Source organism: Spermophilus citellus (genome assembly GCF_964194105.1).
Source record: "Spermophilus citellus genome assembly, chromosome: 16".
Classification (NCBI taxonomy): Eukaryota; Metazoa; Chordata; class Mammalia; order Rodentia; family Sciuridae; genus Spermophilus; species Spermophilus citellus.
In genome coordinates this window covers 81,446,348-81,588,447 of record NC_138196.1, presented here as the reverse complement: position 1 = coordinate 81,588,447, position 142,100 = coordinate 81,446,348, and the positions used below count along the sequence as shown (strand labels likewise).

At 51.7% G+C, this 142,100-nt stretch overlaps 3 protein-coding genes across 3 annotated transcripts; 2 read left to right on the top strand and 1 right to left on the bottom strand.

Moving 5' to 3' along the window:
* Positions 1-30,103: 30,103 nt before the first annotated feature.
* On the bottom strand, positions 30,104-82,480 carry BLK (BLK proto-oncogene, Src family tyrosine kinase). The gene is made up of 13 exons (XM_081269090.1): positions 82,350-82,480; positions 46,100-46,205; positions 44,208-44,259; positions 42,502-42,595; positions 41,946-42,044; positions 40,385-40,488; positions 37,462-37,608; positions 37,068-37,220; positions 36,085-36,264; positions 35,187-35,263; positions 32,734-32,884; positions 31,307-31,438; positions 30,104-30,619 (listed from the first exon to the last, which is right to left on the bottom strand). Exons 2-13 carry the CDS (start codon positions 46,202-46,204, stop codon positions 30,414-30,416), a joined length of 1,500 nt encoding a protein of 499 aa, XP_081125216.1. The 5' UTR covers position 46,205; positions 82,350-82,480; the 3' UTR covers positions 30,104-30,413.
* Positions 82,481-91,544: 9,064 nt separating this feature from the next.
* Positions 91,545-92,954, top strand: LOC308635150 (cofilin-2-like). Its single transcript, XM_081269424.1, has one exon. The coding sequence runs from the start codon at positions 91,595-91,597 to the stop codon at positions 92,093-92,095; it is 501 nt and encodes a 166-aa protein (XP_081125550.1). The 5' UTR covers positions 91,545-91,594; the 3' UTR covers positions 92,096-92,954.
* Positions 92,955-109,645: 16,691 nt separating this feature from the next.
* On the top strand, positions 109,646-141,095 carry FAM167A (family with sequence similarity 167 member A). The gene is made up of 4 exons (XM_081269291.1): positions 109,646-109,905; positions 115,657-115,757; positions 126,607-127,374; positions 139,051-141,095. Exons 3-4 carry the CDS (start codon positions 127,003-127,005, stop codon positions 139,312-139,314), a joined length of 636 nt encoding a protein of 211 aa, XP_081125417.1. The 5' UTR covers positions 109,646-109,905; positions 115,657-115,757; positions 126,607-127,002; the 3' UTR covers positions 139,315-141,095.
* The last annotated feature ends 1,005 nt before the right edge of the window (positions 141,096-142,100 follow it).

Sequence of the window (142,100 nt, the reverse complement as noted above, 5' to 3'; positions counted from 1 at the left end):
GGCTGTGACTCCGATTATAGCTGCAAAGCTGCTAGAGGTTTTTTTTTTTTCCTTTTTGGTCAAAGAGCATCATGCTTCGTTTATTGTTTCACCATTCCCTCTGACATGTACGTGTGCTTCCTAGGCTGCTGCTGGGACCCAGAGAAGAGCAAAGTAAGACCTCGGCCCTTGAAGAGTGGTCACTCTCACAAGACGAAAGAACCTAATGCATGGTAGGAGTGCTCGGTGCAAGGAGAGGGGCAGGTGTGATTATCACCCAGAACTTATAGCAGGAGAGACTGAAGCTTAGAGAAGTTAAGCCTTGTCACTCAGTGAGGACTACACTTGTCCCCAGATGTCGTCTCTCCTTGTCTTCCCCTCTGCTCCAGCCCTGTGGTCTCAGGAGCCTCTTGGTTGAGACAGTGAGCTGGTAAACATCTTTGGCTCAAGATACTTAGTTGCATCTTGGGTCTTATTCTTCCTCCTCTGTAAATGGGGGTGATAACTTACCTCCTAGGTTTGTTGTGGGTTTTATTTTATTTTGGAGGGCACTAGGCACTGAACCCAGGGACACTTTACCCCTGAGTTACGTCTCTAGCCCCACCCCTTTTGATATAGGATCTTGTTAGGTTCTGAGACTGGCCTCTAACTTTTGATCCTCCTGCCTCAGCCTCCTGAGTGGTTGGGATTACAGGTGTGTGGCACCATGCTTAGATAGTTGTGGATTTTAAGGGCACAATGAGCTCAGACAGTGATGGTACAGAATACCCCCTGGATGTGATTGTTTTTGTAATTACTGTTCCACTACCAGAAGTTATCCCAAGAGGGGATCTTCAGGGGGGTGGCTGAGGAGCTGGTTTTGTGTGACTCTTCTCTGCCCACCCCTGACCCTGAGGCAGGGGTCTGACCAGATGCACAGCCCAGGTTTGCCTCTCCATTTCCCTCTCTGGCTCAGGAGAGTCTCCCCAGCGCTCCAACAGCCTGCCAATTTCAGTCATCTGGCCCTGAAGGAACCTGAGTCCCTTTGCTGGTGATCACCTAGCTTCATTTTTCTTTTAGTTAAAACTGCCAGAATGTCGATGTTGAATTAGGGATGGAGTTGAAGACCTTTCCAACAAGTGGACTTGTCACCCATAAAAGCCAAATCCTTGGGCTGGGGAGGAGCTCAGTGGTAGAGCCCTTGCCTAGTTGGTATGTGTGGGGCTTCCTGAGGCCGGGGACTGGCCAAAGTGCCCAACGGAGGTGGAGACACGTTGGTGAGGCTGTGGCGAAATCCTGGACACAGAAGGCTCGCGTGTGAGGCTCGTGGCTGGTGCCATCTCCAGGCGTGCAGTCCAGTGCAGCACCCCCTCCCCCACCCCCGTGGCTGTCAGCAAGCTCCTATCCACCCGCAGGACCTTCTCACTGTCCCAGACTGATGCTGTCCCCACTCGGCACCAGCTCCCCACCCGTCCCCTGCCCCTGGCAACCCATCCTACCCTCCTACTCTCTGGATCGGCCACTCTAGGTACTTCGTGAAGTCACTCAGCGTTTGTCCTTGGTGACGGGCTTATTTCAGTTAGCTTGATGTCTCCAGGGTTCATCCACAGTTTGTCAGCGTTTCCTTTCTCTTTCTGGGTACAGGACATTTATCCCTTCGTTCACCCATGGACACTGGTGGCTCCCACCCCTCGGCTGTTGTGGCCAGGCTGCTCTGAACTTGGGGTACAGCCCTCTGTCTATCAGAGGCCCGACTTCCGGTTCTCCTGTGTGTAACCATGTACTCCCCACGTGTGTGCTTCCGTGTCCAGGATTTCGCCACAGCCTCTCCAACGTGTCTCCACCTCCGTTGGGCACATTGGCCAGTCCCTGGCCTCAGGAAGCCCCACACATACCAACTAGGCCAGGGCTCTACCACTGAGCTCCTCCCCAGCCCAACGCTTTTGTGGGTGACAAGTCCACTTGTTGGAAAGTCCTTTCCATCCCTGGTTCATACACACGGCACCTCCAGTGGCTGGCCCTGGAATCGCCCTCTTCTCTGGGAGCCCCTTCGGCCGCACCCTGGAGCGGACACTGCTTACATGGTCCCTCTTCATGCCTGTTGGCCCCCGATCCACCCTGCAGGACGCTGGCCACGGGTACTGGCAAATCCATGCTGCTATCCCCAGATGTCCCCTGCCCTCGGGAGGGCACAGATGCCAACAGACCCTCTCCTTTCTCAGGGAGGGTGAGTTATAGGAGGGAGACTCGGGCTCCCCGAGGAGCTAAATCATCCCTTGACTTGGACAAGAGCCCTTTGCCCCACGGGGGAGATGGCTCATCCCGCACACCCGGGACCAGGCTCTGTGTCAGGGAGAGCGCGGCTCCCATTCTCCCAGCTCAGAGACTCGTAAATCATCCTTATTAGCAGCTCAGCTCTTGAAGCAGACACGGAACAGCTGCCGGCACTGGTCTCCAGAGTGCTTCTGGGGAGCGGGGAGGGGGAGCCTCAGGGGCCCTCATGCCCAGATGCCAGGGCTCTGCTTGGACTTCCCTTGGGGACAGCCCGCCTGCCCACCTGCTGGTTCATGTGAGACAGAAGGACTGCAGTTCCTGGGTCCCTAGGAACTGACCCATGGAAATGGAGCAAGGGGCCCTGGAGTGTGGGTTGTGGCAAGGGCTCTGCTTGTGGAGGCCACCTTCCCACTGGACTAGCGTTGACCACAGCCCTGCCCCATACTTCTTGGAGAAATATTGTTGCCAACCTCTGCCCTGAAGTGATGTGGCTCTGGCTCTGTCCCCCACTTTCTTCATCTGTAAAATAAAAGTCTTGTCTGGAGAGCCCCAAGGCTCCTCCCAGCTCCTCGAAGCCTGGTGCTGAACGTCAAGAGCTGCCTGTGGATTGGCTCTGTCGAGTTCCAGCCAGCGCTGGGTGCCTCTGGCCATTCTAACTGGAGCAGTGGGGACCATTGCTGACCACACTGGCATTTCTGTAAACAGCTGAGACAACGCTGGATTCACCCACAGCCAGTTTCAGAGATCAACCGCGTATGTTTTATGGTAGAGGCACAAATTCATGGACGCCTAAGAGCTTTTCTCTGACACCGTGAGGATAGGTTGTGTCTGTTTAGTGTCTAGGTGAGAGAATTCCCGACAAGAGATGGAGCTCAGTGTCGTGGAGACTGCGGCAGGGAGATTGAAAACAGGGCTGCTCCCAGGACCCCATACACATGAGTGGGTGGCTCAGCTGAGGTGCGATGGATAAAAATTTAGGCTCCCCAGATTGTAGTCCTCACCATGGCTGAGAATGACCTCACCACAACTTCTGGTCGGCTGGTCTCCAGACAGGGGCTTAAGAGGTTGAAATAGCACAAATCCAGCCACTTGGCCAGTGAGGTCTGCCAGGGCTGGAATGAGAACCAATGGAGGAAGCCTGGACCAGGAACCAGAATGCCCGAGTGCTCACTCCAGGGCTACTAAGCAGCTGGGTGACCTGGCTAACGAGGACAGGACTACACGTACATTACATTGTCCTGTCTCCAGCCAGCTCACCACGGGGAGGGAGCGCAGAGGAGGCGCACACTCCCGCTCCACAGCTCCTGAGATGTCGGAGCTGGGACTCCGCAGACAGAAGGCCTTCACCTTTGACCTTGCACTTCCAGAACTGGGAGCCAAAGCATACCTCTTTTCCTTACAGACTCGCCCAGTTTGTGGTATTTGTTTGTTGGCAGCTGAAAACGGACTAATAGAGAACCTGAATCTATAATCGAATGGTGACATAAACCACATAATAGCCACCAATATCCTCACGTTGGAAACCCTATGTAAAAGTAAATACTCTGTTTCCAAATGCAGCACATGCACTTCTCACTACCCTGAAAGTCCTCTCAGGACATGCCGAGCTAATGGCATTGGTCCGCCGCCCCCCCACCGCCCCCCCCACACCACTGGGGAAGGGTTAGGGACTGGACAGAGGTCAAGGGGAATTTTTCTTTATCTGTTATTTGAAATTTTTTACAATGACATGAAACATTATTTTTTATTTAAGTGGAAAAAAGTGAGAAGAAGCAGAGTCAGCTGAGAGAGTGACATTGTTATGACTGTGCTTGCACCTGAGCTGGGAGGGGGGGAGGGGGGGATGGACTTGTCCTTGGATGTTCTGGTTCACCAAGCTGCTTCCTCTTCTTTGGCTCCACCTCATTCTGAGAAAACCTGCAGATGGACAGAGTCCTAGAACCCAGTGTTCCAAACAGCAAGTGCCCTGGCGAGCTCGGCGAGAAGACTCTGTCCCTTTGTGTGGACTCTTGCAGGCCCGTGGAGCAAATCCCTTCACAGCCCAGAGGTAGGGCCCGCAGTGACCCACCCTGTTTATGAGGAACAGTCCCCACCCACCCCTCCTTCCCCCCTGTGGCCACCCAGGGAGGCTCAGAGGGAAGCATGGATCCCACTGTGCGGGGTGTGGGCTCTGGACGTGGATCCCGCAGCCCGCAGCCACAGAAGTCCTTGGGTAGGACTAAAGCCAGACTGCCCTGTTCCCGCCCTTCCCCTGGGATCCTTGGGGACAACTGCTTCAAGAGATGGGCTGGGAGGGGCTGGGGATGTGGCTCAAGCGGTAGCGCGCTCGCCTGGCATGCGTGCAGCCTGGGTTCGATCCTCAGCACCACATACAAACAAAGATGTTGTGTCCTCCGAAAACTAAAAAGTAAAAAAGAAGCTCCTGGGTCCTAGGACCAGTGTGACCACTTAAGAGCTGGGAGAGCTGGAGTGAGTTGTTTAAAAAAAAAAGAGAGAGATGGGCTGGGAAGGCCCACATGCACAGGGACCCTGGGACCAGAGAAGGACAACCAGGAAGGACCCAGGCCATCACATGTGGGGGAATTCAAAAGTTCCCTTCTAAAGTTCTCACCATCATAAACGTGGGTAAAATATATATGCATATCCGCCATGCATACCTGCAAGGTGATCATCACAGGCCCTTCACCTCCTTCAGCGGTCACAGACCTCATGGGCAAACTAAGGAGCCAAATAAGACAATGCTGAGACACACCTGCCTTTTTCTCAATCATCCAGATCTTTCCTTACTCCCTATTTCTACACAGAAACACATTTCTTAGTAGAGGCTGTATCCTAGAATAAAAAACCCAGACCAGGTCGGTCACATCAGGAGGAGGCTGAGAAGACAGGGCTACTAAATGCAATATAGGATCCTGGGAGAGAAAAAGGCCACTAAGTAAAATCCAAGGAAGTCTAACTAAGACTTAGTGAAAGCTCACGTGTCGCTGATGTTACTAGTGTCAGGTGAACTAGTTGTGACGAAGGTAACATGCTGATGGAAGATGTCAACGCGGGGGGGGGGGAGGGGGGGGAACTGGGCAGGCACTATACTACTGTACTATCTCTGTGTCTTTCCAGCAAATTTAAGTCTATTCTAAAATATTTTTAAAAACCAGGATTGGCTGATACAAATGGTGCCTCTGTCAATTGAGGGTTTCAGGTGCTAGAAGAATGAGGTAAGTGAAAAATATAGAGGTTGGTTTGAAGTAGCCTCTGTGAGTGCTTTGCAATAAACGTTCCTCTTTCTCCACTGTCTCAGTCATTACTTCAACTGCATGAGATATTATTATGGTAGTGCCCACTTATCCAAGAGGGGTGCATTCCAAGACCCCTACTGAATACCTGGTCAATCTGGTAACCAAGATGGCTGCTAAGTGACTAAGGGGCAGGTAGCATATACAGGGTGGCTATGCTGGACAAAGGGATGATTCATATCCTGCCTAGGATGGAATAGAACTGTGAGAGATTTTATCATACTACTCACAATGAGGAGCAATTTAAAACATATGAATTGTTTATTTCTATAAATTTTCATTTATTATTTTTCTGACCGTGGTTGAATATAGATAGTTGGAATCATGGAAAGAAAAAAATCAAGCAAGAGGAAACTACTGTATCCTCATTTTATAGATAAGGGAAGTCAACTTACAAAGTGTTGTGGTTGGACTATGTCCCCTCCAAGATTCATGATGAAACTCAATCCCCACCATGGTGGCATGAAGAGGTGGGGCCATTAGGAGATTAGGCCAGGATGACTCTGTCCTCATCAATGATTCAGTACCTTTAAAAAGGCTGGAGGAGACTAGAACAGACCCTCAGATCCTTCCACCTTCCGGGGTGTGAGGACACAGCAATGGGGCAATCCTGGAGTAGAGAGCAGACCCTGCCAGACAGCGATGCTGGCTCCTCCACCTTGGACTCCCAGTCTCCAAGGCCATGACAACTAAGTGTGCATTGTTTATAAATGACCCAAAATGTGGCACTCTGACACAGCAGCACCAGCAGACCGAGACTTGAGTCAAGTTGCCGCCTCTCCTCGCTCCACGTCTCTGCACCCATCATTCCCTGTGCACAGAGCTCACTCCTGTTTCTTCTCTGCCAGGCAAATTGTCCAGATGTTTCCATCCCTGTAAGATCTGTTGCAATTTCACCTCGTCTGAGATGTCTTCCTTGACATCATCCTTCCTAATTTATTGTCGCAAGCTCTGTACTCCTCTGAGCCCTGTGCAAAGGCACTCTCCAGGCTTTTCTGAGCCTGTCCTGCACCAGGAGCTCGTTGGGGGGATTTGTCTTTGAAGTGGCCCAGTGTGTCTGTCTGTCTAGCCTGGTGCCTGGCACAGTGGCTGGGCAATTGGGGTCTCCTGAGTTGAAGTGAAGTTAGTCTGAAACCTTAGCTTGTTTCAGACTAAACCTGGGGCTGCCATAACAAAGGACTGTAGAGCAGGTGCCTTAAACAAGAGGCCCTTATCCTCTCACAGTTCTGAGCACTAGCAATTCAAGGTCAGGCATCAGCAGGTTGGTTCCTCCCAAGGCCTCCTCCTCCTTCATGCAAATGGCCATCTTCTCCCCCGCCCTCCCTTGGCTTCCCCTTTGTGTGTGTCCTCCCTGATCTCTTCTTATAAAGTCAGTAGGGGGCTGGGGGACACCCTAATGATCTCACTTTACCTGAACTACCCCCTGAAGATCCTCTGTCCAAACACAGTCACACTCTGAGGGTGGGGGATTTGGGGCTCCAGTGTAGGAACTTTGAGGGACTCTTCAGCCCGTAGCAAAGCCCAAGCGCTCATCCAGGTAGCCTTGGGGGTCCACCGCTGAGAAGATGCAGGGAAAATGGGGTCAAAGTCCTCGTCATTTCTAGGTGGGAGTCCCCAGGACACCGCTGGTACCACAGGCAGAGAAGGCGAGAGGGACTTGAGTCTGGGAAACATGTGAAGCTCTGAGATGAAGGAGCTGGAAGAGGCTCACTTTATTTATTACCATTAATAATTGCTTCAACCGAAACAGGGATAGCGAAGCCTCTGCCTGCCTGTTTTCTGGCCTTGACTCCTGACTGTGCTGAGCTCATGGTCTCTGTCTCGGCTCCTATTTCTTGCACACTGTGACTTTCTCCTGGTCCAGCCCACACAGCTCGCCATGTCTTCAAGGCCTCTGGCTGCCGGGCAGGGGAGGCCGTGGGATGGAATTTCAGACTAAACTTGTGCTGGAGAGCTACCTTCTCAAGGGCACAGCGAGGTCTCAGGCAGCAGCTGCGGCGCCCGGGGAGAGCCAGAACCTTCTAGCTGTTGTATATTGAAGGGGCCTGTCCTGAGAAGCAGTCATTCTAGGCAAGGGCCCATGAGACCGGTTTCCAAGGGCCTAACCTCCTGGGACACTTGCAGGACCAGGGGCAGCTGGCAGCGTTGCTGCTTTGGAAATAAGGGTCTGTTTGGTCAGGTGGTGGCTATTTCTCATGCACGTGGTGACACTCTCTACACAGGACTGAACTGGCTACCGCACTGCCTCTCAGACATTGGCCCTCTGACTTGCCTGGTAAAGGGTAGGACATATTCAACTGTTCACCCCACTTTTCCAATAAGGAAACTGAGGCTGAGCAAAGTCAATGGCTTGTCCCCCGTGGCAGTTGGTGGACCAGCCCGTTGGCATCTGATGCTGTGCCCTGTGTCTGCAGGAGCTCAGCCAATCCCCTGGCAATTCTCAGGGGAAGCTGAGGCCCCGAGGGCAAGTGAGGGCCCAAGGTTGCAGCCCAAGGCCAGGTGGGGGCAGGGCGGTCTGGGCACGTTTCCTCCCCACACCTGCAGTGGTGGGTCTGGTACGGGTAGGACAGACTCTGCCCTTAGCCTGCAGGTGCTCCAGCTGCTGGAGGCACATGGTGCTGGCGGGATGGGAGTCCAGCAGGAGAGTGCATTGGCTCAGGAACTCCACCCCCTGTGCCACATCTCCTGGATGAGTCAGGGCTCTGCTGGCAGCAGCATTTGAGCCCCTGACAAGGCAGGGTCTGACTTTCCATCAACACTTCCACCATGACAGTCTGGGAGGAGGTCCAATGTCATGGAAAAGGAGAACAGGGTGGGAGTCAGACAGGTCCAAGTTCAAATCCGATGCTGTGTTGGAAGAGATGCTTGACGGTTGATCTCCTTGAGCCTCAGTTTCTGTACCTGTAAAATAAAAGCAATAATGCCTGCTTCGTGGGACTGCTTTGAGGGGGAGAATTAGACAAGGGGTGGCCCCTGGCCCTGAACCTGATACATAATAGTTGCTAAATAAATGGCAGCAGATACTATTGTGATGAGCATGGCGGGGCTGCGTGCTCAGCTAGGGCAGAGGCTGTGTATCTGAAAAAGCGAGTCGGTGCCTGTGGCCACTTGAGTGCCTGCCCTCCCTCTGACCTGCAGCCAGTGGCTGGGGGAGCCTTGGAGTCCCCAGCTGTGTCCTGGCAAGCCCACTCCCCCTGGGCCTCCCACTCTTGCCTGCAGAGCTGGGCTATGAAGGACACCTTCCCTTATTCAAAAGAGGTCACTGTTTGTGTGCAGAACATGCTTCTTACTTGTACCAGTGACTGTCACACTCGTCCTCAATGTCTCAGGGGCGGTGCAGTGTATGTGCCTGGACAGTCGTATTGAAGGGATTGGGCTGTGCTGTGTTGGGCAGGGGGCCACCACCACTGGGCAGTGATGGGTGTTGAACGTGGAGGGGCAGTGGTGGTCTCTGCAAGCCGACTGTCTAAACGTTGAGCTTCACCTGTGGGGGTCCGCTGCCGTTCCCCTCAATGGCTGAGGCCAGCAGTGGCCAGACTGACTGGTCTCTGTGCTCCTGTTAGCCCATCACTCTGGGACCCCAGACGCCTATCCTGGGCTAACATCATCCAAAGCCCTCCTGTCCAAGAAACAGGCTCCAGCCAGGATGGGAAGAGGGTCAGCCCCCCGGCTCTCCTCACTCCTGTCCCCCCAACGACCCCCGCCAAGAAGCGGGGTGAGGAGTCCATGGTCTTAGACACACAAGTGGCTTCACTTGTTTTTTTTTAAATTTTGTATTCTAATTTGTTATATAATTCAACAGAATGCTCTACAATTCTTATTGCGTATATTGAGCCCAATTTTTCATGTCTCTGCTTGTATACAAAGTCTATTCACTCCAAGTCTGTTTCCTCCAACCTGAGTGTATGCCCCAGAAGAGGGGTGTCCTTCATCCTGCCTACGAAGGCCTTCCCAGGAACCAGCCGTTGCCAGGGGTGCGCCAGACACTCCCTAAATATTGATTAACTTAGTGAAACAGGGTCACAGAGCCAAGACCAGAAGTGTGATGGAGGTACTGGGAGAAAGGTGGAGAAAGTAAAAGCCAAAGAAGTGACAATTGGATGAAGGATGAGTAGGAGTCCACTAGGTAGCAAATGGGGGGGAAAGGGTTTGTTTTGTTTTTCTCCAGTTAGATTCCAGGATGAACTTTTTATTGATGAGATTTGATGCCTTTAAGTTAGTCACCAGGGGATGAAGGTGTGAGCTATAGAGAAATTAGAATAAATTTCTTGAGTTTGCCACACGGGCAAGGGACCCAAGGGCCGTGAACAGCATACCTTGTCTGTGTCTGTTTGGTGCTGTGTTGGGCACTTGGTGTCTAACTTCTACCTCAACCTCCCTGCAGGATGGGCATCTGACCATCTTCCGCTGCTTCCTCAGGGTTGCAGAGGCTGGCTCTGGTGCCAGAGTGTGTGGGGCTAGCCTGGGCTGGCTCTAGGGCTTTCTGCATCCACAGCGCCTGTGGATACAGTTGCCCTAACCTCAGGGTGAATGAATTCAGTGTCCTCAGAGATGGAACTTTGTTAAAGCTCCAAGTCCCAAGGCCAGAACTTAAAATTGAGCCCTAAGACTTTTTACATTAAAAATTTAAAACAGACTTTTGAGCCACCCCATCCTCCCACCGTGCTCCCTTCCAGGGAGTCTCGGGAACACCAGAAGCGCCAAGAGGAGGCTAGAGGTGCTTCATCCAGCACCAGCCTTGGAAGGCCCCGGGCAGAGGGAGCAGAGGGAGGGCGAGGGAGGTGGGGAGCCTGGTTGTTCTAGCCCAAAGCCCAGAGGTCCCCGGTGGGTTCCCTAAGAGGAAGGGTGGGAGGGGAGGGGGCAGAGGAGGAGGGAGATAAGCCAGTGCTCATTTGTCTTTTTAATTGGCTCAAATGCTCAGAGGAGAGCTGTGTGCTATCCCTGCTCTGGGCTGGATCGGGTCCAAGCCCCGGACTGTGGACCTCGCAGTGTGGGCTGCAGAGGGAGGCTGTGGCCGCTGGAGCCTGGAGGGGCCCCCGGGGGGGGGGGGGGGGGGGCGGGTTCAGGGAGATGGTGGGAGGCGGAAGGCGCACGCAGAGGCGGGCTTCCTGCTCCGGCATCCCAGAAATTTAAAACAGTGATTCAGTGATTGAAATAGACAAATTTTAAAGAATCTGTGGCATCCAAAGGATCCTCCTAGTTCATTCCTCTGCCTGAGGATGAGCCTGGCGGGCAGCGAGGCCGAGCGGGCTGTGCGGGGGACACTGTGGGAATGGGAGTGGAGGACCAGGACACTGACCCCTCATGCTCAGTGGATGATGAGCGGTGCCCGCTGCGTTTCCTACCCCCTTGTCTCTGAAGCAGTGTAGGATCAGAGGCCAGGTATGCCCCTTCTGTACTCAGGCAAAGCCACCGCAGCCTCAGAGACTGTGTGATGTGCCTGAGGTCACAATGTTGCAGCTGTGACTCACACTGGTGTCCTAGCTGAAAAAGCCTCCTCTCCACAAAGGAAATGCAGGTGAGGCCCAGGGTGGTGGACCCCGTGATGGCCGTCCGCATGGCTAGGGAAGTCCCCACCACCCAGGGCACCTCTCGGCCTTGGCACCATGAGTTCAGGAAGAGGAGTTCTTTGAATACCACAGGATTGGTCCACTCAGTGGGTCTGGGGCAGGGAGAGGGGTGGCCCAGTCAGTGTTGGGGTCTTCAGAGAGCAAGAAAGTAGGAACAGGGGCTGAGTGGATGTCGTGATAGGCTTTGGTAGGCCACAAGCTGCAGTTAAAACCAAGATCTTCCCTTAGGGAGATTCTACCCCCTCTCTGCCTGAAATACACACCCCCTGCTCAACATCCTCAGGCCCAAAGTGCCCAGTTTAAGTCTCTGATCCCAAAGTGAAGTGAGACACTTGACTTTGCCTCCTTAAACTTCCAGGCCCTGTGAGGAGGGTGCTCAGGCCTCCTCTGAGCGATTTCTCCCTGGCCAGGAGACTAGTGCTGTGGTCCTCTGGTCACCCCCAGAGGGATGGTGAGGTAGGAAGATCCTCCTCCCTTTAGGGTTGTGGGCAGGACTCCTCCCAGGGTCACCTGGAAACAACTCAGTCAGACTGACCGAGTGGACCTCTCCTCCCAGAAGGCAACATCTGCATCAAGTCCAAGTTAGGGACCCTATGGGGTTGGACCTCTTACCAGCAGCTAGGTCCCCAGTCCCTGAGGACTGACTGTCCGTACCCTCCTGGGTGCTCACCTGAGTGGCTCAGGGGCAGAATTGTAAACCGCTTATTCTGGAGAGAGTGTCTAAGGCCCCTGCCCCGTCCGTGGCCTCAGACCCTCTCTATCCACTACCGGACAGCAGTGGGGAAGGGTCCTGGGATGAGGAACCAGCACAGGAAAGGAGCTACCAGCCGCTGGGAGAGTGAGGCACTTTCCAAAAATTTGAAGGGATGCTCTAGATGCTTAGAATATTTTTTGTTTGCTTGTGTTTTTTTTTTTAAATTTCACTGGTGAATTATCATACTACATAATTTTGTTTGCTTTTAAAGATGATTTTAAAAGTCACTTTGGATTTGGACTGTACATCACCACCCTCCTTCCAATGCTGAAGCCGAACGTGCCTGCCTTTCAGGCCATGGGCTGCGCAGGAGCATTGTGGAGACCTTCCAGCAGATGGCAGCAGTGTGTCTTGGGGAAAAGACTTTTGTGGTTCTCCCCCGCGGCGGGGGTGGGGGGGCGTCTTGTCCCCCCCCCCCCATCTTGTAATTGAACAGGCGAGCGCTGTTCCACCCAGTGACAGCCACAGCCCTTTTTATTTTATTTTGGGATGGGATATCACTTGCCCAGGCTGGCCTTGAACATGTGATCTCCTTTTCAGCTTTCCAAGTAGCTGGAATTAAGGGTGTGCACCTTCACGCCTGAAGACACCTCTTTAAATCCACACAAAGGCCCTATATGGGTTCGTGATGGTCTGGGGTAGACTGAGGCGTGTGGCTTAGATATTAGCTAATTTTACTTCACATTTAACAGGTGTGGAGTAGGTTAGCTACTACTGTGCCAAAGATCTGAGGAGGGACGTTATGCTTGTTTTCTATGCCACAGAGGTAAAGAGTAAGGCCAAGGAGCTGAGGCTCAGGGCCTCCAAGTGTCAGAAGAGCTTTACAGCCATCAAAGCATCAAAGAGATATGGTAGTGAGGTGCTCATCGCCAGAATCATTCAAGTGGGGATAGGAGATGATTTCCTAGTGAAATTGTAGAGTGCCCTAAAACATTAGCTGGGGTTGGGTTAAATAGACTTTCAGCATCACTTCCAACCCATAACAGCCCACACGGTTATTTCATGAAGAGGAGAATGCTGAACAGGGTCTTGAGCTCCGGAGGGAAGGACATACCGTGTCATCAACCCGCCTGTCCTGGTGGCCCAGGTCAGTAGGCTCGGTCAACCTAACTGAACAAGTGGGGCCAGGGCATCCATACCAGAGCCCCTCTTGGCCCCTCCCACCACGCTGATGGGCACCCCTTCTCAGCTGCCATCTTGAAACTCTGCACCGTGCGTGTACACTGTATGTGTGCAAAGAACCACGTCAAACACCGGCCCTGGGCCTCACCGACAGAGGCCACAGAGGGAACAGGCCGGGGCCCAGGCGCCCTTTGGCTTTCCTTTCTCCCTGGAGGATGGAGCAGGGCAAGAAAGGCAGGGTCTAGAGAGCTGGCCCTCAAAATCCCCGCCTGGCCCAGCCCCACCTCCAGAAATCCCTGACAGTAACCAAACTCAAGCCCCTAGTCAGTCAGGAAGACCTGGTCCAAAGTCAGCCACCACAGGGAGGTGAGGTGGGGCCAGAGCATCCTCCTCCCCATCCCACAGACGTAAACAACCGCAGGGAAGAATGAAAGGGAGGCCTCGGACATTTCTCCCCCTCAGTATCTTCTTTAGGCAAAGGCACCTCTGTGAAAGACACTTGGGGCGGTTCTGGGCTCTCTGTAATCCCCTCATTATGTATGAGACAAGACCAAAGCCCCTGGGGGTGCGTGCAACAAGTCAGAGCTGGGGCTCTGCATCCTTAATGCTTGGTCCAGCTGGTGGGTCCCAGAGAGCCGTCCTGCCCTACTGAGAGCTGAGAGGACAGACGGGCAGCCGTGTGGCCAGGAAGGAAGCTCCGGCCATGAGGCCACAGGGACAGGAGAGGGGCAGGAGAGGCCGGCCTGGGGAGAATAGAGCCGGGCCCCCAGCCTCCCTTGGCACCCCCCATCTGGGTCTCATGAAGAGAGCGGCGCCAAGCCGTCCCTAAGGCTCTGCTGATGAACGTTCTTCAGTCACTTCGGGGGGGCGAGAAAGCCAGGGACGAAGAATGGGGAACCCCGACAGAAAGGAACCAGCAAGAAGGCAAGAAAAGGAACTCAGGATTGTGACATTCCTTTAAACACCTCGCACTGCAGAGCTCACCCACAAGGCAGCCTGTCCCCTTAGTGGTTGCCTTGTGTGCCCCGATTCTTCACCACAGTGAGGGTGCTCCCCCAAACCCTGAGAAGTCAGGAACAGAGTGTCCCTAGCCTCAGCCACAGGACAGAGGCCACTGTTCATGCCCAGAGGAAAGGATGGCATAAGTGGGCATATGTCTGTGTGTGCGTGCGTGTGCACATTGCGGGGTGAGTCCACCGGGCCACTCCCCCTGCTTCCCAGGCACAGTGGCACAGCCAGCACCTCTCACAGTCGAAGCACTCAGTGCCATCCAGGGAGCTGCACTCAGCCTGCCAGCGACATTCTGCCTTTGTAACTTGTGCGTGTTCTATGCCTCTGGTCTGTCTCCTAGTCAGATCTGGCTTTGCAAGCCACCGGGAAAGGCAGGTGCGGGGAGCTGCTGAGTTGTCAGGGGACCCTTGTACCAGCTGTGAGCTGCTGCTGAGGGACAGAGGCTGCACAGGTGCTGAGAGGGGAACTGTGCTCGGGCTCTCTGCTCCTCTGTTCCCGCGTCCCTTTGTGTCCCAGTGCTGGGTTCGTGGTGGTGTTGCTAGGATGGAAGCTGCACCTGTGAGCCCCTCACCTTCTTCTTCACGGGGAGCAGTGGTGTTGCCCCATACTGTTGGCTCCTATACCGCCATCTAACAGGGTGCACCTGTCTCAGAAGGTGATGGAGCCAGCAGCTCCCACTGTCCTTGTGAACGGCTTCATCTGGAGCTGGGAGCACAGTTCCCTGCAGAAGCAATGTAGTCCCCCCAATTCCCCAGTCCTCATGCCTGTTGCCTAGAAGGTAGGTGTGTGCAGAGTGGTATGTGCTGTTGCAGGGAGGGGCCCTGTCGAGGCTCGGGCCTCTCATCTCAGAGATGTATAAACACGGGACATCCGCAGAGAACCTTGACGAGCCAGGAAGCTCCTTGCCTCCGCTGGGGGCTGCAGGCCTGGCTGGGAAGAGCAGCATCCCAGCCTAGAAGAACCTGCCCCGGACCCAGCCCCCACAGCTTTGCCCCAGGCACCCCGTGCATGTGGAGCATCAAAGGGACCTCCTCTCCCAAAACATGCCCCTCTGGCTTCTCTACCAACTCTTGGCATTCCACCATATTCTCCTTTGGATTCCATGGGACTATTATGAACCTTAGACTCCTCCTCCAGGTGGAAGATACCATTTCTCCTAATTTCTTTTCTATAAAAACTTTTGCCAATATTTATCATTCTGTGGAAATGGAAATTCTTGGATCACATTTAAGAAAATGCTTCCGTATGTTATTCAAATACCCTTGAGTTACCCAAGGATTCATTAGGCAGTTGCTTTTTATTCATTAAGACTGGTTGGATTTTCTGGGCCCTAGGAATTCTGAGATGAATGAGACCCGGTTCTGTCCACCAGAATCTCACAGAGGCAAGGGCAGGCTATGGGCAATGGGTCTAGCTGGGCTCCAGCAGCTGGTGGAGTAGGACTTGCTGTGGGGGAACCTGTAGAGCAGGGCACCTGCCTCCCAGATGCAGTGATCCGGGAGGGTTTCCGCCAGGCACCAGCCTTGAGCTGAGCTTCAAAATCAAGTAGAGGAACCTACCGGCTGTGCCAGGAGAAGGATTCTCTGGGATGAGGGAGAGGCCTGTGCAAGGGCTCGGGAGCATGGGCAAAGTGGGCCAGCAGCAGGAGGGAGGGTTTGCTGTGACTAGAGAAAGGTGTGCACAGAAGGAGTGGTGAGGGAGCTGGAGGGGAAGCTGGGGAAAGACACCGGAACCTGCTGTCTTGAGGAGTGGGACCTCATCGCAAGGACCACGCAGCACCGGGGAGGTCCTCAGTGTGTGACTGTCACTGTCACCCATCATCATCCTGCCAGCACAAGGGGCTTCATTGCAGCCACATGGGCACAGGTCAGGGCCACACCAGCCGCAGTGTGGAGGGGCCTCAGGTAGGACCTAGACTTGGGCAGAGCCTCTGATGGCCTCTACTCTACTCTCTACACCTATGTGAGCAACTTTTTTAGCTTCCACGACTGAGTGAGAACCTGTGGTGTTGGCTTTTCTACCTGGTTTATTTCATTTAACAGAATGTCCTCCAGGGTCCTCCACATGGCAACCAGTGACAGAATTTCAACCTTTCTGTGGCTGAATCATATTCAATTGCATATGGACCACATTTTCTTTATTCATTCACGTGTCAGTGGACCCTCAGTCAATGCCATATCTTGGCTGTTGTGAGTACCATGAATCTAAGTGGACTCTTAAAGACCAAACAAGGTCATCAATCGCCACAGCACTTGGAAGTGTTCAGGAGCCCTGCCCAGATCCCTTCATCTCCTCCTGATTACACCTGTCTTTCCTCAGGACTCAGCATCTGGGTGAGAAAAGTGTTTGCTTTATCCAATTCTTGTTTGGTTCCATTTAAGTCATGAGGTGGCCCTTCCTGGGAACCTTAGCATTTTGGAAGGAACTTTGAAGAAGCAGAACTCACAGGAGGAAAGTGTTGTCTGCTGTGATACCTCTGTACCTAAGCACTGTACTGGGCACTGCAACCCAGTGCACATGGCCCTTCCAGCAAGGTGGGGCAGGGGTATCTTCCACCTGGAGGAGGAGTCTAAGGTTCATAATAGTCCCATGGAATCCAAAGGAGAATATGGTGGAATGCCAAGAGTTGGTAGAGAAGCCAGAGGGGCATGTTTTGGGAGAGGAGGTCCCTTTGATGCCCCACATGCATGGGGTGCCTGGGGCAAAGCTGTGGGGGCTGGGTCCGGGGCAGGTTCTTCTAGGCTGGGATGCTGCTCTTCCCAGCCAGGCCTGCAGCCCCCAGCGGAGGCAAGGAGCTTCCTGGCTCGTCAAGGTTCTCTGCGGATGTCCCGTGTTTATACATCTTCTCTGAGATGAGAGGCCCGAGCCTCGACAGGGCCCCTCCCTGCAGCAGGGAGAGTGGAGATGCCCGACCAGCTGCTGGCCCCAGGCTGACCCCCATGACCCCGGAGTTATCACAGGGAGACAGCCCTGTGGTGGGCCAGGACCACCAACGCTGCAGCAAGGACCTGGCGGGCAGCAGAGCAAAGCAGAGGACGACAGGGAAGGACACCTCAGGCCTTGGGCCGGGGCTGGCCCCTCAGTGGTTACAGAACACAGGCCCAATGCACGAGTGGACAGCAATGGAAACACGCTCATGTGTACCGAGCCCTTTACCCACAGTCCCAGCCTCACGGCAGCCCTGGAGGGAGGCACTGTTATCATCCAGACCGGGCAGCTGACGAAACAGGCACAGCAGGGACGGGTGAGCGGCTGGCCTGAGGTCACTGCCCCTTGGGAAGAAGCAGGTCCTCATCCAGGGCTCTCCCCCAGAGCCCTCCCTGCACTTGGATGCCAGGACACAAGCCCACTCGAGGTCCCGCAGGAGCCACTACGTCTGGGTCTATAACTAGAGGTCCTAGTGTGGGGAGAAGGTGGAGCAGGTAGAGGGCCCTCCTGTCTACCCAGCCCACTCACCAACCCGGCTTCCCCGAGGGAGCGCAGCCATCACATGAGGGCTCATCCAGCCATGGGGAAGCACCACGTCCAAGGCCACTGGTGATCCCCCATCTGGTGGGTGGTGGCTGCTGTCATATCTTTTGAGTGCTAGCAAGGTTGGTCATTAACCTCAGAGGAGAAACCACAGGTTCCTTGTGCTCCAGCCCCCTGCCTCCATCCGTAAGTCTGGCTTTTGAGATGGGACTGTCTGGGACTTTGAAAGAAGGGTCTACAGCAGGTTTCGTGGTCTCCCTCCCCCAGACACTATTGGGTGGGACCAGAGGATCTTGTGATTTCCACTTATTTCTGATGTGCAGACAATGGCAGTTCCACACGGCCCCACCTAAGACCAACCTAACACTCGAGAAGGTCAGGGGGACCCCACAGAATTTGCTGGGAGGCCCGGATTGGAACCCTCAGATCACACCGGCCTGGATTCCTTCCCCACCCTGCTGCCTCTGTTCCCCGGAGCAGTGCTGTGGGAGTAGTTGGGTCCCAGCCTGTGGCACACCTCGCCCACTGTGCAGCAGCAGGAGGGCGCTAGACCAGAGGTCGAAACCAGTGACGGTGGGAAATCAGTTACCCACGCCCCATGCCTCAGGATTTTAGACCACTGATCAAAATGACCTGAGCCAAGTCTCCAGCTCGGCCAGGTTCTCAGTCATTGCCCAGTAGGTCCATGAGCGGTGGGTCAGGATCAGGAAGAGAAGAGCCACGGTAGGTTCAGGAAGGGGCTTCGTGGACATGCACGGCCAGAACTCAGGGGTCACAGAACTTCCTCTCCCAGCCCCACTGCCGAGGACTGACAGGCCCTGCGGTGACTGGCTACACTGTCCACTCTCCATGCATTTGTTTGGCCTGCTCCATCTCGGCAACCAGTCTTCCTGGACATCATTTTGAGCAGAGGCCCCACGAAGGAGCTCAGGCCTGCTGGTGGGGGACTCTGGGCTAGGGAGATCGCTGCCCTAGACTCTAGTTCCTTCCTGCCCCGCCACAGGACGGGCCATAGGGCTGGTGGTCCAGCCAGAGGGAGGCCATGGGAGGTCGGACTGCACAGCCACCAGCCCAGCATGGTACCATGACACATCCACTCCATCCAGGTACCACCCTGGTAGGAATAACTGCCCCCTAATACTACCACCTCTCCATGTCAGCCACTCCTGTGACACACCCATCCTCAGAAACACTGTTAAGGGTTAGCTATTATACGTACCCCAAAAGCTCATGTGGGCGGCAAAACAGGAAGGTTTAGAGGTGAAAGATTAACCTAATCAGTGCATTAGTCCCCTGATAGGGATTAATGGTGGCAACTGTAGGCAGGTAGGGTGTGGTTGGAGGAGGTGGGTCCCTGGGGGTGTGCCTTTGGGGTCTACATTTTTGTCTTTGTTGAGAAGAGCTCTCTCTCTGCTTCCTGGTGCCATGTCCTCACCTGCTCTCCTCTGCCACACACCTTCTCCATGATGTTCTGCCTCGCTTCCCGCCCCGAGGAATCTGGTTGGCTGTCTGAGACCACTGAGACCTCCAAAACCACGAGCCTTCAAATAAACTTTTCCTCCTTTAATTGTTCTTGTGAGGTCTTTTGGTCACAGAGGCAAAAGAGCTGACTAGAACATGCCCACCCTCTGGTGATTCCCTGGACCCCTGGGCTGGGGACCCTCCTCTCTCTGCTGGCCTGGGAAATGATTCAGCAAGATGGAGCAGTCCCAACTGACCTCTAGGAGAACCAAGATGGGGGTGAGGTTTTCCCAAATCACCCCTCTAGGTCTTGATCCCAAGAGTGAGCAGACATTGGACAAGAGCTTTCTAAGAGCCAGGTCCTGCCCTGAGTATTCACAATAACAAAATTGAAATGAAAAACTGAGACACAAAGAATTTACTTAACTTGCCAGAAACCACACAGTTGGACTCCATGGGGAGTGGCGAGGAGCCCTTCGAGCCCTCCAGCTCCAAGGATCTGAGCGTCTGTGTCGAGGTGGGGAAAAGCCTTCTCTCCTCAAAACCAAGAGGAGCTGTGGCTTCATAACCAAGTGGGGTGAAGTTAAATCTCTGAAACCCATGTGGCGTCTCCAAAGACCAGAGGCTACTACTCCCTGGGCTCATCGAGGGTTTACCCAGAATTTTCTAAAGCTCCTCCAAACCCAGGCCAATTCAGACTTCCCTGAGGTGCCTCACAACAGAATCCTCCTCCCTTACCTTCAGGCCAACCCTTCAGAGGGAGTTAGGGAGAGGCTGGGCCTGAAGACTGGACTCGTGTTGCAAAGTTGCAGATTTCTAAAGTCAGGCTGTCCTGTGACTCTGAGGGATATGAAGCAACTAGAGAGCTTCTAAGAGAGTGCTATCAGGGCGAGGTCTTAGAGGAGCAGGGAACTTATGGTGAGCACATTCAGCAGGTTTCTAGAGGTTCTTGCAACCTATTGCAAGTCTCACCCCCCAACATCTCAGGTGAGATATTTCTCTTCTACTATTTAGGAGAATTGTATTTCCTCAAGGAGAGTACCAAAGAAACTTGACCTTGATTTGTCAGAATTGTGGAGTTGGAAAAGATCTAAAAGATCATCTAATCTTTCCTTTCATTTTTACAAATGAGAAAACTAAGGTCTAGAGACTGGCACTCAGATGATTTGATGATGGTGCTGATGATCATGGTGGTGGTGGTGGTAGTGGTGATGGTGACGGTGGTGGTGGTAGTGATGGTGATGATGGTGGTGGTGGTGGTGGTGGTGGTGGTGATGATGGTGGTGATGGTGGTAGTGATGGTGGTGACGATGATGGTGGAGGTGACGATGATGGTGGTGGTGACGATGATGTGGTGATGATGATGGTGGTGATAATGATGGTGGTAGTGGTGGTGGTGGTGGTGACGTTGATGATGATGGTGACATTCTAGGTACTAGATTTACTTGGGTTTGGCATACTTCTGGCATCTGCTTTATTTGCATGGGTACTTTCACTGTACCTCCTTTACAGATGAGAACAGTGAGGTTGGCAAGCAGCCTGGCTGAGTTCAGAGAGTCCTGGATACCACCAGACCCTGCTGGGGCTGATTCCATCAAGTGCTCTCTATCCCTCTGGCTGCCTGGAGAGGCCAGGAGACTCATATTTGCCACCCATGGGCTCCTGTTAATGACATTGTGTGAGTGACTCTGCTTTCTGTGGCTACCCCCAAGAGAGAGGGTCCCTCCCCCACTGCCAAAGGAAAGGAGACTGAATGAGTCAGGCTGGGGCGAGAGACACTGGGAAGACCCAGGACAGCACTGACCAGGACCACGGGGACCCTCTTCTCCCTGGGTGGAAGTCCGTAGAGGTGGGTTTGTGTTTTGTGGTCAGTGTCCTGGGTCCAAACGCTGATGGCCGCGCACTTGCCAGCACCTGACTTGTGCACGGGTTCCTCAGGTGGGAGGAGGGCACCAGCCGCCACCTGCTAGGCCCTGTGAGGGTGCCGCTGCCCAGCACCCTGGCAGTCCACAGCAGGCAGGCCCACACCCAGCGCCATGACTATTCACATAGGAAGCGAGGACGCCCAGGCGCCTGTCCTTGGGACGTCCTGGCTGTGAGGAGCCCTTGGTGGAGGGAGCTGGTCCTGCCCATCAGGACGCGCCTGGGCCGAGGGAGGGGCTTGGCCACCGTTGGCGGGCGCCAGATGCTGGGCTGGTGGCTGCGCGGTCCGACCTCCCATGGCCTCCCCCTGGCTGGACCAGCAGCCCTATGGCCCGTCCTGTGGCGGGGGCAGGAAGGCTGGTGCCGCTGTCTCCCCGCGCGGGCCACGGCTGATAACCCGGGGATCGCGCTCTCCTGCGGAAACGCGGGTAGAGGAGCCCCGGGGCGGGACCCAGCCGCACCCCCACGCGGGGTCACGTCATCCTTCCCTGCCACCAGGCACGACTGCACCGATCCATCCATCACTGCCCGCCGGCCTGGCTTTTTTCTTCCCCCCATGCATTAATGCGGTCTCCTGAAAGACCCAGGCATCGCGGTCAGAGTGACCCCCAGGTCCTCCCTCATCCTGCTCGGCCCTTTAGCCCCCAGCCTCCCGGGAGGTCGCGGGCCTCTCTGTGGTGTGTACCACCGGGTCCCTTTGCTGCGTGTTTACATACAACGTAAATATGTGGGTAACAAGTGTGACAGTGTGTGCAAGCCCCTGCGGGTGATCTCCTGCAACCCTGCCTCCTGGTCTCCGAGGGTCCACAGCCCTCCCTGCTGAAGGGCCTTCCTTTAAGGGCAGACCAGAAGTCGGAAGGCCAACGCAACCAGCTTCCTTCCCAATTTCCTCTCCACCAGTGTGCACTGAGTTTCAGGACAAGAGTATTCAGCATTTAACTTGGGGACGAGGGGATGTTTTCCTGGAGGGGGACTTTCCAGCCCCATCAGTGTACACATGCACCCAGAATTTTGAGAAGCCCTGTGGAAAATGCTTCCCCCAAGGCCCTCATCACATGACCCTCCCTGACCTGTAGGAGAGGATCCCCCCTCCCACATCTTCACAAAAGTCATTGGATGTTGGTCTTGTTGCCATTTGGCAGTCTGGTCAGACCAAAGACAAAAACAAAAACAAAAAGCACTGTTGTGTAATTTGCATTTTTCCTGAGCAGATGCAGCTGAGCACCTTTTGCTGGTTCATTAGCTGTCCTCTCTGAACAGGGCCCTTCTTATCATCCGTCCATTTGTCTCCGGGTGGTTTAGGAACAGGAAGCACTCCTTAAGTTTTCTCTGTAGTAATCCTTTGTTATACAGGCACTGCAAATATTTCCTTCCTGTCTGACACTTACTTCAACTTTGATCGCATGCCTTCGTGAGGGTCCCCTCTGCAGGATTAGCAGCGAGGTGTCCTCTGCTCCAGGATGTTTAATCCCCATTTCTCTCATTTAAATCTGGTAACCCACTAGCAGCCCCCTCTGCTGAAGGCCAGGCCTGCTAGGCACGGCAGGGGTGCTCTCTCCTGACCCATGTGCCCCACCCCCCTCAAGGCCTGTGATCCGGGAGTGCACTGGGCAGGTGAGAAGCAGGCACAGGGGCTGACCACCTTGCAGAAGGCCACGCGCTGAGCAGGACGGGAGCCTGGCTCTGGCCCAGACCTTGAGCACTGAGCTGCTCTTCCTCTCAGTTTCGTGGCTTTTCTTGTGGCTCCAACCACCTCTCTCTGAGTCCTGCCCGAGTGCATGGTTTTGGTTAATGTTACCATCTACAGCATGTGGACAAAGAATAAAACAGTGACTGTTCCATTCATTCGTATATCCCACAAATACCCATGACACCGAGCACTTTCTGTGTTCAAGGCCCTGTGCCAGGAGCTGGAGGTAGGGTGGGGAAAACACTGCCCATCTCATCAGAGGGGCCAACCTGGCCACACCGTTCCTTGATTTGCTTTATGGCCGGCAGGCTCACTCAGTGGATACCCATGGATCTCCTGGCATGCAGGGGCGGTGTGCCTGCGGGGCCATGGGCCCACTGCTCACTGTCAGGGGCTAGCAGTGAGTTAGGTGATGTCGCCAGCCATCACGTGGGAAATTTGGAGGGGTGCACCCGTCACGTGCCCAGGCCTCCCACCCGGCACACACGGCACACCCCACCCCACCCCCGCCTTGGGGACAGGGGCATGTGTTCTATTTTCTCTTTAGAGAAGAGAGGGCAGGTAGCCCAGCCATGTCTGGGCAAGGCCAGGTCCTCATGGATCCTGGGAAAAGGCCGCTCACAGTCCATCGCAATGAGCAGGAAGCTAATTTTAACTGTGAGCAGCAGAGTGACCTTGGTAGCAGGGGAATGCACCAGCAGTGATGCCCCTAGATGGCACCCTGGCCCTCCCTGAGGCGGCAGGTGGAGATTAGGGAGCCCCCACCCCTCCGCCTCCCCTTCCTCCCATGGTGGCGTCAGCCTTCCCTCTCCACCTCATCAGTCCTCAGGAATCTGCCTGCAGACTCCTGGGACTGGCTCCCATCAGCCTCTGTCAGCCTCTGCCCACAGGAGCCTGGTGGCCCAGGGGTGGAAGTGGGGGGATGGGGCAGGGATAGGAGGAGGGAGGGGCCTGGCAGGCCGTGCCCCCAGGTGCCACTCCGGGAAGGTGCTATCTGGCCTGAGACTCAGCTTCCAAGTACATGTGTGGGACAGGAATGTGCATGAGTGACATCCTACTGCGCGCAAAACCCTGCCCGGAGCTTTATGTCCATTATCTCAGCTCCCCCCAGCTTCCCTTTGAGATGGGTGTGCATGGGTCCATTTTAAAGTGTTGAAACCCAGGGGCTGGGGTTGTGGCTCAGTGGAGAGAGCTCACCTAGCATGCTCGAGGCACTGGGTTCCATCCTCAGCACCACAGAAAAACAAAATAATGTGTCCACTAAAGATGCATAAATAAATAAATATTTAAAAAATAATAATAAAAAGTAAAATGTTGAAACCGAGGCTCAGAGAGGTTAAATAATTTGCCAAGGATCCCGCAGACAGTTTGAGGCACAGCCAAGAGGAGGGGCGATCCCTACCAGACCCATCAAAGCCTGTCCGTCTTCCACCATGTGACCTGGAACTGCCAAGGAGGTGAGGCGCCCAGGGTGAGGGCCCGGCCCAGCTCCAGCCCCCCGCTGTCTGTGCACCCTGCTGGCTCAGAGCCTTGCTCTGTCCCTGTCACAGGACACGGGCTGGAGGAGCCATGAGGATGCAAGGGAGGGGCTCGGGCTGACCTGGGCTTGGGTCCCAGTTCTGGGAGCTTGCCGACGACCACAGCCATCTGGGTCTTGGTTTCCACATCTACAAGATGGAACCAGGAACAGAGCCCACTTCTGAGGTCACCGTGCTGGTAAACCCGACCGTGTGTGTGAAGCACAGCTCAGGGACTAAAGTCAGGCGGCCCTGGTAGCTTCCGGATCGTTCTCAGCGCCCTTGCTGGTGAGCCTGGTGGCACCCTTGTTGGCCTGGACAAAGGGCAGATGGGAGGGCCCTTGGGAGGAGGGGCCCTGTCTTACAAGAGCTTATCTCTTTAGGTCAAAGAAGGGCCTGAGAGGTCACAAAATCCCGGTGGTGCCAGCTAGACATTTTTGTACACACCCACGAATTTTAACTCTGCCATTATCTCCCGGACACTCCCTGGGGCTATTTTTGGGCCTTCTGGGATGTCAGGCAGAGTTGTCACTCTATGAATCATTGACAGAGATCCTGAGCTCACCACAGGACCCTGGCCCCCTCACTCTCCAGGGACCACTGTGATGGAATCCAGCGGAGTCCGTTAGGCCTGGTGGCCGTCAGCGCCAGATGTCCCTCTTTCTTGCCCCCCTCCCCGGTGTCCCCAAGCCCTCCTGTCATCCTCTCCAAACGGTTCGCTTAACCTTGCGAATGGACTGCCCCGGCCCGGGGCCGCTCTGCAGGCCTGGTGTTGTGTCCACCCCGCTCCTCAACTTCTCAAAGGCACGTTTGGACCATTTGCTGGGTCCCTCTGATGCGAGGCACAGATCAGAGCCAGGATTTGAGGTCTGGCTCCCCACTTTCCAGGAGTGGGTTGGTGAGCCACAGGCTGAGTCTCCACCTGCTGCTGTCCAGGGTGAAGAGTAGCCCGGATGGCCGCAGGCCTTGGAGGCTGCTCCAGGGCGAGGCTGTGGAAGCCCCCTGTGAGCTGTGCAGTGGCGCCCAGGCGAGCCCCGTTCTCGGGAGAAGGATGCCCTGTGGTGTCCACTCTCCAAGGAGCTGCTCTGGTGCCAGGGAGGGACTGTCCTGTGACCCCACGGGCCGACTGGCAGAGCTCTCAAATACACACACTTGTATTTTTAAAAGTCAAACTACCGCCTGTCCACCAGGAAGCCCAGGGGAGCTGGGAGGCCAGCGAGGCCATCCTTGGCAGCGGCTCCCAGCACCTGGCCCTGGGTCCTTGGGCAGGTCCCTCCTCCAGGCCTCATTCCTGTGAGAAGCACAGACGTCGCAGGGTGACGGGCGCGTTGGACCTGATGCCTGCGTCTCAAAAGCCGTGTAAATGTGGAACTCTGTTTTAATGACTCGTTTAAGTCAATCAAATAAGGGAAGCAGATCAAGAGGAGGGCTGGGCTGAGTTTGACGAGGGGGTGGAAGCCCACCCTCTCCCCTCCGGTCTCCACCGTACTGTGAGCACCCTAATCCTGGAAGCCCACCATCGACTCCCACAGCTCAAAGAACACAGTTCAAACATCTCTACCAGATTATTCCTCCTAAGAATGACCAGGATAGTGAATCCCCACTCTCCAGCTTCCAGCTGTGTGGCCTTGGGCCAGTGACTCACCCTCTCTGTGCTCCAGTTTACTTCTCTGTACAGGGAGGATCAGAAGTCCCACTCCTTAGGGTGTATATGGTGACTGGTTACCAAGGTCCTCTTTGCATGGCATCAAGATTCTACATGTATCAAATGTCAATCTTTTTTTAATTGAGAAGATGTTTTGAGCTCAGGTGGAACAAGCCTGTTGGAGACCCAGGTGTCCCTCTGGCTCCCTGGGCTGCCTTCTGTTGTGTCCCCACAGCCCTGGGCCTGAGGGCCTGGACTGGGCGTGCTTCTTACCTACAGTGCCTGACCCTTGAGAACCTTCTGAGTGGTGGTCCGGCTCCTGGCATGGGACGCAGGCCTACCTGGAAGAGCAGGTGAGCCTCAGCCAAGTTCCACGAGCGTCTGGGGCAGTGCTGGGCAGGTCCACCCCACCGGAAACCGGCCAGACTCCTGCCCAGGTCAGAGCCCAGGTTCTTCCAAAGGGGAGCACGTCTGCCCCACCGGGGCCTGCACCTACTGAGCCCCTCAGCTGGGCCCACGAAGCCCCACCCCAGGGCCCAGAGGTGCCAGCAGAACTGCAGAGGCTCTGGGCGCGGAGAAGCTTGTCAGGAACACACAAGAAACACCCGGAACCCTGGAGTACCTAGGGCGTGTCAAAGAGCACGGGGGTCCTGTGGGTCACGACGGTTCAGTCAACACCGTCCGCCTCTCCCTACAGCAGACCACCAGCCCAGAAGTGACGAGAGTCGTGGGTTGGAGGAGTTGGAAGCCGTGGGCACCGTCGGCGGGAACGCAGAAGCACACGCGTGGAAATCCACACGGAACCGCCATTGGGTCCAGCAGCAGGTGGACAGCAGATGGGGAGAAGCAAGGGTGGCCCACCCTCAGCCCCACAGAGGAATGGGACCTGACCATGTCACCCCCGGAAGAGCCTCAAGGACACCTGCCAGTCACCGCAAGACCCGAGCTGCACGATGCCACCACAGGGTCAGGGACACTGAGACTCTCGGCCACCAAGTAGAACTCACGGTCATGGCCACACCGCGGGGAGGATGAGCTCACTCTAGAGCGGAGCACTTAACACACCCAAGATGGTCAGTTTTACGTCATGTGTATTTTTCTGCATTAAAACAAAACCCAGAAGATGCCACGAGGCCTGGGAAAGCTTGACTCTGGCTTTTAGAATCTAACGGAGTCGGTGGCGGAAACGTCCGTAGCATAGAGGGCAAAAGGCAGTTTTAAATCTGGGTCTTCAGGTGGGGGTCTGCTCCCGGCTGGTCCACGGGTCTCCGGCTTGGCCTTGCCCCTATTGTAGATGGGAGGTTTATTCACACCGAATCTTCTGGTTTCTGACTCTAGTGGATGGGCCACAAGAGACACAATAGCAGGCTAGTGAAGGCAGAAGGTTCCTGTTTGTTAAGGCCTGAGGTGTGTCCCCAACAGCTCATATGTGGACCTCAGCCTGTGGCTGTTCTTTACGGAGATGTAACATAGAATGAAGTCATATGGGTGTCCCTCATCCAATGTGACAGGTGTCCTTGAAAAAGAGATTGGCTTTGGGGGTAGGAAGGACAGTAGAATGAGTGGGACATCATCACCCATGTGCATATATGATTACGCGACTTGTGTACCTCACATCAGGTGCAACCAGAAAAATGAGAAGTCAGACTCCATTTATATATGATGTGTCAAAATGCAGGCCACTGTCACGGGTAGATAATCAGAGCAAGACAGTGGGACACAGACATGCACAGAGGACCGTGTGAGGACGCGGTGAGAAGATGCATCCTCAGGCCCAGGAGAGAGGCTCAAGAGGAACCAGCCGTGCCCACCTTGACCTTGGGCTTCCAGCCCCAGGACGATGCACAATCCAACGCTGGGTAGAAGCCGCCTGCCGGTAATATTTGTTGCATCTACCCGAGCAAATTAATGCTCTACTCCACTTTCAAAGTACTCCTCAGGCCCCAGACTAGCACCAAGGGCTATTCTGTGTGCGGACGAGCCAGGCTCGGAGGAACCAAGGTCACACCGCTCACACTGCTGGCCAGCGCCGGGCCAAGCCAGGTTCTCCACTGGAATCCGAATGCCCTCTTCAAAGTCCTGACTGAGGATGGGGAGGGTGTGCAAGCACCCCACAGACAGAGGATGAAGTACTGAGAGGTCTGCAGAGCGTCAGAGAGGACCTGGCACAGCGGAGGGGCAAAGCCTCACAGGTACTGTTGCCGCCAAACCTCCTGATGAGCCCACCCTCTGGGTGCCGGTGTTGTGCCCATTTCACAGACGAGGGAACTGAGACTCAGAGAGTCAAGTTGAGTTTGAGTCCAGGCCTGTGACCCAGGACCTTGCTGGTTCTCATTTCACCAGGTCTGAATGGCCCGTGCATCCTTTCCTGATGGAGTCTGTCTTTCTGGGGGAGGGGAGGTGGCTTGTGGCTGTAGGGCGCTTTCTCCCAACCATAAATCTGCAGCAGGGAGAACATTAATGCTTTGCCCATTCATACCCTCTTGGCCTCTGCCTCCTGGCCACATCCCCACTCTCTCCCGCTCCACTTTCCCTTCCTCCCCTCCCTTCCATGAGTTTCATCTCCTGGCTGGGAGCTGGAGGGCTCTTTGTCCTGTCTGAACTTATTTATGTGGAACAAAGGCCACCAGGAAACCTGTCCCAGGCCCAGCCGCTGGGGCAGTGCGCCCCCTAGTGGGGAGAACTCTCCCTGGTCCCGCAGGCCAGGGCTCCAGCCTCCCCTTCCCAGGGTTGCCGGGCAGCGGAGTAGAGGAGGGCCCCTGACTTCCTAGCCCTATGGTGCTGATCTCCTGGGCTTCTCAAGCCCCTGCAGATGTCACTGCACACTAGAGCAGCATCAGCTGGGCCTGTGGCTCTAGGACCCCAAGTGACACTACGAGAAGGGGCACTTCCAGACCTCACACAGCCTGGCCCAGCAGTTCTCAGTCCTGGGTGGACATTGGGAATATTTAAAAATGCTGATGCCCCAGCCCACCTGGAACCTGGCACTGGGACTTGTTAATGTGACCCCTGCCACCCTCCCCCCACCTGGACTCCTACATAATTCTCACGTGCAGCAGGGCTGAGAGCCCTGGTCCTCAGCTACTTATGAAGGTGCACTGCTGTAAGCACTGTGCTCCCTACACAGCACCTACCCACTGCAAGCAGCCGTGACAGCCAAAGTCAGGTTCAAATCCCAGGTCCAGCCTGACCAGCTAAGAGAGGAGGCTGGTGGGGAGGGGTCTCTTTCCGTTTCTTCATCTGTGGAAACAGGTGGTCTTAGGAACAAGAGCCACGATGCCCTGACCTCTCTCCCACCCTCAGACTGTGGTGGAAACAAACAGCAAGTTGTATGCAAACCCCAGGACATTGCAGGGGACACTCCAGGGTTCAACATGAGGGCCCCACCACACGGCCACAGTCCTGTAGCCGGAGCTTCTGTCCCTTGGTTTCCTCCTCTGTTCCTGGGGTGCTAAATTCCTAGCTCAGGGGTTCTCTCGGGGTCAGATGTAGGGAAACACAGCGAGCTGGCTGCCAGGCTGGGGAGGGCGGGGATGGACAGGGGAGCCGGGGGATTTTGAGGGAAGTGGAGCTGTCCTGGGAGCACTGTGCATATGTCATGGTACTTATGTCAAAACCCACAGAATGTTCCACACAGAGCGAACCCTGGTGCAAGCTGTGGTCTTTGGTTAGTAATGTGCTAACACTGACTCTTCAATTGCAGCAAATGGACCCACCATTTCAAGATAACGGTAGAAACTGGAGGAGGGGGAGGAGGGCACACGGGGAATGTACACTTGGGGACTATTATTATTATTATTATAAACCTAAACTGTTAAAAAGTTAAGCCTATTATAAGCAGAACAAAAGCAGGACAAGTGGGGCGCCTTCGTGACCAGCAGGACCGCCCACGGGCTTTGGAGTACCACCCAGTGCCCCTTGTGCCTGGGGTTGGAGCCCCAGGAGCAGGTCTCTCACAGTCCCCCAAAACCCTGGTTCCCAGGACTCCAGGACTCAGGCCAAGGATTTGTGGGGTGAGGGCGCCCCCTTCCGGCCTTGAGAGGCAGGGACAGCTGGGTCCCTGGTCGCCCTGGGACTGGGGACTGGATTTCACGGGGAATCGGGGGCTCCCTCAACGTGCACACTAGTACACATCCTGCATGCCACCTACAGATTTGTTAATGCCAGCAACGATACGGAAGATGTCAGACTCTCGTGGCTTTGTGACGGAAGAGTCCCATAGTGCCAGTGCACAGCCAAGGCAGGACTAATGGCTCCCCCTCAGGCATCTGGGAGGAGAGGGCAGGGGGAAGGCCTCGCAGTCAGAGCAGTGGTGGCTTGCTGCTGGCTGACCTCGGGTTATGGCTGGTAGCACTGAGCCTTAGGCGATGACAATCACCTAACAGTGTGTCAGGCACTCTGAACTCTTTACTGGACTTGACCACAAACAAAAATGGTCTACCCCCATTTTACAAACAAGGAATGGGATACACAGAGAGGCTAAGTAACTTGTCCAAGGGCACACAGCTAGTGAAAAGTGGCTTCTATTTGGCTCCAGCTCTAGAGCCCCGACACCAGCCACCTGCCAAGCCACCTCACCTCCTGGTTTCCCCATCTGAGAAATGGAATGCCATCCCCCACTGCCTTAGCGGCTGGTCTGAGCTGGATGGAGAGCTGAGAGTGAATGTCAAGGTCAACCTCAGTCCCTAGGCTTGGCGCAGGGAGTCCCTTGAGGCAGCAGGCGCCTAGGGCTGTAGCTCATACTGGCCCTCGGTGGCCGTGTAGAAGTCCTCAAGCACCGACTGCAGGAACTCAAAGGTGGGCCGCTCCTCGGGCCGACTTCGCCAGCACTCAGCAATGACTTGGCGGTACAGCTCGGGTGGGCACGTGTCCGGCCTTGGCATGCGGTAGCCTCGCTCCAGGCTGCGGATGACCTCGGGATTGCTCATGCCTGCAGGCAGAGGGGACAGAGCATGTCGGGGAGGGTGGTTTCCAGAGGGGGTGGTGTCATCCAGGTGGCCCTGGGGGACACTGGGCCTGGAAGGGGGAGAGCAGCCCCCACAGGCTCACCAGATCAGTCTCCTCCCTGGTTGGTCACCTGGCCACCCAGCTGGTGACCCTTTAAACAGAACTTGGTTTACTTTTTATTATCTGGAGAGCTGGAAAGGAGGCTGTCCATTCTCTCCTGAACTCAGACAATCCGTCTCAGGACGGGACCCTGTCTAGGTCACCTGTCCAGGAAAACTGAACCTCTGCTACTGGTAGAGCTGCTCCCTGCAGCCTGCAGAGCTGCTTAGGCCATTGTGACATGAGCCTGGGGCTCAGGTTCTGCCCGGAGACAGGCTTCAGAGGATGCCCCCAGGCTAAGGCCAAAGAGGGACCACTGTCCTCAGTGGCCGGCAAGCTCCCTGGATGAACTCTGTCTAGACCTGGCTGCCTTGGCTGCTGTTTTTAGGGGCTCGTTTGACCTTTCCTGGGCACAGCCCTGAGGCCCAGAGTGCTACTGAACCAGAGGGAGGCCTGGATCCCAGTCCAGCTAACGGGCGGCCCTCTGACAAGTGGGTGGTGGCCACAGTGCCCAAGGATGGGTTGGCTGCCATGGGCCGTAACTGTGAGAGCTGCAAGAGGCAGCGCCTACCTGGGTATGGCACGCGCCCATAGGTGACGATCTCCATCAGGAGGACCCCGAATGACCACACGTCTGCTTTGATGGTGAACACCCCAAAGTGGATGGCTTCCGGGGCAGTCCACTTGATGGGGAACTTGGCTCCTGGGGGAGAAGCCCAACAGCTCTATGAGGCCAGCCTGGCTGCCCTGCCCACAGCCTCCCCGCCTGTCCCCACAGCTGGGCCTCACGGGGCTTGGCCACCAGACAGTGCAGAGATGCACCCAGGGAGTCAGGAGGACACTGGAGGGTGTGTGCCTGAGAACACACAGGCCCCAAAGGATCCTCACAAGAGGGACTGTTGGTGCTCCGCAGTCTGAAGGGACTCCAGCAGAGGAGACCTTTGTCACCTGGTGGGGCACAGTGGCTGATGTTCTTTACCATCCAGAGACTCAGGAGTCTCTACCAGTCACAGCTCTACCAGCTACACATCTGTCCCCACTGTCCTTAGGGTCTTTAAAAAGAGAGCAGGTGGGCCAGGCATGGTGGCACACACCTGTAATCCCAGTGGCTTGGGAGGCTGAGACAGGAGGATGGAGAGTTCAAAGCCAGCCTCAGTGAGACCGGTCTCTAAAGTAAAATACAAAATAGGGCTGGGGACGTGGCTCAGAGGTCGAGTGCTCCCCCACCCCCCACCCCCCAAAAAAAGAGAGTAGGTGGGCTTCACTGGGCAGCACACATGAATTTCCATCTGGGATGGAAGAGTCCTTTTCTATGTCACATGGCCTTGTAACATAGGCCCAACATTTTAACTTGTCCCAGCCTCAAGTAGTCCTCAAAGTGAAGGCTGCAGTCCTGGGTGGCATTTAGGGCAGACCTCGAGGCTCTCCACTGGGTGCCCGTCCTGTGAGCCAGACTGAAGTCCCCTGAGGACAGACGTGGTCCCCGCACCACATCGCTCCTCCTGTGTCTGTTGATGTTCATACTCAGCTAAAGGTACTCAGATCCTCCCGTGAAGCAGATTTTGAGAGTAAAGCAAGAGTGTTCTGCAGAAACCTAAATGTAGGTCCAAGAATTTGCTGCTCGTGTTTCAGTGTGTTCTGTGAAAGCCCAGCTCCATGGGGTTCACAGGAGCCAAGTAGGAAAAGCATTTGTAACTCAAATTAGTTGGTGAGACACCAGGTAAATCGCCACAGGTTGTGAATCTCCAGGGCCGTGGGAGATGGGCTGCCCAGTCTCTAACCCACCACAGGCCGAGCTCCTCCTCGTGAGAGGTCTGGAGGCACTTCTTTTCTGCCATATGTATTTAGGGGGGAAGGCCAAGTGGTGGGGGCCACAGAGGCCTCCCGGGGTCCCTTTCAGTGAGGCTCTGCAGTGCAGCACCAAGAGAAGCTCAAGAGGGCTTCAGGGAGCTGGGCAGGTGAGGCCCGGCGTCTCCCTGCGGCTGGGGCTCTGCTCACCCTCTTGGACAGTGTATTCACTGTCAATGATCCGGGCCAAGCCGAAGTCTGCGATTTTGCAGCACAAGGTCTCAGACACCAGGATGTTGGCCGCCCTCAGGTCTCGGTGGATGGAATTCATGTGCTCGATGTACGCCATCCCTTCCGCGATCTGAGGAGACAGGCCCCAAGGTGAAGGTCGGCGTGGGGGCCTCTCCTCCCAGCGTCCCACACAGGCCCTGGGAGAGCAAGGTCCTGACCACCCCCTGACTGTGGACCAGCTCATCCTCTGGCAAGGCTGATGGGGCAGAAGGGCACGGTGGGTGCCTTTGATTGCTTTTAAGTGGATGCATGGAGGGCGGCTACCACTGGGAGGGACACGTGTCCTCCTGGGCGGAGAAGAAAGAGGGCTTCCCCTGCTTCCAGCTGACACAGAGGCCCGAGCAGCAGAGGGGCTAGCTGTCTCCTCCTGCCCCCGTCCAAGCAGCTGTCTCCACAGGCCTGCAGGGAGGACGGGCAGGAGGAGGAGAGGGAGGGGCGGAGGGCACAGTTAGAGGGCACCTCTCCTTGACAAGCACTCTGCCTGGAGTCTGGAGCCCGTTCCGCAAGTCTCTAAGCCTCCCTGGGGGCTCCGTCCTGATGGACCACGGAGGGGGTCCCTGATCCAGGAGTTAAGGCCAGCCTTCAATGAAGTAACTCGTGCTAAGGCTCGAACCTGCATGTAGGGATCCGGGTGAACAGAGGCACCAAAGAGGAGCTGGTCTTGGTCCAGATCACAGCACCAGGCCAGGACTACCTGCTGGGCCCCCTCTGTAGCTCTTTTGGCTAAGGCTTATTCACCCCTTGATGGATGAGGAAATTGAGGCCGAGAATAGAGAGCCAGTGGATCTCCCCCAGCACCCAGGAACCCTAACGACATTGACTTGGGTCTTGAGCTGACCGGGATTTTGTAGGGTGGGGAAGAGACCAAAGCCCTCTGGGCAGTGGAGGCAGGTGTGGCAGGTACTAGGCACCAGGAATCATGCCACGAGGCTGCAGGTCAGGGCACGGGGGTCGTAGCTGGAGATTGCATGGGGTGGCCAGCGCTGGCCTTGGAGGAAGTGCCTTGTGTGCTTTGCACCCCACCCCAGAGTAGGGGCGGAGAGCCCCGAGGTCCCTGCTTGCGTGTGTGTGTGTGTGTGTGTGTATGCATGTGGCATGCGATTGCATGCAGGGCGAGGCGCAGTGTGACCCCAATGTGGTCTAGAAGCTGTCTTCTGGGAGGTCCTGATTTCCTGGTTTCTTAATCCCACATCTTGGCCCTGAGCTCAGCTGGCTTCTCTTGACCTTTCCCCATGTGACCCAAGGTTTCCTGAGGGGTTATGAAGGGGACTGGAAAAGACGGGGGGCAGGGGTGGGAGAAGAGAAGGAAGGAAGCTAGAGGATGGGCTTATCCCATAACCATCTCACCAGTTGCTCAAACTCGTCTCTTGCCTCATGGAAAAAAGGCACAATGACCTCAGTTCCTGCATTGATACTAGTTAAAGATAACGAGGAACAGGGTGGGAGGGGGTGCTGGTGTGAAGCGTGGGTGAGGAGGGCCCCCTCTGTAGCTGTGTGTGTGTGCGCACGCACACATGTGCACACTCACATTTTAGAGGCTAACCACAGACCACACCTTCTTGCAGAGAGTTCTAGTTCTAATAGACACACACACACAGGACCACCAGATGTGTCTTCCTGCTAGATAGAACCCCCAGCTACAGTCTCCAGGGGAGGGAATCTCTCCCCTCCTCATTCATTGCCCCCTACAGAATCTGGGAAGTTCCTCATGTGAGCCCCAAGGGTACCAAGGACAAGTCCAGGGCAGCTGGAAAGATTCCTCGATGGTGGACGTTCTCTAGGGCTCAGAGAAGTAATGTCCCTAGGGCTCCTGTGTGTCCCACAGCTGCCCATCAGTCTGGGTGGATCCTGGGGCTGCACCAGGACTTAGGGTCTTGGTGGAGGATGGGTGTTCTCAGAGTTACGCCTTGCTGAAGGCACTGGTGGCACCATGTGAGAAGGACAACAGACCACACCTCTCACTGCCAAATGGAACCCTTGCCCATACTCTGGGTTTCCCACGACATCCGTCTGCCCTCCCTCCATTCCCAACGGAGCAGCCTCACCCCATCATGGCTGCCCAGGGTGGGGACTGCATTTCCCAGGCTTGCTTGCTGCCAGGTGTGGCACTAAGACTCAGTGGGACAAGATGGTAGAGCCATGAGTCACCATCTTGGACAGTAAGATGACATGCTAAGGTTCCTGATGGGGCGGAGCCTCCAACCTGCCTACGGCTGGACGTTCCACATTCATGTCATTGTTACTTTCTGTCTTTCACAGTCCAGCTGAAACCTACCCAGTGCCACCTCTCACCAGTGGATTCACTTAAGCCTCAGGGCTCGGAGAAGGACGCACTTCCCCCAGGTACCCTCTGCATGGGGTAGTTCACCAACCTGGGCTGACATGTCGATCAGTCGTGGGAGGGACAACCTGCTGCCTTCATCTGACTTTAAGAAGTCCAGTAGGCATCCTGAGAGAGAGAGAGAGAGAGGGCTCAACTGCACTTGTGCATGGTGACCTGAGTGGGCTGGGGGCAGGAAGCGGGCACTGTCCTCAGATCTCTGGATGCACCGGGAGCTCTGCCTGCAGCTGTTGCTGCCTTAGGCTCACCACCCTGGGGTAGCGCCCAACCACCCAGAGTGAACACACAGCAGGTTCAGGGACCTGCCTGAGGTCTCAGGGCCAGAGGGGTGGGGACTGGAACCTGAGCTCTGGCTCTGGGATTAGTGGCCTTTCCTGACATGACAGGACATTCCTGCACACCTGCCTTGCCCCATCATCCTCAGTGGCAGGGAAACTGTCCCTGAGCTCCAAGCATCAGCAAGAAGACACTGGCATGGAGAGAGTGGTTCCCAGACTGTTGTCCCATGAGACACCCTGTGGACCTCAGAGGCTGCCCAGCCTCACCCCTCTGGTCACCATGCTATGAAATGTTCATATACTTGTAAAAGGTCCCATGATAGGAAGGGGCAGTAGAACTATCTCTGGATGCCCAGCCAATGGATCTTTCCCCTTTTCAAGGTTCTTTCCCTCCCAGCGGGTATCAAAGTGCACTGGGTGCAGAAGATGCACTCTGGGAGCACTGGCCGCAGGGCTCCTGAGCCGAGGAGGCAGCTCTGCAGAGACCAACCAGCCCTCCTGCTTCCCGGCCTCCTCCCCTCCTGCCCCCCTGCACCAGCAACGTCTGGTGCAGATCCTGTGGCTATCCCCTGGCCTGGCAAACCCACTGCAGGGATCCACCGAGACTTCCCGCCCTCTAAGCCTGGTCCTCTGCAGGGGCTGGGGCACCACCTCTGGCCATGTACTCGGTGACGATGAAGATGGGCTCCTTGGTGACCACGGCATACAGACGGACCAGCCTCTCATGCTGCAGGGCTTTCATCAGGTTGGCCTCAGCCAGGAAGGCTTCCGGAGACATGGCTCCCTCCTTCAAGGTCTTGATGGCCACCTTCAAGTTGTTTTTGTAATAACCTGACCGGGAAGAGGGGTGGGGAGTAAAGGAGCCATTCAGAGGCTCAGAGAACATCTGTCACAACTGACACGAGATTCCAGGTGCCAGACCCTTCTATGGGGACCTGAGGCCAGAGATGGAATGTGTGTCCCCCAGGGTGATGGATGGGTGTTCAGACTTGGTGAGGATGTGACCATCTCCCGTGGCCACATGGGAGCCTCAGGCAATGGAGACATTTAGGGGGGAGGCATCATACTGAGTAACAGACAATGACAGGCCTGTCCTTCCCAGGGAAGCTGCAGCTCGCGCCAGGCCTGGGCAGAAGGCTCCAGGAGCATCAGGGTCTGAGCCTGACCTGGGGCCTCAGAGCAGGCAGACAGTAAACAGCCTTCTGTGTTCCAACAGCGCTGTGGTGAGCAGGAGCCGCCTGCGGCTGGAGGACACTGGGAGCTGGAGTTGAGTGACTTGGCCCAAGTCAACACTGGCAGGTGGTGGCCTTGGTCTGCAACCGGGCTCTGGAGTTCCCAGTTAGTGGCCCACTCTGTCTAGCAGACAGCTTCTGTCTGTGAGCTGAGGCCAGGAGAGTCAGCAAGCCAGCAGAGCGCACAGGGTCCGTGGCAAAGCCAGCCGGGGCTGAGAAGGGCTGGGAGAGTGGGTTCTGTCCTCTCCATCACCACTGAGTGCCCCTTGCATTCCGGGCCTGGCCTCTGCCTCTCCTCACAAGGCCTCCTGGGGCAGGAGCTCTGCGTACACTGGGCCCTTGGCCTTCAGGGGCAACTTGCCCGTTTCAGGATGCAGGGCGGGGAGGGGTGCCACAACTCACCCATCCACACTTCACCAAACTGCCCAGACCCGAGTTTCCGGACCAGCTTGAGGGACTGCCGGGGGATTTCCCATTCGTCCTGGACCCAGGGGTTCTGCGATGCCCGGCTCACACAGGGCAGGGTCAGCCTCTGGCATAAGCCATCCCCTTTCTCTGTATCAGGGAAGAAAGAAAAGTGAGCTAGAGGCCAGACTCCACGCGGACGCCAATCATCCTCCGCGGTGTGCACTAGGCACTGGCTTTGAATTACCCTGTGGAGAGGGGCCAGCTCCTCAGGTCTGGCTTTGGGTCACCCTCCAACTCCCCAAGGCAATTCACACAATTTGGGATCCTGTAATAGCCATCCCAGAGCTCCTCTGGCACAAGCCCCCGCCCCTCCAAGACACCCCCTTACTAGAATAGTGCTGCACCAGGGCCTGGAGGGAGGGGAAGGTGATCCTGGGGGAGATGTAGTAGCCCCCTTCATCCAGAGAGCGGATCTTATAGTGCTTGACCATCTCCCCCTGGGTGGTGGCATCCTTCACAGACAGGGAAAAGGCACCTGGAGGCCAACAGACACAAAGGAGGAACAAGGCACAGAGTCAAAAAGTCGGGACCCAGATGGGGCTTGGTGTCTCTGTTCTGAAGGACAGGTCCTCAGATTCTGGCTTCATTTCCACTGGTTACCTTCATCCCAATTTGCCCCTCTGAGCCCCCCTGTTGGCTCCATCTGATCCCCTTGACCTTCCCCAAAGCCCCAAACTCAATCAGAGAATCACGAGCTTGGGGCAGGTAGGACAGTCTCTCAGCAATCATGCAAGTCCCCTACTTGAGCACCTGGTCCCTCAGCTACTCTTTGCCATGGAATGTTGAGACATGTTGGGGTCCTTGGCTACAAAGGCTGACAACTCCCCCAGGAAGAGGTGCATCCACCTTAGGCACCAGGCCCATGGGAGGAGCCCAGAGCCGTGCCCAGGGGCCTGCTCCTTCAGCTTGGCAGACACACTCCTGTGGATTTTGTACCTGTAGACGAGTAGTAGCACATGCCAAGGGCTAAGAACAACTGGGGAAGTAAGAACTTTCAGCTGAAGAACTTCTGTCCATGAACTTGGTGTTGCTATAAAATGCCTCTGGCCAGCTCTCTGGGTACCATGGACACTCCCTCCCTGTCCAACTCTGATTTGAGCAGGAGGTCCCTCCCTGGGCAGGCTTCCCTGGCCCCACCTCCCCGGACTCGCCTCACCAGGAGCAGTACCACCCCTCTCCACCAGAGGTCAGAGATGTCAAATAACAGTTCCATTGTCCCAGAGAAGAACTATCTTACACCTCTTTCTCCATGGTCCTGTGTCTTTGGGCCCCTTCTTCTCAGGTCAGAACCACCATCCCGCCCCCCTCCCATCTTCCTTGACCGATTCACCTCTCTCACCATCTACTTATGAAAGGACTAGAGAGGCTGTGCACAGACCAGTGCACCGGGAAGTTGCCACTGCCCCCACACCCACTGCAGCCGCAGGATGGAAGCGACAAGGTACCCTTGCCCACCCGACCCCAGCTTGGTACCCCTGTGTCCTAGTCTGTAAGGACCTTGGCTCTAGCGCGTTCACAGATCCCTGGACCTCGCAGTGAGGACAAGAGCTTTCCTTCCCCTTTCTCCCACAGAGGCCTCTCAGTAAGCAGGGGGCCCTACTCTCCTGCACTGTGGGGGTCTTCTCCAAGTCCTCTCTGTGACGTCTCAGGACAAGTGGGTGCTCTTCGTAAAGAGGACTTCCAGCTCCGACCAGCGTCAGGCTTACAGAACTAGGACTCTTGGCTCTGGGGTGTTTGGGCTGCCCTGGGCACAGAGGGATGGCTCTCACAGATTCAGATTTCTTACCACGGAAGGTGCCCCTGCCTTTGGACTGGGAAACGAGGCTGTCGTCACAAAGACACCAATAGCAGAGGCTTGAGAAGCTGAGGGACATCTAGAGGCCACGGGACACCCGAGGCTGCCTCTCTGCCAGCCTTGCATCCACTGGCCGTGGCCCTGTGATGCAGATTCAGGGCTTCCTTTAGAATGCTGAGGAGCCTGTGTGTGCACGTGTGTCGTTGTGTGTGTGCATACATGTGTGGGGGGGGTGGGGGTAGAGAAGACACAAGACCGGCTGAGTAGCTAATTGTGGAAGCGGGAGTGGGGCCCCATCACACCATTCTGCCTCTGCATTTGCTGGAAATGCTCTACCAGTAACAGCCCCAGAACACACATGCCATCTCCACTGGTTCCCTGCTGGTTCCTTGGACAGGGGTGCTTTGCCCTGAAAATGGGATGGTGACAACATCCCAATGTCTCTATATAACGCCCAGGTGAGTACATGCATGGACACGCGCACATAAGACCTGAGGCACTCCGAGTCCCGATGCCCCCTCTGCCCCCAGTGTGGCCCTGGCCCTGAGGCGCAGAACGGCTACAGGGTGTCTCACGGTGCCTTGAGCTCTCTTCACCCAGCTTTTGCTAAGTGAGATAAGCCAATCCCCCCAAAACAAAGGCCAAATGTTCTTTCTGATATGGGGAAGCTAACACCCAAACAGCAGGAGGAGGGAAGAATAGAGGTTGACTGATTAGACAAAGAGAAATGCAGGGAAGGGAGGGGTGGGAACAGGAAAGACAGTAGAATGACTTGGCCATCACTTTGCTCTGTTCACGACCAGGTGAACACACGACCAGGGAAACTCCACTTCATGTTCAACCACAACAATGGGACCCTATTTAGAATAAGTCACACTCCATGAATGTATAATATGTCAAAATGCATTCTATTGTCATGTATATCTAAAAAGAACAAATAAACAAAAAAGGAAGAAAAAAGGAAGAAAGTCATTGAGCTAAATGACCAAGGAAGGGAGAGAAGCACAGTGGCTTGGTGGCAGCAGGAAAGCCTGCTCAGTCTCGGGTTTGAATCTGTGATCCTCGGGAGGGGTCTGCCTCCCCAGCTCTCCACAACCGAGCATCACCCCAAACTCCTGTTACCTGTGCTCTTTGACTGAGATGCTCTCTAGGGATTCTCTGAACCCCCAAATCCTTTGATTCCCAAATGTGGCTGGACCCTGAGGCTGAAGGGGACATAGGCTCCTCAGCCCCCACGGTTCCCAGTGTAGCTGCCGACAGCGAGTGGCTGGGCTGTGTGGCTCTCTGCCATCCAACCTGGGGGACGGCATGTGGGCATGCAGCATCTTAAAGCCAGCTCCTGGGCAGAGTCCAAATCAGGAGGGAGACCAGGGCAGTGGCTGCTGAAGAGGAGCCTGGTGGTGGGTGGGTGCTTCTTGAGGAGCCCTGGGAAGGAGGTGGCAAGGCCACCACTCACCTTTATTGGTCTCACTCTCTCTGATGAGGAAGGCACCCGCCTTGTTCATCGGAGCCAGCAGCTGCCTCTCCGCCTCCTTCCGGCTGATTGACCTAAAGAACCACCTAGAAAAGGGCAAAGGCAGCGAGCCTCAGAGAGCGGCCACGCTGCCTGGAGCATTCTAGTCCACGCACCTTTTAGGCTCAGCCGCTCCTGTTCCCCTGTTAACCCTGCCCCTCTGTCCCTCTGACCCTATCCCACCCCATTTCCTATCGGCCACTGGACTTACTATCTTCCTGAAATGAAAAGACAGCATAGTTTGTACGACCTCTGCAAAAATGCTCCAGATGGACGGCCCTTCCCCACAGTGCAGGCGGCACACAAGAGCAGGCACCCGCTCTGGAGCTGTGTCTGAATGATTGAGATGCCAGAGACGCTGGACTGGGCTCTCTCTGTGTTCAGCAGGGGCTGCTCAATGTGGAGGTGCCCTAGCTTCCCGCACACAGTTGGTTCTGGGACAGACATGGGACCAAATGTCAACCACTGTGACACCTTCCACATCCTGGGAGACCGTACTGCACATCTGCACCAAGTGAGGGACTGAGTGGGTGGGTGGGTGGGTAAGTGGGTGAATGGGTGTGTGTATGTGTGTGTATGCGCGTGCACGGGTGGGTGAGTGAGTGGGTGAGTGAGTGAGTGGGTGTGTAGGTAAGTGGGAGTGGATGAGTGTGCGGCAGGGGATGGGAGAGTGAGTGGGTGAGTGAGTGGGTGAGTAGGTGGGTGAGTGGGTGGGTAAATGTGTGGATGAGTGGGTGAGTGGGTGGGTGAGTGGGTGAGTGGGTGGGTGAGTGATGAGTGGGTGAGTCAGTGGGTGAATGGGTGAGTGGGTGAGTCGGTGGGTGAGTAGGTGAGTGGGTGAGTCAGTGAGTGGGTAAGTGGGTGAGTGAGTGGGTGGGTGGGTGAGTGGGTGAGTGGGTGGGTGGGTGAGTGGGTGGGTGGGTGAGTGGATGGGTGGGTGGGTGACTGGGTGAGTGAGTGGATGGGTGGGTGAGTGGGTGAGTGGGTGGGTGAGTGGGTGGGTGAGTGAGTGGGTGAGTCAGTGGGTGAGTGAGTGGGTGAGTGGATGGGTAGGTGAGTGGGTGAGTGGGTGGATGAGTGGGTGAGTGGGTGAGTGGGTGGGTGGAGAATGAGCAGGCCCACTGCCCTGACCAGTGTGGACCTTCCTGGTGTGTTCTAGAAGCTGGTGGTGGGGCTGCTGCAAACCCAGTTCTAAACAAGTCCCCTCTCCTGGGACGCCCCTGGGATCTGAGCCCTGAGTCCTGTCCCTGGAGGCAGGGGGAGTTGCTGGTTAGGTCCTTGCTGTGAGCTCTGAGGCTAGACACCAGACGGTTCCATCCAGGGATGCCAGGGAAGGGGCGGCTCCTGGTCCTTGGAAGCACCCAGTGGTCTAGATGTCACTCTCTGGTCCCCTACTGGAGTCCCAAGGCTCCCAGTGGGGCCCACTTTCTGGCCCTGCCCTGAGCCTATGGAACAGAAGCAGCGACTGCCCCTCTGGCTCGAGGGGACTTGTTGGTCCACATACTTTTCCACTTCCAGGGTCTCCAGGGGGGCCACAAAGTTGCTGGGCACATAGCCTTCTCTCCCTGTGACGAGTGACTTGGCCAACCACCAGTCTCCAGTTCTAAGGGGAGAAGGGAAGACAGAAGCATGATGAACCCCCATGGGCCTCCCTGAGCAGCTCCTGGTCCCCTCCCCACAGCGTGACCCGCCCTCAGGAGGTTGGGGACTGGTGGAGGTGGACAGTCTGGAGAAAGGAGGAGCTTGCATGTCACTTGGTGGCTTTCCACTGTGTGGAGCACCTGACAGGCAGCAGCTCCCTGTGCAGGGAGGCGGTCCTGGGTGGGCTCTGGAGCATGGGTGGGATTTTGACAACAGAGCTAAAGGCCATGGGCAGAAACCACCTCACCAGAAAGACTTTGGAGAGGAAATGGGTCAAGTTTAAGTACATGCCCGGACAGGTGGGCTGTGCGATGGAGAAGATGCTCTGGAGGCAGCCCTGAGGGCGAGGTGGGGGGACAGGGAGGCAGAGGGGCCGCAGGACTGACAGAGTGGGGACGGGGGAGCTTCCGGAAACTCACTCCTTCAAGACCTGCAGCTTCTCGCCCTTCAGCATCTGCAAGTCCCGGTCATTCACAGCGGCGTAGTCATACAGGGCCACCACAAAATGCTCCTCTGGAAAGAACAAAGTAGAGATGGCCACCACTCAGGCCCTCAGGAGAGGAGAACTGGGAGAAGGTGTGTCGTGAGCCATCTTCTGGCTACCAAGCAGGGCAGGGCAGGGCCAGTGCTAAAGAGAAAAGTCTCATCAGGTGGCCTGTCTGTCCAGGGACGGGCTGCCATCACAGCCCACCTATCTTCCCGTCTGAGCTCTGCTGAGAAGCCCTGGGCTGGGATAAGGATTGGGGAGGGTGGGTGTGCAGCGGCCACCATTGCTGGCCATCAGCGGGCTGTAGGACCTAGTTTGGGAACCACCGTGGGCTGGTCCCCCATCCAGCCGTATCCCCCGCTGCCCCCAGCCCTGTAGTGTGAGAGCCTCCCCGCTTGTCCCTTTCCTTCTCCCCCTCCCAGCCTTAGCCCAAAGTAGCACATCTTGGAAGGTGGCAGCTGAGGCCTTCACCTCTCTACCCCATTGGTGCCCAAGCCCTAGTGGTGAGCCAGGCTGGCGGCGCCCAGCCTGCCTGGCCCCAGCCCTCTCCGGAGGGCTGCTGACTTGCTGGGGGTCCCTGGAACAGATGTACGAGAGGGTGGGCTTGTGCAGGCCATCTTTCAGTGATCACTGCTAGTGATGAAGGCTCCCTGCACACTTGGCCCAGGTCCCCCAGATGGCTCTCTGCCTCCCCAGGAGTGATGACTCAGCTCTGTCATTGATGAGTGGTGTGACCTTGGGCCAGCTGCCTCCCTCGGTGGGACAGAGGCATTGGAATGGATGGCAGTCACCCCTGTGGTCTAGGGCTCAAGTCCTGGTGCACCAGGGTCAGCACATTCACCGCCCCTGAGCTTCCTTCCTGGGGGTGGGGAGCTCCTGTCAGGAGACGAAGGATCACCCATCAGACAGGACCAGGGACACCAGGTGAGGACGCTGACTGGTTTAGGAATCTGCTTGTGAGGGTGACAGGCTGAGATCCTGGAGGGAGGACCCCGGGTTACCCCTCGCTACCCCTCCCCTGGCTGTGTGCTGCAGGCCCCTGGCACTAGGTGAGCCAGGGAGAGAAGGGTCCTGCTGGCCTGGCCGAGGCGGCCCTTCCTGGAGGCTGTTGGAAGCAGGTGGTGGGCCTGCTGGGAAAGCCGGCTCTGAACGGGGCGCCTCCGTGAGCCCAGGAGATCTGGGCCTGGTCAGGGAAGGCTGTGCTCACTCCTGACGGCATGTGCTGCTCACCAGGGCGGAGTGGAATCTGGGAGAGGGACATGGTGTGGGCGATGAGAGGGTCTCCAGGGGGGGCTTGAACATGGCTGAGAAGGTGCCCCCCACGTGGACAGAACCCAGGCTAGGGGTGGGGGAGAAGTCGGCCTGGCTGTGGCTGGGGCCTGAGGGTGCTCTCTGCACTCCTGTAACTCTTTTCTGTGCTCCTGTTCATACTTGTGAAGTCTGCTGTTTTTATTCCCACAGGCCCGCACCCACTAAGGGTCTCTGCTTGGTTCCCGGGGAGACACTGGGCGCATGACGTCATGGAGGGAGTTGCTGGCTCTCAGCTCCCGGGCATTCTGTTCTTCTCCACCCTGGAGGACCCACCCTACTGTCCCCTGATCTAACTCCAGGGCCCCAAGGCAGAGGCCCCCTTCTTACCATGGTCCGGGTGCTCCTCGGGTGGTGGAGGGGTGAGGTGATTGAAGACCACCTTGGGCAGAAACACACACACTCCAAGTTAGTTCAGCTCCTGCTGCTGAACCCGGATGTCTCGAGAGGAAACTCTAGAGCATGTCAGCCAGACTACCGTGGGGTCCGCTCTGAGGAAGAGGGTGGCCACCTTTGGAATTTCCATACATGCTGCTCCCCAGGTGCCAGTGCTGCCCCTAGACAAGCCCCAGACCATCTGGCATCTGGCCCTGACCACAGTACACATGCCCCATCTTTGAAGGGAGAAAAAAAAATCAGTCACCAGGATTAAAATCCTGGTTCTATCATTTAAAGTTGTGAAGGGGTATTTGGTGACATGGAAAGATACTTAGAGAGTAGATTCCCTAAAACTCAACAAACATTCTCTTACATATGTAGCCTGTGGGTCAGCTGTGGCACACGGATACCACAAAACACAACGAGAGTGCTCCGAGTAATGACAAGAATGGTAATACCTAGCACATTTTAAAATGTGGGGATCACCCTTGTGACCCATGATGGAGGATTGGACAAGCTGAAGTAGAGCTGTGCAGTGGGATGAACGAGCTGCAGGGATACCTGTCAGCACAGGTGAACCGAGACAACGTAATGCAGAGCCCAACCCGCATCCCAGAAGAACACAGGGTGTTGGATTCAGTTGGTGTAAAGTTCATGATGTGAAAAATGAACCTATGTATTGTTTAGGGGAAATGCATACTTGGTAATAAAAAAGGAAAGATAAACAGGTTTGGAATGCGGGGGTCTGGGGTGAAGAGGCCAGGCTGGGTAGGTAGAGAGTCAGGGAATGAGTCACTTTTGATTTCTGAGGATGAGGATTTATTTCTTAGTATGTGAACACTTTTTTTGTGGGATTGTATTCTCTCAACCTGACGTAGGTGTTATAAACCTTACTTTTTTATTCCATACTTATTGGACACAGTTTTGAAATGGTTTTGCAAAATGGTGGCACCATGTGGTTCCATTAAAAACTCGTTCATGTGATAAAATGAATGCATAGGAAAAGGGACTGGAGGCAGAACCTCTGAGGAGATGACTCCTGGTATTTCTAGGAAGTGAAATGATGAGAAATTATCATCATTTTTTTCCCCATGATCCACCACGATTATGTGGCTTGCTTGCTTTTTTTTTTTTTTGTACCAGGGATTGAACCCAGGGGTCCTTAACCACTGAGCCACATCCGTGGCCTTATTTGTTTATTTTAATTTGATTTTTTTTAGTTATACATTACAGTAGAATGTACTTTGGTAAATTATACATACATAGAGTGTATTCTATTCAGGAACCAATTTCCTCAATAAGACTCCTAAAGTGTAAGAAATAAAATCAGGAATCAATGAATGGGATGGTTATCAATCTGAAAAGCACAGCAGCAGAGGAAACAATCAAGAATGTGAACAGAGATCCTATAGAATGGGAGAGAAATCTTTATCACCTGTACCTCAGATATGGCATGAATTTCCAGGATATAAACACTCAAAAGACAGCACCTGTCATTCTCCAAAGTCCTTCTGCTGTGTGCTGAGCCCTGTGCTGCACAGGGACACAGAGAAGATGCCCAGGGTCGCCCGTGGAACCGGGTCAGCAGTTCCTACACCCTAATGGGTCCATATTAGATGAAATGATGACCACGTGAACATGCCCATGGTGGGCACCAAGCAGAACAGGGGTCCAGGTGCGACTCTCCAGTACCCTAAACCAAAAGGAGGCTCTGCGGTTGGGAAGTGGGGAGGTGTCAGAGAGATATCCAAAATCACACCCCTGAGGGGCAGGTCCAGGGAGCCCTGGGTGCACTGGGCTCTCTTTCCCACTCCCTCCCCCGCTCTGAGGGGCTGGGCACTTACCAGGGGTGGCAGTTGTGGAGGGTCTTTGCTCTGGGTGCCGATCTTCAAGGGGCTCCAGCCCTTGCCCTTCTCAGTGACCTGCCTCTTGCTGCTGAGCAGACCCATCCTGTAGAGAGCACAGCAGATGGATTGTGAGACCATAGGTCCTCAGAACCTCTGCACAGAGGAGCCACCACAACCAGCTTCAACCAGAAAGCTTGGCAGAGGTGGGGCTGCAAAGGCCTCAGAGTCAGAGAGAGTTAGAGGGGCCGGGTGAGCCAAGATCACATCCATCTTCCTTCCTTCCTTCCTTTCTTTTCTTTTTTTTGGGGGGAGGTGGGGGTGCCCAGAGAAAAGAAATGACTGCATTGAGACAAAAAATGACCTGGCCTGGTGCCGTGGCCAGAAACTGCTGGGCTGGATCCTAGACCCTGGGACAGGAAGCTGGGCAGGGAGGCCACACTGGATTCCAGAGGAGCCTGACCTACCTGTCCGGTGCCTGGGCTTTAGTCTTACTTTTGCCAGTGGATAGGCTGTGTCATAGTTCCTGGGGCCCGTGGGCTTCTTTGTAGATGCCAAAGCTTTGTTAGAATGTTTCTACCCTCCTTTCCAGATCAGATTTCAGGTGGGACACCCTACGTTTAGGCATTAGGCCAACTGCAGCTTCTCAGAAATATCAAGAATCTTCTTTACCCGGGCATGGTGGCACACACCTGTAATCCCAGCAGCTCGGGAGGCTGAGGTAGGAGGATCAGGAGTTCAAAGCCAGCCTCAGCAACTAAGTGAGGGCCTAAGCAACTTAGTGAGGACCTGTCTCTGAATAAAATACAAAAAAGGTCTGGGGATGTGGCTTAGTGGTTGAACGCCCCTGAATTCGATCCCCAATACACCCCTTCCCCCAAAATCTTCTTTAGAGGTGAGAAAAAAAAGCACAGTTAAGGCTATTCTTCAGAAAATAATCATAGTTTGGCAGTCAGGGGAAGACCAGAGACCATTCCCTCAACACCACCCACCGGTCACCACTGTGCGGCTGCCAGGGCTACTGCTCAGGGCCGGGGGGTGTTCAGTGTTCATAGGTTGTCTATGGCCCGTGCAGAACTAGCCCTGGAGCCCCCGTCTAACCTGAGACCACCACAGCCCCACATGCACATCTGGCCATCCACAGGATGTCCACTCTCAAGGGGAAGCCCCAAGTCACTACTCTTGCTGAGGGGTATGTGAGTGAATTCCTTCAGGCGAGGATACCATATTCCATCCATTCTAAGACGCACCTTTTCCCCATTTCAACACCTCTGAAACCAGGAGGAGTCTTACAATCCTCGGTGCATTGTAGTATGATCACTAACAGCTTTTCCTGTTTTAGCAATACATGAAATAAATGCTAGCTCCCTAGAGTGGTGCCTTAGATTCAGTGAAATACACATCTCTCCTCAAACTCATCTTGAAAAAAGAAAAGACTATAATAATTTTGTATATAGAACAGAGCCACAGCAACTAACCACAGTCTGTTTTTTTTGTTTGTTTTTTAGTATGTCTTGCCATAGAACACCTAAAGCTTTACATTTGTAAAGAAAACTACTTTTTATATTTAAAGGTACACCTAAAGCTTTACATTTGTAAAGAAAACTACTCTTTATATTTAAAGGTACACCTAAAGCTTTACATTTGTAAAGAAAACTACTTTTTATATTTAAAGGTTCTTTATGTTAATTCATATCAGCTTTACCACCAGATCACTCATGGTACAAAAATTACAAGCAACACTTCATCTTGCAGAGATTCTTTTTTCCAGAAGTTTGAATATGGGATTACAGGTTTGTATTAGGAACACCTACTGAATTTTAACAGGTCTTTGATTAGTATCTATCATACTTTGTTCTTCTTTGTTGACACAATGAATTTTGTTAGTAAATTTTCTGATAACAAAATATCTTTGCATTCCTGAATAAAAGCTGTGTGGTTATACTATGTTACCCTTTTTGACAGACAAATGGACCCTATTTGCTAGTATCTTCTTTAGAACCTACATTTCCAAGGGAGATTTGTATGTGGCATTAGCACTAAGGTGCTGCTGGCTTCATCGTATATTCTGGGGAGCTCTCTACCTTTTCTATAGTCCCGAGTAGCTTAGTTAGCATTGGGATTACCTGTTCTTTAAAGGCTGGATAGGACATAGCCATTATATCACATGTTCCTGGGGCTTTCTCAAATGGTAGATCTTCACATGCATCTCTCATTTCTCGTACAGGAATTGGCTTGCTTTCCCTCCTCTTTGTGCCAGTTTGATGAGTTGTATGATTTATAGGAGACCTTCGATTTCTTCTACGGTTCTCAATTTGTTGCCATAAAGTTTTGTGTAGTGTTGTTTTTTATTTTAATTTATTTATTTTTTTTGGCAGTGCTGGGATTGACCCCAGATTGCATGTGCTAGGTGAGCATGCTACGGCTGAGCCACATTCCCAGTCTTGGTAGCATTGTCTTGTAACTCTTGATTACGGCTTCTTTCTTGATCCTAATATAAATTGAATGTACTTTCTACTCTAATTGAAATTCCAATTGAATAAAATTATCTGGACATTAATACAATCAAATAAAGTTTTAATCTAGCTTAAAAATTATGAAAAAGAAGACTTGCCTAGCACTACAAAAAGCAAAACAGAACACTGCAAAAAAATGGCATGAAATTGGAATGGAAATAGATATCTCATCAGTGGAATAGAATAAGAACCCTGCACACGAATTCTGAAAATAACACAGGAACTACATATATGAAGATAGTGCTATTTTAATTCAGTGAAGAATAGATGGTTTATTTTAGTTTATGGTACTGGGAAAATGACTATCTACCTAGAAGGAAACACAATCCTACCTCACACCATATTTAAAAATAGGTCTGGGAATGTAGCTCAGTGGTAGAGGCTTGCCTAGCATATGTAAGGCCCTGGGTTCCACCTTTAGCATCCAAAAACAAAAACAAAAACAAAAAAAACTGAGTGCACTTTAAAAAAATAATATGTTTTAAAAAAAGAAAAACAAAAAAATTGAAAAATTTATTAATTGGTAGAAAATCATACATACAACCCAGAGTTTGGGGACAACTATTAACAAAGATAGGATAGCCAGAAGCTAAGAGAGAACAAAAAAATACATTTATAAACATTGAAAGTATTTCATGACAAATGAAACCCATAAAGTCAGCAAATAAACAATAGGTTGGGGAAAAATTTGTGAAGCACAAGTTAGGGAAAGCCTTTTTTAAAAATAATTTTAGATATTAATGAACCTTTATTTTATTCATTTATTTGTATGCAGTGCTGAGAATCGAACCCAGTGCCTCACACATGCTAGGCAAATGCTCTACCACTGAGCCACAACCCCAAACAAAGGGAAGATTTTGTTTATAATGTATTCAGAGTTCATGAAAATTGACAGGAAGAATATGGTAACATCAATCCACTCAACAGAAAAACTCATGAAAATTGTAAATAGAAAGTTCATAAAGCTCACACCCAAATTGCTAAATGAACATAGGGAAATATCAAGGTTATTTACTAAATGGAAAACACAAATCAAGAGAACAATAAAATGTCACACTAGATGAATGAGACAGGTAAAGATAAACAACCAACCAAACAAACAAAATGATAATCCAATTGTTGATGGTAAAGTGAAGGAAAATTGTATTTGCACACATTTCAGGTAGAAAAGCATACATTCTAGGTATTATTATTTTGTTTGTTTCCCCCACTCCTTTCCAGGGTGAAAGCTCTGTGAGTGCTGGGCTCTTTATTTTATTCATTGTTGACTCCAAATTGCTAAAGCAGTGCCTGCCACAGGGTGTGCACCTAACAAAATATTTATCAGACAAATAAAATGTGAAATACTACTGACTTTTCAGAAAGCATTGATTGTTTGTTTTTCAGTACTGCAGACCAAACCCAGGACTTCTTGCCTGTTAGGTAAGCACTCTACTACTGAGCCATAGACTCCCAGCTGGAAAGAAATCTTTTAAATTCTGTTAAAATAAAAAAAAAAAACACACCTTTGGATTTTCAGTTCCACTCTGGAATCTATCAGATGAATGTAACATCATTATATAGAAATATATGAGATATAAAAATGTTTTTGCAGCAATAGTTGCAGCAGCAAAACAAACAAAAAACTCCCCCAAATCAATAATGTAACTGTTCATCAGTTAGGGAATTGTTGAATAAATCTATTCTCTAAACTTCTCTAGAATGTTATGCCACTATTATAAAGATTGTGCTGGATCTTTACCAAGGCTAAGTAAAATGTCCACAGCCTGCTGAACACAAGAAAGAAAGATACCCCACATTTGGAAGTATCTGAGAATGTGAAAAGAAACCCCTCCTTAGGCACGTGTGTGTGTGTGTGTGTGTGTGTGACATAGGGAGAGGTCTAGGAGGAGGAGTGCAGAATTGCTGTTTTTTTTTTTTTTTTTTTTGGTTATTTTGATTATTGGCAGTGGCACTGGGAGCTGGGAAGATAGGCACAAAAGAAGCCAACAATAAAAGCAAAATTTAAAATTTGTTGGGGGTGGGGGGATGGGGTGGTGTGCTCATGCAAAGTAGGGCCCAACACAATAGTTCCTAAAATGTCAACATGGTTTATCTCAGGTTATAAGAGTTAGTGTGATAATTTAATATATTCCTTGAATACTCAAGTAAGAAGCATATTTTATTGTTACAAACAGAAAAATACAAAGAATGTGAATGATTTGCCCAGTAGCTGAGGGGCTTATGGCCTGGAGTCAGGCCTCCCCCAGTCCTGGCAAGAGTGAGTGGCCCAGCTGTCTGAGCCTCAGGCCCTTCCTGACCTCTCAGCCTCCCTCAACACAGGGTCCATGGGCAGCTGCTCCCAGAGCTTGCCCTGGGCTTGGACACCTGCTTCTTCACCGAGTGACCAGCCCTGTTATCTTCCTCTGTCCAGTCAGCCCAATCACCACCAAGTTTAAACTTGGTCAAACACTGTGTCTACTTAAACATCAAACATGAACATTTAAAAACAAGGCAGAAAGAAGAATTCCTAAAATCAAACAACCTATTACTTACACTTCTGTCCTTCGACTGCTTAGCAGAGTATGCCCGGCTTTTCCATGGCCTTTAGGACTACTTGGGATCTCTCCGGAGCCTCTGCCCCAGTGGCTCTGAATGGAGACTAGAGTCACTCCGGAGCTGAGTGAAAACCAGCACTGTGACTGGGGCTTGGGCTACCCACAGGCAGTTTCAGGTTGGGTGGGGCCAGGAAGTGCAGAAGTCCACCCCAAAGCAGAGGGAGCACCTGCAGGTCTGGGGGCTCCGGGGGTTCTACTTCCTTGAGTGAACACTGCTTCCTTTGCAGCAGAAAAAGGATGGGAGGGGGTGTGAGTCTGTGTGCGTGTGCGTGTGTTTGTGCATGTACGAGAGAGACAGAGACAGAGAGAGCAAGCAAGTGCATGAACCCAGGGTGTGTGCCTGTCCATGCGTGTATGTGTATGAGTATGTGAGAGAGCATGCATGGGCATGTGTGTGCACAGTGGGCAGTTAGTAAAGGAGGGGAAAGTGGGGAAAGGCTGTTTGTCCACGTGAAACAGACTAGACTCCCTGTCGGCCTTCTCAGGAAAGGGAGGTCCATGTTCCCCCTGGGGAGATGCTCAAAGTCCCAAAGAGCCTCAGCCAAACAGGGGATGTGGTGGAGGCAACAGCTAAAAATAGAGCCATGAGAAGCCCTCCCTTTACCCTTGCCTGAATGTCATGTTGAAAGGCACACATGCGTGATCCCTTGATACTCATGAAGGGTCACAGATTGGCTACCATGATCCTCACTTTGCAGCTGAAGAAAGGGAGGTGAGGAGGCTTGCTGAGATGGCTGGAGGGTGTCGTCTGCCTTCCCATCTGCACAGAGCTCACTGCCCAAAGCAGGTGCCCACGTGGCCCTGCCTGGGGCTTGATCCCCTTTGCTAAACTCGGGTTCAAGTTCAGATTCCCTGGTTAGGGGGGCTGCCACCTGCCTATGAAGGAAGAACCGGAGAGAAGCTGCCGGCACTGGGAGGTCTGGTGGCTGAGTGCCACTGTGGAACTCCAGGCCGACTACAGCCTCCTCCAGTCTCCCTGGTCCAGAGAGAGCAGTCAGTGGGTCCAGGAGCCAGGGCTCCAAACAAGCTGCTTACTGGCTCGGTGAACCTGGCAAATCACTTCATCTGAGTCTGTCTCCTTACGGAGAGGAAGGTGTGAGACCAATCCTGGTTTACACTAAGACCCTTCCGGAGAAAGTATTCCCCAAGACAGAGCCGAAGAAGTCAAACGACACTTGATGTCCTGATCTGTGCAGGGGGCAGTTCCACAGCTGCAGAACTGAACCAAGTCGTATGATTCTCAATGACACCTTGCCTGCTTGTCGAATCTCCACAATCTACATTCAGCCTTCTGCAGGTGTCCTTTAATTATGCATTTCCACATGACTATGGGCTTGGACTATTTGTGTAAAATAAGGGTAAGAGGGACCAAAATATGAATACCATTGTGCAAACCCTGTGCTGGTAAAGCTGAGCGGTTGGCAGGTGGGCACAGCCCCATGGAGGCTGGAAATGTTCTGTCACTTGACACATGGAAAACATTTAGAAAGTTGATGCACAAAAAAACAAATAGGGTGGACTTTACAGCATGAAGGACCAATGGCCTGCGCGCAATTCACACAGTCGCCAAGCAAATCTCGCAAGATGAGAGTGAGGAAAGAAAAAGAACAAACGTGCTAAATATTTTGGTTTTGCTTTCTTTCTTTTTAAAATTTTATGTTTGATTGTCACATGGCAATTGTGCCTATTTCTAGATAAATATGAACTAGTGGTGGCCTGTGAAACTCAGGTGGTACCCAGGATGGTCCTTGTTTGTGTTGGGATTTCCTGTCCCTCCTGGAGCTGGGGTCAGGGGCCAGGAGGGTGAGGTGCAGGGAAGGACAGACGTCTGCCTGATCATCAGGCTGCTGTGCGACCCAGCAAAGTGCTGAGCTGTCTGAGAGCCTCCGTCAGTTTCTGCTCCAGAAACCCAAGCAGGTTTTTGGGGGGCAGAGGAACAATAGATTGAGAACGAGTCTCCTACATAAAATCAACTCTGGGAAGAGTATGGAAGAGTATGACGAAAGGTCATCTGGCCCTGGGTCAAGGCATTTGGGTAGCAGTGCTGTTGGGGGCTTGGCATCTCCTGTGTCCTACGCCCTGACTGTGCCCTCTGCCTCAGGCACCCTGTTTCAGAGAGGCCACACAGGGCGGTAGACGAGAATGCAGAGGCTAGCTTCCATCCCAGTTTTGCCCCGTTGTAACTGCCCTTCGGCAAGTAGCTTGACACTTCTGTCTCTTAATTGCAGAGTAATGATTTCTCCCCCTGGGGTGTTATAAAGACTAACCCAGGATTACCAGTTATCAGTGCATCTTGGAACAGTGCCTAATTTATATCAAGTGTCTGATAAACATCCTGCTGTTCTTCCAGGGATACTGCCAGGGATAACGACTCCTTCAGTGACCATGGGGTAGATGTTACTCAGGCCCTTCTTCAGATGAGCCTTGGCGACATCAGGCAATTCACCTCTGCCATGCAGCTCGTAAGCTGTGGGCCAGCCTGGAATCAGCTTCTGAAGACCCCCCAGCCCTCGCCCTGGAGCCCTCGCCATGCATTGGCTGAAAGCTGAAGCTTTCTGGCCAGAGCTGCCGGACCCCGGCGGACAGCATGAAGTGATATTGGCAAAGTGGGGCTCAGCCTGGGTGTTGGCAGCTGTGCCGAGATGCCGGCCGGCCTTGGTGAGATCACTCCTGGGGCATTCTGTGGGCATCCAGGACTTTGAGTCCTTTCTTTACACAGACCAGCTTGTGCTGGACCTGGTCCCAGTGATGGGCCTGTGACTCCAAATTAAAGCAGAGGCCAAAGAGCCTGAACAATGACCCATTTTTCATGTCTCAACTCAGGATGATTCAGCTCCAAGAGGCTTTCTCAGTTCTGCCCCAAGATCCGCCCTCCACATCTAAGCATGAGATGGCCCCCCTGACGCGATTAGAATTCCGTACCCTGGTTCATTTGGTCACAGACATTCAGTCTCTGCTGTCAACCACGTAATGTGTCGGGTGCTGAGGGCCATTGCCAAGTAGGAATGACGCATCAAAATTTCCTTGCTAGCATACCCCGTGTTAAATGGATTTCGCTGTTGACATTGCATGTAAGGTGACCTTGCTCAAGGACCAGGGCGGATCCGGGTTTAGAGCTGATCAGGTTTGAGGAAGTATCCCGGTCCTTGGGTTTAGGGCGTTCCCGGTTTAAGACAATAGGGGTTTTAGGGAAGTTGGAGGTTGAAGATTATTGCTGCTGGGATTAGGGTGTTCCTGCTGCTTGTTCCCGTTGAGTTCTCGTGAGATTCAAATGGGATTTTGGAAAAAAGCCTCGTGGAGTAGGTGAATTGGGCGGCAGCAGAACTGGGATTTCCCCAGAACGTGTGTGTAGAGGCCGGTGTGAGTTCGGGAATAAAGATTGCTGTTTGAATCTACAAGGTGTGTGGTGGCTCGTGATCTTGTGCCCAGCCAAGACTGTGGCAGTCGGGCACAGCAGAAGACAGGGATTAAACAAGGAAGAGACCTCAAGTGTGAGATAGAGGAGAGAGTCACAAGCCCAATCACAGCCACTCAAGGGAGGCGAACCACACAGGAGAGAGGCCTGGCGGGGCCCTGTGCGCTCAGCACGCAGAAGTCTCCAGGGGCCAGGAGGACGGCTGAGACAGGATGGTTCTGGTTGAAACTATTTTTATGAAACATTAAAAAATACTAAAACGGAGATTAATGAGCCTTAATAGACTAGATTCAATACTTATCCTCACATTTTATTCTCAACTGAAGTATTTGATAATGAGCAACTTCATTACAAATAAGTGAAACTTGGAAACGAAACAAGGGGCTCACAGCGAATCATTTCACTTCCTGTACTTGGCACACATCTCTAAAACGTGGACACCTCTCCTGTGACCACAGTGTCATTTTATCAACCCTGAGGACACCAGCTGTAGAATTAAGGTATCATCTAACCCTCCAGCCACCCAACCTAAACCATCATGAAATTCTAACAATAATCCCAAACATGGCTTCTCGATTGGTTTGTCTTGTTTAAGATTTAAAAAAAAAAGTTTCAAATCTTATTTGAATTATTTCCCAAACATGGCTCACATGCTTCTATGTCTCCTCAAACAGGATTCCCTCCTGCCTCAGCTTGGGGTAGATTCATGCCATTGATTTGTAAATTCAGACCTATAGAATGTTCTGCATGGGGAATTCTGCTTCCCTGTGGTGGTGCATCAGGTGACTCTCTCTTCCTCTTCCTTACACACTGAGTGAACTCCACCGGCTCCACCAGATCCAGGCTCCTCTCGGAGGGATGCTACCTAGGCATGTTTCTCCACGGTGCATCCCATCAGGATACTCACCATGTCTAGCTACACCATCTAATGGTGCTGAGAGAGATGGGGATTCAGGGGTCCTCGTCCCTCTGTCAAAACATTCCTCACCAACATTTCAATTACTGTCTCTGTTAAGGGTTATAGAATGTCCATAATCTGATTTCCTCATTTATCCCACGTTTGTTTGGGGGTCAAGAGAAGAAAGGATGAGAAAGTGGAAACATAGCCATGTGCAATCACCAAAGTTGGGCTGGATTTGAGAGACAGGTATTTTCCCAAAGACATTTGAGACAGGAAACATATTCAGTTGGCAAAGTTTTTCCATTGGCTGGATTTCAGAGTGTGGTAGAATTATTCAAGGAACCACAGTTCATACATTGTATGATACTCTTAAAGCCTGCAGCATGCAGTATCCCCAGGTGGTCTGCTGTCCTAGTACTGATCTGCCCTGATCCTGCCCAGCTCCTGTATGGGGCACTTCCCAGTGCCAGTAAAGGGCTCCCTAGATGCTACCTCCTGACTCCTGGCAGAGGTGAGGGCTGCAGGGCACACGTGGCCCCTGCAGTGGCTGAGCTAGCAGTGATAACTTAGGACTTGTATGTACCTCTGGTCCAGGTGGCAGCTAGTAGGCACAGTGAGGAGATGACCATGTGGCTATTTTAATTTTATAAAACAAAAACATTTTTACTGTGGAAATTCACTCCCCTTCCCCTACCCACTGTGGTAAATGTGATAGAAAAGATTTCAGATGATAAAAAGTTTGAGGGTTCTGAGCAAAACTTCAGGAAGGAAGATGGCATTCTTAGTAATACCGATGAACATTTACTGTCACCTACTCTGACTCTGTGGACTTGGGCAAGCTTGAGATAGTTAAGAAATTATGTAGACAAACAAAATTCCTTTATGTGAACAAAATTCCTTTTTTGGAAAGAGGCACCATATAAATTTATATTTTAAGAACTCTCAAAGTAGTGATAATTAAAACATATTACAAATTATGGAATTTGCAGATAAATGGTTGGAGCTGGAGAATGTCATGCTAAGCGAAATATGCCAAACTCAAAAACCACAAAGCCAAATATTTTCTCTGATAAGTAGATGCTGATCCATAATGGGGGTCGGGGGTAGGAAAGAATGGAGGAGATTTGGATTGGGTAAAGGGGAGTGAGGGGAGGGGAGGAGGTGTGGAGGTGGGAAGGATGGTGGAATTAGATGGACATTATTATCCCATACACATGTATGATTACACTACTGGTGTGATTCTGCACCATGTACAGCCAGAGGAATGAGAAGTTCTGCTCCATCTGTGTACAATGTGTCAAAATGCATTCTACTGTCATGTATAACTAATTAGAACAAATTTTTAAAAAATTTAAAAAGACATGTTAATGAAATGCTAAAACATTAATACAGCCACTGTTGTATTTTGTATTGATGTTCAAATTTTAATTTTTTACATTGTTTTCATTTTTCAAAAAATCAAAATGAAAAGTTAAAGCATGGGCTCTTTACACACTGATGCCATCCATTCTTTCTTGGTGGCATGTGTTTTTGCAAACTCGGCTTGCATTAGAAGCAGCTGGGAAGCCGAAAACCCCCAGTCCCACCCCAGCACTTCTGATGCACAGGCCGGGGAGGGGGTCCTGCATTTTTCACACTTGCACAAGAACGCTGATGCGACCTTGCAAAGACCCTTTCCTTGGCTGGGTTTTGCTTCTAGAGTATGTGTTGAGTTGTAAAAAGAACTAAAAAACGGAGTCCATCTTTTCTTTCTTAATCTTCTTCTTTCTGTAATTGGTGCTTATTATTTATGCAGAATAGTGGGTCCCTGTGTGGTGCATTCATACATGCATATAACACAACTTGATCAATTTCACTCCCCGATCCCTCCCCTTGCCTTTCCCTCCTTCCTAGTTCCCCTCCTCTACCCTGATTATCTTCCTTCCACTCTCATGACATCCTTCTTCTCATCTTTCCCCTCTAGTTTCCCCTCGTGAAAGAAAACAGATGATGCTTGTCTTTCTGGGTCTGGCTTATTTCACTTACCACGATACTCTCCAATTCCATCTATTTTCCTATAAATGACATAGTTTTGTTCTTCTTTATGGCTGGATAAAACTCCTTTGTGCATATAGACCACATTTTGTTTATCCATTTATCTGTTGATGGGCACCTGGGCTGATCTCATAATTTGGCTCTGAGTCCCTCATAAATAATGATAGATGTTTTACTGCTCATGGTCCTCTTGTCTCTAAGTGAAATAATTTTTCTTTCCTCCATGCAAGCATTTCTTACATATTACTCTATTTATGCATAGATTTCTGACATGGAGAAATACTTTTTTTCTATAATAACTAGCACTTCTGTGATACTTTCCAGCTTGCAAGTATTTTCCCATATAGCATCTCAAGAGCTTCAAATGATTCTGTGAGTTAAACAGAGTCTCCTTCCCTTTCCCTCCTCTTCTTCTGAAATAATCAGAAAAAAAGGCATTCTTGCAAATTAAAAATATGACTGAAAAAAAAGATGTAAATGAGGTTCAAATTGGTGATCCAAAATATAAGTCTGGAAAATATCCCAGAAACAATGCAAAATAACTAATACAAATCGAGAACACAGGGTGTCCACTGTCACCGCTCTGACGCAACATCATTCTGGAAGTTCTAACTAGTGAAATGAAACTAGAAAATAAGAGGTATACATACTGAAAAGAGGAGAGAGACTGTCTTTTTTCACAGGAGACATGATTCTCTACGTAGAAAATCCCAAAGAATCAACAACAGCAAAAAGTGCTCCTGGAACTGACGTGCAAGTGAGATTACAAGGTTCAAAGTTAAGTGACAGTTAATTACTTTCTCATACTGTCAAGGAACCATTGGAACTTGAAATTTAAAACGATACATTAATACCAAAAATAACCATATGCAGATATAAATCTAATGAAATATGTACCAGATCTATATGAAGAAAGCTACAAAAGCCTAATAAATGAAAAAAAAGATCTAAGTAAATGAAGGACTATTCCATGTATATGGAGAGGAAGGCCTAATATTGTCAAGATATCAGTTCTTGCCAAGTTGACATACATTCAAGTAAATTAAATCAAAATCCCAGCAACTTATTTTGTGGATATTACCAAACTGATTCTTAACTTTATAAGACAGACAAAGACCCAGAATAGTCAATACAATATTGAAGGAGAAGACAAAGTTAGGGGCTGATTCTACCTGACTTCAAAGCTTATTCTAAAGCTAGAGTAGTATTGGTAAGAAAATAGACAGATAGATCAATAGAAAAGAATAGCCTAGGAAGCCCCAAAATAGATTCATATAAGCATAGTCAACTACGTCTTTGGCAAAGGCCAAGTGTAATTTAACAGATAAAGGGTAATCTTTTCAATAAACGTGTTGAAAATATTGGACATTTCCATGCAAAAAAATTTTAAAGACATGAATCTAGATACAGAACACACATCTTTCTTTTTTTTTTTGAGAGAGTGAGAGAGAGAGAGAGAGAGAGAGAGAGAGAGAATTTTTAATATTTATTTTTTAGTTCTCAGCGGACACAACATCTTAGTTTGTATGTGGTGCTGAGGATCGAACCCCGGCTGCACGCATGCCAGGCGAGCGCGCTACCGCTGAGCCACATCCCCAGCCCCAAGAACACACATCTTTCACAAGAACTAACTCAAAATGGATCATAGGGCTACATATAAAATGAAACTATGAAACTCCTAGAAGATAACAGAGGAGGAATTTAGTTGACCTTGGGTTTGGTGATGATTTTAAAAATATAGTACCAACAGCAATCCATGAAAAAAAAATGGTAAGTTGAATTTCTAGTCATATATCAAAGAGAAATGGACATATATCACCACAGAAGGACTAGCACGTATGGATCCAAAGCAGCTTTGCTCAGATTTGCTCCCAATTGGAAACAAAAATGTCCCTCAGTGAGAAGTGGGTTTAAAAATTGTGATTATAACAAACCATTAACACCTGAACAAGGAGAGCAGGGTGCTATGAGAAGGCAGCTAAATCCAAAAGAACACATCCTGTGTGAGACCCTGTTCATGAAATGCCACAAACAGCCCACATGTGGTGATGGAGAGCAGATCGGTGGTTGTCACCAGCTGGGATGGCATCAGGGGACTGAACTGAGAGGGCTAAATAAAACTTTTTGGGTGATGAAAATGTTATACGTGATGTCTGAGGTGGAGGTTGCACAAGTTATGTATTTGTGCAAACTCATAATAATTGTACACTTAAAGCAGGTGAGCCTTACAGAAGGCATTTACACCTTATTAAAGCCGATTTTAAAAACCACTTGGAGGGCTGGGGATACAGCTCAGTTGGTAGAGAGCTTGCCTTGTATGCACAAGGCCCTGGGATCAATCCCCAGCACCAAAAAACAAAAATGCATGGGATGTACTCAGTGGTTAAGCACCCCTGGATTCAATCCCTGGTTACCAAATAACAACACCACCACCAAAAAAAAAAAAAAAAAAAAAAAATTGGGAGCCATGGTGTTGAGCTTTGCTTTTCCTTTGTATATTGAGTTTTGCAACATGTTAGAAAAAGCTCATTCCTGTCTAGACATCCCAAATTAAACTTAAAAACCAGTGAGAGCTGCCCTTGCACACAAACATGCTGGGGAAAGTAGGTAAACTAGAATGGATTCTGGAAAAACAGAAAGTGAAGTTTCAGGAGTAACAGGAGATGGGAGGAGTACTGGCAGCTGAGTGCAGCTCCAAGTGCACAGAGAAAATAAAAGAAGCCCCTACTGAACGCTGGGACTGGTGAACTGTCGTCGACGAGAAATGCAAGTGACACAGTGTCCATAAGACCTTCTCTACGTGTCTAGTTATTCTTCTCAATGCTGCAGGAAAACATTCACATGGTTGGTCAGGTTGTTGTAATGCTTGCTTTCCATTTTTAAAATATCTGAGAACTAACTTACCTGTGAAGCACAGTAAAGGTCATATAAATACAGAGCAAAATATGGATACTACAAGCATTACTGTGTGAAGCTGAAAATAGAGCATGTGAGAGGTGTGTGTGTGTGTGTGTGTGTGTGTGTGTGTGTGTAAATAAATACTGTTGTAAGTGGATAAATGACAAAATAAGGTTTAAATATATCATTTTAAACCAGAAGTCAATTACTAGAAAAATACAAAATAATTGATCAAAACTGAGGGGACCGAGAGAGGTGGGTTCAGGCAGCTGGCAGAGAAGAGGCAGCCAGATGCAGCGCGCTGTGGGATCCATTCAGTGAGCACAGAAATGTCACTGTTCCCACGAATGACAGTGGTAAATATTGCAGAAAGGAGATTTAAAAACAAAACCTGTTATCACCGCCTGCCTCCGTGGAGGAGCACAGTGTTGGCAAACAGACAAACTTTGAGTTTTCAGTTTATCCCCTTGGGTCTGACCCAGTTTTAAAACAGTATTCCTAGATAATTACAAGAATAACAAAATCTAGCTAAGCAGATGAATGGATAGATACATTGGTAAAAGAATGAAAGGAATATGAATGAAAAATAGTCCAGAATATATCATGGTTGGGCAAAGGAGTAAACTGCAGAATGCTTTGAATTGCATGATTGTGAAGTGTAAAGAAGCAGGCTGGGCGGAGAGTCTGTGAATACACCTGCAAATTTAAAAAAATGTCTGGGAGCCTTTGGTGGGAATCAAACTGAACCCTCAATTCTTGGGAGTGAAATTGGCAAGCAAAGGGAGTGGGGTCTTGACATAGCTCTGTGGGGTTCGTGTGCTTGCATTGCATACTTTTTAAAAATGTGAGACCAAAAGAAAAACAGGCATTTACTCAAATTTTACAAAATGGAGTGTGTGGCCTGAACTCCTGTAGAGAAAGGCAGAGGGACAGGATGAAGGAGGTGACACCTTCTTCCACTGTACGGCCAATGCTTTAGGATCGAGCCTCCTCTTAGGACTCATGCCAAGATTCCCCTTTTCACAGCAATTTGCTTTTGTGCCTTAAACTTCAGAACATAGAACGAAGATAAGAATGACCTTTTACACCATCGTTCAGAGATAACCATTGTTGACATCCTGGTATGTCATTTTCCCAGGCTATTTTTTTTTTTAAAGCAAAAATGGGATCTTTATCTATATCCTGTTTTGTGATCTGCTTTTAAAAGAACATATCACGATCATCTTTTCCTTCCATTACCTATTTTGTCTGCCTCGTTGTGAGAGGCTGTAGAGCATCTTATCATAAGCGTGTGGCACGCTTACTGTCCCCATTCCTTCTGTTACACTCCAGCTTACTTCCAACGCTTTTAATATCACAAACATGCTGCAAATGTCCTTTGCTCACAGACTTCATTCTGGCTCAAGTCTCTCATTAATATTGGTAGAGGTTAAAATCTGACCGATGGGATTTCTCCACCCAAGGGCTTGGCTCTTTCAAGTCCTCTGACCCATGGCCAAGTTGTCCTCAGCCATTCCATACAGCCATGTGTGAGTATTTCTCTGCACTTTCTCTACAATGCTTATTATTATTCTAAGTTAATCTATTTTAAAAGTTACCTTCTACTTTTCAACCTCATGTTTTTATTAAGCAAGTAATAAACACATATAGAAAATCAGAAAATTCTGGATCTATCTACACACAAAAAAATAAAGTCACTGAAAACTGCAGCAATGGAAAACCATCATTAACAGTTGGCGTACATATTCCCACAGTTTTGACGTATGCACACACTTAAAAATAGGCCAAACTGTTTATCCTGTGTCATAACTTGATTATTTCCATGAACACAATAGTGTAAATTATGTCTGAGTAAATATAATTTTGAGACCATATTATTATATGTCATTTTACTATTGATTTATTTAACCATTATTGGTCAAATAAGCTATTTTCAACCTTTGGTTATTGTAAATAGATCCATTGTAAACATACTTACAAACTATATATTGAGCTATTTGTGCAGTGTTTTTAAAGTTTTCTTGCTGCTAGTGGAATTATGGTGTCAAAAATATACACGTTTTTAAGGTTCCTGGTGTTACGCTAAAATTGACATCTACCGAGGAAAGATTGATTCACATCCTCATAGTGTTGAGGAACACCCACTCGCTTATATCCAGCTTAAAAACAGCTTTGTCAATCTGCTAAATGAAGACTGATGGATTCTTCTATTAATATTTACCATGTATTTATTCATCACTGTTTCTTATAATTCTGATTTGGTTGACCATGTCCTTTATCCACTTTTGGACTAAGGTGTTGATCATTTTTGCCATAGTATGCTAGAGCTTTCTATGTGATACATATTTCTAATGAATACGTTGTTACATATGTTGTAGGCACTCTTCATTTAGCCTTTGCTTTTTAACTTTACTTATGGCATGTATTATGCACAAAAGTTTTCATATTTTATCTAGTCAATTTATTAATTTTCTTATCAACTTTTATCACTTGCAAGTGTCATTAACAACCCAAGATTACAGAAATAGACAACTATTTTAAAAAATTTGCTGTTAACTGTGAATATTTTAAATACATAAAAGGTACAGAAATAATGTAACAGCCCTAATTCAAAAAGATAATAATATTTTGTTATACTTACTTCAGTTTTCTTTCCCACCCCCATCCTTTTTTATATTACAAAGACAGACACCCCTACTGACTGATCATTATTTTCTCCTCTCTGTCTCTTCAAAAGTAATGATTACCTCGAGTCAAGTGGGCGTTCCTACCATCTGCAATTTCGTGTGTTTACAGCATGTATTAGCAGTCAACAAACAATACATATTTTTACTTTGTGTTTCAGACTTTTATAAACTTGGCTTTATGATATATGTAAACTTTTTGCAAGTTTTTTTTTTTTGCAAATATCTTGTGTTTTTGAGATTGAGACAGACCCCTAGTTCTTTTTTCTTTTGCCTTATTCTATTCAATTACATAAATAAACCCCACTTTATACACCCACTTTCAACTAAGAACCAGTTCTTAAGGACGAGCAGCATGCTGAGGGGCTTCCTTGTGGTGTCCCCTGTATGTGTAGGTGAGAGTTTCTCTGAACAAGGAGAATGTCTCCATCTAGTTTACCTTGTGGACCCCAGGCTAGGGGCATGCTCCTTCGGTGACACTGTGGACTCCCAGCTTGATATCAGAGTGATAGAGCCAATTCATCCCCCACCCCAGTAGCAATGAGACATCTCTTCTTGCCCTTATTTCCACTAAATCAGACGTGAGACATTCCTTTCTATTAACAGGGTGGGTGGTAAATGGAATCTTTTTGAACTTTTTCTTCCCTGATTACTCATGGACCATATTGATTTTTTCCACTGTGTATGGCCTATGCTTATCTTTTGACCATTGAGTAATTTTTTTTTTCATTTCCAATACTAACTTAAACTGTAAGTTGCCTAGAAATATATGCAACAAAAGATGAGCAAACTTACATGAAGACCCCGGCTTTACAGAAAGACACTTAAGAAGTACTTAAACCAAAGGAGAGAGATACACTAAGGGTGATCAGGAGGACTCAGCATGAAGCTGCACCTTCTCTCCAAGTCATGAAAACACCGGAGTGCATTTTTAGTCAGTATTCCAACCGGTGTTTTCAAGGAACTTTACAAGCTGGCTCTAAAATCCTGCAGATGAGAAAAGGCTCAAAAATAGCAAAGTTATCCACAAAGAGAAAGAGTAAGAGAGGAGTCCCTGTAGAAACCAAGGCTTACTCAAGCTGCAAGGAGAAAGTGAAGTTGGCAGAGGAATGTACAGACCCCGCGGGGAAGGTGTGGGGCACCAGACGCCCTCCCGCTCCTGGAGACACGCAGATGGCCGGCCAAGGACGAGCCTTCAATGAACAACAGAAACCCTACTTTCTCCTCACAGCCATTTCTCCTCATATCCAAACTGATTGAAGATTTAAGCATCAAAAGCAAAAATTAAAATTGTCAGAAAAAGAATACAGCAAAATATTGTTAGAATAGAGATAAGTATTTTTGAAGCAACAAATCAAATACAATATAATAAAAAAATTTAAAAACACCATTCTCACTGATTAGAGATCCTACCTACTGCACTTTAAATTCCCACCATCCTGGGACCTGTTTCTGGACTACAGGTGTCCACCCCTTGCACAAAACCACACATATCAATTATTACATATAAAGATACAGTTTAACTCCTTTTCAAGACTTTCTTCATTATATTTGGTCATTTATTTTTATACTATAAATTAAGAATAATTTTGACAAGTTAAAAACCTCTATGTTAATTTTTTTGCTGGTATTGCATTTGAATTCATATTTTTTGAGAATTGGCAATATTAATGCCATGACTGGAAAAGAAAGCTATTGAATTTTATATATTTCAGTTCTCTAATTAATTCTAATATTTTTCAGCCATCGACATACTGAAGACTAATATGCCATCTTCAAAGCCTTTCCTCTAAATATGTAGACATTTCATTATTTTTTCTTATCACCCTGGCTGGAAGTTCCACAACAAAGCTAAGTGCTATCACTGCTGGAGGCACCTCCAACTTCTCCTGAGCTTGGCAGGGGCTGTGATAGCTATTTGCAAGTTCCCTTTTTTCTGTGGGTCACGAGAAGCCTTTATAGGAATGCCACTGAATTCTGATGAATGTCTTCTAAAGCATCTATCAGAACAGCTGACAATCATTCCTGGTTTTTACTTGCTGATGGGACAAATTTCCCAAATGTATTCTTTTTCTTTTCTTTTCTTTTTTTCTTTTTGCATCTGGGTACCTGATCCAGCTGTGTACCTCGTGCATGTACAAGTGCTCTACCGTTGAGCCACATCCTCAGCCCTTCACACAATGTTTTTAATGTTGGATTCTCCTTTCACTGTGAAATGAAATGAATCCTAATCTATTGCAGCATGTGAAATACCATGTTTGATGCCCTTTGACCTATTTTATAGAAGAATTTTTGTTTATACATTAGTAAGCTAAATTTACCTGTAATTTGTATATGACAATTTCTTTCTTTAAAAAATTTTTTTAAAAGATTTTATTTTTAGCTGTAGTTGGACACAATACCTTTTTAATTTATTTTTATGTGGTGCTGAGGATCGAACCCAGTGCCTCACGTGTGTGAGGCAAGCGCTCTACCAGTGAGCCACAGCCCTAGCCGTGACAATTTATTTCTTGATAAAGATTAGAAATTTATATGAAAAATGTGTGCTTATTATAGAAAAATAATGTCAACATGGGAAATTATATAGAAAGATTCCCATAATCCTAATACTCCAAAGCAACATCTATTAGTATCTTGGTGTATTTCTTCTTGGTCTTTTTTGGGAAATGACTAGTTAATATAGAGCAGGGAATAAAGCAGAGTCTTGGAAGGAGACACTCCGAATCCAAATCCTAACTTACAAGTCACAAAGCAGGGCACAGTTGGCAGCTTCCTTGATCTCCTCAAGTCTCATTTTCACAGTCACTAAAATGAGATGATAATAATAACTACCACACAGGGTCGTCAGGAGGATGAGCAGACCCGAGTGGCCGTCCAAGTGTCGGGGCCTCGGGGCTCTTGATGAACTGTGATTCTGCTGCACGCGGCTTTTACTTTCCTCTTACCACTCAAGGCTACATCACAAACCTTTTTCATGTCATTGAAACTCCAACACAATTCTTAAAATCTCCCACTGTGCAGGCACATGTGTTTGTCTTCATCTAACCCTGTGCGCGGGCTTCGCCTACATTTCAGACTTTGCTCAGTCTCAGGAGGAAAACTGCCATGTCCCCAGAGCAGGGACTGTTTCAGGATTCCCAGTCCAGGCTGCCAAGTTGCTTTCCAGAAAGGTGGTGACACTGTCAGCACCCTCCCCCCTCCCCACGCCATGGTGATGGCAGTGTGGTCCTCAACACCCAGAGGAATCCCTGGGACTGTCCAGTTCTTCCCCATGCAAACTCATTGCCCCTAATGACTTCCTCTGAGGCGGGACCCTGCAGCAGGCTGGGGGCAGGTGCTAGGCTACTGGGAGCTCACATTTTTGACAAGGAAGAAGAGCAAAGGGAAGACAACAGAAAACAAGCAACGTAAATGAGCAGGAATTTTCAATAGTGGCAAAGGCTGTGGCGAGGGTCAGCCAGGAAGATGTGGCAGCCACAGAGCCACTGGGCTGTTCCCATAAGATCTCTCCCTGGGGCGAGAGTTATGGTGGGTCTCAATGGCAAGGAGACGGCTTTGCAGGATCTAGACGAGCGGGAGGCAAGGCCCTAAGGAAGCGTGGGCTCCGCAAGAGCCAGGAGCAGGAAGCAGCTGGTTCCTGAGGGAGGAGGTGAGGGCAGAGAGACCACAGGGCAAGGAGCTGGGATGTCACTTAAAATGCCAGGGTGAGCCCCTGGATGACCCAGGCGGGCTTACCTGATCACTGCAGCTGTTGTGTGGAGCAGAAATCAGGAGTGAGCTGGAAGCAGGAGATCAGGCAGGAGGCTAGGTGACAAGCTGTGGCTGAGACACTGGTGTTGTCAGCAGAAACGGGGGACGTGGATGGAACAGCGAGATACCAAGCTCAGCGTGCAAGACCTCGGGGGGAGGGGCTGTCTGTGCAGGGCAAGGAAACACCCCTCAATCTCCTGAAGGTTTGGACCTCCTGCTGCCCTAAGGGCTGCTACAGGGTGTCAAGATGCAGAATCAGAACCTGTATCTTGCAGGCCGCTGCCAGGCAAACCTTCTGCAAATCTGAACGTTTGGAGCAAACTTAGGAAAGTATGTCCCGTCTGGGTTCTGACCGAAGTCACCCTCTAATGTGCGAGCAAGCCAGGGTCTTGCCCTAGCTGCTGCCCTAAGTGGAAAGTCTGGGCCTGTGGATAAAAATCCCCAGTGCCCACGTGTGGCCACAGCTGCTCCATGTGGCCACCAGTTCCCCTGGCCCTGGGAGAACTGGGTCTGGGCCTGATCTACCCAGTGATGACTGTGTGCCCTGCGCACTCCCCACCCCCAGCCTCATCTCCCGTCTGCAGAGGGAGCTGAGGTTCTGGCATCCCAGCTCTCGCTGCCACCAGGCATGGGCATGAGCCAGCCCCAAAGCCCTCTGACCTTCCTGAAGCTCCCCCCCCCCCCCGCCAGTAGGCCCAGGACGGCTCATCTGGATGCAGAGGGGAAACATTCTCTGGCTTTTCAAGGTAACTCTCTGCTCCGAGGGGACCCTTGACTCAGGTCTCACTTGTCATGTCCTTGAGGAAGAGGATCCTTCCATGTAAGGAGCCAAGAACTCTGACCACAGGACCAGGCAGTGCATGGGCAGGCAGTTCCTCCTGGAGAGCTGCTTGGCTGTGCCCACCGGCCTGCAAGCCCTGGCTTCTCTGGGGAGGGCACAGGTCTTCAGGAGCTGAAATGGTCCCCTGCCTGTCATAGGTTGGGCAGCTCCTACCTTCCCGGCCTCCTCCTGGGGCTGCTCACTTCCATGTGCCCAAGACAAACACTGTCCCAAAGGTCACCCAGGGCTGGAATGTCAGTGTGCCCAGGGGCTGGGGGGCCAGAACACCTGCAGGAAAGCAGCCTGAGAAGGGGCTAGTGAAGCTCAGGGGACCCACTGGGGACTGCAGCAATTTCTGGTGGACATCTCAGACCTGAGGCACCAGAACCGAGCTCCTGGTCCTCCCCCACCCCACTGGTCTCCAGACTGTGACAGTTCTGGCCAATGTCAGCTCCAGCTTCTAGTTGCTCATGCTCTTTCTCCCTAGAGTGGCTCATGACCATCTCTAATTCCTGTTGGTGCCACGTCAACAAGCAGCCAGATCTGGACCAGTCTCCCCGCCTCCCCTGCAGCCATCCCCTTCACCCACTCCAGGCTCCCAAGCGCCCTCCTTCCACTGGCCTCCCTTCTCTCTCCCTGTCCTCCCACGCCCAGTCCCAACGGCCAGCATCTTGTGATCTTGCAAAAAGTAAGCCACTTCATGTCACTTTTCTACTCAGAGCTCTCCAAGCCCTAATGCCACTCAGTGTCGAAAGCAAAGTCTTTTGGGCCAGTTCTCAAAAATTAAATGTGCAATTACTATAGCTTCCAGTGATTCCTCTTCCAGGTGTGTGCCCCAACTGAGCACAGGCAGGGGCTAGAACGATCCTGGTGCTCCTGTGCCCACAGCTGCATTACTCACAAGAGCCTGAAGCAGGAAGCCACCCTAGTGTCCCTTGATGGGTGAGTGGATACACAAAAGTGGTCTACACACACAGTTGGGAATTACTCCCCGCTTAGGAAGGAGGGGAATTCTGGCAATGCTACAAGTCACAAGACCCTGGAGGACAAATGCCAAGTGAAGTACGTCAGACACGGGGGGTGGGGGGGGGCAAACACTGCGTGACTCCACAGCATCCCTAGAGTAGACAGATTCATGGAGACAGAAGACAGTGGTGTGTGTCAGGGCCTGTGAGGGGAGGGGAGTCTGTGCTAATGGTGGGTTAGTTCATTAGGTGCTCTCACAACGGCCACTGACTGCATGGCTTAAACAAGACATTTGCAGGGCTAAAGAACGGAAGTTTGGGAGTCTCTTTCTCCCCACCTCCATGGTGTTAGTTCTTGGGGAAATGGGAGACAATGGGACCATGCAAGACCTCCTGGATGATCTTTCCCTCGAGAGGTCACTAATGAACGTGTCTTGAGCAGGTCAGCCAGCTCCTGCAAGTTTCAGGAGAGCTGCTGCTCTTCTGGGCTAGTCTCTGCACCCCAGGGGGCCATGAGCACCCTCACTGTGCTGCGTCCCGGGGTCTGAGGGCATCCACCAGCGAGCGTGGATTTTTGTTCTTTTTATTGTGACCTTGAGTGAGAAAGATGTTGTGCATTTGCGGCACAGGCCACCGCCGGGGACACGTATGCACACACCCAGCTCACGGTGAGAACCGAAGCTTCGAGAGACACTTCTCACTACTCCGCCAAGCCACGCTCTCCAGTATTTTCTATTCTGTATCATGTCATTTTTAAAAGGCTGTGACAACCCATGAAATTGGTTTGGTGAGCAACTGAAGAGCAGTGACTTCCCTTCTGAAACCACTGCTCTGAAGGAGTCAGAGTGGGGGGTAAAAGTGCCCAGGGAGCCTGTGTCCTGCCAACACCATGTCACTCCAGCACAGCACATGTGATGCCAGGAGAGGGTGCCCAGGGGGTGGACGGCACCTCTAAGGCAGAGTGGTATTGTAGGTGCTTACGTAATGTTAGGAAGGTCTGGAGAGTGATGAGGTCAGTGACTGGCCTAAAAGTTAGAGGGGAAACGTCAAAGACAAGGCAGGTGCTCAGACCAGGTAACAGTGCAGATTCACCAGAGCAGAAGATCAGGGTGTGAGAAATACACAGAGGAGTTAGAGGGAGAGGGGACCCAGCATGCACTGCCTGCCACTTCTGCCCAGGCTTTCTGTCAGACCCCAGGATGCAGGCGGAAGCCACCATGTCCCCAGGCCATGGCACTAGCTCTCGGCTCCCTCCAGTCTTCACCCTCCCTGGAGGCAGCCTCTGATGGCCCTGCTTTACAACTAGGACCACAGCCTGACAGGCCAGGTGTGCCAGGTCCTGGCCAGGTGTGAAGGCAGGACGGGTACAACCACAGCCCCTCCTCATTGCCCCGCCTCCACTGCCTCACCCCTCACTGCCAGGCGGAAGCGCCCTCCCTCACCTGAGCTCGCACTTGCTGACAAAAATGGGGTTTTCAGGGACTGCAGGGCCCCTGGGGTCTGTGTGGGGATATAGGCAGGATGGGGGTTGGTGCTGGCCAGGAGTGGGAGGGCTGAGGGTAACAGTCCCAGTTCCTGGGCGGGTGCTCACTGGCCGCATTAGAAACAACTGAGACAAACTGCTTCCCGGGCTCCACGTTACCAAAAGTCTGAGTCAGGACCAGAAGCTGTATTTCTTACAACTGCCCCACTGTGTCCCCCACAATTCCGACATACAGCCAGGGCTGTACTGAGGTCCCTCCTAATCCTAGCCCTCCTGCATAGGCACAGTCCCCAGCCACTGTGCCAAGAGGTGGGCAACTAGCCCTGAGAAGGCTCAGGGTGGGGAGAGTGGAAAGTTACAGGGGTCAGGAGGGCACAGAGGCCCACAGTGGCCACTGTGGCCAGGACCAGCACCTCTGTTCAGGGTGGTTTGCAGGCCCTAACTTTTCTACCCCATCCCTACCCTGCTCCCAGCCCTCAGAGGTCAGCGTGGTTGGGAGACCTGGGGTGACCTGCATTCCACTGAAGATGGATGAAAATATGATTTGCTTTTTCATTGTGTGACTTCTTGCCACATTCAGGAACTCCTTCCCCTGTGATGATGCCTGCTTTCTGTGAGTGGAGAACTTGGCCACACTGGAGCTCAAAGAGAGCAGGGCTGGCTGAGAAAACCCAGTACACTTAGGAAGTCACGGTCACCACTGCGCCAGAATCTGTTGTTAATGAGAGACACTGCTCCAAGAGGAAGGGCCGGTGGCATCCACGAACCCAGGGCTGACTCTCCCACCCTGTGGTTGAACCCTGGGATTTGGCCACTTGAATTTCAAGGTTTTGGGGCTTCTTGAGCCTTAACGAATAACATTTTGGTTTGATAAATGCAGCTTGCCTGCTATGGTTCATGCTTGAGCAGGAAAGAACAGTTAACTAGCCACAGATACTGCTGGGTCTGTCTGACTCTCTGGTCAGACATGCAGAGCTGGTGGGATTGATCGTTTTTAAAATGCCCAAACATTTCCTTTCATCAAGAGCCACCATTGCCACAATCCTGGCCAAATCTTGTGCTTTAACACATTAGCAATTAGCTTTGGTTAAACAAGGTGAAGTAGAAGGAGCCATTTCAGTAATGGGGCACTTCCGTGTAGAAGGCACCCATGCAGACTCACAGGGAGAAATCCCTGGGTTCAAATCCAAGGTTCCCACGTGCCAACCCAGAGTCCCTCGGCAAGCCCTTCTGCATCTCACAGTGGGGCTCACGTGTTCCCATAGCACCGCTGCCCCTTAGTATGTAGGTGGAGACCTTCAGCCTCCTTCATTCAACCCCACCCTTCCCAGAAACCAGGGGGAGGGGGAAGGAGAGAGGAGAGGTGGGGGAGAAAGAATCCAGTTTAAAAAATATATGTTTGGGGGAATCACAGCCCTCTCACAGATCTATTCCCAGAAGACATTTACATGCCACTTTTAAAAAAATGGAGGGTGTAGTTCATATTGTTTGACTATTGTTAACACTTGGTATCTATAAACAATTTTTAAATTTAACTTTATGCACCAAATTTGGCACCCAATTTCAGGACTGATTTCCCGGCAAGCCCCACACTTCATGGACCTCTGATTAAGAACAAATGAGGCCAAAACTTGGGGTTTGTTTCTGTCTGAGTCATTTCTTTTCACAGGCAGGAAAGTCTGCTCTCTGGCCAAAGACCACATCAGCAGCCCTGGCCCACAATATGGTGGCCAGGAAGCCAGAGGAGAGAGGGGGAGGCGCTCAGCCAGCACGGCCCTGGCTCCCGCTGCAGTTTGAAGCCCACCCGCTCGGCTCTGAACGGCGGTGGCACCACGCGTTCCGGGCGGTTTTGCAGCTGCGTGTTATTTGGTTGGTGGCTGCAGCCCTCTGTGACGGCAAGCACAGTTGAACTAGTGAACACGAGGAAATAGGACGCGGCCTGGAAAGCGGTCATTGTGGAGACCTGGAGCCACAGGAGGGATGTGTGTTACGAGGGAAAAAGAAAGTAGATGCGTCCAGAAACAAACCTCGGCATCGGCCAAACCCAGCTGAGAACCGCGTGGGTAAGGGCACTCGGCTGGCGGCCCTGTCAGTGGCTTCTATCTGTTCTCAAAGTTTCCTTTGGATTATGTAATTTCTACAGTTTTAAAGTCGGGAGGCACATGATACATCTGCACGACATTAGCCTGCTCTTCCACATGGCCCTGGCCACCTGGGGAACTTAGGGTCACAGCTCCCTCTTCCCATGGCTCCCTTGTGACTCTGCTGTGGAGGCAGGCGGGTTGCAGCAGGCCCGGCAAAGCCTCCAGACCCAGATGACCACAAAGCCCAGGGCTGGCCCTGGAGAGAGCGGCAGGCAGAGTCAGCACTCCAGCGCCCACCCTGGAGGAGCCCTCTCAGGCCCCGCTCAGTGTAGCCCCTGCACAGAGACTGGCTCAGGCCACCAGGGTGAGGGGGCTCCGTCCAAACCTGTGGGGGCCTCCGGTTCCTGTCGCACGCACATAGACTGACGCACAGAGTCAGGCGTAAATGATGTGTTCACGATGTATCTGGGGCGACAAACCCGCTGGGGGAGGCATTAGGTCCCCTGCTGACAAACCCAGGCCTGGTCTAGCTTCCGGCTGGCATCTGCTGGGGCTGGGCATCTACTGTGGTCTTGATGGTGTCCTCATGGGTGCCTGAGGTCAGCTACACCCCCAAAGCCACCTCAAGGAAACTGCCAAGTCTTCCTATGGCACAGCCTGAGGGCAGAGAGCAGCTCCAACCTCAGGTAGGAGGCCACTGTGACCCAGTTAGAGTCCGGTCAGTGCCTGAGTCACTACTGGGAAGCCTCCTAGGTAAGACAGTGTCTGCTGCCTGCAGCTCTGGCCTTAAGACCCCTGGCCTCCCCTCTGGGCTCCTAATGACCTGCCCCTCATCCCAGCCCCATCTGCAGCTGGTGGAGCCTGAGGAGCCAGCCTCAAATGCCCCCTGGCCTCCGGAAGCAGGAATGTCTCTCTCCTCTGGTGGCCCTAAGTACACAGCAGGACCTTGGGGACTATGTCCACAGCAATTTGAGTTGGATTGAAATAACTGATGGGCTCCCAGGGCTGACTCTTCAGTGACTTTTATTTTGGTGGCCTCGGGGCCTGGCATGGTGTCTGCCTTTCTGTGTGTCCCAATAAGTAATGGCTAAGAGTGACAGTCTCAGAGCTGGGAGCCACAGAGGTAGAGGGAAGAATGATGGAGGACGGACATGTGGGAGCAAGGGAGACGCGGGAGCTGGGCTACAGGTCCAGCTCCTGGGTGGACGGGAGTGAGCTCCAGACAGGACTGACCCCACAGTACAGCAGGGGCTTCTCCCTGGGCCCATTCCTTCAGGCGAGCTCATGCCAGAACTTCTTAGCAGAACAGAAGGTGCCATAGCCACAGGCCACGTTGCTTGGGTCACCAGCACATGCTCCTCTGTGAGCAGTTCCTGGCTCTTGACTCCTCAGTCCCTGTGTGTGCATGTGTGGACAGACTGCCTGCAACATCCCAGTCTGGCTCAGCCCCACCTCCCCAGACACACCCTCCATCTTGCTGCAGTGCCCAGCGCAGCCCAATGAGGACAGGCAGTAGAGAGGGAAGAGCGCAGACTTCCAAGGCACACAGACCTGAGTCTGAATCTTGGCCTTGGTCCTTCCCAACCCCCGCCCTGGACAAGCTCCTGACCACAGCATGGGCTGCTGTGGACATTGAGCCCGTGCACAAGGCATCTGGCACGTTCCTGGGCACCCACGTCTGCAGCCCTTCTGCATCTGAGCAAATGCATGAAGTGCTGGGCAGACCCACCAGAGGGCCAACCAGAGGGAGGAGCTCTCGTGGCCCTTCGTCTACCCCTTGAGAAGCAGACAGGGAAACAAGCCGGGGAGGAAGTCTCCCAGCCAAGGCGGCCAGGCTAGCACCCAGCTTGGGAATCACATGTGAAGAACAAACTAGCCTGGCAGGGGCCAACACTCTTTGGCCACCCCTCCCAGGACCCTGGCTCAGGATGCCCCCTCATCCAAGGTCTTATCAACGTCATCTGCACCCCTAGGCCTGGCAGGTCTTTGGCATATGCTCGGCTCTGTGTTGGCACAGACACTTGTACCCCCAAGCCCTCAGCCATCCCCCGGAAAGCTCTGGTTAGTGATTCCTAAACTCAGGCACTTGGGCCCCCCTGACCTAGGCCTTTGATCTCCACTGGGGCTACCAGGATCCTGTCCCTGTAACACCCTTCAGAGTGTCGGCTTTCCTTGTCTCAAGATTCCCGCTAGCCCTGGGGCATGGTGGTGTCCTCACCTCCAGCCAGGTGGCCACGGCTGCCCTTCCCAGGTTTGCACTTGGCAGGACCCTTCGGTGCCAGCTGCACCCGCACACACTCATGGTGGCCCCGGCCAGCGCCCCTGAAGATCTAGGATCATTCCCAGGGCAGGGTTCGCCACAGGCAGGAAGGTCAGTCACTGCCTTTCTTCCTTTAAAATCCTTCCGGGGCTCTCCCTGGTTTGCAGGGGTCCTTCCTCCTTGTCCCCCCCACCACACCCATTCCCATCACTCCTCCCTCCCAGGCACCTTCCACGCTCCGGGCTTTGTAAACACAGTGTACACTTGTATTCTGTGCCACAAGCTCAGAGGGGCTCCCCCGGCCTGTTGGCAGGTAGCACAGGGGTCTGTGTCTCTGAGATGCCTTGGACTGGTCTGTCTTCTCTCCACTTTGCACTGTGTTCTGTACCACACTTGACCCATCTGTGGGTGAGGCTTTTCTGTACCTGCCATCACCAGGAAGCAGGAAGTAGAATGCTGTGGGTTGAAAGGCACTGATGTGTTGGAGGGTAGGTCCCCAATGTGGTGAGGTGATAGGTGGTGGCAGCTTTAAGAGGAAGGGCCCAGTAGGAGGTCACTGGGGGTGTGCCCTGGGAAGTGCAGAGCAGAAACCAGCACCATGCTCTGGAGCCTCTAAAACTGGAGTTAAACAAACCTTTTTTCTTTATGAGAACCCAGTCTTGGGAATTTTGTTATAGCAGCAGAAAAGGATCTAATATAAAGAAACATACTGGGCATAGGGCAGTGAACACGACAGGGGCTGACTTGAGGGAAATGCTGCTGGGTCAGTCTGGATAGAGAGGGCTCAGGGGCCTCACTAAGTCTCAGTTGCAATGGGCAGGAGAGACATAGAGCCCTGTGCCCCACGATCGTGTGACAGATGTTTTGAGAATGGGGTTGTCCAGGGCCAGAGGCTGGAATGAGACATCCTGGCAGCCCCCCAGGATTCATCGATTATTGCCAAACACCAACTGGGCCTCCCCAGAAACTTTTGCCCTGAGACTCATAATCCCCCTGGAACTTGGACCTACCCTTGCAGAAAGCAGGGAGAACTCGCAGCTAACTGGTGTCAGTTTCTACTATTCAGGAGTAATTAAGGTGCTACTGAATATTGTCCTGTCTTTTGTATACCAAATTGTGGGCTGAGATTCCCACTGGCCACACCCAAATCTGCTCTTTGTTCATGGTTACCTGAGCCAACCACATCCTTCTAGAAATAGAAGCACCTTAGGAGTAAATTCAGCCCACACTTCAACCTCCTGTGAAGCCAGCGTCCCCAACTATTTCAAAGATTTTGCTTAGTGTCATTGTTCTTGCTAACAGCACATTCTGTTATTAATTGTTGTTTGAAATAATAAATAGGCCAAACACATGCCCCTGAGTATCCACAGGCTGTGTGACCCCGGGAAGGCAAAAATGAATAAATAAATAATAAATAAAGAATGAGATAACTCAGCATTTGAGTTGTCCTCCCCCCTTGGCCTGCAAACAAGGCATGGAAGGGCTCCAAGGCCTTCCCAGGCCTCCTGAAAGACACCCCGCAGTGTGGCAGAGAAGAGGAGGGACAGCTCCAGGGCCAGGCTGGACACTGTCTATGGGACTTGAAGGAAAGCACTTGGCTCTCTGGATATGTGACAGGAACTGGGGTGGAGAACCACAGGCTCCTGGCACAAAGTCTGAAGCCCCCTTTACTCTCCCCACCCCCACTGGGGCCAGTTCCCGAAACAGTCAGTCATGCCTGGCTGTGCTGGGCAGGGGAGGAGCGACGGACGCTAGAAGGCTCACGGGACATCAGGTCTGGGCCTTCACGTGCACATAGGAGGTCCCGGGGAGACAGGCAGCGTAGGCAAGGAGAGGGTTCAGCAAAGTTCTGGGGTACACAGGGAGTCTCCGAGGACAGGACGGCCCAGCATGCCGCGCGCGAGAAGTAAAGTCCTGCACCATCCAGTCTCTGGAGGACTGGGTGGGAGGCTGGGCACACATGGGTTGGAGTAGAGGAGACTGGACAGAGATGGGCCCCAAGGAAGTGGCAATTGTCCAGTCTAGAGGAGGAAGGACCAGAACTGAAGCCGTGGAACTTTGGAGACAGACTGGAGACAGGAGGGGACAGGTGCTATCACAGCTTTGCCTTCCACAGGGAGCCCCACCTGTGAGGCCAGGTGGGCATCCTCTAGCCTTTGCTAAGACTCCTGCCTCCTCTCCCTCCATGTTTCTTCCCCCGGGGGACAAAGCCTTTGCCCAGGAATGCTGGCATAGCTGGTCGATCATGGCAGGGGCATGAAAGATGGAGCAGCCATTCTAATTGTTTTAGTACGTTCTAATGTTCTCTCTGCTTTCTTATTGAGATCAACTGTACCTGCACAGCAGAAGCACCTCCTCACAGCTCCCTGGCCAGCCAAGCCACCATGGCACGTTGAAGTAGGCCAGGGTAGGAGTGTTTACACCCCAGGAGTAGGCAAATGCCACCAGGCTGGGGTCAATTTGACTTTTCTAGACTTGTGGTGTCCTATGTCCGCACACTGCGAACACCACAAAAAACGGAGGAAGCTCTCTTGGATATGTAAAGTGAATTAATCAGCTTGATGCCCATGTCAGTAAGCAGGACGGTGGTTCTCACACACCTGTTGCTTCTCTGTAATGTAAATGAAACTATCAGCCAATGCTGGTCAGCGGCAACCACAGCTGGCTTTCCACCTGGCAAAGGCCAGTGGCGCATTCTAAGGGACTCTGTTGACTAGATGGCACCTAGGACAAGGAATGCTGTGTCTTGTTGCTATTTGCAAATTTTTGTGTTTTTTGTATTCGCAGGTTTCATAATGAATGTGCGTGTGTGTTTAGTTCACATGTTTCCCAGAAAGCGGGTGGCTCAGCCTTCCCAGCACACCCTGCTTCAATCTACAAGGAAACTACCTTGACCAAACAATGTCCCCACCCAATGACAAGTGCCAGGGAGCCCATTGGACAGATGCCACAGGGTGGGATCGTTCCTATTCCCTGTCACTGAGCAGAGGAAGCAGGGTCAGCTTTTCTCATAAAGACACCCAGTTAAAAACGTGAAAGTGGGTCATTACTTTGGCCTCTATCTCAATGTGCAATATTTTTAAAATTATTTAAATTTTATTCTTAAAATGTGTTTGTGCCACTGAAGTGGCAGGAATAAAAGCAATCTTACAATAATTTTATATAACTCTTAACAGTACAAGGTGGGGTGTCTGTAAAAGTAGGCAGTTGGACTTTAAGCTGCAGGTCTTACTACGATAGATTCCCAGCTGAACATTTCACCATAGGATTCTTCTGCTTCCATCAGGGGTGGGGAGCGAATTCTCGCAGAGCACCCACACTACACATCAGCTTTTTCAGAAATGCTGCCTTGTTTATGTTTATTTATTTATTCATTTCCTGGCATTTCCCAAAAAAGACATGAGGCCACTTATAAAAACACATCGAGCACAATAACAGAGGAAAATAGACAAAAAAATCAGACCCAAGGGCAAATTAGAGCAGAAAACAAGCGTAGGGAGGAGAAGCTGGTGGAGACACACAGAGAATGCCACGCTGCAGACAGTTGATCGTGGTGAGATGCACATCTTGCCTTGCATGACCTGGAGCCCAAAGCAGAGAGTGGGAAATGGCTGTCTTGAGAAGTCACTGCCATCGCTCCAGAGAGGCATGGATTTTCCAGATGTGCAATCAAAAGAATCCTCCCATGGCTCCTTTCAGGAGAGTCCTGGGAGGATGCTGAGCACCAAGAAATGCCACTGCAAGTTTCCCACCTCTGTTTTTATGTATCCTCCAGCATGAGCAGAGGACAACTGTGCACACCAAGAAAGGATGGCCAAGCCTGACCAGGGAATGTGTTTCTCCAAACAGCCCAGGCATTGAGATCCAAATGCACGGCTCATGGACTGGCTTGATACAGGAGCAGGACCCAAAATATCTATCTTTGTATTTTCACAATCATGTTAAATTCATTTCCTCTTTTGAGAAATATCATCAAACCATCCTCCCCTTTTTTGAGATTTCAAAATAAACAATGTACATTAAAAAATTAAAGAACTTGCCATGTAAAATATCCTTTCTGACTGCAAGGACTCCTCTGGTGATTCTGACAAGGAGAATTGAGTGGGATCTCGAAGGGTGGGATGGTGTTTTCCATCAACTTGCATGTGCCTGAGAATCATGGCTTTGGAGTTCAAGTCTGATAAGCTTGTGATGTGTTATTATTAACAAGTAAAGAAAAACTCAGAGGCTACAGTCAGCTTACCTGAGGAAAGTCAGGCTGCTAGTACCCAGGGAGGCCAAGTCACCTTATGAGGAGATTCAGTGACTTTCCCAGGACACACAGCCAGGGAGTGGCAGGGCTACCCTTGAACTCCAGGCCCCGTACCCATACCCACAAGGCTGCGTCTAACCCCCACCTTATGAGACCCCCCTAGCAGACATGGCTGCTCCCTCTTGCTGCTTGGCTCCTGCCCTTTCCACTCCTCATAGTCCCACCACACTGAGAGAGGACAATGATATCCTCACTAAATAGCGGACTTGGTGATTCTAAATGTTGCTGGGTTGGCGGGTCCTCCTGGGAAACTGCTGTGAGCCGTAGCACTCTGTGGAAGAGTACACACCCCCTGAAGCCCCAGGAGCTTGTGGACAGGTCCAGGGCCCTTGGACTCCACTAAAGCATAGGAGTTCTGGGTCTTGAAGGTCAGAACTGACTTGGCCCACTGAGCATGGCAGCCACAGCCCTGTGGACACTACACACCGGTATGCAATACATGAACGCCCCTGAACTTGAGCCACCCTGACAGCACAGCCTCCCCCAGCCCCCACCCAGCATCCAGATGTCAAGGTTTGCAAGGAGCCAGCCGAGTGGTGGTGGTAAGGCCCCCAGAAATTCCTTGTGTCACACCCTCACCAAAGGGGGACCAAGAGCCACACAGTGGCTTAGGCCTGGACTCCCATCACGTGGCTCTATTTAGGTCATATGTGTGCCTAATTCTGAGGGTGGCTGCCTCACACGCCCCCTGCTCCACACCACCTCACCTCACAGGAAACCGAACATGCCAGGCCTTGAACACCTCTGCTCCTTCTGCAGGGGCCGCTTCCTGCACAGCTCTTCCCCATGGCTTAACCTTCACTAGCCGCGCAGGGTTTTGTCCTTGTGTCTTTCACTCAAGAACAGTTTTACAGGTTACTCCCCCGTGGGCCAGACACTGGAACCCAAAGGGGCACGCGGGGCCTGTCACCCACCCTTAAGGAGCTCAGTTCTAGAGAGGCTGGCAGGTCTGCCAGCCAGAGCTCTAGTATGTGCTGAGGTACATGAGGACACAGGGATGGCCTTGGGCACTGTGAACGAGGAGGAGGTGTCCACGCTGGTCCTGAGCATTAGAAAGGGGGACTTGCGGACTGGGGCTGGGGCTCAGTGGTAGAGCACTTGGGTTCGATCCTCAGCACCACATAAAAATAAACACATAAAAAGACATTGTGTCCACTTACAACTAAAAAAAACCAGAAAGCAAAGAAAAGGGGACTTTCCTCATTGAGAAGGTGGGGACTGCAGGCAGAGAGCAAACAGGGGCAGTCCGTGCAGGGGCAGGTCAAGCAGGACAGGTCAAGCAGGGCAGCTGCCTTCCAGAAGCCACAGGTGTCTGAGGAGTCCCCGAAGATGAGGACAGCCGGCAGTGGGGAGCAGATTTGACAAGAGGGCCGTTGGGGCCGGCTGTCATCCCCTCTCACAAGTTTTGACTTTCATCTCAGTGTTTTGTGATTGTCATCTCAATGTTGTGATTTCTATCTAAGCCATGTCTTCCTGCAGCTTCTGATTCTTTCTCCTTCCTGGACGGATTCTGAAGCATCTCTCATCTGGCCAGGCATCACTTCTGAGCAGGGCACACCTGCCCTGGGGAGCCTGCAGGGGTGGGCTAGGCTGCTCTGCCTGCCGTTCCCTCTCTGCACACCTGAACCTTACAAGTGGCCTGTCCCCACAGAGGCAGGGCAGCATGTGGGCCCCCCAGGCCCCATAACTCTGTGGGACCTCACTCACCCAGGGAGGGACTTGCAGTCCTACGCTGGCAGAAGCATTTTCCCACACAGAAAGCAGTCCTTGACTGGCCACATCAGAGGTCCCCAGCCCCTGGGGGATGGTGGAGCTAGGGGACGCAGATTCTATCTGGTAGGAGGCGGTGTTTCATGTGGGGGCTTTGGGGGCTCCTTTCCTCCATTCTGGACTCCCACTTCCTTCCTGGAGAGGAGTCAGGTTTGGGAGCCTGGGCCTGCGCTGGCACAGTGAACCCGGCAGGGCAGACCAGGCTGTGTCCAGCCCCAAGTCCCCCAACAGGAAGGGCTCAAAATGTGTGCTGAGTGAAAACTAAGTGGACAATAAGAAGGACCCCAAAGGGGGGACACAGAGCTCTCCCCTGAGCAAGGTGGGGGTTGGGAGAGAGAATAGCTAAAATGCAGAAGGGCTCCTACGTTCAGGAGCTCAAAAAGAGGGGACCTCGGGGCCATGGATGGCAGGTGTCTAGACTGTGGAGCACTTGGCCACTCTGCACTAAAACAGGAAGAGTGTGAATAGGTTCTCACTCTTTATTCTATTCATGATTCCAGATTCACAGCTCTAGTTCAGCTTTAGATTCTAGTTTGGAATTCTAGATTTGTAGAAAAATTGCAAAGATAGAGAGAATCACCCAGGTTCCCGTCTGTTTGCATCGTACCTAGCCATGGTCCATTTACTTGCCAGAACTTAGGCACTGATGCCGGTACAATGGCATTGATGAAAGCCTGGGTTAGGTTTACATCTTACGTATCTTTCCACTGATCACTTTTGTCTTTGGGATTCAACTCAGGATGAAGTTCTGGATGGATTTACATGTGACACCTCTTTAGTTTCTTCTGAGCTGTGATGATTTTCATATTTTTCCCTTTTTTATGACCTTGACACTTCTGAAGGTCAGATATGCTGCACACCGTCCCTCAGTTTGGATTTATCTGAGGTTTTCTCATGATTAAAACTGGGTTACAGGCTTGGGGGAAGAATCGCAAGGTAGAAAAAGTGACTCAGCCCCGGGGCTGTGACTTGGTCGCTTGGCCCAGCAGGTGTCTGGAGGGTTCTCCTCTGCACAGCCATGTTCTTCCCCTCCACACTCCAGGCCACTCCTCCCTGAAGGTCGGAGGAGTGAAGCTCCACCAATGAGAGTGGCCACGGCACCTGGGGAATGCTCTGTCACTATGCACCCCCATGGTCACCGTCCTTGATTCCTCAGCAGGGTGGAACAAGGAGGGTGAAATCAGGGACTCGTGACAAAATGGACAGAAGAGTTGTCAACACTCTAGGATCGAAAAAGGTCCCTCAAAATATGCTAGCAACTGCCCTTTCCTTTCCACAGTTGGCCTGTCCTGGCAAAATAGATGTCTTAGCCAAAAGCACCCTCATTAAATCTATTCAGAATACAGAAGAAATGGAGCAACACCATTCGAAAACAAACAAAATGACAGCAGCCGTTGACCCTGAGTGAGCCAGAGGTTCCCACATTCCTGCCAACCTCGCTCACCTGGGCTCAGCCCTGCCGCTGGCCTGGGGTCCCATCCCACCTCCATCTCCAGCCACGTCCTGTGACACACTGGTGGCCTTTTCCAGTTTGGAGCCCGAGACACAGACTCTACTGTGGGTGGAAGAGCTTTTCCATACAGCAACAGAAATTCCTCCCAAAGAGGAGCAGGTGAAGAGCGGGGCCACCACTTCCTAGCCACAGTGCAGACCCTCTTTCTACCCAGAGCGGTGTCCTCCTGCCCACCCAACTTTAGGGTCCCAGAGCACGGCTGGCACAGAGTAGAGAAACGAGATGGCCAAAAACCAGCAGAGACCTACCTCGTGGCTTCAGTGGCTTCTCACCATAGCTCTTCGGAGCCAGGACCCCTACTGTGGAGTGGCCTTCTGGCTGTGACCAGCAGCCCACCAAGCAGTTGTGGAGGAAAAGCCCGTCCTCAGGTGGAGTCCCCGCATCTCCGTCCTGTACATAGCTTGTGGCTTCCTGCTGGCAGCAGACAGGGGTGTCGCCCCCCCACTCTGTGATCCTTCAGCTGCCTTCACAGAGCGAGCTCAGCAGGAGCCCTGACCCTGCAGACCCCAACCCTGCAGCTGGGCACTGCAAAAGCTTCTGCGGGCTCACAGAAAAGGGTCTTGTGGCCCCTCTGTCCCAGAAAAGCCCACTAGGAAGGTCTGCGAGCCCCAGCCTTTCCCCAGCCTGGGGCCACGTGGGTCAACAGGCCCCTCTGCCGCCCCAGTGTTTTCTCAGGGGGTTTTGGTTTAACGGCATGGCTGATGCTTCCCTCACCGAGTCTGGCAGGGTGGGCAAATCGCTAGCAAACTCTACAAGATATTTGCTCTGCCTTTCAGACAAGAGCTTGGCCTCTGCATGTGCCACCTGTATGAGCCAGGGCAGCTGTCTCTCGGCCGCATGGGTTCCATTTTGCCTTTTAAATGATGCTAATAATAGCCAAGTCACAGGACGCTCTGAGCCCTGCATGGTTGAATGAGTACCCACGGTGGGCATGGAACTGGTGCTTGGCGAAAGTGAATTCCGCATTTTACAGCGTGGTAGCCTGTAGGTGATTCTGATCTCAGAGCTTCTTCAGCTGCACCACTTCCCTTGGCTATGACAACTCAGAGGGGCAGAGACAGCAGGGCGATGGGGACAGCGTCCCAACCTCAAGTCTAAGACCCTTGAGGGCATGTGGGTCAGTCAGGGCCATGTCTACACCACAATCCAGTACCTCAGCTTCCTCGTGGACTTCCTTTCCTCACAATTTAGGACTAAGAGAACAATTCACTGTGAGTTCTTCTGGGGAAGACCTTTTGGTAGATGTCAGCAGCAGCATTAAGCTCTTGAGTTTTAAGGCACTGTGAAAACAATCTGCTTCATTGGTTTTGTGAGAATAAATGGATTGATGTATAAAAAGTCCCTATTACAAAGGGCTCAGAACAGTGTCCAGAATACCGAGCATGTTCAGCGCATGATAGCTATTGTTAATTTATTATTATATTAACCTCTTGATGCCTAACAGTTGGATCTAAGCATCAAACACAAATTGAAAGAGCTTCAAACCCTTAAATGATTTAAAAAGTGACTGATTGAAGAGCCGGGCACAGTGGTGCACACCTGTAATCCCAGCAACTTGGGAGGCTAAGGCAAAGAGATCTCAAGTTCAAAGCCAACCTGAGCAATTTAATAAGGCCCTAAACAACTTAGTGAGACCCTGTCTCAAAAAATAAAAAAGACTGGGAATGTGGCTCAGCGGTAAAGCCTCTTTGGGTTCTATCCTCAGTACCATAACAAACAAACAGCTACTGATTGGAGTGAGACTACTCAACCTTATTATTTCAATTCAATTCACTACAAACTCTTCTGAACATCTCTCCACTCTGGTAAGCTCACACTGGGGGGAGGTCAGCTATAAATAGACATGGTCCCCTCCCAGGGCCCCAGCCTAAGGGGCTTGGGAATGGCTTCATGTAAACAGACGATCACAATAGGCATGGCAAGTGGGGCTAGAGAAGCCCCATATCAGAACAAAGGTGGGAGCCACAACCCCATTGGAGATCACTGGGAGAGTCCCCCAGGAGGCAGCTCTGAACGTGACTGGTGACAAAGAATCAGGCAAACTGCTTCTCAGAGGCAGGTCCCTGGGCTGAGAATTTTACTAAACAGAGATCCCGTGTTGCTGCTGGAACTGCCTCTCATGTTTTATTGGTGGGGCCTGACTATACAATTTTCAGACAGCTTTATATGCTTGAACCCTAGTATCGAAGAATATAATGGGGAGCAAGAAATCCACTCCCTGAGGAGGAAGCCCATTTTCCTGACGCAGCCCAGTGTTCCAGGTGGCAGTGGAAAGGCGAGAGGGAGTTTGCATGAAGGAGGCTTGGGTCTCCTGGCTGTGGGGTTCCTGGGGAAAGTCACTCTCTGCCCACCCCCAGTAGACAGAAGGTGGTGGACATGTGGACACACACACACACACACACACACGGGTCCAAGCAGCCAATCAGAAAAGAACAAGGAAATGACATTGGTCTCGGGTTCCAGGTATCTGAACAGAAGTGAAAGTTAACTGCAGCCATTTTCACCCCCATGGAGTCGCAGAGTCCATGAGAAGGCAGAGGGAGCGGGGGACAGGACTCCAGGGAGTGAGAAAACGGTGAGATGTGCTAGGAGGCGGTGTCCTTGGCTAGACACTTTTCTTAGAGAATTTCAGAGAGGTCCTCTCAGGCCTGGATTGGACAGACCCCAATTCTGAAGTTCCAGTTTCACATTCAGCCACACTGACTCCCCCATTTATTTTTTCACATTTATGGTGTTTTATGCAAAATCCAGACTTCTCCTTCTATGAGTCTGCACCAGCCTCCTGATACCAAATCATCTAGAATCAAAATCAAAAGCTGTGGGCAAGAGAACATTTGAGTGGAAGAATCATCAAAATAATTCAGTCCAAGATCTACCTCTGGAATGGTGGAGTGAGAAGTTGGGCAACTTCCTTTTGATGAAAACAAATATAAAATTAGATAAAATCGTCAAAAAAAAAATTTGGAGCGCACTGGAAAATGACCCAGGGCAGACAACAAATCTAGAAGTCTAATCTTTAGAAAGTGCAATGGTATCAGAACCGCCAGAAGTATGCAGTCTTCCTGCCGGAGGTTCCAGCACTTATCTGGGGTAGGAAACCCACAGGTTTACTAGTGGGAGAGAGGGACTTGGTTTGAAGTCTGTCAGTGAGCACCAGCAGCTGTACCAGCTGTAGGTAACAGATTTGATCTGAGATGGGGAGATGAAAACTTGCAGTTTTGGGGGTTAAGGCTTATGCAATCAGTTCTACACAGGATGTAAAAAACTCCAGCCTTCCTGGCTTACATTATAGCCTTGATTCAGGTTGGACAGAAGGTCAGACAGAATTGGAATGGAGAGATCCTGAAGTAAGAGGGCTTTCAAGAAGGGGCTGAAATAATAAACTTCCTGTACATTCCTAACCGACTGCCTTAACATGCAAGAGTAGGGCGGTGGGTGGGGGGAGGCCAGTAGAAAGTGAAAGCCAAGTGGGGTCTGAGCATTGGCTGCAGATTTGAAGTGTTTCTCCAACCACACAAGCATGGGCAGTAGAGGGTGAAGGCTCCCTTCTTCAGGATGTCTGAGCAGAACCTCTGTTATGAATAAGAAATACCCTTAGGGAATCAGACTAAAAAGCAAGTAAAATACTAACAATAGACACTACCCGGTGATATTAGTGGCTGAATGTCATGGAGAAGACTAATGCTGCAATTAAAGTCCAGATAAGTTATTAGAATTAAAAATAAAAATAGCTTCTTAAAAAACAAAGCGTCATTCAGAATCACTATAATACTCAGTTTTCAAACAGAAATAACAGGACATGCAAAAAAATTAGGGAAGTGTGGCTAAAACACAAACAAAATAAAACAAAAGCAGTCAACAGATTCTGACAATCCTTGAGAACATCTGTTATAGTTCAAGTAATTAAAAGAAAATATGTTTGATGACTTAACTAAAATTATGTTTACAAGAGTCAATGAATAAAAATATATCAAGAAATCAAAAATTTTAAAAAGAATCATATGGAATTTTTAGAGCTGAAAACTACCAAAACTGAATTGAAAATTCATGAGATAGGCTCAACAGCAAATCTGAGATGGCAAAAGAAAGAAATTGTAAATTTGAAAATAGAGCAGTATAGTTATACATTCCAAAGAACATAGAGATAAAAGAGCAAAGGAAATGAGTAGAGACTCAGAGACTTGTTAAATAATGTAAGCTGTTGAAATAAATGTAATAGAAGCCCCAAAGGGGGAGGAAAGAGAAAAAAGCACGGAAAAAATATTTGAAGAAAAAATAGTTGAAAATTCCCTTATGTTAGTGAATATCATTCATATAAACATTAAAGAAACTGCATGAACCCAAAATAAGATAAACACAAAGACATCATAGTCAAAATGCTAAAAACCAAAGAAAGGAGAGAAAGGGGTCACATTCATGTCAACAACCATATGATTGACAACTGACTTCTCATCCAAGACAACAGTGACTGGCAGGTGGTAAGTGATGTATTTAAAGGGATGAAACAACAACAAAAATTATCAGGTGCAAATTTGCTACCCAGTACATGGATCCTTCAAAATGAATAGTTTACAGATAAACTAAACTCAGAGTATTTGTTTCTATCAGACATTCTACAAGAAAAACTAAAATCTTTCCAGAGAGAAAACCAATGAAACCAAAGATATTGACAAATCTTCACCAATCAAGGAAGAGAAGATTCTGTTTTCCTCCCAGAATCCCCAAAAGGTTCAGGGATTAGAAATTAGGGTCATGGGGTGCTGGAAACCCATGTGATAAAAAATGTTACCAGATGGTAACCCAGTTCACAGACAGGAAAGAACAGCAGTGAGAATAGCAAGCACACAGGCAAATTAAAAATATGTAACATAACAACAAAAATATAAAGTGCAGGGATATATTATCTCTTTTTCTCTTCTTAAAAAATTCATGTGAATATTTAAAGCAGAAATTATAACACAATGTTGTAGGTTTTTTTATCCATATAAATACAACATCCATAACAGTAATAACACAGAGGAAAATAAGGAATAGAGCTATAATAGTACAGAGTTTTATTTTTCACCAAATATAAATCAGTATTAATTTTAAAGCAGATTTTTTATAAACTGAAGATGCATAATATAATCTCTGGAGCAAACACTGAGGAAAAGAAAATTCAAAGCAATGTTGTTTTAAAAATAAAGGGCTGTGGATGTGGCTTGGTGGTGGAGTGCTTGCCTCAGTGGGTGAAGGTCCTGGGTTTGGCCCCCAGCACTCCAAAGTAAATAACTACATAAACAGAGGAATTTAAATGGTATATCACAAATATTTTTTAATGTAAAAGTATCCAGTTAAGTAAGACTATTGGGACCATCAAAGAACTTGACAAGTAGAAAAAAAATAGCACAATAGTAGATGGGAATCCAAACATAAAGACTATGTTAATTATAAATAGATTGAATGTGTCACACAAAAGGAAAATTTTATTAGACTGAAAAAAAAGAGCAAGATTCAACCCTATGATGACTACAAAAGATTTACTTCAATGTCAAAGACTCAACGAGATGGAACAAGGATAGGAAAATATGCACTGTGTAAATAATAAATGCAATAAACAGAGCACTTACATTAATCAAAGTAGTCTATGATAAGAAATAGCATTGGGAAAAAGAGGGTGGTTTCATGATAACAAAAGGGCACATGCAGCCAGAGACGCCAGAATTATTTGTATGTTCCCCTTTTGAAAGCCCTAATGCATGTGGAGCAAAGACGGGCAGAATTAGAAGGCAAAGCACGTCGTGGAACACTTATTTGAAGATTTTGATACTCCTCATGCAGGAATTGACAAACAAGTGCAAAGCAGAGCAGATGATGTATTTAAAGGGCAGAAACAACAACAAAAATTATCAGATACAAATTCGCTATTTGCACCTGAAAAAACTGGCGAGCACTTCCAGCCAACCCGACCAAAGACAGAAAAAGCAACCTCCCGACATCGGGGAGCCAGGGTTTCCAATCCTACCTGGAACAGCTTGGGTAAATCCTGTGGGCCATAAAGCTAGCCTTACTGCTCACCGAAGGCATAAAAGTATGCCAAGTGTGTTCTCCAACCACTAGGGAATTCAATTAGAAATCAATGTCGGAAACAAATCTAGTCAAATTTTAGATTTATGTAATGTGCACAAAGAGCATACTTCTAAATAACCTCAAGAAAAAAATCAAATGGGAAATTAGGAAATATTTTTACCTGAATCAAAATGAAAGTATAGCAAATAAAATTTTATGACAGCAGTGAAAATAGTAGTGACATGAAAATTTACGACTTTAAATGTTAATGTTAGAAAATAATAGAAGCATGCTCTATGATCACGGAGAAGGAAAAGCAAATCAAATCCACTGTGAGTGGAAGGATGTTACTCATAAAGCTCAGAACAGGAATCGATGAAATACAAGTCAAACAAAGAGATAACAATGAAACCTAAGAAGGTATTGACAAATCTCCAGCTACACCAATAGGAAGAGAAGATTCTGTTTTCCTCACAGAGTCCCCAAAAGGTTCAGGGATTACAAGTCAGGGTCCTGGGGTGCTGGACACCCATGTGATTGGTGAAAGGTTGCCGTTAGGAAGCCGTTAGACCCCACCCCTGGCTCTGCCTGTCCACTCCCTTGACAAGTGCCCCTCCTCACTGCCCCAGGAGCCTGAAGGCTGTCCCCTGGTAAGTCTCGGTGGAAGGATTCTGAGCCCGCTTGAGCACACTCTGAAGCCAAAGGAAGAGTGGACGCCTGCCCGCTGAGGGTGTACAGCTGCCAACCCCAGCTTCCTCCCCACTCTCCGTCCACAGCACAGACAGCTAGGCCCAGGCCTCCGAGGAAGAGAGTGAAATGTCCTCTATGGGAAACCGGACCAGCCAGAGTGGACACAGGCCAACACCGGGCAGAGAAGGGCGTTCCATGGCAACTCCCAAGTCAAAGCAGCTAGAGTGAGAGCAGTCGACAAGACCTTCGCACGGGCTCAGAATTCCCAAAGAGCTGTTTCTCCTCCCCTACTTCTCTTAACACAACATTCTGAAATATGAACAACTGGCAACAACAAGTAGATAAGCAGATATTTGAGGGGAAAAATCTAAAAAATATCTTTATAAAGTCATGCAGGGAAAAAATAGGAAAAAGAAAAAAATTATCTTGGAGGACATAGCCTATGCAGGAACTTCAAAAAGACTATGATAGTTATTCTTAAAGAGTTAATAGGTAATACTGAATCATAAAAAAAAAATCAAAACAAGATGTCTAAGAAAGAAGATTCAGAGATTTTTTTTTCAAATTTTTAGGGATCCATAGAAAAAAACGAAAAAGAAGACAAAGTTGAAGAAATCTCAAAGAAATGAAGCAAAAGAAGAAAAGAGAAACAGTTAGAAAAGAAACAAAAGATTTAAATATCACTCCAGAAGGTCTAACTTTTAAATAACAAAGTCTTACACAAAGATGGATAAAGAATACAGAAGGGAGGAGATTTTCAAATACTTAAGGAAAATTTCTTAGAGTTGAAAGACATAAGTTTCCAGATTGAAAGGGTCCATTGTTCAGAACAGTGATAAAATCAAAATCAAAGTTATATCAAGGCTCTGTACCATAAAATTCCAGAATAATGAAGTAATAAGAATATCTACAAGCTTCCAGAAATAAAAACAAGTAGCAGAGAGTCAATAACCAAAATACCTTTGAACTTCTCCAGGCAACACCAGAAGTCAGAAAATAATGGAACCATGTTTTCAAAATGCTAAGGGAAAATTGCTTGCAACATGGAGTCCTGTCTTAAGCCAAATGAACCAGGGATGAAAGTAGAATAGAGACATTTTCAGGCATGTGGGGTCTCAAAACATTGGTTTTGTATCCCCTATCTTAGAACATACTCAACAAGGTGCATCATCCAAGGGAAGTCATAAGACAAGGAAGAGAAGATCAGGGATCCCAGAAAGAGAACAGACATCAGGAGAGAGGCAAGGGGTCCCTGAGAAGCCCAAAGAGAAATCCTAAGGAGTCTCCAAGTGCTGCAGGCCTGGGAGAAACCCACCCACACAGGGGCAGGTCAGGGCTCTGGGAAGGTGATATCACCGTCTCATTATTATTCAAGTTGCCTACTATGTTTGAATGTATTGGTAAAAGATTTACACAGTCGGGCAACTAGTCTGGAGGTTGAATTATCTAACAAGCAAATGAAAAACATCAAACCAGTTATATCCGGGAGAAATATAATATTGTCTTCAAAAGAAAATAAGCATAGTATACCATGTGGCTCATGAGTTGTGAGTAGAGTTCATTGCAATCATTATAATACAAACACTGAATATTTGATCTCATCAAATTTATTTTATAGCTATCCTGGGAAGATGGTGAGTTGGAGAGGTGAAAGAGTTCAATTTACATTATAGTAAGAAGTCAGAATTTATGCCTAAAACTAAAAAATAAAGAAGTAGCAATCCAAGCAGGTTATTTGGTGAAACAGAGGTCAACGTCACCAGTATCAGCTGAACCAGCTAAGAGCCGGGGCTCTGGGGAGCAGAGGGGGTAGGGAGTTGGCAAAGCCAAGGGAGCCTTTTTCAGAGGAAGTGAAAACCACATCCAGCTATGACCTTGAAAAATACTAAAACTAAAATTTGAAAATAGAAAGCATCCAGGAAGAAAGGTCAGAGTGACTCAAGTTGGGGAGGAGAGCTTCTCTGACCTCTCAGGTGGCATCTGCCAGAGACAAGGGGAGATTCTGGGGCTGTGGCCCTGAGGAATGTCTTGATGCAGGTGTAAGAAGAAGCAGGGACATAACTCTCAGCATCCATCCCAAAGTTCACCCAACCGAACTTAGGTCTGGGCCCTAATCTTTGGGGATACCAAAAGGAAATGGATTTGCTTTTCAGAAATAGCTCTGTCCAAGGCTGGGAGGGTACAGGGACTACCATTAGGACAGGATACCATCATCCCTGGGCCCCAAAGGAGGTGCCTCCTCATCGAGAGCAGGGAAAGAGCGCAGCAGGGGCTTCCAAGGTCTTGTCAGTGAACAAAGTTTCTGTTACAACCAAGTTGTTCATATCACACACATGAACATGAAACCAGTTTCACCCAAAAGCAGTCTGTCTCACCTTCTCTTCAATTTCATACCCATATCATCTTTGCTCTTTTGTTCTATTTCATACCCATATGTTCTTTGCTCTTTTGTTCTGTTTCATTATTATTCATTTAATTTTCCCAGATTTATTGAGATATAACTAACAGGTAGAAAACTTTAAGTACTTAAGGTATACAACTTGACGTGAGATCCATACATCCATATATATCTCTCATCACTACAACCAAGCTAATTAACAAATCCATCCCCTCACATACTCCTAGTTCTCATTTCCCCCCCCCCTCTCTCTCTCTCTGTGTGTGTGTGTGTGTGTGTGTGTGTGTAAAACACACAATATCCTCTTCCCACATCCATGGAGCCGGAGCAGCTGCCGCAGTCACAGCCGCGGGCACTATGGCATCTGGAGTTACAGTGAATGATGAAGTCATCAAAGTTTTTAATGATATGAAAGTAAGGAAATCTTCTACACAAGAGGAGATCAAAAAAAGAAAGAAAGCAGTTCTCTTGTGTTTAAGCGATGACAAAAGACAAATAATTGTAGAGGAAGCAAAGCAGATCTTGGTGGGTGACATTGGTGATACTGTAGAGGACCCCTACACATCTTTTGTGAAGTTGCTACCTCTGAATGATTGCCGATATGCTTTGTACGATGCCACATACGAAACAAAAGAGTCTAAGAAAGAAGACCTAGTATTTATATTCTGGGCTCCTGAAAGTGCACCCTTAAAAAGCAAGATGATTTATGCTAGCTCTAAAGATGCCATTAAAAAGAAATTCACAGGTATTAAACACGAGTGGCAAGTAAATGGCTTGGATGATATTAAGGACCGATCAACACTTGGAGAGAAATTGGGAGGCAATGTAGTAGTTTCACTTGAAGGAAAACCATTATAAAATGACCATCAAGTGCCATCTGGATCTTAAGGGGTTTCATTTCTCCAGTTCAGTCTATTGGAATAGCATTAGGTGTTTTTTCATTTTTTTTTCCCTTTCCTCTGGGCCCTTCCAACACAGTGAATGAAGGAGATATCATTCATTTAAGCAGCCTGTCAGTGATTGCCATTAGACTCTTCAATATGGTTATTTTTATGTAGAAGGAATGCCTTCCTGTCTTTATTTTAGCCAAAACAACTGGTTATATGCCTCCTTTGCAGCAAGCACTACAATGAATGTGATTGTCAATGTGAATAGTCTAGAATACTGCAAAGGGTAAGCAGATTGAATGCCTTGAAAGTATTATCCACTGGTCAGATGGTGAACTTTTTTCAGTATTATTATAGTTGCACTTGATTGTAGTTCTGTGAGGCGCTGGAGCATTCATACACCTCACCTGCCTTGGCAAGCCTTCTTTTGTGACATGGCAGCACGAATATAACACTATGCATTAAAAGCACTTTTTTTTTAATGAGTTTAATCCCCCCAAAGGAATGCCAATTAAGTTTCATTAACTGTGTCATCAATTTATCCTAGTACCTCAGTGTTCATTCCTATTACCTACATATCTTCTTAAAAGAAATATCTGTTATTAATGCCTTTTTGTTTTCCATTGAGTGTACACTACTGAATAAGTGTAGGAGTTTTATGTTTACCATGTGAGTCTTGCAACACTAAAGATATTTTGAATATCAGTCATGATGGCAATTTCTGTATAAAAGAGCCTTAAATGGAACATTGTTTTGAGATCAAACTCCCCATCCTCACAAAAATGGCCACGTTGCAATAAAAATTGTGGCATGTTACAGAAAAGAAAAAAAAACAAAAACACACAATATCTACTGTCTCACCAAATTTCAAGAATACACCAGAATTGTTAATTCTCTTCACATTTCTGTGCATTAATCTCCAGAACTTGATCATCTTTTGTAACTGTTATTTGGACACTTGAACAACACCTTCCCATTTCCCTTTTCCCCCAGCCCCCAGTAACTGCCTTTTTGTTCTCTGCCTTTATAATTTTAAGTATTTTATAACGCGCACGTGTGTGAAATCATGTTGGGTGTGTCTTTCTGTGACTGTCTTCTTCCACTCAACACAGTGTCCTCCAGGTTCATCTTTGTGTGGCAACTAACAGGATTTTCTTCTTTTAAAAGGTCAACATTCCATTGTGTGTATATAGGCTTATTTTTCTTTATCCTTTTATCAATCAATAAGCATTGTGTCATGTCCATTTCTTAGCTATTGTGAATCAGTGCTGCAACAAACGTGGGAGTTCAGCCGCCTCTGTGATATTCGTTTTACTTCCTGTGGATGTTTACCTAGAAGTGGGATTGCTGAATTATAATGTGGTTTGACTCAATAGTTTCTCAAAGATGTGTTATTTAATTTCCGTGTATTTGTGATTTTTTCCCCTTTTTTATAAACTATCACTGATTTCTAGTTTTATTCCAGGTGGTCAGAAAATATACTTGGAATGAATTTGCTCTTTTAAGTCTTGTTCTGTGATCTATTCTGGAAACTTTTCCAGGTGCACTGGGCGAGAATGTACATTCAACCATTCAGTAGAAAGTTCTGCATGTTTGTGAGGTCTACTTTGTTTATAGTGTTGCTCAAGTCATCTATTTATCTACTATTTCTATCAGAGTGTTTTATACCTTATTAAAACTAAGATACTGAGGCCTCCTATTATTGTTGATTGTTGTCAATTTCTCTCTTAGCTCTAGCTGTTTTTGCTTTATATACTTAGGTACTCTGATGGTAAGTGCATATATATATTATATTTCTTGTATCTTCCTATTGACCCTTTTATTATTATATAAAACATGTTCTTTATTCTTAGAGACAGGTTTTTTTTCCCTTAAAACCTATTTTGTCTGATCCAAGTATAGATGTCCTTGACTTCTTTCATTTACCATTTTCATGGAATATCTTTTTCTACTCCTTCACTTTCAGCCTACATATATTCTTAAATCTGAAGTGCACAGTATTCTTGGTTGGCAGTGGTTTCTTTCTTTCAATACTTTGAACATATTCCACTCTCCTTGTCTGCAAGGTTTCTGCTGAGAAATATGCCCATGGGGCCATTGAGGTTCCTTTATATATAATGAGTTGCTTTTCTCTTGCTACTTTCAAATTCTCTTTGTTCCTGACTTCTGGCAATTTGATTATAATGTGTCTTGCTGTTGTCTTCTTTGGGTTGATCCTATTTGGTGTCTTCTGATCTCCATGAATCTAAATGTCCATTTCCCTCCTGAATTATAGGAAGTTTTCAGCCATTTTATTTCTTTAAATAAACTTTATACCCACTTTTTTCTTTCTTCTCCTTTTGGGACTCTGACATGTATATATTGGCTCACTAGATGTTCTCCATAAATCCCCTAAGTTATGCTTACTCCTTTTCATTTTTTTCTCCTCTGACTAGGTAATTTCAAATGACTTGCCTTAGAGTTTGCTGGTTCTTTCTTCTGCTTAATCAAGACTTCTGTAGATGATTTGTATTGAAATTTTTTTTTACCTCATTCTTTGTATTCTTCAACTCCAGAACTTTTGTTTAGTTCTTTTTAATGATTTCAATCTCTTGTTGAATTTCTAATGTTGCTCAAGTATTGTTTTTCTGACATAGTTGCATTATCTACCTATGTTGTCTTGTAGCTTGATGAGCTCCTTTAAGACAATTACTTTGAATTCTTTGTCAGGCAATTTGTAAATTCCATTACTTTGGGATTATATATTTATATTGTATATTGTATATTTTGGTACTGTTTTGGCTCCCTAGTTTTTGGGTGTTCCTTGTAGCCTTGGGTTGATGTCTGAACATTCTAAGAACAGTTAGTCTTCCCAATTTTATGGGCTAGCTTTGGTGGAGAAAGACCTTTACCTATGAGTGGGCTTAAGGGTGGTGGCTGGATGAGATATGGGAGGTGCCATGTGCAGGGACACTGATTCCAGGGTGTAATGGTTAATTTGAATTGGGGATTTGATCCATTTAAGAGATGCCCAAGATTAAGAGGCTTCTGGGTGTGTCCGTGAGGGTGTGACAAGAAAGAGGGTGTGTCAAGAAATGATTGGCATGTGGGATAGCCAACTGAAATGGAGACCTTCCCTAATCATGGGCAGCACCATCCAATAGGATGATCGCCTAGATGGAATAAAAGGTGGAAGAACAAGGAAGTAGCAGAGATGCAAGCTTGATTCTTCTTGAAGGGGATTCCCCCAATGGATCTTTAATTTATTTATTTATATGTGGTGCCGAGGATCGAACCCAGGGTCTCACACATGCCAGGCAAGCGCTCTACCACTGAGCCACAACTGCAGTCCCTTGAACGGGTTCTTGATGGCTGCTACAATCATCTGAAGATATCAGGGACTCTTGCTTCTTCACTTTTTCAAAGCAGACTCTGCTAGTGATTCTCCAGAAGCCATTGATCTGGGGACTAGGGTATCACCATTGATCCCTCTTGGTCTGGGACTTCAGCCGCTTGAACTGCACAGCTACTGGTTTCCCCAGCTCTCCAGCCTGCAGATGGCCACTGTGGACTATCCAGCTCTGGTCTCGTAAGCCAACCTAATAAGTCCCCCTTTTATAATTATACTTCCTATTGATTCTGCTCCTCTAGGGAACGCTGACTAATACATAGGGCATACAGGTACCTGTTCTGGGGACAGGCAGCAACACCAGGTTTGGTGCGTGAGCACTGGGTGCTAAGACCAAAAATGGACAGGCATACGTGGGGCAGCAGCAATAGGGCTGGGACACCGGTATGTGTGTGTGTGGTGGCGAGTCCAGCCCCAGGAGGGCCCAGAGGCAGCTCTGGGAGTTGTGGAGTGGGGGTTCTGGCTCTAGGGGAGCACAGTGGTATGGGCTTTAGGCAGATCCTTCCGCTGGGGTCAGCATTGGTTAAGACTGCATGGCCTGTGGTGACCATGGCAAGAGCTGCTGGCACCTCTGTGGAGAAAGCTGCTCTCCTTTTCCTATGTCAGGAAGTTTACAGCCAAAGAGAAAGCTCTTGCCCTCGAGTTAGGCCGGCCTGGGATTGGGGTGATCCATGGAAAACGCTTCCTATACTTTCCTACCTTGACTCCCTCGGTTTTTGTGCGCTGCTGGGGCACTGCAACTTCCTGGCTGTTCTCTGCAGCTCGCCAGAGCTATTTTCTCCATGGGTAGTTGTTAAATCTTGTCTTTGTGGGCAAATAAGTGGTAGTCTGCCATCTTGCTGACATCATTCCGTTTCTGTTTCATTTTTATAATGTTAGTTTAACCAACCATGTTGATTTTTACTGTCACTCGGTCATCAAATCCCCAAAAGAAAAAAGTAATGCTGGTAAGGAGTTTCTGGAAGGGAGTTTGTGGAGCCTAGGAAGTCCTCGATCCAGCAGGACAAGCCCAGGACTTAACACCATGCAAGATGAAGTTGAAATCCAAGCTGTGCAAACTCGCCAGCTTCAAGGTTCTAGTTGTGTTATCTAACTACCAGACCTTAGTTTCCTCATCTTTAAAAACGGGGATGACAACATGCAGCTCTTGGGGTTCTTGTATCAGCAGGTCTGTAAAGTGACTGGCCCTCCAAAGGCACTCAGAAAGCACTTGTTGTCTTTTCTTTAAAACACAAGGAGTGACTCCTCACCTGGGAGTCCTTCTGTGTCCCTGGGGTAGCTTAGTGGCCAACAGCTTGGAGTTGCCAGCCCAGCTGGGGTATGTTTCCTTGCCCTGAAGGATATTGATATCTATCTTCCCGGGTGCCGGGAGGATTTAATGAGCTGATATACACAGAACTTTTAGAAGAATTTCCAACACAGAGATGGCTGTAGACATTTGCCGTCACCACTGTAATCACATTGGCAGGACACATGAAATGATGACAGCGAGTGGGGACAGGGTGATAGGTCACCCTGAACGCCGAGCATGACCACACCTGCACTGCCATCCTGGCCCTTTCGCAGCCAGAGACGGGGCTGTCCTGCTGGTGTCTGTGCCTGTGTGTGGCCCAGCCATTTGAACTGCATCAAAATTATGCGTCACCTTAGGACTGTCTATCTTGCGGCATCGTCAGACTACCCGACCCTGCCACCAAGGAGGAAGCTGGGGTGGCCCGGGTGTGTGGTCAGTCCCCAGCGACGTCATGCCTTCTGTTTGTTTGGCCCTCACCATTAGCCCATTTACTTCAGGTTTGGATTTGTGGATAGCAGTTCTAAAACAGGAGGTCTGTTTTTAAATCCAGACTCCCATTTCATTTTGAAAATTCCTCAGGGTTGCAGTGGTTCTTGTTAGGGGAGGCAGGCAGCAGTCACCCCACCCCCACCCAGGTGGAGTCTGGGCACTGTCCCCCGTGCAGCCTGGCTTTCAGTCGCCATTTCTCCCTGAGCTGTACTGTGGCTTGCCTGCTGTATACAGGCCCATAGAAGGCAAAATCATTTCTGTCCCCACTCTGCTATGACAGTGGGACAATGAGTGGCAGAGAGAGAGGCTACCCTTCACCTGGATCTGCTCTGCCTGTCATGTTCTGGATTAATGGGGCCTTTGGGTTTTTGACCTTTTATCTGCTCCAACTTCTTCCTCCTCTTGGAGCTAAGAGCACTACAACCCAAAGAGGGAAAGGGATTCAGAGTGACTCCATAATCCTGAGACCCTGGGTCCCAGTTTCTGTCGCACTCCCTGCCTCAAAGACAAAAGCCAGGTGTCCCAGGAGGGCTCTCTGCACTTGGATGTGTCCCAGCTGGGACCTGAGGGCAAGTTAGTTTTCAAAGTTTCCCTTCTTGGGTAAGTCCCTGCCTGGAGTCCTCAGCCGCTGTCCTGGTGAGAGTAGAAAGAGGGTAGGCTGTGATGGCAGAAGAACTTTGTGTTGCCTCTGTCACTTCCTAAATGTGACCTTGGTCAAGTTACTTCAGTCCTCTGAATTTTTGCACAATCTCTGTTCTCATAGGGTACTGTTTGGGGGGAGATGTAAATGTTCATACAGAAATGTAAATGTTCAGACTGTCAGAAGACCTGTTCCCCTGCTCATCCTGAGGAAGGACCATACTCAGGAGTTGAGCTCCTGTTACCAGACCCCCACATGCCAGTGGTGACTCCCCGAGGGCCCCGTTTGGTCTGTGGTGGCAGGCTCTGTGGCAGACCCTGTGCAAGACTGCCCACTGCTTACTTCCAACCACAGAGGTCGCCAAGCCGAACACCCCACCGCCAGCAAGGCTGCATTTCCCCAGGAACAAATCAAGCTTTGGTGGCAGAATGTAAACTTCAGCTGAGCAGGGCGCAGTTGAGCACCTCTCGAAGGGCTCAAATCCACCCAGAGAGAGCCCCGGGGTATGTGATGCCCCCAGTCTGGGCTCCCCAGCCTTGCTCAGGAAGCAGACAGCTGTCTGATTCCAGAAGGACAGCCGTCTGGTCTGAACATGGATGCAGCCTCTTGACTCCTGCCCCCCAAGCAGCAAACCCCACGGGCTCCACCTCCAGGGGGATCTGTTTGCTAGGTCAAGGCTGAGCCTGCCCAGACACTTGCCTTCTGATCGCCCACTCCGTGATTTCCCTTGAGTCACCTGTTTTGTTTTCTTGATGGTACTTATCAGTATCCAAAGGTACCTTGTTCATTGGCTTATTTGATAGTTGTTGCCTATTTTTGTTTACTAGGATACAAGTAAGATCCACAAGATGGAGCCCTGCCACCTCGTCCATCATGTGCCCCCAGTGACCTTGAAGAGTCCTTAACACCTGGAAGGTAAACCAACAAAATTACAGTGATTGAAGCAGCCTCATATCCGGGTCCTGTTGCCCCTGTTTTGCAAGGTTAAGAAAGAAAAAAGATTTTCTCAAGGTCACAAGACAGCAAGCGGTGACGTCATACCAGACCCAGGCCTCTCGACCTGCGGTCCAGTTCCCTTTCTCTCTGGCGTTTGCCTCTTAGAAAACACTTCCCAGACCTCCATTCCACAGTCCCACTAATGACTGGTTAGGTTGAGAGCAGATGTGCTGGGAACTTCAAACCCTGAAGGCTGAGCTGCACAAAACAACCTTTCTCGGTAATTTAAAAAAAAGGTCAACAACGTCCATAGCTCGGCCACCAGGGTCACCCCAGCCTGGAGGGGCCCACCCTGGTGAGTCCCAGCCTAGTCGGTGGAAGCTGTTGCAGGCCCCGTTGCCTGAGAGGATCCTGTTCTCGCCAGAGCAGCAGCAGAAGCTGAGGCTCAGCCAGGGTCTCTCCCTGAGGCACAGGCCAAGGCGGGTGAGCATGACCGAGCAGGGGGAGCCGGGGCGGGGCTGGGCAAGCACAGCGGCTGCAGGACTTGGCATGTGATGAGCTGAGGAAGGGAAGGAGGCTCTGGTTAGGGAAGAAAGTCTGGAAGCCCCGGAAGACCCTGGAACCTCCCAGGACACAGAGATCGGACCCCAGATAGCTCCCAGGACCACTCAAAGTGCTTTCCTTTCACTTTGCATTCAGAGATGACATTGCTACCACAGGCAGGGAATCAGCAGACAGGAACCAGCAGAATCACAAGGTTTTCAGGATAGTATACAGCTATAACAATCAAAACAGTGTGGTGTCCCAGACTGCCACCTGTGACGCAGCATAGGAAGGCGGGGGGATAAGAGTAGGAAAGGAAGACAGAGAAGGAAGGAGGGCAGCAGACCGAAGCCCCGGGAGGCTTCTCCTCAAGCTAAGGGAGCACTCACTCAGCTCTGGATTTTCTAGATTGCAGAATGAGAGCACACAGCACACTCATGAGCCAGTCTCCAAAGGAGAAAGATACACCTGCTGCTCTGCAGAAGCCCAGTCCTCCTGAGGCTGAGGTCACTAAAACGTCCACTCAGTGTTGTGGAACAGCTGATGGATCTTCTTGGGTGAGGACATTTATACTGTGGACACAACCCCCCCACCAACACTCGTGACAAAGCTTGGAGGGAGGCTCATTAGTCATTCCCCGCAGCACACATATGTGCCAAGGGGAAGAAGGACCAAGGCACAGCAGGCAGGAGAATCGGCAGAGAAGGAGCAGCGGACCGGTGTGAGTGTCAGCCTCCTGTGAAGTGCAATGACAAGCCCCGCGGTGTTGACCCAGAGTGGGCCAGGTCAGCAGGAGTAAGCACAATGACCCACGCGCATATGAAATAAATAGTATTAAGTGTTGGCATTTAAACCCAGAATGGAGAAAAGAGATTCAATAAATGATAACTGAAGCAGTTGGCATCCAAACAAGAAAATAAATAAATAAATTATATGCTCAACCTCAGCAGCAACCAAAGAAAAGCAACACGGAGATCCATTCTCCCCTGCCACACTCAGAAAAGTGAGCCACCCCCGGAATTGACCTGGTTATCAGGTCACGGGGTCTCCTGGCTCAGATGTAAGTGGGAGTGACAGGGCCACAGCGAGGGACTCTGCCTGCCCCTGGTAAAACGGGAACTGTGCAAGGCCATCACCCACAGTGTCACCTCTAGGAACTTGTGCTGGGAGCAGGATGCCACCTCAGCTGGCTCTGGGAACAGGCAGATGCCCATCAGGAGGCACGGGTCATTAAAATGCACAGATCTATGCCTGTCAACAGCGAGTCCCTATTGGGGAGGAAGGACACAAGCTGTGGGACATCACAGGTGACATTTTACCACTAGGAAAAAATACAAACAGACAAAATGAAGCCGTGTGCTTGATACACCATGGATAAAAGTGAAACAATGAAGTTTCAAGCACATAGCAACAAAAATCTCTGGGGAAAAGAGAAAAGAAGCAGGGGATGGGTGGGCCTTATCCAAGAAGACCTAGCCGAAAGAGAAGGACTGAGCCTCACCTAGAGGGTTCCATTTTTTTTTTTTTTTGAGAGGAATCAATTTGCTTAAATCAGCATACTTTAAAAAGCAATGTATATATAGTATGAAAAAGAAAACAGGAGAAAATGTGCTGGAATACTGTAACAGTTCATTATTGGTGATGGTAATATAGATGACTGTTATTTTCTTTGAAGGGGAGAACACTCTCATTTTTCCTTATGTTTCAAATTTTCCACATATAAAAAGAAATGGGGGCTGGGGCTGGGGCTCAGTGGCACTTGTGAGGCACTGGATTCAATTCTCAGCACCGCATATAAATAAATCAATAAAATAAATTAAATAGAGGTATTGTGTCCACCCACAACAACAACAAAAAAGCACGTCAAAGGTCCACATGTGCTGAGTGACAGGTATGACTGGCATGTGCCAGTCTCAGTGGCTTACGGGCAGGTCTGTGGAGACAGCCGACATCCTGAAATTCTCCAGTTAGATCCGTCAGGGTGGAGGATGCCTCTCTTGAAGGCAACCATGTGGAAGTGTCTAGGAAAACGCATTACCTCTCCTACCGGGCTTCTTTTCCCTTCCAGTAGCCAGGGCTGGTCCCTCTGAAGGAGGGACAGCTTTTACACAATGCTCTGGTATGAGGACAGAATTGGGTGGATAAGAGAAGGATGAGCAGTGCTCGAGCTGGGGTGCCTGTGTGTGGAGTGGGGGTGTCGAGAACAAGCGCAGCCTTGATGGGGTAGACATATGAGGAGGGGTCCCGGGACAAGGGGACACAGAACAGGAGTCTAAAAGTACAGAGAAGGGCACCCAGGCACTATGCAGGGCAGAAAGGCTGGAGGTGCCCTCTTGGGAGAAGGGGCTGAGAGGCACGAGGGCGGGGTGGGCCCTGGCCTGTCTTCCTTCCTGCCTGAGGCTGGCTCTTGTCAGCCATTAGCTCCCTGCCACTTGCCCCTCTGGGTGGGGAGAGCAGTTGCTTGGCTCTCTGGGAAGCCACCCTCACCCTTACCTGTCTTGGGAACAGGCTCTGTGGGGAGCACACAGGTGAAGCCCAGAGTTGGGCTAAGGAACTGAGGCCTTTCGGAGTGACCTTGAATCCAAGCTACCTCAGAATCCCCAGTTCCCCGTCAGCCTCCTAAGGAGGAAGGAGATCCTGCTTTGTCCCTCCCAACACCCATTTCTCTCCCACAGCCTCGGGCCTCACCCCATACTTCAGCCCAAAGGAGTTTCCCCCACAAGGCCACAGGGAGAGCATTTGGGGCCTGCTCAGGGCCTCTGAGCCAGAGTCTGCCCAAATGTCCACTCTCGCTCAGGCCAGGCTCTCACCCTCCAAGGGGTAAGTCAAGTCCAGGACCTGCATGGGTCCTGTGTTCCCTTCCTCTCCCTGGCCCTACTCACAGGTGTTTCCTGAAACTGGGTACAGATACTTCAGCAGCCTAGGTCTGGGGGGTGTGTGTGTGCGTAGGGCAGGTTGTGGAATTTCCCCAAGTCACTGTGACTACTGAGGAGGAAATACATCTACATGCCTCACTCCTGAGCTCAGGGCCCAAGACCGCAAGAGGATACCTGGGAGAGATAAGCCCAGGCAGGGCCCTGGCCATGTGCTCAGACTGGAGGAGTGTGGGAGGTCAGCCAAGGGCAGCGTCCTGTATGAGCCACCAGGAGGCACCTTGTGAAGGGACCTTCCTTCCTCTAGCCTTCGTCTCTCCCTCTGCAGAAACTTGAGTTTACCCCCTGCTGACGGCTAGAGAAGGAAGATGGAATAACCCCAGCCCCCTTTGAGCTCCTTGGAAAAGAGGAGCAAGCACGCTGACCCCTTAAGAACAGGGCAGAGACTTGCTGCTGTAGTGGGTTTGGGGGGCCAGTGGGGTGAGTAAGGGAGCCCCACCGAGCTTCTTACTGCTTCCTGCCACAGCTCCTTCCTCTCTGCTTCTTTGTTCCTCAGGTGGCAGAGGACAAAGGCCCAACTTAGCCATCACCCACCCCATCCCCAAATGTCCGTCTGGAGTGTCCCTGCATCCCTGGGTCAGCACATGGCCCTCTCATCCCTTGTTTAACAGAGACTAAGCAGAGGGTGTGAGAAAGCACCCTCATTCAGTACCTGTTCACTCCGTGAGCACCATCCAGCCCCAGGCTGGGCACCAGTGACAATTCCAGGAAAGGAAATCAGAATAGCACCATCCCTGACCTCAACAGGACGGAGGGTGGAATGAGGTGAGTGACCACCAGGTGGTGTTAGAGTGGGGGCCTGCCCTGGGCAGCAGAGCTGAGGGGCAGTAATCCAAGCTGAGAAAGTGGATGTTGGGCCAAGGGGAGAGAAAATAGAACCGATATATTTAAGGGAAGGTCAGCGAATCTTTGTACTCTAGGACCTGCAGATAGGTACATCTGACCAGGTTTATGAAGTCAGACCACAGGATTTGTTCTATTTACACTTGGGTGGGTAAGTTTAGTGTGGGTGGGTTTTAAAATGGGGGCAAAATGTCTTTTAGAAGGAGAATTGGAAGGAGCATTAGGTTGGAAAGTTTTTTATCTTAACCATATTTTAATCTTGGCCTCTGCCTGGCTTCTTCTGGGCCCCATCTGATTTCCTTAGACTGTGCAATCCTGTAGGCCTTGCTGGACTTCAGGGCTTGAAGGTCCAGTGCGGTGGGTGAAGTTGTAATGACCGTCTGCAGTCACACTGAGGCCTTGATCTCCAACTGCCCACTGGCCGGCTTTTCCTCTTGGAAAACTTCAAAGACAATCCAACGCCCTCCGCACTGTGAGCATGGCCCAGGCTGTGGATGTGCCCCTGGGGAAACTGGCTGTGGAATGGAGGTGGGGGTGGGAGAGAATGGGGAGGGTCCTGCAGGGCAGAAGTCAAGCACTGTTTGCAGGAGGAGAGCCCTGGTGAGGCCGTCCTGAGGTGGGACAGGCTGAGCAGGCCCTGGACAGCAGACAACCCAGGCCTGCGTGGAGCTCGGCCTTTGTGAGGAGTCGGAGGAAGAGTCAGGGTATTTCCACTCAGGCTCCTGACTCCAGGTGACAGGCTAGTGAGACAGCACACCTCCTCTACCCTGGCCTGTCCTTCCTTGTGCTGAACTTCTTCTCCCCACCGCCCTTCCCCCTCCCCTCCTCCTCACAAGCCCCGGCATCATCCCAAACAGCACTTTCAGGAGGGCTGATGTGTTTGTAAAGCATTTGGATCCCATGAAGCTAACCGAGGTGGGCCACAGGTCCTCACCGTGGCGACCATCCCTCTCTGTGTGCACATCCATCTCTGTTGCCCAGTCTGTTCTCTCCCTTTCTGACTCTGGTTCTCTCCGCCCTGGTCGAGCTGTGAATCAGTCCAGGGGCAGCCCTTGGGGTTGGAGTGGTCTGCTGCGTTCCCAGCCAGGAAGTGCTCTGAGTCTGCACAAAACCATGGCTGAATGGAGGGTTTGCCTGTCTGCCGAGCTCCCTCCTGTTTTGCTGGTGTTAGGTTCCAAACAAGGCTACCTCACGCTCCGGAAAAGACAAACAAGGCAGCCGAGCCCTTCAGAGCTCTCCTGGTGTGACTGTGGAGTATCTGTGTGTGAGTGGGGGCACCAGCGCGTCAGGCACTCATTCTAATCCTCACGACAACCATTAAAGGAAGGTGCCGTCAGCCCTGGTGTATAGACAGGACACTGAGGCTGGACGGGCTCTGCATGAGGACATCCCCACATACCACAGCTGGGGGATTGGGGCTGGGAAGGGGGCCTGAGTCCCATTTGTTCCCACATTTACAGGGCAGTGGCTGTCAACTGATTGGAAGACAGCAGTCAGAATTAAGGGGTCAGGGGAGACATCTTGATATCTCTCTCCTCGGGGTGCCTTTCTGGAACAGGGCTGAACAGGAGGACCCACAGGTTTCCCCCAGACTCCCTCCGGTGCTCAGCTCCCTGCCCAGCAAACACTCAGCGCCTTCACCATCTGGTCTTGATCCCACCTCTAAAGCCCGTGCTTCTGTCTAGGTTGTCTGGATGATAGAATGATTAAGTTTGAATTTATCCAGTTTCTCTCCCATCCCATGTCTGGGGCCCATTACCCTCAGGGATTGGCTGGTGGAAATGAAATCAACTCTACCACCAGTACTGACGGGGCTGTTGGCTCTGCTAGGAACAGGGCTGTTGAGCTGGGTGAGCCGTCAGGCATCCCTGGCCTGGCTTCCCTAAGGAGCAGAATTCTACTGAGGCCCTCAAATTCTGAGCCCTACCTGCAGGTCCAAGGCCACACTTCCTGAGTTTAAAGCAGGGAACAGGATAAACAGGCTCCCCCAGCCCTAGAGCCCTCTCCCTACCTTGTTCCTGAGCACCCCAAGGCTAGCCCTCCTGTGGGTACCAGAGTAAGCTCTTCTCTCCACCTAGCTCTGTCTCACTGGACCAGATTTGTGATGTCCCCATGAACTTCCAACTTTGCAGTTTCTGATGCTGTCTCCTCCACTGCCCATCATGAAGGATTCTAGGTGGTGGGTGCCAAGGAGCTGGGGTCAGAGGGTGCCAGAGTGGTACTTTTGTTCTAGTGAGGAGGGACCAACCAGTGCAGCAAATCGATGTGGCCAAGGTCTAATTAGTAAAGGAGCTGAGATGAGACCCTGGATCTCTTGGTTCGTTCCCAGGGATCCTTCCATCATTCAGGGAGCCAGTCTCCTTGGTAGACCTGATGTATAGAATAACATCAGGAAGGCCGTCCCACACCCATCAGGGTTGTGCACCACCTCCATTAACAGTGACATTCTTTATTTCCTTCAAGTGCTGTACATGCCAGGGAGGCCTCCGTCCAGTTGTTACCAGGCATCTGCTGGTGACTGGAAACACTTTCTCGATGATGATTCTTAGGAGTGCTCACAAGAGGAAAGAGCAAGTCCCAAGAGGCCACAATGCTGCTGAGAGGGAGGACGACAGCGACGGCTCTTGCTTATGTGTGTGTCATTTGCTCCTTAAACAGTAGAATGGGCTGTGATCACGCCTGCCCCTGACATTTGAGAGGTCCAAAGCAAGTGCATAAAAGGAGGCCCACATGCCGTGTGTCTAGATATTTGAACATTATAAGTCAAGCCAATACCTGTGAAATAAGGTTTGTTCTTCCCTTCTGCCTTAACAAATGTACCTTTATAACAACCTGGAAGGCTAGACTCTGATTTCACCTTGGATTCCTGGGACTTGGAGGGACATGGGGAGCAAGGCCTCAACCCCCGTCCATGGTCTCTTCTTCCTTTCCCACCCCAGGGACTTGTCCTTTGGTGGAGGGGCTCCCCAGGCTAAGACTCCAGCCTCCACCCAGCCTCACAGCCTAGGGACAAGGCTGAACAGGCTGGGGTGTGGGCCCTTTGGAATGGAAATTCCTGGGTTCTGGTACCTAGAGCACAGAGCAAAAGGAGAGTGTGGGCTCTGAGTGGCAGGTCCCAACAGCAAGGCTGTCTACAGCCCAGGTCCGGGGCAGACCCCTTGGCTCATGCCTCGAGTCCATCCCACCCATGAAGTAACTGCAGACTCAAGAGACTGCTGCACACACGCTAATCACCAACAGGGCCAGGACTTCATCCCTGGGCTGCCTGCCTGTCACCTGCTGATTCCTGTCACCATCTGCGGTCCCATTGCCACCATCTACCTGACAAATGGGAAATGCTACCAGCCACAGTCCATAAGCTGCTCCCACTACAATTTGGATGGCAATCACCTCAGGGGAAAAATGGAAGCCACGTCTGTGGGCCTCCTGCCCCAGGCCTCATCATTCAGCTCCCTTGACACCTTGAACCTGACCTAATCCCATGGCCTTGAGGATTGAAACAGTCCCCCGAGTTTGACCCCAGCCCCACGGAAGGCCCTCCTGCTCTGCATGAATGGCTTATGTAGTACCCTCCACTGCTCCATCCTGGCCCACCTTCAGGACTCCCCCCACCCTCCCCAGATAATCCCTCTCCTCTCAGCATGACATGTGTCACCTCCCTGACCCAGAACCAAGGGGGAAGCTCAGTTCTCCTACTAGTAAGTTGTGTGCACTGTGCTCCCTGGTGCCTAGCACTGGGTGGCACAGAGTGGCCGCTGAGTGGACATGACAGGTTCCCTACAGGTCAGGAAGCTCGCCCTCATGGCTGAATCAGCCCCTTTTGAGAGAGAAGGGCAACAAAAAATTATTGCTGGTAAACACGCCTAATGACAGCCACTTCCTGGTTCCTCTTGAAACCCACACCACTACCCTCCCGAGTGGAAAAGTCCCTTCCAAAGGCAGATGGCAGAAGCAGGTGGACTCTGGCCCAGTCCTAATTTCTCCCTGGAGCGGGGAAGGATGTCACCCCCTCAGTCTCCTCTGGATCCTGGAGTCAAACTAAAATGTCCTTCTTCTTCCTCTCAATCCAGCAAATATGGAGCAGATCATGGGGACAGTGAGAGAGGGATGCCAGGAGACTAGATATGGCCTTGAGTCCCTTGAAAATTCAAGCAAACAGGAGAGGAGGATTTAGAGTGCTCTGTGCCCTGCTAACAGGGCAGAGATTCTCTCCAGCTGTTTGTTCTGTGGTCCCCTGAGGGAAGGCCAGCCCTGCCCTGTCTCTGACCTCATCTCCCACAATCCTCTCCACTCCCTGATCACTGCACTCCAGCCGAGAGGCACCCTGGCTGCTCTGTGATCATGGCAGGCACGTTTGTTTGCTTGGGGACCTTGAATAGCCTGTTTCTCTCCTAAAATGCCTTTTCCCCCACACCTCAAGATCAACCTCTTCATCATCATATTTTTGCTCAAAAAACACCTTTTTTTTTTCGTTTTTTTTTTTAAAGAGAGAGTGGGGGGGGGAGAGAGAGAGAGAGAGAGAGAGAATTTTTAATATTTATTTATTTTTTCTTAGTTCTCGGCGGACACAACATCTTTGTTGGTATGTGGTGCTGAGGATCGAACCCGGGCCGCACACACGCCAGGCGAGCGCGCTACCACTTGAGCCACATCCCCAGCCCAAAAAACACCTTTTTTAATGAGATCCTCCCTGACCACCTTGCTTTAAAGTGCTGTCTTCCTCCACTCCCACCATTACTTCCAATCCAAGTCTGCTTTTTCGTCTTTCTACAACAATATTGTTAATTTATCTAGCATGCCTACTGTTCACTGTCCTCCCCCTCCCCTGCTAGGGTACTAGGTCTCAGGGACAGTGGTCTTTATCTATGTTGTTCCCTAAAGCATAGACCAGTGTTTATCAAATGGATGAATAAATGAATCTGGAGAAATGCTGAAAGATAGGCATTTTAAGTTTAAATTTTAAAACCTTCAAAGTGAAAGGTAGAGTTTATCCTTCTCTTCTCCTTGATGTGACTGGAAATGAGAATGTAATAGGGGGACTTGAGAGGGGTGGCAGGCAGGAGGGAAGCCCCTGAACTTCTGCTGTTCCAGGGTTTGCTTGCTTGCTGCTGAAGGAGCTCCCCTCCCATCAACATGTACAGGCCAGAGAGGACCTCTGGCCTGTGACAGAGGGCTGCAGGTGACATTCCAAAGAAAGTGACGCAAGTAGTTTGTGACCTGTAGTGACCAGGTCAAATCCTTGTCTAGTGGTCTCTTGGCTACTGGTTTCCCAGAGAAGTAAATTCCATCCTCCCATCTCCATGCAGTGGCTCTGTAATCTGAAATCCCCAACCCTTGACACACAAAATCCCCGAAATACACTAATAATGCTATTGAGCCATTTTCCAAGCTGAGGTTTTCATATTGCACCTCTCTGCCATCATGCCTGGTGATTGACAGGGGGAACACACAGGTCATCAGTGGGTTTGAATGTAACTTGCAACTTTTTATGTTTGAATGATTTGCTGTCCATATTCATAAACCCTTGTGCAGAGCTCAGCCCACGAAGAGCCAAGACACAGTGGTAGGTAGGGAGAGGGGTGTGTCTGGAGTTGAAGGTCAAACTAAAGGTCATCCCCCAAATTATTTTCTAGCACAGCAGGTAAGGGCAAGGGGCATCTCCTATTCAAGCACCTCTGTGAGCCAAGGGAAAAGAAGGCACCTGTGGGTGGTCAAAGGGAAGATGAGATAGAGAATGGAAGGTGTGTGACCCTTTTACCCTCAGGCATCTAGGAAAGGTGCTTCCCAAGGTCTGGGAGAATGAGGCCAACTTCCAGTAATCAGCTCTGAAACTTGAGTCCTGCAGAAGGCAGAGCCTCCTCAGACGACTCTGTCTGCAGCCAGGATCAGTCCTAAGGGCTTGCAAGAAGGGGCATCCCCAGCCGTTTGTCACTTACCTGTGTTGGGTGCATGCAGTTCATGCAGCTGGAGGCTCAGACAGGGCAAGGACTGAGTCTTAAAAGAACAGAAACGATTGGTGCCACTGAAGGATGAACGTGGAGAAAACTGGCTCCATCCAGATCCATCTACCCGGACTACTCCCCTCTGGCTTCTCCTTAACCTCTCTGAGCCTCCGTTTCCTCCTCTATAAGCCGGTATTTTTCACATCTCTCCTGTTAGTGCTTGCGAGGGTGTGGGCGCACGTCAGGCGCTCAGACATAGTGGTTGCTGCTGGGATTAGGAACCCCGGTCATTTGTGGGTGGAGTGCAGGCTCGGGCGTGGGGTTCCCCTGCCCCCTCCACGCAGGCAAACTGCTGACAGTGGCAAAGCCACGTTGCCATGTTTGGGGGGAAACTGCCTGGGTTTCGGGCTTAATGAAAACCTGGATGTTTGGGTTTGGTTTCGTCTGGGGCTTGGCAAGTGCGCGCGGCTGGTCTGCTCTCGCTTGCTGTGGCCGCCCGGGCAGGGTGAAGTCGGGGGGCTCTAGGACCTGGCCGCCGCGCTGGGACCGGCGGGCCCGGGGCGGCCGAGCGGGCCGGGGCTTGAATGGGAGGCCGGGGCGTCGCGGCGGGAGGCTCGCGCGGCCGTCGCCAGGCAACCGCCCTGACGCAACGCACCGAAGGCTGCCTTCAAAAAGAATAGTGCCGGGCGATCTTGGGCGCACGGGCGCAGCGAGGCGGGCGCGGAGAGCGCCGGGGACCTGGCGACGGCGCCACGGGCCTCGGGCGCCCGCAGGTGGGTTCGCGCGCGGCGACTTTCCCAGGGACGGTGACGGGGCTGTGGCGGCGGCGCGGGCTGGCAGTGGGCTCCACTCCCCCCAGGGCAGGCGGCGGGAGCAGCCGATCCCGCGGCCTGGAAGGGACACGCCCGCAGGAGCGCGGGGTGAGTCCCCACCTGTTCCCGTGGCAGCGAGGAGTGGGCAGCCACCGCTGGACTGCGTCCCATAGCGTCCAGCTCTGCTGGCCCCTTCCGGGGCTAAGATCCTGGTGGAGATTAGGAGCCCATGGTCTTGAGGGAGGGACCCCACTCAGGGTTGCTCCCAGACGGCTGGTGACCTCGGCTCCCACCCTGTCTCCTCTGTGGACTTCACAGGGGGCGGGATGGAAGTTCCTGGCCCCAAGGATGCAATCCCTCCCCAGGAAGGGGCCCAGGGCCCTTGGGGAGGGTACTCTAGGCCTGAGGCCAGGCTAGTTCAAGGGCCTGGGGAATTGAGCAGGTCAGTCCTGAAGGTGGGCACCTAGGGTCACCAGGACAAGGGGCCACAGATTGCATGGGGGGTGGGGGGGGGGTCCCTTCAGCCAAGTAAGGAGGATTGCTGCTTCTTGAAGACCCCTTATTGCCTGTTCCAGTCTGGTGTACATGGGTCCTCCTGGAAGACCTAGAAGGTGGGGTGGCTCTAGATTGGTGGGTCCTGGCTGCTGTCTTCTGCCCACAGCAGGTCCTCCAAATCAAGTTTCCATAAACTGCCTGTCAGGTCCCCATCCACTGTGGTTCCAAAGCAGCTTCGGTTGGATGTCTCAGAGACAGTCCCGCCCCCCTCCCGCGCCCCAGGCTCAGTAAGTGCTGGACAAAGCCCTGGGAAAGCCCAGTGGCCCAGCCAGTAGCCTGACCAAGTCTGTAGGATGGGAGCTCCTCCCAGCTGGTTTTAAAGGGGCGTGGCAAACAGCCAGGAGCACAAACTGCTGAGAACCTTTGGCATCCTTGGTCACTTGTCCTCTCAAGTCTCCCTTCTAGGGGACATTGTTATCCCCATTTTGTCAGAGGGAGTCTGAGAAGTTAAGTAACTCGGTGCAGCTCCTGTGGCTGGTGAGAGAGCAGAGAGATTCCTGTGCCTGGCCACCAGGGCTCCTGGAGCAGTGCTAGAAGGAAGGTCACTGTAGGAGACCCAAGGCCTCCGTGGCCCAGAGAGTGGGAAGGAGCCAGTCACAACCAGATGAAATGAGAGCCCTGAGGCGGTGCTAAAACCTAGAAAGGTCCCCACCATCTAAGGGAACCTTTAGAGCCAGCAAAGCCATTTCTTGTATGAGGAGCTTAGAAGCCTTTGCCATCAGGCCTGGCCAGCCTCAGAAGTGTCCTCGCTCATGCCCCTTCTCCTTGCTGACCCACAGATGCCCAACTCCCTGCCCACTTTCTCCAGTCCTTCTTGTCCTCTTGATTACATGCATGGATTGTCACTAAATGACCAGTGCCCACTTCCATATCTACCAGCTTGGCCTCCCTCCAAGAGGACTGAAATCAATTACGGCAGTGCCTGTTTGCTGAGAAAAAGACCCACGGTGCCCCAGGCCCTCCTGTGAGGAGGAAAACCGCTTGTCAGGCTGCTCACGCACTGGGGCGGGTGTGTGCTCTAGGTAAATCTTGCTGTTGGAAAACCCTGATGACCCAATGGGAGCCCCCGGAATTCCCAAGCCCTCTGGGAGCCCAGCAGTGGCTCTTTGCTTGCCTGGGACATCGACCTGCTTGCAAAGGTAGAAGATAAACGATTATTTGATTGACAGATGGGGGCTGGGGAGTCCTCATGTGCCCTCATGAATGTCCCTGACAAGTAACCGGTGGATGGCATTAAACATGCCAGAACATCCTGGGGTTTGGATGGGGTGAAGACAGGCCCATTCTGAAGCAGACCAGGGAAGGGTGGGGTTGAGAGAAGCGGGATGCGTGGGCAGGAAGGGGGAGACTGCAGGAAAGTGGCAGGTGAGTCTTGCTCATTGACAGGCACCTGTCGATTCTGAGCTGCCTTAGAGGCTGGAGCTGGAGGGAGTGAAGACTGGGATCTCAGATTTCCCTGGTTAGGCCAGTTGCCCTGCCCACCGAAGGCCAGGTCCTCCCCACCTGACCACTGACACTTCTCTCCTGAGAAGGAAGGAAAGTCCAGAGGAGGGAAGAGAGCAGGAGAGTCAGAGGCTGTGCTGCCACCAGTCAACCCCTTTCCTGCGGGCACTCCAGACCCTGCTGCTCACCCACAGCAAAGCTCCTCTGAGAGAGCAGTTCATTGGGCAGGAGCCCCGACTCCGGTGGGCATGGGGGGGGCTTTCCTCTTGGGGGAGCTCTTTCTGACATCAGGCCCCCTCATGCCAAAGCCCCTGCCGTGTGGGAGCTCCCTCTAGTTAGCTCTCTCCTGGGCTGAATGGCCTTGACCTGGCCCTCCCTTCCAGAGTTCCCAGGGTGCAGTCCAATGTAGCCTCCTCTCAGCAGCCTTGGCATAGACCCAAGAGGTGTCGGGGTTCAGCTTCTCTCGTGGGCTCATGGGCTGAGCTCCCTACCTCCCCGGAGAGTTTCTCCCATGAGGGCAGGGATTCCTTTCAGGACATTCTGATCCGATGTGAAAGCGGGCAATGGATCCCAAGAGCTCCCTTATAGGGCTTGTCCCTGGGACCTGGAGGGCTGGCTCAAGCCAGAGCTCAGTTCTAGGTGGAAAGCAGGCATCAATAGGTTCAGGCAGTGGCCTCCAAGGTGACCACAGCTCCAGGCGTCTTGAAGGTGGGGCATTTCCTCATTCCAGGAAGCCAGCAGAGTGGGAATGGCAGTGGAGGGTCAGAGGGCCCTCAGGGTGTTCAGTACCCAGGAATGTTCTGGATGAGGTCTGTACCAGCAAGGCTACTTAGGAACTTGCTTCTGACCCCACCCTACCCAGTCACCAGCAAGTAAAAAAAATAACACCAGCCGCCTCTGTCCTCTGTGCTTTCAAGTGCTGTGCCCCAGGGACACTGAGACAGGTATGAACCAAGCTGAGCCTGTTGGGGAGCCAGCAGAGGCTGGAGACTGACTGTGTTGTCATCCTATTGTTTTGTGTATTTGGGAGCAGCTGCTGGAAACGGGGAGGAGGGTGAAGATGACCCTATTATCAGGTTGGAGAGAAAGCAAGCCGTAGAGGGAATTGTGCCACAAGTGCAGGCAGCCTGGAGACATCCATTTGCACACAGGTCCAGCAGGTTCAGACAGCTAGCTAGCTGGTCCTGGGGGTTTGGTGAAGTGCCAGCATTCTGTCTCCCAGTGCCTTGATCACCCCTCCCTGGAGGCCTTACTAGATCCTTCCACCTGCTCCTTCCAGGGTCAAGCTGTCCAGTAATTCATTTGAGCAGTCAACACCTCGAACACCTCTATCTTCAAGAGACAGTCGCTTTGCTGATTACCAAATGCCTTGAGCTGCCCAGAGATAAAGATAGCTCGTACCTGCCTGAGTGGGGGCTTCATCTGTGAGACTAGGGGAAGAAGGTCTCAATTTGAATGCCCCTGGGTTTCAGCTCACCCAGTGAAACCATTTAGAACATGTCCCATCAATAACTTTAGGATCAATAATATGCATGGTGCTGAGGACCCTCAGACAACCGCCCTGCCTGGAGGAACAGGGAGTCGGGTCAGGGCTGCCGAGGGGTGCAACTTGTGCAGCCCTGGTGCAGAGGGACAGCAAGACGGTGCTCTGCACACTCTGGAGTGCACAGACAGGCATTTGTGAACTTTAGTACTTTGGAAGACACTTACCACGTGACAGGCCCAGGAGAGTGCCAGCCAGGCACCATCCAGAGCAGACGGTGGCAGTCCCATTCCAGGTGTAGCTGTTAACACACCCCTCGCCTCCTTTGGTCCTCCCAGACTGTGAGGTAGGTCCGTTAAGATCCCATTTCAGAGGTGAGCCACCTGAGGCCTATGGGGGTTGATTGACCAAGGTAATGGAACCAGCTGGTGGTGGGTCTTCCCCCAGCTCTGCCCTTCCCTAGCCTGCTCCATGTCTTTCTGCTGTGTCTGATCCCTTCCACTGAGAACCCGAGGGTCAGTACTGGGGGTGGGAAATGCAGAGAATGGAGGGGTCCCCTTCACAAAAAATGCTTGACCAGGCAAGGATGCCCAGGAGCTGGCTAAGGCAGCCTGTCCTTGTCCCATCCAACTGCCACAGTGACCACAGGACTTTTCTAGCCAAAGATCACAGCAGCAGTGGGCATTAGGGCACAGAAAAGAGATATAGGGTGGCCTTTCAAGCAGTTTATGGAGAGGAAAGCAGAAGGCAGCTCAGGCAGTGGCTGCAGAAGCCCAGCAACATTCTCTCCTCACTGACACAAGAGGGCAAGCGCGGTCACACAGCCCGTTCTCTGTCCTGCCTAGGGGGACTCAGGAAGATGTCCCCTCCACATCCCAGGTGGGCACAGCACTGCCCCTGCCACCCGCCGCTGGCCACACTGCAACCCCACTGCATCCTTAGGTCCAGCCCCACCCAGACACCAGGAAGACCCTCCAGCTGCCCAGAGGTCAGCACACCCAGGCCCAGCATGGACGTGCAGGACTCCAGTCACACGGTGCCACTGTGCAGCCTCTGAGGAAATCCCTGCAGAGTGACTGGGCTTTGGAACCTGCACAGTAAGACAGACTCCCCCTTGAACTGGAGCTTGTGGATCTTGCTTATTTGAAGTTGGAGTCAGTTGTCCTGTGGATTCCAATAGGCCCAACTCCACCTTTTCTGAGGGCTGAGACAAACGCCAGTTGGGAGACTCTGGTGGGCCACAGTGCCCTTCGCTGTGAAATGGTGCCTGAGGTTCAGTCAGCTGGGAACTGTTTCCTGTTAGCGTAACCAGGATGCCCACCTGAGCTGCCTTCTGTTTTCCTCTCCATAAACTGCTTTAAAGGCCACCCTATATCTCCTTTCTGTGCCCTAATGCCCACTGCCACCGTGAATTTTGGCTAGAAAAGTCCTGTGGTCACCTGTGGCGGTTGGCTGGGACAAGGACAGGCTGCCTTAGCCAGCTCCTGGGCATCTTTGCCTGGTCAAGCATTTTTATGAAGGGGACCCCTCCATTCTCTGCATTTCCCACGGCCACTTCCCACCCCCAGAACTGACCCTCAGGTTCTCAGGCACCTCTCTTCCTGCCTGCCAGAGCAGCCCTTTCCCAGGGCCTTGGAGGGGACACCATAGAGACTGAGTCCCCCACAGCCCTACCTCCCCACAGCAGCCCTCTGCATGCTCCTGTCGTCTAGGGAGGCCGTAAATCAGATGTATGGCTCCCAGGAGTCAGGGCTTCTCTGGGCTGAGGGAAAGCCCAGCTCTTCCTTTCACTGGGCCAAAAAGGACAGGTCTCTACACCCCCAGCCTCTCCACAGGAGGCCTGTGCGTCAGCCCTGAGCACAGGAGCAGAGCCATCAATTATTCAGCATTGACCTAGCACTTTGAATTCACAAAGGTCTTAACAAGTATTTTTATAGATTCTTTCCTCATAATGTCCCAGAGAGACCAAGCAAGGTTTCCCGTTTCCTAGACAATAGAAGCAGGGTTCAGCTTAGAGTCAGAAAATTCGAGTGCAAGCCGAGCCAGCCCCTTCAATGGAGCAGTGTGACCCTGAGCTAGTCTTGATAGTTTCTCTGGTTTGCAGTATCTCTGTGGTCTAGCTCTTGGAAAGTTCCTCTAGCCCAAGCCATGATGCCATGATATGTGGGAGAACAAAATGTGTAAACTTCAGTGTGACTTAAAAATGTCTGTGATTGCTCTTGTTAAACCAGGTATGCAAATGGAAGCTTTGAACTCTGTGCAGAGGTGCAACCATTAGCACGGGATCCTGCAGACCAAGCCTCCCTGGGCAAATAACTCCAGGAGAACACGGGTAAGTGTTCTCTGCCCCTGCCCCTGGGTGCAGTTCTGGGACATGTTGGTGACCCCACTGCTGCTGTGGTGTGAGACCCTGAGTCTGTCAGGAAGGAGGGAGAGGTCATCGCAGGGAAACCACGGTTCCCAGAGCACAGCATCTCTCCTCAGAGGGGGGTGAGGCTGCAGGCGCTTAAGCAGGGGAGCAGACTCCTCTCTCCCCCACCCAGCAGCAAGGCTGGGACCCCAGGTGGGAGATGCCCAGGGCTGTCCCAACAGGATCATACCCAAAGCTCTCTGCCCCCTCCCCAGCCTCCCCAGCCTCAGCCTACCTGAGCTCCATGCTGGAGCTGCAGCCTCCTTCAGGAGAAAGGGTGGATTCTCAGGAGGCTTTGCCACAGGGAGGCCTGACCCAGGCAGCAGCCAGCCAGCTTCAGGGGGAACACCTAGGCTTGTCCTGAGAGGAAAGCACACACTTATGTGGGCATTCTGCCTCCATGCAGACCACTCGTGCCTTGAGCAAGACCCCAGGGGCACTGTCCTGCAGAAGCCTGCTAGCACCCCATGTCACCAACCACCAGCCCACCCGACCCAGACACACACCCTCAAGACAACCCCCCCCAACTCACACAAACACCAGGACAACCACCCCCCACTCATACACACACCAGGACAACCACCCCCTACTCACACACACTCTCAAGACAACCACCCCCCACTCACACACACCCTCAAGACAGCCACCCCTCACTCACACACACCCTCAAGACAGCCACCCCTCACTCACATACACCCTCAAGACAGCCACCCCCTGCTCACACACACTCTCAAGACAGCCACCCCTCACTCACATACACCCTCAAGACAGCCACCCCCTCACTCACACACACCCTCAAGACAGCCACCCCTCACTCACACACACCCTCAAGACAGCCACCCCTCACTCACATACACCCTCAAGACAGCCACCCCTCACTCACATACACCCTCAAGACAGCCACCCCCTGCTCACACACACTCTCAAGACAGCCACCCCTCACTCACACACACCCTCAAGACAGCCACCCCCTGCTCACACACACTCTCAAGACGGCCACCCCTCACTCACACACACCCTCAAGACAGCCACCCCCTGCTCACACACACCCTCAAGACGGCCACCCCCACTCACACACACCCTCAAGACAGTCATCCCCCACTCACATACACCCTCAAGACAGCCACCCCTCACTCACACACACCCTCAAGACAGCCACCCCTCACTCACACACACCCTCAAGACAGTCATCCCCCACTCACACACACCCTCAAGACAGCCACCCCCACTCACACACACCCTCAAGACAGTCATCCCCCACTCACACACACCCTCAAGACAGTCATCCCCCACTCACACACACCCTCAAGACAGTCATCCCCCACTCACACACACCCTCAAGACAGTCATCCCCCACTCACACACACCCTCAAGACAGTCATCCCCCACTCACACACACCCTCAAGACAGTCATCCCTCACTCACACACACCCTCAAGACAGTCATCCCCCACTCACACACACCCTCAAGACAGTCATCCCCCACTCACATACACCCTCAAGACAGTCATCCCCCACTCACACACACTCTCAAGACGGCCACCCCCACTCACACACACCCTCAAGACAGTCATCCCCCACTCACATACACCCTCAAGACGGCCACCCCCCACTCACACACACCCTCAAGACAGTCATCCCCCACTCACATACACCCTCAAGACGGCCACCCCCCACTCACACACACCCTCAAGACAGTCATCCTCCACTCACATACACCCTCAAGACGGCCACCCCCCACTCACACACACCCTCAAGACAGCCACCCCTCACTCACATACACCCTCAAGACAGCCACCCCCCACTCACACACACCCTCAAGACAGCCACCCCCACTCACACACACTCTCAAGACAGCCACCCCTCACTCACACACACCCTCAAGACAGTCATCCCCCACTCACATACACCCTCAAGACGGCCACCCCCCACTCACACACACCCTCAAGACAGTCATCCCCCACTCACATACACCCTCAAGACAGTCATCCCCCACTCACACACACTCTCAAGACAACCACCCCCAACTCACACAAACACCAGGACAACCACCCCCCACTCATACACACACCAGGACAACCACCCCCTACTCACACACACCCTCAAGACAGCCACCCCTCACTCACACACACCCTCAAGACAGCCACCCCTCACTCACACACACCCTCAAGACAGCCACCCCTCACTCACACACTCCCTCAAGACAGCCACCCCCTGCTCACACACACCCTCAAGACAGCCACCCCTCACTCACACACACCCTCAAGACAGCCACCCCCTGCTCACACACACTCTCAAGACAGCCACCCCCCACTCACACACACCCTCAAGACAGCCACCCCTCACTCACACACACTCTCAAGACAGCCATCCCCCACTCACACACACCCTCAAGACAGCCACCCCTCACTCACACACACCCTCAAGACAGCCACCCCCTGCTCACACACACCCTCAAGACAGCCACCCCTCACTCACACACTCCCTCAAGACAGCCACCCCCTGCTCACACACACCCTCAAGACAGCCACCCCTCACTCACACACACCCTCAAGACAGCCACCCCCTGCTCACACACACTCTCAAGACGGCCACCCCTCACTCACATACACCCTCAAGACAGCCACCCCTCACTCACATACACCCTCAAGACAGCCACCCCCTGCTCACACACACTCTCAAGATGGCCACCCCTCACTCACACACACCCTCAAGACAGCCACCCCTCACTCACACACACTCTCAAGACGGCCACCCCTCACTCACATACACCCTCAAGACAGCCACCCCCACTCACACACACCCTCAAGACAGCCACCCTCACTCACACACACCCTCAAGACAGCCACCCCTCACTCACATACACCCTCAAGACAGCCACCCCCACTCACACACACCCTCAAGACAGTCATCCCCCACTCACACACACCCTCAAGACAGCCACCCCCACTCACACACACCCTCAAGACAGTCATCCCCCACTCACACACACCCTCAAGACAGCCACCCCCACTCACACACACCCTCAAAACAGTCATCCCCCACTCACATACACCCTCAAGACAGTCATCCCCCACTCACATACACCCTCAAGACAGCCACCCCCACTCACACACACCCTCAAGACAGTCATCCCCCACTCACACACACCCTCAAGACAGTCATCCCCCACTCACACACACCCTCAAGACAGTCATCCCCCACTCACATACACCCTCAAAACAGTCATCCCCCACTCACATACACCCTCAAGACGGCCACCCCCTGCTCACACACACTCTCAAGACGGCCACCCCCACTCACACACACCCTCAAGACAGTCATCCCCCACTCACATACACCCTCAAGACAGTCACCCCCCACTCACATACACCCTCAAAACAGTCATCCCCCACTCACACACACCCTCAAGACAGTCATCCCCCACTCACATACACCCTCAAAACAGTCATCCCCCACTCACACACACACCAGGACAAGCACCCCCACTCACACACTAGGACAACCACCCCCCTCTCACATACATGTCAACACAGTGAGCCCCATCACTCACACACACACACACACACACACACACACACACACAACTGGCGCCAGTCTAGACTCTGCCTGGTCTCTGTCCCCCATCTCAGGGGCTCCTAACACCAGCTCTGACCAAGAGCTGGAATGAAAATGAGCCTGGGAAGGGGAAAGATGGCTGGCATAGGGCCAGACTGGCCATGTCCCTCCTGCTTCCGTCACCATGGCAACTCTGAGGCAGAGGCACCGGGCTCTGGGCAGCTCCTGGCTCCTGTCAGCAGCTCTGTGGGACGCGCAGGGCTGTGTGCCGTCCTCTCGTCCTCTCCTCTCGGCTGAAGCACATCAGCAGAGCAGAGGCGTCAGTCCCAGACTGACCTGCCGTGGGGGTGAAGGTGGGAGGTCAGCCCTGTCCCCACCTGGGGCTCTGCATGTACCATAAGCATAGGACCAAGACTGAAACACCCACCTGTCCCAGGCCTGCTCGCCCTCATCACCTGTGGACCCCTGGACCTATCACCCCCCCTGGGGAAAAGCAGCTGCCTCTTTAGAAAAGGGATGAGGCCAGAGCTGTGTCCCAGCCACCCTGGTCCCTGTCCCCACCCACCTTTCACCCCTGGGGCAGCTCTGTAGTTTTCAGAGGAGGAGCCTAGGCCTGATGGCTGGGGCCGGGGGGCTCTCAGCCTCAGCCCTGAAGGCCTTTTAGTTCTCAGCTTTGAGGCCTGGGAAGCCTTGAGGCCCAGCCTGGGCCAGGCCCCGCCCCAGCCAGCCAGCTCTCCCTCTGTACCCTGCTCCAGCAGGGACACTCGTGGGCATGCCCTCTCACTCTGGGACTGTCACTCTGCTGTGGAAGTCCAGGGGGTTGCTCCCCAAAAGAGACTGCCTTCCCAGGCTGGAGGCCCTCAGGCACCCTAACGCTAACCCAGTTCCCAGGCATTTGGCTGCAGCCCAGTTGGGAAGGCTGCATGACCCAGAGCACAGGGACCCGTGGGTGGTACTTCTGAAAGAGGGAGCAGAACGGGTTTAAGTTTATGCAGCTGAAATATTGGTGGCCTGTCACTGACTGTCACCTAGGAAACATACCCACTAGGAATGTAGGTGGATTCAGCAAAATTTCATTCAGAGGACAGTGACCCTATGGGTCTCAACTGCAGGTGCCAACCCCCCTCGGGACTTGTGGGGATGTGAGAGAAGGAAGCCTTTTTGGCTGTCACAATGTTTTAGGACGCTGCTTACTTCTCAATTACACACGTGGCCTCTCCAAGGGAGTTGGCTGCTCCCCCGACTGCAGCCCTCAGGCTCCTGAGCACCAGCAATAGAAAGCAGCCTGAGTCCAGGCTGTCAGCGCTTGGAGACTGGCAGGAAGCAGAGACTCACAGGAGCAAGCAGGCAGAACCCGGGCAGCTCCAGGACAGAGGGGAGGCCCTGCAGCAGCACTCCAGCAGGGGCAGCTGGCTCCTTCCCCCATCCAGCACTTATGAATCCCAACCATCCATTCACTGGGCCCCACACAGGCCAAATTCAGACCCTGGGCCTGAGCCTCTGATTGGCTGAGCTTAAGTCACATGCTCGCACCTGGTTGCCAGGGCCTGGGCGGGGGAGGAGGGAGAATCTGGTCCTCTGATCCCAGAGAACAAATGAGAAGGGCGCCTGCCTGCTGTCTTGCACAAAGTGGGGGCTTCCCACAAACAAGAAAGGAGGGAGGCTGGGAATGGCAGACAAACAGGCCAACCAAGGCCAAACACCAACAGAGACCCACACGCCGCACCCTTCTCCAGCACCCACTCAGGCCAGGCAGCTGTACCTGTCAGAAGCCCAGCTCCAAGGAGCTCTGCCCAAGAGGAGGCTTTGAAAGCTGTGTAGTCAAAGTCTGGCGGGGTGGCTTCTGACGGACCTGAGTGAGGCCTTCAAACCATCCTGTGTGCTGGCTTTGTGTGCCAGCAGACCCTCTCTGTGTGAGAGCAAGAGGGCTCCAGTACCCAGGCTGGCTGGGAAAGGCCGGCTTCTGGGTTGGTCTGGCAGGAAAACTTCAGAAAGGCTCTGATTGGCCCAGTAGAGTCAAGTGACTTCCCCGCCCGCCCCCCCCCCCCCCCCCCCGTGAGAGGGGAGGTCAGGGCCACAGGTACCACAGGGACAGACTCCCCACAGTAAGGGAGAATGCTTTTTCCAGAAGGGAGAAGGAAGGTGCTGGGTAGAAATGTCCTCACAGATGCCAGGTGACAAGTAGGTCCTCTCTGGCTATAGTTCAAAGTCCTGGGATTTGGCACAAGCTAAATCAGGTTCTTCCTGCTTTGTCCCAGGAGCTGGGCCTGCATACCTGTGTCCAGGCACACCTGTGTCCAGGCACTCCTTGGCCAGGGAAGGGAGGTGTGTGTGGCCTTTCATGAGGACAGGTGGTGGAAGTACTGTCACAGAAGCCCGGGGCCCCTCTGGTCCTCTGAGCCCATCCAAGCTGGCTTACTGTGAGCAGCACAGGCTGCAGCAAGAGGCAGATGCGTGCTCTATGTGCCCGTTCATTCCATGTTTAAAGACAGCAGCATCTCACAAGTGCCAGAGGACCAGGATAAAAGGCCTGGCCTTGCCCTCATGAACTTGAGTCTGGTAGAAGGGACCATCAAGAAAGTGCCTGGTGTAAATGGGAGGGTTTAACAGGGACGGAGGCCCAGTTCGGGTCAGGGTCTCACATCCCAGCCTCACCACTTACTAGCTCTGTGACCATGGGCAAGCTACCAAAGCCATCTGCGCCTCAGTCTCTCCACCTGGAACATGAGGATGATGACAGTCTTCACGCGTGTGAGCCCTAACTGTGCCTGAACATGTGAAGCTTTCCGAGTGCCTGCTGGTGTGGTTGCTCCAAGTGTCAGCTCATGTGTGATGGTGTCACTGTTTCCCTCACGTGCTCTCGTTGCCGGGCGCACACAGCCAGCCCGGGAAAACAGAGGCAAGGAGAAATGCCTGAGGACTGAGGCGGAGGAGGGAAAGAAGGGCTTCTGGGCTGTAAAAGTTGCAGGCAGAGGAGCGAACTTGGGGTTCTGTGGGGCAGGAGAGTCGGAGGGGTTAAAAAGACTGTGCACCCTGCAGAAAAAAACAAATGGTTCCGGAGAAGCCTCTGTGCGGGGAGAGCAGGCCTGAGCCCGGGGAGCATCAGTCAGCAGCCCCCGTAGCCTTCCCTGCCCAGGAAGCCCATCAGGAAGTGGGTTCCAGGGTTTTCCAGGTGAGCAGGTGAGGTCATAATGAGACAAGGTGTTGGCCGCCTGGCAGGGCTGCACCCACCTGGCTCTTGGGGCAGCTGGGGATTAGCTCATGGCTGGCGAATCCTGCTTCATGGGCCAGGAAGCCTGGAAGCGCATCTGAACCACAGTCATCCCAAGCCCTGGCATGTTGCTGGGGCAGGAAGGCTGTGTATCCCCAAGGCTTTTCCTCACTGCTGCCCAGTGGCCTGGCTGGTGGGCATGTCTGAGCCTCATGGATTATGGGGTCTCGGGATCTCATCTTGTCTTCCAAGACTCCCGAGTCCCAGATCTAGTGGTGTCCAGTGTCCTCTGCTTTGTGCTCCCTGGGCCTAAGCCCCAGGAGTCAAGAAAGACTTCTGCTGCCCACCAAGCCCAAGAGGTGTCCAGAGCTGCCTCCAGTCCCCACCCGATGGCCTTCCCCACTAGTACAGAACATGTCAGCTCAGTGCCCACTAAGTGGTCAGTAGACAACAAACCCTTCTGCTAGCACCTTTCTGGGCCAGGAGCCAGCTTAGCTCCTGTGCCCAGCTGGAAGGGAGGGAGGAATCCCTGCTGGGCCTTTTCAGGCACCAGGGTGAGCCCCAAGCAGGTGGGATCCCTGGGACACTGCCTGGTGGCTCTGAAACAGCCTGTGCTGAGCAGGAGCTCTTTGGGTGAGCGTGGCCTTTCTTCTGTGCCCAGCCTTTGCTCGCACAAGGCACCACCAACTGCAGAGCACAGGCTGCGAAAGATTGAACCCGGGTCCTCCTCCTGTCAGCAGTTGTGCTGGAACCAGGACCAGGCCTGCAGCCCAGCCTCAGTCTCTGGCATGGAGAGCAGGCTGTTACACCTGGGTCCCTCCAGCACCTGGAGCTGGGGGTGGGAGGGTTAAAAATTGGAGCAGGGCGGGAGGGAGCAGTGCAGGATGGTGTTCTCGCAGGCTGGGCTCTTTTTCTCCCTTCCAAGGCAAACCTGCTCTTCACTCTTCTAGATCTCCTGAGATCAAAACTGGGGGAGGCAGGGCCAACGGATGGCATCCGTGGGCTTCCGGGAAGGATGTAAAGATGCAGAAATGGGCTCAGGACACCCAGCATTTCAAGGACCTACCAGATGACTGCTCAAGGCAGGGACAGGGGTGATGTGACTGATGTGACACCCATGGTTGCACCATCCTAATAATATTTTTTAAAGTGTAACTTTGTCTAGGGCTTACTGTACACCAGGGGCATGCTCTGTCACCATGAAATCCTGGCAATGACCTACAAAGTTGATATTGTTATCCCCTTCATGGGCATGGGACCCAGGGGGCACACAGGGACCCCACTTGGGTTAATGTTCTGTTGTCACCATCCTGAAATTCTTAGGACTTTTTTTAAAGAAGAGACCCAGCCCTGAGCCCTACAAATTGTGCAGCTGGTCCTGGTTGAGCCCACTCCTCAGAAGAGGACTCAGAGGCAAGGGATGATCATGAAGCCACAGCCCATAACATAGAACTGGTGGCTGCCCTTGAGCTCTGACCCCAAAGCCCACATGCTCCAGGGGAGAAAGAGGCTGACCACCATCACACAGTTCATGCCCAGGCCCCCAGCTGGCACCTGTCTGGAGGAGGGCACTTCACCTCTCCTAAGTGCCTCCCATACCCCCTGTGTGAAATGGGTGCTCCCACCTGCCTTGGGGGTTTGGGTGAGACTGGCGTGAGCTGAAGGGCACCCAGGTGCCACACCATGAGGCTCACCCTCAGTGGACTGAAAACCTCTTGTTAAAGTCCACTCCCTACACTATGAAGTCACACAAAGTCTCAGACTCTCAGTGGTTCCCACCCCAAGAGGAGCCCCTTACCTAAGGGGGAAGGACACAGCCCTTGCAGAGGGAGGGCACAGCTTCCTACTGTGTTATCTCTCACCAGTTCTGTGATATGGGCATGTGGCTTCATGATCATCCCCTGCCTCTGGGTCCTCTTCTGAGGAGTGGGCACAACCAGGACCCAGGTGGGGAGGGCACAGCTCATCAGTCTGTCTGTAGACTGGACCTTCTCCAGAAAACTCTTCTGGCTATAATGAGAGCTCCTCTTCCGTGGGAAGGAGGCCCTGTAGGATTCAGCCACCCAGGTGCACTCAGAAGAGATTCTGGGCCCTCAGCAAACAGGCAGAGGGCAGGCACCTGGGTGGGGCCCCAGAAAGCAGCTCCCAGTCTTCAGACTTGGAGAGAGCCTGGGAAGGCTGTGTCATGAGAAAGTGCACAGCGAGCCCCATTCCTGTGTTCTTGGAGCACGCTAAGATTTAGAGAGCACCGATGACCCTCGTCCTGCCCATGCCCAAGAGCCCAGGAGATTGGCAGAACACCTCATTTTGAGCATAGGAAACTGAGGCTTGGCAGGCCCCACGGGGCCTAGGACCAGAATCTGATCCCAGGTCTGGTGTCTCTAAAGGAGACCAGCAGCTCTCAGTCCTGACTGCACCCTTGTATCTGACCCTCAGATCACCCGGGAGCCTAAGAATGGGCTGCTCTCTGAGTTCTGGGCCCAAATCAAGGGAATCAGAACTCCTGGAAGTTGATCTGTGTTGCCCAGGTTCCCCAGGAGACTTTCACTTGCCCAGAGCAGCGCAGGAGGTGAAGCTGAGTTCCTCTGCTCTCAGTGGGGGTGGCATGCTCTTCCTCATTCCCCAGGGATGCCCCCCACTCCCGCAGAGGCAGGCTCAGAGTAGGGGAGAGTCCTCTGTCCTCCAGCCAGACCTCCCTGGCAGGCTGGGCTCATAGGGTGGTCCAGAACAGAAGCTCTGCTGTCTGTCTTCCCGAGCATTTCCGTGTGTCAGGAGGAAATCCATGACCTCCCTGGGCAGCCCAGCCTGCCAGTGGCCTCCCCATCCCAGATCTGCTCCCCTCAGTCCTCATCTCAGCCCGCCCAGTTCCCACACTCCAAGCAGGCATCACGATGATGATTTGCTTTCTTCTTTCGACAAGGATTTTAAAAGCACACACATCAACAAGCATCTCTCTCCCTTTCCATCCATTTTCACCCTAGGGTGGTGTGTGCACCAGGCTTCTGGGCATCTTGATTTTTCTTTTAGCCTTATCTTGGACATTGCTCTACATCAGTTCATTAGTTTTTACACCTGCATGGCCTCAGCACAGATTTTGAAAACTAGCCCTGAAAGCCAAGTTCAAGACACACATCTCCCGCTCGGATCGGCCCGTGTCTACCCTTGTTCATTCCCCGAAGACACAGGCACACCAGAAGGCTGGTGTCTAATTATAACCTACCCACCCTGGCACGATGGGGTCAGAGCCTTGGCTTATATCCCGCACTAGGTCCTGGAGGCCAACTCAGGTGGCAGCTGGAGCCTGGCGGAGGCGGCGCTGCTGTGTGGGCACTTTAGGTAAACCTGAGAGCCACCGTCCTGGAAGCCTGAGTCACCAGCTTCCTTCAGCTTCACAGTCCAGCTTGAGTGGAGCTGGCTCCTTCTTCCCCTCTGCAGCTGCAGGCTTATTTGCGTCCTCTCTGAGGGGGTGAGGTCAGGCGGTGGTGGAGGAAGCTGAGGGTGGAGGAAGCCAGCCCTGTGTTCAGGGAGAGGTGCCCAGGGCAGCAGCACCTGTACGGTGCAGGCACACCTGAGTCTGCGTGGAGCTCCACTGGCCTGGCAGCTGGCTCTGGGGACCCTCAGGCAGCTGTCACTGAGAGGGGCGACCTGTGCCTTCAGATTCAAGTGACTGGTCTTGTCTCCCTGCGGGAGTTCTGTCTGAGTGCGTCGCTTAGCCTCTTAGGGATTTGGGGTTCTCCCATGTCAAATGGGGACACAAACTAATCTCCACAGACTTGCTGTGAGGATTAAGTGAGATAACACGGTGGGGATTGTAGTGCTGCCCAATTTGTTCAGCTTCTCTGCCTCAACTTAAAGTGGTCGTCTCACCTCTAGTCCTGGACTAGCAAGTGGAAGCCCTGTCACTGGACCTCTCTGAGCCTCTTTCCCCTCCTGGAGTGTGGATGTGCCTCCACCCAGCAGCTGGGGAGGGGTCAGACTGACAATGTTCTCATTCTTCCTGCAGGGCCCGCACCACCTGCCTTCCCCGGGGAGGGCGAGCTTCTGGCCCGTCTCTGCTCTGCGCACACCTTCGGGACAGACAGATCTCCTTGGCAAAGGCTGCCCCTAAAGAATCCTGCCAGTGCTTGTCTGTTCCTGCCTTCTGCGAAGCATGGCACCCACAGGCTTCTGGGACGAATCATAGACCTCGAACCCCCGCAGCTGCTCTGAAAGACCCTCCCTGGGGCTCACCCCACGGTCCCTCAGCTCCGGGTGCCGCCCAGCCTCTGCAATGCCTTCTGGAGGCACAGCCCCAGCTGGATGAGGCCCTTCCAGAGCAGGACCCAGCCTCATCGCCCAGCAAGCCTCCCACACAGCCCCTCACCAACTGCCGGGTCTGGCTGCCAGGGCAGACTGTAGAATGTCTGTGCCCGAGATCCAAGTGGAGGAAGTGGGTGAAGAAGAGGGGCTGGCAGGGGCCGCCGCGCCTCCTGATGACCACCTCCGGAGCCTGAAGGCCCTGACCGAGAAGCTGAGGCTGGAGACCCGCAGGCCCTCCTACCTGGAATGGCAGGCCAGGCTGGAGGAGCAGACGTGGCCCTTCCAGAAGACGGCCACCAAGGAGAGCTTGGAGCAAGGAGAGTGTGGGGGTGGGGAGCCCCTGCTGCCCCCAAGGGAGCCCAGAGAGCACCCCCCGCCTGCCGGGAGCACCAGCCAGGGCGACAGGTCCCCGGGCAAGCTGGAAGGCTTCCAGAGTATCGATGAGGCTATAACCTGGCTCAGGAAGGAACTGGTGAGTGGCTGCCCCCACAGAAGTCCCCAGAAAAGAGAGGATGTCATTCTTTGTCTCTATGTGTCCCTCTGTTTCTCTCTGTTTCTATCTCCTTTCCCCCATCATGTGTTGGACCTCCCATCTTAATAGACCCACCACTTGCACATCTGTAATCTTCCTATTTGACAAAGGCAGATCTTATTTCTCTGGTTGCATGGGGCTGTGTCAATCAGCCATTAATCCTGGACATTGTGGAGGAATCAAGCTGTGTCCATGAGAATCTGAGCCCATGTTAGGGTATCTGTACCCTTCCCCCGACTGGCAGAGCCTCGCTGTCATGCCTGGACTGCTAAGTAGGTGCCTGGAGCTTCCCTGCCCTGTGAAGCCCTCTCCCCTGCCATCTGTCCCAGCTGCCCACACCTCCTATGACCACTCACTTACCAAGACAGTGGTTGCTCTCCCTCCCCGAGTGCTACTGTTGGGTTGCATGGCAGGCTACCTGGGGTGGACTGACTGCAGGAGGGGCCCTGGGTCTGGGGGTTGTCCTGTGCAAGGAACTGCTGTGAGTACTGAGGCCCAGCATGGAAAGTGCTGTATTGATGATGTGTGGTGTGCAGGAGCTGCCAGGGGATGTGCGCCTGATCATGCGTGGGGTAGAGGCTTGGTGAGGAGGCTGAATAGGAGCTTGCCCAGAGGTTGAGGCAGGGACGGTTTCCAGGTGGATTGAGTGCAAGCAAAGGGCCCTTTGCTTAGCCCTTTTCCTGCCCCTGGGCAAAACAGATTTCCAGTGGGAATCTCACCGTGTGCAGTGAATCTCAGCCTGAGAAACAGGGTGAGGGTGCAGAGCTGGGTGCTGCCTTCCCCCAGGGAAGAATCACCGGTCCCAGCACACTGGCTTCTCAACATGGCAGGCATGAGTCTAAGCCTCCCCAAGCTCTCAACCCCTGTCCTCCTGTCACTGAGGCCCAGGTAGCACCTGCCAGGTCCGGCCATCTGGCCCCAGGGAGCCAGGAGTCTAGGTCCAGCCACCACCCAGAGCCAGTAGTAATTCCCAGGGCAACAAGGCCTACAGAGGCCCACTCGGTTTGCTTTGCAGAATCCTGAAAACCAGAATCCTGTGGGGCCTGGAATGCATTATGGACTAAAATACATGAACTGGGGTTTGGGATGGGAAAGGGCTCTGGGACTCAGGTATCAGATGGAACAGGGACTGTTTTGGTCTCAGTCCTTGATGCTGAGAATGCTGCTCAGGACCCAGGGTTCTGTTACATGTGATTAACCGGTAACTGGAGTGTGCGTGGCTCTTGGCTTTCGTGGAAGATAAGGCACCTGTGGATTCTTGCTCTGTGGCGACAGGGTGCCTGTGGTGATATAAGAGGTGAGAGGTGGACATGCTGTGCCCCAGGACAGACCCTGAAAGTGTTCTTTGAATTCCTGAGGCTAAGCTGCTTTGATCTGTTTTCATAAAGAAGAACAAAAAATATTCTCATTAATCAAGGATGCAATTGTCGGTTTTAGCTTCTTTTGAGGTTCATTGCTTCTGAAAGCAGAGGCGGTTTCTCTCTAAATACACTCACATTCCTCACGGGCCCCCTCTGGAGCAGAGGGTAGAGAAGGACTCTTCTGTGTGTAAACCAGTGGGGACTTTCCTAGAGCTTGTGCTGTCATCTTCAGACAGAGAGATGTCTTGCAACCCTGACTGTGTTTATAACCACCTGGGGACCTTTGGAGGCTCCCAAAGCCTCAGTCAGACCCCAGACCAACCAAATGAAGTTCCAGGGCGTGGTGCCCAGCATCCATAGCTTTCAAAGCTCTCACCTGCTCCCACTCTGCAGCCGGGGCTGAGAACATCAGCTGAGACCCACCGGGCAAGCTATTTTCTCTTGCCAGAACTCTGTAAGCAAAGTGGCAGGAGGTGCCCCACCCAGAGATTCTGGCCAAGAGCACCCTTGGGTGGACAGCAGAGCACTCCTTGCCAGGACTAATTTGGTCCCCAGGGGCTGAGTAACTGAGGCTTTTAACAGATGATATGACTGGTAAGTGTCAGAGCCAGAGTCAGACTCAGCAATCACCACTGGGAGGAGAACGCTATGGGAGAGGCAGGGGGTGCAGCAGGTGATGCAGCTCAATGGCAGAGGACTCGCTGGGTATATCCAGAGAGCAGCGACCTTCAAATTCTCCCTGGGTCTCTTTGTAGAATGAAGATTCTGTTTCCCCCTGATTCAGAATTGACATCTCTAAGGTAACCTATATGGCTGCTCCATGGGCCACATTTTGAGTATCAAGGAATGAAGGGAGGCTTAGACTGGTGCCAGGGAACCTCTGAGGCTCCACACGGGACAAACCTAGGGGTCCCCAAGCTTGAGCTTCAAGTCCTGTCCCTGCTATATCTGCCCCATGTGGCTTAGCACTCAACCAGTGAAGAGGCCTCAGTGAGCGAACTCACAGCATCACAAAGCAAGTGGTCCAGGAGCGCTGGCCAGCAGCAGCCCCGATGCAGACCAGAGGCAGGCGATTCTGACCCAAAATTCTGCCTGCCTCAGAATTCGGCAACAAAGGCAACTTGTAAAACCCTTTGACTGAGGTGGACAGTTCTCATTCGAACACGTCCTCCTGTCTTTAAGCTTCAACCAAAACAAAGCTCCATGCCATTGGTTTTCTGATTCATCCTCTGATCATCATTTAAGGTGCCTTTAAAAATCCACCTATTTTTAACACATCCAAAGAGACTTGCAGAACCTCTACTGTACTGTACTGAATGTAAGCCCGGAATCAAGTTTTTCCTACCCTATTCGGGCCTCCCATTCGCCTGTATGTGAATTTGACTTTACTCCAGGGATTGAAGCGCTGTGAGTCAGTCGTGTGGGGTTTTTCCTGTATGATGCCAAACACCCCCAACTTAATGAAAGTTTGGGGTTCAGTGAGGGCAGGCCCCTAAACTGTCCCCTGACCTTCTGGCATTCCAGGGAGGCTATTGTCAACCAGCACCATTGGGAGCAGGCAGCGCTGGGTCTGGGAGCAACATCTGCCTCCCCCTGCTCCTGCAAGGCCAGCTGAGAGGGACTGCCTGAGCGCCGCGATGGGCTTCCAAGGCTAGGAAGGGCCCGAGGCTCCCCCAGGCTTCCCTCCTGATCTCCCTCCAGGCTTTCACTGCTAGGACACCCTGGGGACCTGCAGGCAGAGTCCACTTCCCTTCCACTTCTGCACGGGGGCTTCGAGGAAGGTGGAGCCCTCGGAGCCTGTTAGGGTGATTTCTCCAGCTAAGGCCTGACTTTGGCTCAGAGTGGATTTAGAGACCTTGTGACCACTTGGTTGTGGCAGGTGGGGCAGCAAGGACTCCTCCAGGCTGAGGTCCAACCTCACCATTCCCAGGACGGCCACTCGGGGTCCAGTAAGTGGCCACTGTGCACCGCTACTGGTTCCTGGCTGCTCTGGGTGCCGGAGGGTCCCAGCCTCCAGCTTCCTATCTTCTGACTGAGTGGCCTGGTGGGGTGGGGCAGTGCCTGACCCTGGAGCCTCTACCCCAAGCTGAGCGTGGAATTCAGGACATCTCACCCAGGCCCCTAACTGGGCTGGGGTCAGCCGCCAGCCCTAGGGCCTGGCCTTGAGTGGTCAACATCCAGCCTGAGGAAGAGGGACCCTCCTCTCCCTCTTGTCTCTGAAGTTGTGCTCAGAAGTTCCCTCGCCAACCTGGAGTTAAAGCCCAGGACAATAAAGCATTCCCCCGGCTCTGCGGGTGCCACAATCTGAACGAGACATCCCAGCTTCCTCCTGGGCCGTCTTCCAGGCGAGAATCCTTGGGTGTGGACAGACATTTCTCTCAGTTTCACGCAGGTGTTTGATCCCCGCAGACAGAGCTCCTGAGAAGGTGTTTATAGTTGTTAGAAAAAAGGAAAAGAAGTCTGGCGGTGTTAGTCACGGCACGTCTGCGCGGCAGGAGGCCTGAGACCTGGCCCAGCCTGCGGCGCCCTGCGGTCACAGCTGGGGTGCCCGGGAGCCCTCTCCCAGCACATCCTCTCTTGCCTGTGCTGCCTGCTTGGCAAGCACAGCCCTGCTGTGTCCAGGGCCCACCCCCTGAAGCCAGAATTGTCTGCTGACCGGCCCAGCCAAATGACAGGTCTCACTCTCCATGATGTATGGAGGCGAGGAATGTGGTGCCAGCCATGTCACTCTGTGGTTCCAGTGAACCTTCCCAGTGTTCCCTAGGAAGCCTTAGATGTGTTTGCTGTCCCCACTTTACAGAGGAGAAGAGGGGGGGGCGCAGAAAGATTGTAGGTCTGAGGGACAGAGAGGTTAAGCAGATGGAGCCCCAGGCCACCTGGCTCTGCACCCAGACCAGGCCTCTCTGGGTGCTTCAGGCCATTCAAGTCATCGGGGCCTGAGCTGGCAAAAGCCTGCACTTCCCTCCTGATTTCAGAACAGGATACTTGTAAAAGGTCAATGACTCATGAAACCCTTAGGGGGGCCCAGCCTGTTTCTCCTTGAGGACAAGAGCAACACAGAGCCAGCCCACAGGGGACAGGCTCCACTAGGGGGAGTCCAGGCACCCTCTGCCCAGACTGTGTCTTCTCAGTGACACCTAGGGCTCTTGGACAGCCACCACAGGAGGGAGACCCCTGCTCATCTGGGCAGATGTGGCTTCCTGGGAGTTATTACAGAATTCACAAACAAGAGCACCAGCAAAGGAAGCATGCGGCATCCTCGGGGACTCTCCTTCTGGGTGGTGGTGTCATTCTTTCTGCTTTTTGTAGCTCCTGAAAATTCTAAATAGGAATATGGTGTATGCAATCCAGGGGTGAAAGGCTTTAAAACTAAAAGACTGAAGAAAGAAAAGCACCGGCTCCTTTGTGTCCCACCAGTGCAGTTGGTCCACAGCCCTCACCTGTAGGCCACAGGTAAAGCAGCACAGAAACCCAGGCCCTCAGTCCCCAGAAGTGCCCTCCGGGCCTGAGAGTGACAAACTGGGCACTGCTGGCCACTGGGGTGACAGGGATCCCCATCACAAGGCCCTGCCCGCACCCCTTCCTCATCCTGGGAAGCAAGGAGAGCTCACCATGGAGCAGCCCCAGGCAATCCTGGGCCTCGGGAGGCAGGTGGGGCCCTTCCTCCAATCCCTCGTTCCCCTTTGATGCTGGGGAGAGGTGGGCCCAGGTAGGGGGACAGGGTCCTGCCTTCATGGAGTCCCCCACCCCCAGGAGGAAACAGCCTTAGGACCTGCACCAGGGCATTTGTTAAGGACACATCCCGCTGGTCCTCCCTCCCTGGAAGCTCAGGCTACACCTCTGGGTGGTGTTGGGGTGAGTACCCACAAGTGTCGCCCCTTCAGCTGGCACAGTAACTGCTTGAGGGTGGAGTAGTGAATGCATCAAATGTGTGGCTTTAGGAAAGTGATTTACCTGCTCCTCCTGGGCTTTGTCCTTGTAAACCCTACCTAGCAGGGAAGGGACAATGAGGATGAGCAGCCCAAGGGCAGTGACCACGGGGACCCATGGAGACTGCAGGTGCTGAGTGGTGGAGGGTCACAGTGTCACATCATTTAATACAGCGATCTTCCCTGGTGGCTGCTGGTGGCCTATTACTCTCCCCATTTTAAATGGGAGAACAGAGGCTGAGAAATGGGCCCAGCAGAACAGGGATTTGAACTCAGACCTGCCCAAGCTCAGAGCCCAAACTACAGAACTAGTTGCTGCCCTGGCAAATGAGCATGAATGCACTTTCTGCTCACTCGGTACATTCTCCCAACTCCTGGGGTTTGGGGTATTTTTTTTTTAAATTTTTCTAGTTATAGATGGACACCATACCTTTATTTATTTATTTATTTATTTATTTATTTATTTATTTATTTATTTCTTATGTGGTGCTTGGGATCAAACCCAGTGCCTCACATGTGCTAGGAAAGCACTCTACCACTGAGCCACAGCCCCAACCTGGGTTTGGAGTATTATTCTCCAAAGACTACTTGAGTTTGCCCTCTTTCCAAGAACTCATCTCTCTCTGAAAAGGGGACACTTACTATTCTAATACAAAGTCCAGTTCTGGTGGTTCCTGGGCTCAGAAGGGGCTGTTCAGCCTGAGGTATTATTCTTAGCTGGACAATTTCTTTCTGACAAATATTATTTTTAAAAATTGACATATAATACTTGTGCTTATTGACGGGTACAGTTGTATAATACATGTATACAGTACATAATGATCAAATCAAAGGAATTAGCATTTCCATCTCCTTGAATATTAGCAAGTCTTTGTGTTCTGAGCACAAACTCTCCTAGTTGTCTTGAAATGTGTAATAAATCATGGAATACTTTTGTCACTTCTGTGTTACAGGACTCTAGAACTAATCACCCTCCCCATCGAACTGTCTCCCTCTGTTCCCCCATTTTCCTAGCCTGTAGTGACCCCCATTCTCTTTACTTTTAGGAAATCAATTTTTTAGCCTCCACAAATGAGGGAGAACATGTGGTATTTGTCTTTCTGGATTATTTCCTTAAAGCCCTGTAATTCCAACCATGTTACCACAGATGACAGGATTTCATCCTTTTTATCATCGAATAATATTCTACTGTGTATATATACCACATTTTTTATCCATTCATCTGTTGTTGGACATTGCAATTGATTCCGTACCTTGGCTATTGTAAATAGTGCTGCAGTAAATATGGGAGTATAGGTATCTCTTTGATATGATTTCTTTTCTTTGAATATATGCCCAGGAGTGGGATTCCTAAACATAGGCGATAGTTCTATTTCCAGTTTTTGGAAGAACTTCCATCTGCTTTCTATAATGGATATACTAATTTATAGCTCCACAGAGTGTATGAGTTCTCCAATCTCTGCCCCCTCACCAGCAATTATTATTTGTCTTTCTCATAGCCATTCTAACTGGGGTGAGAGGCTAGCTCATTGAGGTTTTGATTGGCACCTCCCTGATAGTGGTGGTGGTGGTGAGCATTTTTTGCATACACATTGTGCATTTGTATGTCTTCTTTTGGGAAGTGTCTGTTCAGGTCCTCCCCCGGTCCACAGCAGCCCCCGCTCTCCTGCTGTCCCTCTCTGGTGTAGCTTCCAGGCACACATCCCTCCACATCCAAGGTGCAACCTGATGAGATAGGAGGGGGTGACTTTCCCCTTTTGCAGAGGGTCTCACTCCCACTCCCCAGAGGGCTGCACTGGGCCTGGAGGCAGCAGACCTAGGGGCTCTTCAGAATGCATTATCCCACCTTGCACCCTCAATGTAGCATTTCGATCTAGAATGTTCCAAGTGTGAAAAATCAAAGACTATCTAAAGGTAGAATTTCATTCCAGAGTGTTCTCTGCAGTCCTGAAGGGTCTACTGCTTTCTGCCCCACCCTTTGGTCCCAGCACAGGACCCCCTCAGCGGGGAGAGACCAAGAGGCCTGGCGCAGACAGAGGAGCTGCCTGGCTGGCTCTTTTCTGTCCCACAGAGCCAGCCCAGGGGATGGGAACAGGCGTGTTAACCTCCTGCCCACAGCCTGGGCCAAGGCTGCAGAACACATCACCCAGTGGAAGAGGCAGCTCTGCTCCGTGAAACATGCAGAGGACCTCTGAGGTCCTTCATGTCCCCCAGAAATGAACTCACAGACATGATTTGGTTTCTAGGAAACTTTGAATTTTTTTTCTTTTACATTTCTCCCAGAAATTCAAGTCTCCATTCAGCAGCACATTTTAACCACACCGCCTGCCTTCCTCCTCCTAGCATTAATCCAGAGACCAAACCAAGAGCAAGTAACACTGTCATCAGGGCCTCTAGGTGGAAACCCTACACGATGCCGATTGTCACAATAGGACAGGCCTTGACGCAGAGCGGAACAAATCCTGAGATGGGTTGCAAAAACCGTTTGCAAAGTTCAGGAATGAAGTCTCATTACCCAGTCGGGAAGGAAAGGAGTGCTCAGACCCTTCACACACTGAGAAATGGCCTGGGTCTTGTTCCCAGGCTCTTCTCAGCATCAATTAGAGGCTAATTATAGCTCTTAGGCTGGGCCAGTCTAGGTACAAACAGCCTTCACCTTGGGGTTCTCGGTCACCAGTTGGTGCCAGCCAGGACTTTCCAAGCAACGCAGCTTGCACCAAACTCCAGCTCCCAGACCCCTCCCGAGGCCCGCAGCCCCTCTCTGCTCCCTGGCTCCACGGGTTTGGTCACTTTAGCTACTCTGCATCATGTGCTGAGTGACTGGCCTACGTCACTTAGCACAGTGTCTTCAAGTTCACCCCTGTGGCAGGTGGCAGAACTCCCTCCTGTTAAGGCTGAATGTGTCCAGTGCATGGAGGGACCACACTTGCTTATCTCTCCAACAAGGTGGTTGCTTCCACCTTGGGGCAGTTGTGACTAATGCTGCTATGAACCTGGGGTGCTGTGAACGTGGGGTGCACACTCCTCCTGGAGTCCCCACCTGCGGATGCCTTACATCTGTACCCCAAGGTGAAGCTGCGGGTCCTACAATAATTCTGTCTCATTGTTTTGAGGGTCTGCCTGCCGTTTCCCGGGTCTTCTGCTGCCTTGGTTTTATCCCTGCCTGCCCCAAGGCAGGCGCAGCTCCTCCTCTCCCCCCTCAGAGCCCACCCCCACACACCCACACCCACAAGGGATGCATTTCTGGGGCACTTTCTGCTCTCTGAATCTCGTCTCCACCTTCCCCTCTCACCTCCTCATCTCACCTTGCCTGCTTGGGAGTGAGGATGCTCCTCTCCTCTGACAGAGCCCTTTAATGACACTGTTTGTGACTGAATTCCGCCCTGGGCAGGTTCACCTTCCACCTGCAGAAACAGCCAGCCGGCTGTCCTAGGAGGGCTCCTGTGTGCCTGGTGGAAACCGATGTCTGTGGGTGACCATCAAGCCTAGATCACAGTCCAGCCCTGCCGGGGGCCACCTTCCTTTCCTCCACACCTGGGGTACTCACCATCTCCCTACCAAGTGCTGAGAGCCCCCGACCAGTGGCATCTCACCTCCTTTCACCAAGTGCCAAGGTCAGGCTTGCTGGAGAGATCGGTGTACCTCTCAGAGTCCAGCAAGTGCCTCATCCCCAGAGGACAGCAGGCCACCTGGGAGAGGGGAGGGAAGTCAGTGTCCCACAACGACACACACACTGAGAGGTGCGTCATCCTCAGGGGCCAGGACCAGTGGTCAGTCTGTTAAAGGAGAGATTAAGCCTGGGATGCCCTGGCCTGGTCCTGAGTCCGGACCTGCGTTGGGGCACTAGAGAGCTGGCGAGCGCCCACCTCCTTTGGCCATCGAGGCTCATATTCATACAGTGTTGAGTTTGTCTCTTACATGCCTCCTTCGAGAGGCAAAGGACAGAGGTTCAGGGAGCATTAGTGGCTTTGCCCAAAGCCACTGAGCCAGCAGGAGAGGGGCTCTCACCCAAGCCATAAAGCCCTGCATCAGCTGCCCCAGGGGGACAGGAGCCCTGGAGGGGCCACTGCACTGCCTGTGGTCAGCCCCGGGGACCTGAGTGCCACAGTCCCAGTTTGCTGAAACATAACCTTTCCCCCCTCTCTGCTGCCGCCTGCAGGTGGTGTCTCACAGCTCCTCTCAGACACTTGGCCAACCTGAAATTCTCCAGTGTTAAAGGATATTTCAGAACAAAGATCCAATTCCTGAGGCTAAAATGCAGATCTAAACCACAGGGTTCCTCACTTTCCAAGGAGATCTATCTTCAAATTCCAAAATACTCCTAAGAGAACCAGGACAAGCCAGGCTCCAGAGGATGGCGTGAAGGCAGAGGTGTGGACAGTGTGTCTTCAGACAGGTCCGACCTCTGTCTCCGTCAGAGAGGGTGCAGGCATCGCCCCGCCCAGTCCCCGGCATATTAGGGGCTTCACAGAAAATGAGTAGATGACCAGCCACTTGTGGCAGCCCATCACCCTCAATCTGGTGCTACTCTAAATCATTAGGATTCCTGACTGGCAAAGAATTTGAGTTGAGATGCCCGAGGATTGAAAACTGAGCTCGGGAGTGGGACTGTGAACATCCATCCCAATTCTTGCTGACCCTCAGGTGAAGTCAAGGCTTTCTCTCTTGATGCTTCTCACCCATGAAATCAGGAAACGAGATCTGTAAGGTACATTGAAAATGAGTCCTCGTGAGCTCACGCATTTTTCTACCCAGTAGCGCCTCGTATTCCCAACTCTCGAAGAGGAAGGTGAGGACATTTGCTTTAATTTGCGTAATCACAAATTAGGAAGGGTCCCTCTGGAGTCTCATTTGGCTTCAAGCACCAAGTGGGCCACATAGGACCCCAAAAATGCTAAAACAATAACCACTTGCAAGTGTAGGCAGAGTGAACTGTGAGAAGGAATCAGACCTCAATTCAAGTAGGGGCAGCCTGTGGCCTGTCTTGGTGACACTAAATGGAAAATACTCCTCTAAGCCTGGCGATATCCTGCCCCACTCTTGCTCTGCCATGTCACAATTGTGAAGCTGAGTGACACATTGAGCCCCTGAGCTTGAACACCCTGGCTCATAAAATTCAGGCTCACGCTGCCCTGCTGGTGCCTCTGGGACCATGGGGGTCCCACAGTTTCCACATGGAGATGGATTTTGGAATCTGTCAGCTGGGGTCACGTGCGGAGTTATCATCATGTCCCTTCCTCATCAGGAAACACAGAGGCACTCAGATCACTGTAGCCTCCCACAGGGTCACAGACCACTCAGCCAGCTCCATGTCCCACGCTCCAGCTCTCCCTCGGAGGCGGAACTTAGCGGTCAGTCCTTGGGGTCATGGAGTCTGACCGAGTCTGACTGAGTCACTGACCAGCTCCGCTAATGGGGGACTCTGCGACCTGACAGGGTTTCTTCTCGGTGCCTCTACTTCCCTACCCATGATGGCGTTTTACTCCATGGGCTGCAGTGAGGAGCCCTGATGTGTGTGAGTACACCCAAAGGGCCAGAACCATGCCTGGTTCACGGTAAGAGATAGTCACCTCGTTTCACGTTCAATTCCTTTGAAACTTTATTAAATATTTCAGCATTCAAGGACATTTAAAGGATAATATAGCAGCTGCCAGCCCCCCAGCATATGACCTAGAGCCCTTAAATCCCCCCCATTACATTCCTCTTCCCTACCCAGAGGAGCCATGTTCCTGAACTCGGGGTTTGTTATTCTCATCTTTTCTTCATCCTCTTGCTGCATCTGAATATATCGCTAAACAGTGGGAATGAACTGGAAGGGTTTTTGGTCTGGTTTGGTTTGGAACCAGGGATTGAACCCAGGGGCTCTTAACCACTGAGCTACACCCCCAGACTTTTTTTTAAACAGGGTCTGGCTAAGTTGCTTAGGGTCTCCCTAAGTTGCTAAGTCTGGCTTTTAACTTGTGATCCTCCTGCCTCAGCCTCCTGAGCCCCTGAGATTACAGGCATGTGTCATGGCACTCAGCTGGAAGTATCTTTAAGCCAGGACTACATGCACCTCTTTCAGAAGAGAAGGATTTAGGTAGTAACTTGCCCAGCACAAAGCTTGGTTGGACAAACACACCCTCCTTTGTCACCTGAGCCCAGAAGCTGCTGATGTTTCTAGATGCACCATTCAATGACCCAAGACATCCATTAGGACTCCTGGTAGGGGAGGGACCAAGTGCCTGAGTGTCAGGCACTGTCTCAGAGGAGGTGTTGGTGCTTGTGAGGGACCCAGGAGCCGCCACCTCCACCGCTCTTGCTGACCCCTCCCTCGTCCCTTCCAGGCAGAGATGCGGCTGCAGGACCAGCAGCTGGCCAGGCAGCTCATGCGCCTGCGAGGTGACATCAACAAGCTCAAGATCGAGCAGACCTGCCGCCTGCACAGGAGGATGCTCAACGATGCCACCTACGAGCTGGAGGAGCGGGACGAGCTGTCCGACCTCTTCTGCGACTCCCCGCTCGCCTCCTCCTTCAGCCTCTCCACACCGCTCAAGCTCATTGGGGTCACCAAGATGAACATCAACTCCCGGAGGTTCTCTCTCTGCTGAGAAGCCCCAGAGGGGCAGAGGACCCCAGAGGAAGGGAGCTGGGCTGAGCAGTTACCCAGTGGGGTCCCCCGGGCATGCCCCTAGGACCTGGTGGAGGGAGGGTGCTCTTGGGAGGCCCAGCCATGGACCCCAGTGTCTCCTGGCCCACTCTTATTCAGCACCCTGAGTGTGCAGAAGCTCCGTGGGCAGGGTCCCCTGTGCTCCACCTCAGTCCCCCACTCCTGGATAGCTGGTGCTATGAACTGGGACCCCCCAAGGGAGCCCCCAAAGCTTGCTACTCTTATAGAAGGCTCTCCCCTGGGGCGATTAGATGTGTTAGAAGCAACCATCTCACACCTTTGCCACCCTCCAAGTCCTGGCTCAAATTCGCCCTTGGTTGGTAACTTTGCAGCCTTGACAGGGACCCAGCAGGAGAGGAAACCAGAAAGAAGAGCAGGACATGGTGCTGGAACGTAGGATCCTTGGCCTGGCAGAAGCCAGTGCCCTGGTGGCACCACCCGGGCTGCTGTCAGTCTTGGGTACCGTGAGGCCAGGTAAATTGTTGCTGAGTGTGTGGGGACGTGTGCTAGGTGTGCACTTGTGTGGCTAGGGTGGGGCCCCCTTGCCTCCTCTGGCCATGTGCACCACCAACAGCTGGAGAGCACCTAGGAGGTGGCTGGCGACTGGGCCAGGCAGGTCGGGAACAGATCACCCGTCATTGAGTTCCCCAGAGGGTGCACAACAGAGGCCTCCAGGGAGCCCAGAAGCCCCTCCTGGGCCTCCTCTGAGACAGTGTCTGACCTCAACCACTCACTTTAATTGAATAGACTGTTACACTAACGTGTTGCTAACTTGTTTATAACTATTTGGTTCTCGCCCAAACTGGAAGCCAGTTGAGCAGGTCGAGCACAGAGCTTGGGGTTTGGCTTTAAGAGTTTCTCCCACAGGAAGTGTGAGGGTGGGCAAGCAGGGAGCAGGTTGGCGAAGTCATCTGGTCACTACCACATGCCACAGGGTGTCCCCAGGGGCAGGAGTTTTTATATATTTGATGGCATCTGGCAGAGTCCTCTCATGAATAAAGGAGCAAAGTGAAGCTGGGGCAGGAGAATGACTGTCCTTGGGTCACACGGCTGTAGACTATGAAGGTGTGAAATCATTGTGAACATGCATAGGGAGGTCAGCCACCTTGAACCCAAAGATGCTTTGCCAGACCCATAAACTGCCCACCCCTTCCACTGCCCAGCCCCCACCCTGTCTTCCTACTTTTTGACCCAGAGTATTTGAGTGGGAGGCAGAGCAGTGCCCAGATGGTGGCCCCTCGGGTCGCCACTGGTCTCCATCCTTAAGTATCCTGACTCTCCATGTTCCAGGTCCCTTATTCTGCAGGCCACGTCCACGCCCCCACAGCCCACCTGGTAGGAGCTGTGTTTTGGGGGGAATGAAATGGGGAAGAGCAAATGAGGGGCCCCAGGTAGCAAGAAGAGAATGTGGTGTCTTCCCCGGGACTTCAGGGAGACCCAAAGAAGGTAGACGAGCGTAGCCAGGGTTTGTTGTTGGCCCTAAATACCAAAGGATTGTCTGGCAGGTTTCCTGGAGGCCACACAGCATGGCCAGGTCCTGAGAGGACTTCCCTCCTGCCACCTCCTTCCACACCGGTCCTGCAGGCCACAGGCCATCTGCTGGCCATCACCCACCCTGCAGAGAACACACAGGAAAACCCACCCCACATTCAGAAAAAAATATATATACTTAACTGGTTTTCTTCTTAGAAATCAGTCATTAGAGTAACTGAAAAAATTGGAGTGAAGGAAAGCGGAGTGACAGAGATGAAGTGGTCAGTGCTCTGTGGCCCAGCGGGGCCCCTACCTTTGTTCTCTGGAGGGACAGATGTTTGGGCATAGTTTAGATGTCTCAGCTACTTTGTTTAGTTCATCCCAAGAGAATTTTATTCTGGGATAGGAGGGGAGGTGGAGGCCTGCGAAGTGCAGGGAAAGACAGCTGTGCTTCCCCGTGTGTGTCCCACACCGGTTAGCACCTGCCTTCCACAGTGAGCCCACGACTGACCGATTCCTTCAGCTTTGTGAGTCCCTGCTGTGTGGCAGCCAGGTGGGTCCAGCCTCCATCCCTGACTTTCTGGCTTACCATGTGTATACAGTGCTGTTTGCAGATTCATCCATGAGCCATCTCTGTGCCCCCCCCCCCAGGATGTAAAACACCCACCAAGTCTCCACTGTGCTGTCACATGTGGTCATGTCCGATGCCTTCGTAGGCTCAGTAGCCATCACAGAGGCCTAAAGGGCCTGGGCAGGCTTGACCTACCCCTGTAGCAATACCAAGTGCTATTACATAATCGATGGACAATTTTATTTTTATGATTGTTTCTATATTGCTGTTAGAAAAAGTGAAATAAAAAATTTCAAAAGAAGATATCCATGTAAAGAAGAGACATTTGCTTCCTTTTAGCTTGTTCTTGTTACAGCACATGCAGAGCCCTTTTCCTAGTTGAAAGAGGTGGGTGGATGGATGGATGGATGGATGGATGGATGATGAATGGATGATGGATGATGGATGGATGATGAATGATGGATGGGTGGGTGGATGGATGATGGATGGATGAATGAATGATGGATGGATGGATGGATGATGGATGGATAGATGAATGATGGATGGATGATAGATGTATGATGGATGGAAGATGGATGATGAATGAATGGATAGATGAATGGGGAGATGGATGGATGGATAGATGGATGATGGATGGATGAATGAATGATGGATGGATGCATGATGGATGGATGATTGATGGA

Coding starts and splice junctions, on each gene's coding strand:
- FAM167A (XM_081269291.1), top strand. CDS start 127,003: ATGTCTGTGCCCGAGATCCAAGTGGAGGAAGTGGGTGAAGAAGAGGGG. Junction 127,375..139,050: donor CCTGGCTCAGGAAGGAACTG/GTGAGTGGCTGC, acceptor CGTCCCTTCCAG/GCAGAGATGCGGCTGCAGGA.
- BLK (XM_081269090.1), bottom strand. CDS start 46,204: ATGGGTCTGCTCAGCAGCAAGAGGCAGGTCACTGAGAAGGGCAAGGGC. Junction 37,221..37,461: donor CCTGGTGCAGCACTATTCTA/GTAAGGGGGTGT, acceptor TCCCTGATACAG/AGAAAGGGGATGGCTTATGC. Junction 32,885..35,186: donor TGATCGACATGTCAGCCCAG/GTTGGTGAACTA, acceptor CTGTCTCCTCAG/ATCGCGGAAGGGATGGCGTA.
- LOC308635150 (XM_081269424.1), top strand. CDS start 91,595: ATGGCATCTGGAGTTACAGTGAATGATGAAGTCATCAAAGTTTTTAAT.